Source organism: Myotis nattereri, assembly GCF_964212035.1.
Source record: "Myotis nattereri genome assembly, chromosome: 14".
NCBI classification, from domain to species: domain Eukaryota; kingdom Metazoa; phylum Chordata; class Mammalia; order Chiroptera; family Vespertilionidae; genus Myotis; species Myotis nattereri.
In genome coordinates, this window is record NC_138089.1 from 53,351,158 (window position 1) to 53,495,336 (window position 144,179).

A 144,179-nucleotide genomic window follows, 5' to 3' on the forward strand; every position below is an offset into this window, starting at 1 on the left:
GAGGTTTCAGAGGATGCCGCTGGGTTGTCTCTGGGGGAGTCCCGTCCCCCTTCTAGCCCTGGCCACTAAGACGACAGCGTTCCTCCCCAGGAAGCCCTCTCGTCCTCCAGCTCCATCAGCGTGGCCCTTCATTTTTCTCTCACGGACGTGTTCCCTTCTGCTTCATGATCGAGTGGTTTTGTCATTTTATTTCACGCTTCTCCTTGGGTCTGGAACAAGTTGATTCCTAAAGACAGCCTTGTGCCTTCTCTTATTGGCCTTTGAATTTATGATAATTCCATTTATTCTCCCCCCCCCCCCCGCCGCCTTTACCCAGACTCAGGAAGAGAGTAAAGGTCCCACTGTTATTTTTTTGTTCATTGATAAAATATTCAGCTACAGGCTCTGTCCCCCCCACCCTCCATACACACACATGGTTGAACTCGCAGTGGGTTTCTTTTCATGTGTTTCAATCCCCATGGTCAGGATTCACCTCTGTAGTCAAGTGATTCCAGTGGCTAATGTAAAAGACACATAAATCAGTAATCCAGTTCCTTTGTAGAGCTCTCTCCGGCCCTGTGTGTCATTGTACACATGATAAAGAAGAACAGAATTTGGGGTGGCTATCTGCTGAGTCTGTGCCCCAAGGCCTGTGTGGAACCTGTCACTCCATGCTGTAGTCATTCCTGGCTGCTGTCCTGGCTGACAGTCTGGATGAAAGGGGGGCGTTGGCTATGGTAGTGGAAAGCATTCTCCCTCCAGTGCCCAAGACGTCTGCATATGTTGAATATGCTTGTCTAGATCAGCCCTAACTGAAACCATGAGGCCTTTTCCTGTACCCACCCTTAGAGCCCTGATGTGCCCCCATCTGGTATGTTGGTCCCATGTACTCCTCTGGTATGCATAATGCTGGTGAACAAGCTCCCATTAAGACCCTCTGGTAAAAGCAGATTGCAGAACTCAGCTTAGACCAATGCTGCCACGAGGCTTCTTATTTCCATCACCTAGCACTTGATACTCACATCACTGGGGAGAAGTGGGATTAGAGCCGGCCTGGATGCCACTGGCCAGCGAACTGCAGAGTACAAGTCTGCCTTGCCTGTATCCCGTGCATGCCCAACACAGAGAGGGGCAGGGATCTCCCAAGGAGAGGGCATCCCCAGGGGTGTTACTGTACGGTGACAATTTTCCTGAGCAGAAGGCACAGGAAGTAGTGCTCAGGGTTGCAGGGACAGGAAAAAGAGAGCACAGGTGGTGTAAGAGGATTCCTGCCTCTTAGGTAACCCAGACTGTCAGTACACTGTGGCCCAATGAATGGCACATATTATCTCTGTCATCAATGTGTGAAAAGGCCTGATTGTTTGTAACTGGGTTCTCTTTATCTTTCAATCTCTGCAAATCTGAGAAGGGAAAAGTATTTCATTGTTCCTTTTGCATTTTTTTTATTAGTAAATTTGAATATCCTTTTAAATGTGTGTCGGCCACTCACATTCTTTTGTGACTTGTGATTTCAGTGTTTTTGAAATTTTTTGTTGAATTTGTTAGAACTCTTTGTATATCACGTATTGTGATACTTTTGTCTGCAATGTACTGAAAATCTTACTAAGGTTGTGCCTCTGCAGTATAGGGGTGCATATAGTCTTTCAAATTATATTCTTTTGAATTAGTACATCTAGGATATATTGTTTTTATATTATGTACGAGAGGCCTGGTACACGAATTTGTGCACGGGTGGGGTCCTGCTGGCCCTCCCCCTGTGGGGAGGCCGATGGGGGGTGGGGCTGGCTGAGGGGAGGGGCCGTGGGCGGTTGGCCTGGCCCTGCCCCCTGGTCGAACTCCTGTTCAAGGGGACAATTTTCATAATAGTCTTTTATTATATAGGATATGTATATGTATATACACATCATAGGAGAAAAAACTGTCATGCCTAACTTCTCAATTTATTTGCCAAATGTTGCATTCCAGTTTAATATATATCCTCATAAGTATATCTAGCACTTATGGATCATTTCTCTCTCTCTCTCTCTCTCTCTCTCTCTCTCTCTCTCTCTCCCTCCCTCCCTCCCTCCCTCCCTCCCTCTCTCTCTCTCTCTCTCCTTCTGGGCTGGAGTTTGAACATTAGACACAATTAAATTGCTCTAATGGAAAAAGGATGTGCCTTGAGGAATAAAAGGGAGGTTATATCTCATATGAGAACAAATCAATGAGCAAATATTTACTATGAGTTTGTAAATAGCGCTCATATATACGTTTAAAACTGAAACCTGCCTTTCACGTCTCAGAAAGATTGTTTTATGACCCGGCAATTATGAGGTAGGCCTTTTATTACCTGCCAGTGCATACTTGGTAGAAAACTTTGACCTTTGATGCCATCTACATACGCCCTGCTGAGCAATTTATTGTTCCCTTCGCCTAACCAGTCTTCTCATCATTGCTCTTTGTTCATGCACAGCTATTCTTTCCATGCCTCCAGTTAGGAACCCTGGAGCCATCCATTTATCTTTCCAAGTTGTAGGTTGTCTAGTTCTCTTCCTTCTTTCCCAGAAAGTTTGTTCCCCTCCTCAGGAGGCCCCTCCACCCTGGGTTGTTGCTGAGGTATTTAGCTCAGGTGTCAGGATGATTGGATACACACGTTTCTGCTATTAGACTGGGAGCTCCTCAAAAGCGAGATGGAGACCTTATTTATTTTGTGCTTTCCAGACTATCACAGCTTGATTCACAGTATGCACGTGATTAATGTTGATTGTGTTTGATATTTTCATTTAAAAGATGATGATGCTTATCTCATAGTCTACTGGTAGATTAACATGTTCCCCCAACATTTTTTAAATGAAAGATTCCAAAAGTTCAGGGGAGTTGAAAGAATACCAGGAAGATCACCCATATTCTTCTTCCCTAAGTTTGCCTATTGGGAATCATATCACTCTGACACCTAGCTAGTTCTCTGCTCAGAAACCGACAGTGACTCCTACTGGCCATTGGGCCAGATGTAAATGATAGCATTAAGAATTCTTAAGTGGTTGCAGTCATTTTGTTCTGCACTGTCCTGAGTCTCACTTAATTGATTTATACGCGTTATTCCCCTGTGTGGCACAGCTTCTCCCTTTGCTTCATCCAAAACTTTGACACACGAAGTGTTCTGAGTTCCATAGCTCTAACTGCCAGCTGTATAAATCCTGGCTATATCATTAGCTGCTTGGAGGTGAGTATTAGGTCCTATTTTGATCTGGTTTCCTTCATAGAGCCTAGTGTGCTGACTTTGATTTGGTTGGTATCTTTAATAGTATTCCTGATATATTTGTAGTATAATTTGAAAATAGCATTGATTTATAATACCTGTGTTGCCCCAAACAAAACTTATGCTCTGTTAGAGAAAAAAACAAAGCTTGTAAGTCCAAGCTAGACAACCTGGATCTCTTTGATCAGCTTGCTGCTGAAAGGACAAACCGGAACTGATAGCTATGTCTCTAACTCCTCTCCCAGGAAAGCCACAGAATGTATCAGTTACTCAGCCTGCCCTTATCTCAGCCAATGGGAAAGCGGGGGGGGGGGGGGGGGGGGGAAACTAGCCCAAGGCCAAGAGTATGCTAGCCATCCCCTGTCTTTGTGAAACCAGACCCTAGCTGCACCCTGCCCTTGCCTCACTAGCCCCCGGCCCTCACTCAACCAACCAGAATCGGCCAAATCAGTGGTCAGAGTGTGCCCCCACCCCCGACCCCAAGCCCTATAAATTCTTTGTTCCCTTGGGATTCGGGGCTCTCTCTTGCATCCAGTAATGGAGGCAGGGGGGGACCAAGTCCCGGGCTTGAATAAATGACTCTATGCTTTTGCATCGGACTCGGCTCCCTAGTGGTCTGTCTTGGGGGATCTTGAAATCTGGGCATAACAGCTGCAAGATTTCCTCCAAAGAGAGGGAAGATGTTCGTTGTATGGTGTTGGTCACTCCTTTTGTGATTGTTCTAGAAAACTGATTTATACTTGTCCTTTGGAATCATTAAAACTTACACCACGTTCAGAGTTAGAATAAGTAAGTCTAAAGTCTGAAGATCGCCCCCTGAGAATCACTGGGTCAGAGAGATTCACATGAGAAATATTCTATCTACCGAGAGGCTGATAGGCCTTAGTGACTAATAGCATTTGTGGGTCTCCAGTTGACTCTTATTTTTCAAGCTTGGTAACAGAGGTAAAGGTAACAGAGAAAGCTGATGCTGGGAGATCAACTCTATACCACAACATGAAATTGGACTGTGTCAGTTCCCTTCTCATAACAAATGAGTGACTCCCAGCATATGTTGGACAAAGCCCAGTTCCTTTGTAATCATGGGCCCTTGTTAGTTACCAGCTCATTCCCATCCTCCCTCCACCCTTCACATAGATAATGCACCTTTTCTGAGCTTGTGGCTAGTTTTTATTATTTTATTTTCTGTTAAAAATATTTATTGAATGAATGAACTTTTAAAAAATTATTTTTATTGATTTTTTTAGAGAGGAAGGGAGAGGGGTAGAGAGAAACATCGATCAGCTGCCTCTTGCAGCACCCAGCCCACAACCTGGGCATGTGTCCTGACTGGGAATTGAACCGGTGATCTCTTGGTGCATAGGTTAGTGCTCAACCACTGAGTCACACTGGTGGACTATTTTCCATTATTATTTTGTAGGGTAATACAGCTTTCTCTACTTAGAATGCCTTCCATTGTCTGTATGGCAAACTCCTATTCATTCTTCTAAGTCCTGCTCTGCTGTCACGTCCTTTGTAAATAGTTTCTAACTCCTCTTGTGTGAGAGCACATTTTGTACTGTTACTTTTCTGTTACCGGAATGTCTTCCCTATTGTATTCTGAGTTGCTTACGGAAATGGATGGTGTTACCTCATCTTGGTAGAGGGGCCGGCTCACATGTGTGCTTGAACCATTGGTTAAGCCTGTCATATAACCTGTCAGGATCATGAGACATTTTGCTTTATCTTGTAAGTCAGAATTAGGTGTTACTAAGAGAAAATGCAAATACAATTTATATGTTTCTCTTTCCCATTATATCCCACGTGTGCCTTTTATTTTATTTTAATTTTCAGCAAGTTTGTCAAAGATGAAAGTGACCTTATCAGCTCTGGATACTTTCGAGAGTTCCTTCACGCCTCTGGTAGTCATAGAGCTTGCTCAGGATGTCAAAGATGAAACCCAGGAATGGCTGAAAAACAGAATTACCATGAGGAAGAAAGATGGAGGTGCGTAAAAGAAATATTACTCAGACTTACTCATGCTCAGTGACTAAAAATTTTTTTCAAGTGTGTTTTGTAGTTTTTTATAGATATATTTCTAAAATTAATGTCTGTTTCTTTGGTCTTTATTATCTCAGAGAAGAAGGGAGAGGGGGAGAGAGAGAAACTCAATGATGAGAGAGAATCATTGATCAGCTGCCTCCTGCACGCCCCACACTGGGGACCCGAGCCTGCAACCCGGGCATGCGCCCTGACCAGGAATCAAACTGTGACCTCCTGGTTAATGGGTCGATGCTCAACCACTGAGCCACGTTGACTGGGCTTAACATCTACTCTTAACATTTGGAAACCTACTGAAGAGAACTATCATTAAACTTAATCACATGTAGACATTTATGGGAAAAATCATTGAAAATTATTGACTTACCTATTGGGAATCAGTCACACAATCTGTTATAGTTCAATGTAATTGTGTAACATTTGAGGCATTTTTACTGGGATATTTTATTTCAAATTAATTTTCTTAAATTTTGACCTGTTATTTTTTATATTAGAAACTATATCCTTATCCTTTATAGTTAGTGCAAATTTATGCATAGAACTAATAAATATTGAATTCTTGTCTCATATTTATTTCTAGTTTGAGTAACTGCAAGCCACTTATTATTGCATTTTCCAGCTTTGACTGTTATTTCAAAAAGCTATAAAGAACCTGCCATCTCCAACTTACTTATACTTCCTATTTATTTGGAAAATGGATTTAAATTGTTAATATAATTTATTTTCTTTCTACTAAACTAGAGACATAATATTTATTTAGAAAGTTTTCATCTTTGAAACTTTTATGTCTATCTCTTTCTAAGATAGTGCCTACCTTTTGTTTTCAAAGGTGCCCAGCTGTTGTTCAGACCGTTGTTAAATAAATATGAGAAAGAAACAGTGGAAAACCAGAACTTATATCTTGTTGGCGCCTCCAATATTAGATTGTTACTGGGGGCAGAAGCAGTGGGATTGGTAAAGGAGTGCAACGATAACACCATGAGAGCCTTCACCTACGGAACCCGACACAACTTCAAAGGATTTGATGGTGAGTCCCGGGACGGTTTCTATCAGAATTAATTTATCAAAGAGAAGTTTTTGATGAATAGATCAGGGGTCAGCAAACGGCATATAGAAATATTTGAGACTGTGCGGGTCATACAAATCACAATTATTCAACACTGCCATTGTAAAGCAAAAGCAATATGAGGAGCTTTATATTTTATTAAATGTACCACTTTCCTATTTTGCTTACTCCTTATGTTATTGTTTGTATCATTATTTCCACAACCCAAGGTTATTTGAATACTATTAACTTTATTTTGGCTATTACTGAGAAAATAACTGGAAATTTTTGTTTTATTTTAGATAACAATGATGATTTTCTCACAATGGCAGAGCGCCAATTCATCATCAAACATGAACTTGAAAATCTTAGAGCCAGAGATGAAAAAATGATCCCTGGTTACCCCCAGGCAAAGCTATATCCAGGAAAATCTTTATGTAAGTGATTATCTCAACCAGCTTCATGAATACATGTTCTAATGCAATTACTTTCTCTTCACAGACATAAATAACACATTACAGGAGCTTTATTTCTTTCCCTCTTACTGAGAAACGTACACAACTTTACAGTAACTTATTTTTTCATGAACGTATCTTTTGCCTTTACAGATTCATTATGTTGCATGTATTATTATTTTTATTATATTTTTAATTGAATTTATTGGGGTGACATTGGTTAATATATTATATTGCACATTTTCGATCAATATATTTGTTCTACATGGTTTGCACTTCTTATTATCAAGGTCTCACAGCATTCAGTTAGCGTAAAGCTGAGTGTGAATACCTAGACATATTACTGTTAAAATGAGCAAAGTTTCCTTTATGCCCAAGCACTGTCCTGTAATGAAACGCTGTGGAGGAATGAAAACGGACACCTGGCCTTTTCCTGGAGCTCTCTCTCCACCTCCTCTCATCTCCCTGGTCTGAGCACAAGCACACATAGAAAGGTCAGGAAGAGTCACAGGTGACAAGACCTGAATGAAAGCTGACATGAGGCAATTCCATTTGAATGAGATGCTGGTTCGCAGAATGCAAGTGTTTACTACAATGCGTAATTCCAAGTTTGCCTCAAACCCAGAGAGTGGCAAAGCCCCAGAGCATTTTTTTTTAAATTTATTTTTAATTTTTTAATTTTTTAATTTTTTTATTGCTTACAGTATTACAAAGGGTATTACATATGTGTCCCTTTTTTCCCCCCGCCCTTGACAATCCCCTGGCCTCCCCTACCCCCCAGTGTCTTATGTCCATTGGTTATGCTTATATGCATGCATACAAGTCCTTCGGTTGATCTCTTACCCCCCTCCCTCCTGCCCCCCACCCCTCCCCGGCCTTCCCGCTGCAGTTTGACAATCTGTTTGAGGCTGCTCTGCCTCTGTATCTATTATTGTTCAAAAGTTTTATAATGGTCTCTATTATCCATGAATGAGTGAGATCATGTGGTATTTTTCCTTCATTGACTGGCTTATTTCACTTAGCATAATGCTATTTTTGCTGCCTCAAATACACTTTAAACATGTGAGCTTCTGTGTCCCCTAGTCTGGCTAGAAAGTTTCATATACTTTCTAGACTTTAATGCTGTTTTATTATTACTAAAGTATTATTAAAGCATAAATACATTTAACACTACCTTTCAGTCTTCACCCAGGAGGATAGATGCCCAAGAAGCAGTCCGTATTTAAATTTTCTCAGTTGTCACCAAATATACAGGGTGTCCTCCCAAGATGTATACATACACATTGAATAATTATAAAGGCACTGCCTTTATTCAATGTGTATGTATGCATTTTTGGGGTACCCTATATTTTGGGGGGACACCCTATATTTTAGAGCTGGTTTGTCAAAGCATGATCCAGTCATACATAGATCACTCGTTGTGTTTGGTTGGTATATCTCTTAAGTCTCTCTCTCTCTTTCTCATTATGTGAACTTGAGAAGAATATGTCTTGGTTCTTTATTGCCTGACTTGCATGTGAACTGGATTTTGTCGTCTTCCTGTCTGAGTGATGCTGTTAACACCCGTTATGCTGCTTTTCCTTGCTCTCCTTGTTGACCTGAGTGGCTTTTAGGAGCTGTCAGGAAATTTCAATGTTGGTCCTCATCATTCTTGATTGTCTACATTTCCAGGTGTCTGCATATGTCTTGATATTGATTATTTTGTGGCCGTTTTTGTTAGACTCGTGTTCTTTTAATAGAGAGGTGAGAGATTAGCATGATTTCAGAAAAATTTTCTTCATCTGTGAAGAGTTCTTTGGTTGTATTTGCTCTGTTCTCATCTTTAGGTAAAAACTTTCTTGCAGGAAAGATGAGGCTTTTGTAAACAAGGGTCTTCCCTTCCCCTTCCTCCCTGCCCCCCTCCCTCGCTTCCTCTATTTCTTTTTTTTTTAATATATATATATATTTTTATTGATTTTTTTACAGAGAGGAAGGGAGAGGGATAGAGAGTTAGACACATCGATGAGAGAGAAGCATCAATCAGCTGCCTCCTGCACACCCCCCACCAGGGATGTGCCCGCAACCAAGGTACATGCCCTTGACCGGAATCGAACCTGGGACCCTTCAGTCCTCAGGCCGACGCTCCATCCACTGAGCCAAACGGGTCAGGGCTCTTTTTTTATAGTAAATATAAAAACAATAAAATCATTTAAATCATGGTCATTTGAAAAACTTTTATACCACCTGAGATAAGAATCATATTAAGTTGCCAAGTCTGTATTTTAAAGTTCTGTATTATTCTCTATCTTTATGTCTTTGACAATATAATCTCTAATATGCCATCATGAATTTTGCACCATTTTAACTTTATAATCATAATTTCTGTTGAAGAAGAAATGCATAATTACAAACTGTGAACTATTTTCAGAGTCCAAGTAATAAAATTTAGAGTAATTTAAAGCCCTAGATTTTCAATAAGTTTAATCCAGAGAGATAAGTGGAAAAGCTTATTTTCACCTTTGAGTTTTGAGGGAGCCGCTCCCCTTGGGGTAGCCTCCTCTCTGAAGCTGAGGGGAGGACTTGTACCCTGTTCGGTGTGACCCCCATGATGCTTTGAGAGCTGGCCAAGGCTCCCATGAGAAACATTCTCATTTGCCTTAGGCTTAATTTGATTTTGATTTTTAAATGCAGTGATGATAATTTTGCTTGCCATAATGGTGTGTTGTGATAGAAAGCTTTCATTAAGTAGATGGCACCATGTGTCACTGTAGACATGATTTGGAGGCAGGAGGTAGTGCTGTGAGCTGCACGCTCAGGGCTCTCCCTCATCCATCACACAGCCAGCACTGCGGGACCTGGGAGTGCGCTGTGTGTCTTAATTGTCAGTGTTTGTCTTGGTGGGCATCTCATCTCGTTTGCTGTGTGAGCTAAGATCTCTTCGTATTCTCAGACTCTGCCTCTCCTGTTGATCCATCATCGGTAACAGTCGTGCAAATAACCGAGTGACAGATTTTCTTTAGAAAGTGGAGTTAAAGGAGCCAAAAATGTCTTATGTGTTAATGGTATCTTCAGGGATGTTACTTCGGTTAAAGCTCTGTCTTAAAATGTCTGTCTGATGATTGATGGCATATGGCATGTCTCATATTAGGCCTTTTATTATGTTGTTATTCTTTTAGAGCATTATGGTAATTTCCTCTGAATATCTTCTATATGCAAATGGGTAGATTAGAGTGTCAGGTATAATCTGTCTTTAAAATTATTAATTGTCCTTATAAGAATATTAGAGTAGATTTCAAGTATCACGTAGCAGGCATGTACGTAAGAAGATTAAGCTATTGATATATTTATATATGTACTAGAGGCCCAGCGCACGAAATTGTGTGCGGTAGCCTGCCGCTACTCACTGCCCCGCCTGCTCCCCTCCTTGCTGCCATCAGAGCCTGTGGGCCATGGGGAAGGGACCAAGAGGTGCCGTCGTTTGGTTGTCCTAGCCGTCACGGAAAGGGCTTTTTATATATTTTATGATTTTGCTGGGTATAGCATGTATATCAGTATTTACAGGTTGTCCCCCAAAAATGTATTCACAATTAACAGCTGATAGCTCAATTTATGTTTTTTTTTCTTTTCAGATTTAACCCATTGGAATTAATAATTATTCAAAGTATGTGTTCATTTTTGGGGACACCTGTATATATAAACACACACATACATGTGTATACATGCACTGTGTTTTGCTATATACATATTTGCAGTGAAAATAATACAGGAATATAAGAATGTATTTTGAAAACACAAGTATCCTCAAGAAGCAGTTTTTCCTTACTAAAACAAAAGTGGGCTCTCACACCAGAATGCTAGAGTCAGGTGGGGTCTGGCAGGGGGTGCAGGGGCACAGCAGCAGCTGCAAAAACTGCAGGGGTGCAGAGGGCCCCTTCTTCACATGCAAAGGCTGCTGCGGGCCTTCTCTCCCTGTCGGGACTCTGTGCTCATCACCCCTTTGCTGAGGCTGATTCGAGGCAGCACGACCTGCCCCTCCCTGTTGCCCAGAGACACAGTAAGAAGTGTGAGAGATTTTTGTTTTTATTTTTTAACTAAGCACATCACATTAGCCAAAGGCAAAAGCAGTACTGTTAGTATTGTTATTGCATTCTTTAATTTAGAGCAGTGGTTCTCAACCTTCTGGCCCTTTAAATACAGTTCCTCATGTTGTGACCCAACCATAAAATTATTTTTGTTGCTACTTCATAACTGTAATGTTGCTACTGTTATGAATCGTAATGTAAATATCTGATATGCAGGATGGTCTTAGGCGACCCCTGGGAAAGGGTCGCTCGACCGCCAAAGGGGTCGCGACCCACAGGTTGAGAACTGCTGATTTAGAGGGTTCAGTTGTCAGCCAGGTTACTTATACTCCCTCTTCCATTAGATTTTGGGTTGTTTAGCTAATTGTTAAATGGCTGTAACAGGACTAACCCTAGTGCTTGACAACAGATCCTTCAGCCCTCTTGAAGGAAGGAATCCTGGTTTAAGTTGTTCCTTTCTATAAATAGGCCCGAAGAGCATCATATTTTCCTTTGAAGGTAAGGCTCATGTTAATTACGTTCTTAGCTGACATCAGAAGGTTGAAGGATTTTTTTTAAAAACCCTCTATTTTTAGAAGCTGAAACCTGAACCATGTTTTTGGCGTTGATGGTGAAGAGAAGCCCAATAATTTAGGAGCTGTGGCTTTATATTCTCTTCACAGTCCTATTTTTAGAAGCATCAAGCTGGTATTTATGCCTGGCTGGAAAGTCTTCTACAGTAGAACGGAGTCATTTAAAAAAAACTCACAACTTAGAAATAATAAAATAATAATTTAGATGCTGTAGATCAGTTCAAAGTTAAAAAAAAATTGATGTAATAACTGAAAAAGATAATAACAGGAAGAATGAATATGCTATAGTTGTGCGTCCCCAAGAACAAGAGAAGAATCAGAACAGTTGTGGGTGATCGACTTGCACTAATATTAGCTAAGAAAAAAGTCCACAGAAACACTTTAGAATAAAAATACTTAAAGGTGGGTTGGATAGCACCAAAGGCTCATTGAACTTAAAGCTTATACCTTTTCCAATCACTGAGGAGGACTTCATTACAACTCTACCTTTTAAAAACTGTTCTTCTCTATAGCTTACATGAGAAATAATTGTATGAAGAACCATATACTGTATTAAGACTTTTTTAGACCCAGACTTTTTAGTATCAGATATCTCATTTTAATTTTTTTTTTTTAATATATTTTATTGATTTTTTACAGAGAGGAAGGGAGAGAGATAGAGAGTTAGAAACATCGATGAGAGAGAAACATCGATCAGCTGCCTCCTGCACATCTCCCACTGGGGATGTGCTCGCAACCCAGGTACATGCCCTTGACCGGAATCGAACCTGGGACCTTTCAGTCCGCAGGCCGACGCTCTATCCACTGAGCCAAACCGGTTTCGGCCTCATTTTAATTTTTATCCTTCCTTTTATTTCTAAGAAATCGTGCTTTGTTTTTCATGCCGCAGACATTTATTTGCTGTTCCTTACTGAGAGGCTTGTTGACTGATGTTCTCCTCACCTATCTTTGGGGACTAGGTAGGTAGGAGATAAGTGTTCAGCTCATAAACTTTAAAGAGCTCTAAGCTTATCAATGGATGAAAACAGCAAAGCATTCTTTTTTTTTTTTTAATCTTTATTGTTGAAAGTATTACATATGTCCTCTTTTTCCTCCCATTGACCCCTAATATAGTCTGTTCCCACCCACTGCCCCAGGCCTCCACCACCCTATTATTTTCTGTGTCCCTGGGTTATGCATATATGCATACAAGTTCTTTGGTTGATCTCCTCCCGCCCATCCCTGCTTTCCCTCTGAGATTCTACAGTCTGTTCCATGCTTCTATGTCTCTGGATCTATTTTGTTCAACATTTTATTTTGATCATTAAATGGATTCCACATATGAGTGAGATCATGTGGTACTCGTCTTTCTCTGACTTATTTCGCTTGATGCTGATTCCATCCACTGAGCGGCCATAATCTTTAGCAGGAGGCAATACTTGGAGCTTGTGTGGAAAGTGCTCATCTCCCCAAGTGTGACACAAGGCATTGCATTCGAGTTCTCCATGTGTCCTGCATACACTTCCTCTTAAAGACCAACCAGCCAGTCACTCTAAGTTACTATGGACAGGAGAGTGCCCCGTTTTCATTTATTGTTACTAGGAGATACGGTCTTTGGCTAAATTAGTTTGTCTCTTTTAGGTATGTGCATGAGTATTAAAATCATACTCGCCAAAATGACTGCTGACAGTAGAAAGTATTTGACTTGATTTTGATATTCACTGTTTGTGAATGTAAGCCTTTGTTAACAGATTAGAAAAGATGGAAAGGATTGAAAATACTCAGTATCAAGAATGAAAGGAACTAAACCATTCTCTTACTATCACCATAATGGGAGGATAGATTGGTAACATTTTCTAGGGGCAGTTTTATATGTGTCCAAATCTAAATACATATACCTCTGGACCTAACAATTCTACTTTTAAGTATATCCAATAAGGAAATAGTAGACAGGTGGAAAAAGGTATATGTACAAGAGTTTTAACATTATTTATAACTAGAGGCCGGGTGTATGAAATTCATGCACTTGGCGGAAGGGGATTCCTCAGCCCAGCCTGCGCCCTCTCGCAGTTCGGGAGCCCTTGGGCGATGTCTGACAGCCATGGAGGCAGGAGAGGCTCCCGCTACCTCCCCTGTGCTCGCCAGCCATGAGCCCAGCTTCTGGCTGAGTGGTGCTCCCCTGGGGGGAGTGCACTGATCACCAGGTGGCAGCTCCTGCATTGAGCATCTGCCCCCTGGTGGTAGTTCATGTCATAGAGACTGGTAGTTCCTCCATTCAGTCGATTTGCCTATTAGCCTTTTATTATATAGGATAGCAAAAAAAGGAAACATATTTTTCAGTAGAGAATTAAATTATAGCATTTCATACAAGGGAATATTATGCAACTGTTCAAAAGGACACTTTATGTTCTATTTATGTTGGCACTGGCAGATTCATATATGTACTAGAGGCTGGATACACGAAATTCATGCACTTGGGGGGCAGTCCCTCAGCCTGGCCTGCACCCTCTTGCAGTCCGGGGACCCCTTGCTCCTTACCACCCACCTGCAGTGGAGGTGGGAGAGGCTCCCACCACCGTGGCTGTGCTCTTCAGCCGGCTTCTGGCTGAGTGGCGCTCCCCTGTGGGAGGCACTGACCACCAAGGGGCAGCTCCTGCATTGAGCATCTGCCCCCTGGTGGTCAGTGTGTGTCATAGCGGCCGGTCGTTCTACTGTTCAGTCTATTTGCATATTAGGGTTTTATTATATAGGATTGCTATATGAGAAAAGATTACAGAATAATGTATATAGAATAATCTCATTTATATATATCTATATATAAATGTACATATATGTACATATGTATATATGTGTATATATATACATATATATATTTTGAAATCTGGTTATACATTAAATTGCTGTTTACAGTGGTTATTTTGGGGGTGAGGGAGAGAATAACTGGGCCTCTCAAATTCTGATTTGTACATTTCTGTATGGTTTAAAATTTTACATCGACTTGTATTGCTTTCATAGTCAAAGGAAATAGTAAAGATAGTGCCATTCCGAAGAATGAAAGGAGAATGCACCTTTCGAGGAGGCGGATGCACTTGCTCTCTGTGGAGCACTCCTCACTGACTAGTGCAGTGATGGCGAACCTTTTGAGCTCGGCGTGTCAGCATTTTGAAAAACCCTAACTTAACTCTGGTGCCGTGTCACATATAGAAATTTTTTGATCTTTGCAACCATAGTAAAACAAAGACATATTTTTGATATTTATTTTATATATTTAAATGCCATTTAACAAAGAAAAATCAACCAAAAAAATGAGTTTGCGTGTCACCTCTGACACGCATGTCATAGGTTCGCCATCACTGCTCTAGTGGCTTCGTAACACCACATGGAGAGTATCACGAGTGATCGCAGATTCATTTTATGTTGTTTGGCACATTTCCCTCTGCAGTGAGAAGACTGCTCACGTCTGGCATCGTGATTCAGGTGTTTCCACTGCATGACAATGAAGCCCTGAAGAAGCTGGAGGACTCCTGGTATACTGGGTTCAGTTTAAAGTATCAGCCCATAGGTACGTGTCAGCGCCGTCCCCGTAGAGAGAGGAAGACCTACCAGTGAAAAGTCGGGCTCCAGCAGTGGTGTCATCCCCCCGGGTCTCACCAGGCAGGGCTCACCAGCTGGATGCTGGACAACAGGGGGCAGGGCAATAGGAGGGGTTAATGACCTGTTTATTTCTGATACGATTTTAGATGGACTGAATTACAGGCTTTCTCTCAATTTCACCAACACAGGAAGTTCAGTGTCCTTCATGAGTGCATGTCAGAGTTGGAGTGGAACAGGTTCCATGAGAATTTAGTTTGTGAATATTTGTATTTGAAAATTTCTGGTTCTTTAGAGCAGCGGTTCTCAACCTGTGGGTCGCGACCCCTTTGGGGATCGAACGACCCTTTCACAGGGGTCGCCTAAGACCATCGGAAAACACATATTGAATATATAATTACATATTGTTTTTGTGATTAATCACTATGCTTTAATTATGTTCAATTTGTAACAATGAAAATGCATCCTGCATATCAGATATTTACATGACGATTCATAACAGTAGCAAAATTACAGTTATGAAGTAGCAAGGAAAATAATTTTATGATTGGAGGTCACCACCACATGAGGAACTGTATTAAAGGGTCGAGGCATTAGGAAGGTTGAGAACCACTGCTTTAGCTAATCATTTGGAGTTACAGTGGGGCCTTGACTTACGAGTTTAATTAGTTCCAAGACCGAGCTCGTTAAGGAGCTCGTTAACTCAAATTACTCTGTCAACTCAATGCAAAAAATCCGCCAAGAGTCAGCTGGTATCTCAAAAAACTCGTTAGTCGGAACATTCGTAAGTCAAGGCCCCACTGTAGTCAAGTTGTGCTCATTCTTAGGTGCCGACTTGTGGGCCTACTATCTTTTGAGGTAGGTTTATAAGTATCATGGTGTATATTACGGTTGTCTATCCATTTTCTCTGAATACAGTGATAAAAATAACCATGAATTTATTTGGTGTGTGTTGAACATACTTTGTATAAATAAACTTATATCAATACGGATGTCTGAATTTTGGGGTTTAGATATTTTTTTAAGTATAAGAATTATATTTAAGCTGGTAGGTTTCACCATAAGTATTACTATCAGTTTTTCCTTAAAGGCTATTTCTCTTTTGATTTTATTTAAGGGAATCACTCTAAAATGATTTCCTTTTTGATTTCCATTCTGAAAACAACTATTACAATATTATAACTGAACAAAAATTGTTTTTAAGATTACATTTTGAAATTGTATTCTGAATAAATTTTTTTGTAGCCTTTGAAAGGAATAGTTTTATTTTTGATAGTTCCAAGTGACACAGTAGTCATTTTATGTTACACTATAACATTTTTAAAATTTTGGCATTTAGGTGGCGATAAATTTAAATATTGCTTGTAGGACTTGGTAGTGAAGTATTTATTAGCTACTTTTTAGAAATTACAGGGAGAAAAGGAGTTGACGGTGAAGGCTGAGCTTGGCTGTGGTGGTGGGTCTGAGGCCTCTGGGGGTGCTGGGACTGGTGACTGTAGCTGGGGCACAGGCAGATGTTGAACTTCCCCTTGAGATCAAAAGAGGATGATCATCTGATTTGGAGCCCAGGACCATGAACACCTTTTTTTTTTTTTTTTTTTTACATTGCTTAGATATTCTTCAACCTCATTCAGATTTGAGGCAACCTCACATACCCACTGTTTATAAATTTTGGCATTTAGGTGGCGATCAATGCCACCTGGGTTAGTGAGAAAAAAATAAGGATAGGAGAAAATAGCTAATCACAGTTTATTCTAACCTGCAACCATATACTGATCTGGCACATTACCTTAAGAAAATTACATTTATGCCGAACCGGGTTGGCTCAGTGGATACAGCGTCGGCCTGCAGACTGAAAGGTCCCAGGTTCGATTCCGGTCAAGGGCATATACCTTGGTTGCGGGCACATCTCCAGTGGGGGGCGTGCAGGAGGTAGCTGATTGAACTCTCTCATTGATGTTTCTAACTCACTATCCCTCTCCCTTCTTCTCTATAAAAAATCAATAAAATATTAAAAAAAAGAAAGAAAATTACATTTTATGTGTAATTAAGCAAGAAATAACTTCAACTGCTGGACCTCCCCCACGCTTGGCATCCCACCCTGGTCCCGGGGCAGGGTGCTTGTACAGTCCACACACTCCCCCGTGTGGATGCGGCCGACAAAGGACGCAGTGTTTGTGGCCTCTCTTGGATTAGATAGCTTGTGTCAAGTTCACGGAATATTAGCAGCGATATTGCTTGGACCTTCTTCTTCCTGGTGCTTATATGAAGGTGTAGATAACGTTCTGGAAGTCAGTGTGTAGAATGTCGTTTTGCATTTTTTATTAATTTTTCTTTGATGTATTGAAAGACTTGCCATGACACATTGATGAAAATTTATATCTTCAGGTAGGGGGAACAGGATACAATGGATGGGGAGTCATCTTTGGAAAGAACATCTGTAACTACAATTTTAAAGTAGGAGAGAAGTGGAGCGCATAAATTAAAAGTGGAGTGCGAGTTAAAATGTGTTATTGGCCATGACTGAATTTAAAGGAGGACCTTGGAGATTTGGGACAAACCACTCCGTGATTTTTTTTTCTTTTGGGAAGAAGGCATCCATCAGATGAGGAAATACAGAGGAAATAGACGCAGGGTGCCTGGCAGAGCCTGGGCCCTAAGCTGGGGGAAGTGTCAGGCATACAATACAGATAAATGGGGTCTTTGTACTGCGGGGAGGATGGGTTTAGCATCACCCACTGATTGGGAAATTATGGTATTAAGTGATTCCCACTTAGCTAAAGAAATGAATCAGCTTAGTTGAAATGATAAGAAAAGAAAGTCTTTGGTAGTCTGTAATTAAGGTCTTTTTTTCCCCTCCTTTTATTACAGATGGTATCCGTGGCTACTTTGGGGAAACGATCGCCCTTTACTTTGGATTTTTGGAGTATTTTACTTTTGCCTTAATCCCCATGGCGGTCATTGGGCTGCCTTACTACTTGTTCGTGTGGGAAGACTATGACAAATATGTGATCTTCGCCTCCTTCAACCTGATCTGGTCCACAGTGATCCTGGAAGTGTGGAAGCGTAGCTGTGCCGGCATGACCTACAGGTGGGGGACCCTGGTCATGAAGAGGCAGTTTGAGGAGCCCCGGCCAGGATTTCACGGGGTCCTGGGCATCAACTCCATCACGGGCAGGGAGGAGCCGCTCTACCCCAGCTACAAGCGGCAGCTGCGCATTTACCTGGTCTCTCTGCCGTTCGTGTGCCTCTGTCTCTACTTCTCTCTGTACATCATGATGATTTACTTCGACCTGGAGGCCTGGGCCTTGGATGTCCACGAGAACAGCGGGTCCGAGTGGACCAGTGTCCTGTTGTACGTGCCCAGCATCATCTATGCCATCGTGATTGAGATCCTGAACCGCCTCTATCGATATGCTGCCGAGTTTTTAACTTCGTGGGGTAAGGCTTGATGCTTCGTTTCTATCTCAAGCGTCAGTAAGCAATGTTGCTTCCACCATAGGGTTCAGGTAACTGCTACCTCGCAACGCAGGTGGCTGCTGCTCTGGGCTCCTTGTAGAGTCGTGAGGAGAAGTCCTGGGCTCTGGAGCTCCGGTGGCCTCCAGATCACGGTCATCACAGCTCTCGTTCATTGAGTGCTAGTTCCTCCATTCCAGGTACCTATAAAGCACTTTACACATGCCTCATTCTCACCTCCTCAGGACACGTGAAAGACACGTTTCACCGTTTTATGGATAAAGATACTGAGACTTCACAGGGTTCAGGCAGCAGATGGAAGAGCCAGGCTGATCCCCACCTCTCTGTTCTAAACCTGTGCTCCTAGTACTGTGCTGCTGGGTTTTATGCTAAGGGGAAAGTAGACTGGATTATCTTCCTGGAACTCTGGACGAATGAACTTTGTCTAAGTATCTGAAAACCAGTTGTCTAGTTGTGCCGGGCACTGAGGGCTGCCATTGAACTCAGTGAGGTGTTCATGTGGGTCTGCGGTGAAAGAGGAACCTGCTTACGGTTTAAAAACAGCCTTGATAGGCCATTCAGTCTTTCATTTACTTACTCACTCAAACACACAAACATGTTATTATTCCCTAGGAAGAATCGAGGCCTTAACCACAAAGATATTTTAAATTATTTTTGATAGTCATTTCACAGCAACTGCTACCATTTGGTGAGTGCTCTTTGCCGATCCTGGGCTAAGGTTGTGTCTTCTGTCTAATCCTGACGGTGACCCTGGGAGGAGGGTGGTGTCAGCTCTGTTTTGTAGACGAGGAGGCGGAGTGCCGCAGGTTGCGTGACTTGCCCACGTCAGACAGTGGCTGAGTGGCTGGGCTGGGTTTCCAGTCCAGTCAGCCTAACACTGCCTCTCTGTGCACGGTGGCACTTCTCAGCAGTCCTCCTTTTGTTCCTCTGTCCTGCGGTTCCGGGACCTGCACTGTGTCTCCTCTTCTGCTGAGGATGGAAATCTGCGTTTCCCTTTAAGCTAAGCCTTTCAAACCACACACTGGAAAACACTTTCTTTATTGCCCTTCTCTTTAGGCAGGAGCGAGGAACCTTTTTTCTGCCAAGGGCCATTTGGATATTTATAACATCATTTGAGGGCCATACAAAATTATCAACTTAAGAATTAGCCTGACCCTAGCTGGTTTGGCTCAATGGGTAGAGCGTCAGCCTGCGGACTGAAGGCTCCCAGGTTCGATTCTGGTCAAGGGCACATGCCAGGGTTGTGAGCTCGATCCCCAGTAGCGGGCATGCAGGAGGCAGCTGATCAGTGATTCTCTCTCATCATCAATATTTCCATCTCTCTCTCCCTCTCCCTTCCTCTCTGAAATAAAAAAATAATATATTAAAAAAAAATTAGCCTGCTGTATTTGCTCATACATTTAATTAGCTCACCTCTAATTTCTTGGCAGGGCCAGACCAAATGATTTCGAGGACTGTCTACGGCCCGTGGGCCAGATGTTCCCCACCCCTGTTTAGAGGTTGCTATCAGTTTCACCATCACCACTTACTAGTATTCAGGGTCTTTCTCTGGGTGGCTGTCTATGGGATCATTTGCCAACACATCCCACATTTCTTTGTAGCAGTAAGACTTAAAAAATAATTTCAGACTGCAGTGATACTGCGGTACCCCCCAAAATGTGTCTTAATCTTGGTTTCTTCCTTGTCGGATGCTCCTGGTGGTGAGCAGTAGGCATGATTGACAGCCTAGCGCAGTGATGGCGAACCTATGACACGCGTGTCAGAGGTGACACGTGAACTCATTTTTTTGGTTGGTTTTTCTTTGTTAAATGGCATTTAAATATATAAATAAATATCAAAAACATAAGTCTTTGTTTTACTATAGTTGCAAATATCAAAAAATTTCTATATGTGACACGGCACCAGAGTTAAGTTAGGGTTTTTCAAAATGCTGACACGCCGAGCTCAGAAGGTTCGCCATCACTGGCCTAGCGCATTTACTGACTGAGGCTCTGTAGTTGACATCCTGCCCACAGTGCACATCTCACTCACCTCACTGCAGTGCTCCCTGCTGCTATCTTGTCTGAGAGAAATGACCTCTCCTTTTGATGTTTTAGAGAATCACAGATTGGAGTCTGCCTACCAGAATCATCTAATTTTGAAAGTTTTAGTGGTAAGTAGAGTTTTTATGTACAAATTCATTTTAATTATGAAATTAATGAATACCATTTAATATTTAGGAATATAAATATGAAGACTTGCTTCTAATTTCAAGCTATCAGATAGTTAATATATTTTGAGCAAGTAGACAAGGATTGATTAATAGGTGTGTTTATATCTACATTCAATCCTATGGAATAAAACCCTAATATGCAAATTGACCAAATGGCAGAATGACTGGTCGCTATGATGCACACTGACCACCAGGGAGCAGATGCTCAATGCAGGAGCTGCCCCCTGGTGGTCAGACAGAAGCCGGACTCACGGCTGGTGAGCACAGTGGCAGTGGTGGGAGCCTCTCCTGGCTCTGCAGCAGCGCTAAGGACTCCTCCTGGGGAGCCGGCCTAAGCCAGCAGGTGGACATCCCCCAAGGGGTCCCAGACTGTGAGAGGGAGCAGGCTGGGCTGAGGGACCACCCCCCAATGCACAAATGTCGTGCACCAGGCCGCTAGTAGTCTTATATATGTGCATGTGGTTTAAGACTTCAAATGTAGAAATTTGTTTATAGCTAATTTCTGTTTATGTAAAAAGCTAATTATTTACTTTATAGTCATGTTTCTCTTCTCTTCAGTGACTTCTTTGAATGCTTCACTATTCAACAGTCCCTGCAGTTACACACAGTTCATGTAATGATAGAACCTTAAGTTATTTTTTTATGAATTTTGGTGAAGAATGCTTAGAGTTGAGGAGGTTCCCAGCATGTTCTGATGGGCAGAAGGAGAGAGATGGAGAGAGGCACTGTGTAACTTGCTTGCAGGTTGTGTGAAAGCTCACACATTCTGCCTCTTTCCACCATCATTATAAACAACAAAGATGTGCCGGCTTGAAAGCCCCTCACTTACCAGGAGGCGGCGTCAGCCATCTGTGCCATAACTGAGAATCAAGACAGGTGCACGGAGTCCTCTGAACTTGCAACTGTAACCTATTTAACACAGTTCATGTACTTGACTCCCCGAGGGAGAGATCGAGGCCCCCACTGAGAAAAAGTCTTTGTTTAGCTGTAGAAATCATTTTGAGAAGCCTACTTATCTGGCTTTTCAGCCCTTAAAAGAGCAGAAACTACCATTGGGAAGATGTTTAGGTTTCCGGAAGTAGGTAAATTTATAGAGGCAAGAGCAGGCTTGGAAATAGAAAACCTGTCATAAAAGGTGCTAATAATTCAACAGTTTAGCAATTTGGACATTTGTGCATATCAAAAAGGCTCCGAAGGCCCCATTCTAGCCCCATGAAGTAATTGATATTCAAAATATTGATGCTGAATCAGCAAGGAAGTTACCTTCTCTGTTCTCTGTGTAAGATTCAGGGGAACATGTAATGCATTAAAAAAATCATTCAAATTGATTTTAATATGGAGCCTTTGCCCTTAGAGGTAAAACGCTCCATTTGGCTTGAAGAATTCAGTTATTTGTGGGACTTTATTGTTCTCTGACATTTCAGATACGTTGTCAGGTGACTGCCTTGTGAAAGACTCACATTGTAGGATCTGCTTGTGTTCGCTAGCCTCTCCCTTCCTTTTTAATCTTACGGGGAGAGCATTTCCCACTTTCCCAGGCTTTCGCTTTCCACCTCTGCTCTGACTTAGCCCCCACCCCTCCCTGGCTGCATTGATCTTACTGCTCACTCTCTGCAGTGACTCCCTATTCGCTCACTAATGACGTGCCCACAGCGGTACTCTCAGAGAGGGATGCTGCTAAGCGGGCAGTAGCCAGCATGAGGCTGGAGGCAGAGAGGAAACCCGTCAGTGCAGGGTGTGGTTGCAGATTCTTGAGCAGGGGATCTGCTTGAAGAAATGGCACTTGTTATGGTGGGATCCGCAGCCCAGAACTGTGTCTGAGCAGGGCAGGGGCGTCTCAGGCCTGTGGTGACAAAGATGCCTCCCACACTCGGCTGGTTGTTGCTGGCCCCACTCATCTACCTGGGCGTCGCCCGGTGACGGTGAGGAGTCTCAGGTCCGTGGGCACAGGAGGCTTCCGGGGCTGGGCTACTTGTGGTGGTGGGAGTTGGGGGTCCTTCTTGCTGGTGCTGCCCGGCCATCCTGGCAAATCCCCTTGGGGAAGGCAATGGCGGGCCCTGCAGGAAGGAGGGGAGGAGAGGATGGCCCCTGGCAGCTCATTGTGAGTGGCGTCCTGACCAGTTCCTCTGGGTTCATCGGCTATTTTCAAGCTTCTAAGTGGGTGAGTGGGGAATGAACCCACCTGGGTCACCTGGGTTCCCAGGTTGGAGGTGGGGCATGGTGAGCCTTGGTCTCCCTCTTGTAAGAACAGGGTAGAAACAGGAGCGGCAGCTGCCCTGGTGCTGTTACTGACCCAGTCCTGGGTCCCCAGCCGGTTCATGGCCTTGAGTCTCCTCTGGGTGCCTCCTGCATCACTGCAGGGTTTATAGATGTGCCCACTGAGGAGGAGGAGGGAGAACAGGGCTGGAAGCCTCTTGTTGCGTTTTTAAATGCAGTACTTATGGTTGTAAATGTAAACTACTATGAAGCAACACTAAATATTGTTACCATTTTTTTTTTTTTTGCCAGTTTAACTTTCTGAATTGCTTTGCCTCACTCTTCTACATCGCCTTCGTCCTGAAGGACATGAAGCTCTTACGTCAGGTGAGTGTGTGTAACAGAAAGGTATCCGTTCTTCAGGCTTTAGAGGCGGTTTCTTGTAGTCAAGTAATGCAGTCAGCTTCCCATTACTATTTTTACAAATAAAGCCTTTTCAGTTCTGCCTATTTCTAAGCCCAATTCTAATTAAAAACAAAATCCATCAGCACTTTGTAGTGTACTCAACTGAAAAGAAATGAATGGAAGCTAACCAGCTTGTAAAATTAATGATATAGGGCAGTAAACTAAAACATGCAGTTCCCATATATTTGTATTTGTATAGAATTGTAAGAACAATTCTAACAACAAAACATTTTTTTAACTTTTGTGTGTGTCTCAGGGTGGGGGTGATTGGTGTAGCCTTACGTAGGTCTGATACATTTCATTTTTAAGTTATAAGTTGTACTTTAGAGACCAGCAGATCCTTTTCGGAAGTGTGAAGAAAGCCTGACATATATTTAATGCTTTTTCTGCTTGAGGCAGCTGCCGGGAAGGGCTGCTTCCTCCTGGTGTGAATGTCCTGTGCTTGCTAGTGAGCAGCCTCAGAGCCGAGGCTTCTTAGTATTTATATGAGAACGTGGGATCATCTTTCAGGAAATTAAAAGAAAATTGTATAACAGAGAAAGTTAGTATTTTGTAGTTATGGTCCTAACAGCTTGCATAAAAGTAAATTAAATGTTGTGCTCTTAAGAATTACACTCTACATATTGCTACTTTTTAAAAATTATTTTTGAGCCCTAGCTGGTTTGGCTCAGTGGAGAGAGTGTCAGCCTGCGGACTGGGGGGTCCTGGGTTTGATTCCGGTCAAGGGCACATGCCTAGGTTGCGGGCTTGATTCCCAGTGGGGGGCGGGTGGGGGGGGCGGGCCGCGCATGCAGGAGGCAGCCGATCAATGATTCTCTCTCATCATTGATGTTTCTATCTCTCCCTCCCTCCCTCTCTCTGAAATCAATAAAAATATATATTTAAAAATAAATAAAAGTTATTTTTGAAAATTGAAAACGTAGTTGGATGTACACACCTTCCCCAGTCCCACCTACAGTGTTAGTGGGGTGTGACTTCTCATTTCTTACACTTCAGAGAGTCTCCTTCACATAACAGGGGACAGAGGGATGGGAGAGGATTCTTGAAAAAATAGAATTCTAGTATCAGCAAATTTGTTGTGTGATGGAAACACTGATATCCATCTGGGGAAAGTAGAAATTGACACACCACTTCTGGAAACCACTCCGGCAGCCTTAATTCTTCCCTAATAAATAATCGGAGATGGGGTGAAGATTCCTATACGTGGGCATCCAAAGAGCAGCATTTGTAATAGTTCAGGTTGGGACTAACACCTGCATCCAACAACAGTGCCTGGGCTAATAAAGAAAGAGTTTTTATTGGCACAGGAAAGTGCTCACAATATATAACGAGAGGAAAGAAACAATACAAAGCTGCATATAATATGTAGTGGATCATGCTACTTTAATTTCTACGTATGATTGGAAATATCCAAGATGTTAGCAGTGGTTCTGTCCTGGTTGTGGAATCATGGGTGACTTTTCATTTTTCATTTTCTAAGTTTTTTACAGTGGGTGGGGGGATGTATTAGTTTTATAATGTTTTTAACATTGTGGCCAAGCTATTATTTTTCCAAAATTGGCAACATCATTTAGATACTCATATATTTTTTTTTTTTTTAGATACTCATATTTTGTAGCCAGGATGATAAAACCAAACTCCCCCCCCCAAAATAAAACACCCAAAAAACCACCACAATTTTAAGGAAATTTGTTCTACTGATTCGTAACTGGTTTATTTCTTATTATAATAATACTATTTTTTTCTTTATTGATTTTTAAATAATATTTGTATTATAATCTTCTTGTATTTTAATCTAAGTCTTCCCTGTGGAAAAATAAACATAAATTAGAAACATCATTCCAACACCTAACTCTTCTGATACTAGCTTTTATAACAATAGTATACTATTGGTTGAAAATGGCCATTTTATTTGCATAACTGCACACACGGTGTGGTTTTATGAAGCTGCACTGGCCAATATGTGTGTGCTTCTCCTTAGAGCCTGGCCACGCTCCTGATTATGTCCCAGATCCTGAACCAGGTTGTGGAGTCGCTGCTGCCTTATTGGCTCCAAAGGAAGCACCACGTGCAGGTGAAGAAGAGGGTGCAGGCTCTGAAGGCAGACATCGACGCCACGCTATACGAACAAGTCATCCTGGAAAGAGAAATGGGGACGTATCTGGTAAGCTTGAACCTGGCTGAGTTTAGCATTGACTCAGTGTGCGTAGCCGTCACGTACCGGGTACGTCCACACACGTAAACACTCACAGTCTCAGCTCAGTGCTCTCCAGCCAGCGAAGGGCTACTGCCCTGAACCTGAAGTTACGCCTAAAACACAGAGATGCGCTTGGTGAACCCTGTGAGTGCTCCGCCGAGGTGGTGGGAACAGCAGCTAGAGCCGGTGGGGCAGGGAAGGGGGAGGGTGGGGGGCGGGGTGAGACGGCCATGGAGGCAGCAGCATGGCTCGCTTCAGACATAAAGAAAAGATTGAACGTGGGTTCTGGAAATATCGGAGGGAACTTTGTAAAGTATGTGGTTGTCTAACCACTATGCTGCACACTAGAAACTAATACAAATAATATGTAAACTGTAATTGAAAAAAACTTAAAATTTTTTTTAAAAACCAAAGAAAAGATTGAAGCCCATCATTAAAAATGAATGCCAATCTGAAGATTAATTTATAGTTTAAGTTACTTAGTGCTATTGTAAAAATAAAAGAGTTCCTGAAGTCTGAAATTTTTTAGGAGCTATAAGGAGATCATTGGAGAATCATAAAACCTAACCATGTGTTTAATGAACTTTTATTGAGCTCCGACTACATTCACTACTTCTGTAGTGGGGACTGGTGTTGGGGTCACGTTTGCTTTAGGTCATTGTTTCTTATATCCTGCGCCTACCTTCTTGGTATGGTATAGTCTTCTTAGTGAGATAGAGCCTTTGGGGAGGGTCCATTGTCATTAAACTTCCATAGTCTTGCTTTTCATCAAGAATGAATTCATCCCTGATTATTGAACTAACTTTCTTACTTAGTTTTTTTTCTCATATGCTTAAGAATTTTAGTTTGTATGTTCATCTGGAGTAGGAATTTATTCTCTCTCTCGCTCTCTTTCTCTCTCTCCCTTCCTCCCTCCCTACCTCCCCCCCTCCCCCCTGCTCACTGCATGTTGTATGCTAAAAATGTCAGGCAGAGCTTGACATGACTGCCGGACTGTCCAGCAGCACATCTGAGAGGCATTATCTGCACATCTCTGCAGAGCCAAAACAGCACAATTTTGAAAGCTGAGCATAGGCTATGACGGTTTCTTAAGACCGAATTGTGGTAAAACCAGCTTGATTGCTAAGATTTTTACTCTTTCCCCACTCTTGATTACTTCACTCTTCAGAGAATTTAATCAATGCTATATCACTGGGCATATTTTAAAGCCACATCTGTATGCTGCAACACAACGTAAGGAAATGCTTTCTAGAGCCAAATGCAACCAAAGAGCGGTTTAGAAATTGCTCGCCCCTGAGTCCCCAGCTGCGCACCCACCGGCCAGCTCCTAACATACATGTGCTTGGTGTTGCTCTTTGACGAGCCTTGGAAACTGCCAGAGTGACTCACTTGAAATCCCTGGGCCCATGCTTCATCCAAGCAGCCAGAGCGTCTGAGAGAAGGACTCACTCCATTGCCAGTACTCTATAGTTATGTTAGGAAATTCTCTACTTTAGCAAAATATAAAATATGAAAAGAAACTGACTGGAAGTAGAATCTGATTTATACTAAAGCTCTCAGCTCCTGAGTCTAATATGCATGTCTTGGAGAAGGACTGACTCTGAGATGCAGTAATAATAATGATTCATTTCGCAATATCCATGTTTAATATTGCTTTAAAATATTGTGATGAGTATTTTTCTTAAACTGAAGTTGTCATCGCATGTGCATAGGGTGATCATGGGGAGGTCTGGAGTGTGGCCTAAGTAACTCACCCCACACTGTTAGTATCTCTTTAGTTGTTGAGGGTACACAACAACTATTGCCCGTCTCCTCCTTTGGACTAAACCTTTAAAAACATATCGGAAAGGTGTTTAAACATAGTTTCAGAGGGATTTCTCCATGCTTCCATGGTCTCCTTATTTTCTGCTATAGACTCCTTTCTTTGGCCTCTTTGATGTATATACTACTTTTGTTAGGGTGACTTTGGGGAGTTTCCTTGTTACAATCAGCTGTGTTTTCCTTTACTTTTAATAAAATTGAGATAAATGTCTTATGCCACAAAATTCATTATTTTAAAATGTACAACTTAGGGTTGTTTTTTTTTTTTAACTAAATTCACAAGGTGTGCAGTCATTATCTTTTATTTTTATTATTTTTTAAATTAAGTTTATTGGAGTGACATTGGTTAATAGGGTCATATAGGTTTACAAGATCCATATATTTCACTGTGTGCCCACCACCCAAAGTCAAATCATCTTTCATCACCATATACCCGCCACCCCCCAAGGGAGAAGCCCTTAGCACTGGGAGGGACTCAATGAGGCTGAATAAAGATGAGCCTTCTGAGCGGAGCCCAGAAGGTACCACTGTCCACATCAGGTAGTGACTTCTCTTTGGGAGCGAGGCTTTCTGAGACCTCCAGCCCCTCTGCTCCCCCTGGGCCTGAGCGTGCCTGTTGTTACTTGTTAAGGCTGCTGTGGACCTGGGAGCAGGAGGTGAAATTGGAGTGAATTTAAATGCACAGATTGAGTTGGTTTTCTTTACTAAGTGCTGCCTGAGTTACTACAAGCCGTGGGTTAATTTTCACAGTACTGAAAAAGTTCATTCTGACAAATTTTGCCCCCCCCCCTTTTTTTTTGAGGGGCAAACTTCTGGAGGTCCTTATTCCATCCTTTTTTTAAATGTATTTTTATTGGTTTTAGAGAGGAAGGGAAAGGGAGAGAGAGATAGAAACATCAACAATGAGAGAGAATCATTGATCGGCTGCCTCCTGCACGCCCCCTACGGAGTATTAAGCCCGCAACCCGGCATATGCCCTTGACCGGAATCGAACCCGGGACCCTTCAGTCTGCAGGCCAGTGCTCTATCCACTGACCCAAACTGGCAGGGCTCTTCTTCTTTTTTTTAAGTTAAATTTAGCGGGATGACATTGGTAAGTTATTCTTTTTAGACGATATTAAAACAGTGCCTGTTTTCTCCTTGTGGCGCACATTTCCAGGGCACCTTCGATGACTACCTGGAGCTGTTGCTGCAGTTTGGCTACGTGAGCCTTTTCTCCTGTGTTTACCCGCTGGCTGCGGCCTTCGCTGTGTTAAATAACTTCACCGAAGTTAATTCCGACGCCTTAAAAATGTGCAGAGTCTTCAAACGTCCATTCGCCGAGCCTTCGGCCAGTATTGGTGTATGGCAGGTAATTATTTGAGAAAAAATATTCCTTTAAAAGAAATAACAGAATGAGGCATTGTGACTTAAAACGATGAGCCCAAAGGAGAGGGTTGGGAAAACTGGATTTCATTCTTGCTCGGCCACCAAACAGCTGCGTGACTTCAATAGCCATTTACTTCCTCTGGGCCTCACTTTTCTTATTTTTAAAATTGGGGGTAGGGGTGAGGGAGGTAAAATATAATCTTTGGGACTCCTTTCAGGTGTAAGACTCGGACAGTTTTCTAGGAGAGCAGCCAGCTGGGCCTTCACTCACATAACGAGGCCCTCCCCACTGCAGTGTCAGAAGAGGCACAGGAGTTTTCAGATGCTTAAAGAAAAGTACCGCCGATACAGAATCTTATATTCACAGGAAATATTCTCTAGGAGCGCAGGAGAGAGCAAGACACTCTCAGATGAAGGGAAACTAATAAGAGATTTTTATTGTCAGGGGCCTATCCTAAAAGTATGACTGAAAGTTCTCAAAACTAAGGAAATTATAAAAGTAGGAATCTGGAGACAATTAGGAAGAAATAAAATCGCTAAACAAAAATACAAGTAAATACTTTTCCTTTTCCTTCTCTTCTTGAGTCTTTAAAGTTATGTTTGAGAGTTGAAACAAAAAATACAAAACTATCTAATGATTCTAAATACTATATGTAGAGAAAATATTTAGGCAATTATATTATAAATAGGGAATGGTAAAGGGAGGTAAGATTTCTATATTTTACTAGAGCTGATAAATAACACAAGTAAAAGGAAAAACTGTATATACACATATAAAATATAATGTAACTATATATGTATATATGTCTGTATAAAATATAATTATAATATATACTTAGAGCAACCCCTAGAAAGCTATATAAAAATATATTAAAAAACGCAGATAAATCAAAATGGAATATCAAAAAATGTTTAGGTAACTCATAATAAGACAAGAAAAACAAAGCAGTTTTAATTTCAGGTTCTTTTTTCTTTCAGTTGGCTTTTGAAACAATGAGTGTCATATCCGTGGTCACTAACTGCGCTCTGATTGGAATGTCGCCGCAAGTGGATGCACTCTTTCCGGAGTCAAAAACAGACCTCATTTTGATTGTAGTAGCAGTGGAGGTAAGTGAGACTTTAACTCTCTTTCAAAGAGTTTCTACATCAGATGCCTCTGTTATTCCAAAGCAGTGATGTCTCTGGCTGGCAATTTAGCAACATGCATTTACCGGTATGAAAGCAAAGCCGTTCAGGTAACGGGAAGACAGGAGTCTGAGGCTGTGCATTCCTGGTGATCACCTGGGGCTGAAAAACGGTCACCGTGGTGCAAACAGGAAAGTGACTTTCCCAGCCTGGTCAGAGCTGAGTAGATAAATCTTGTTTGAAACTAGAGGCCCGATGCACGAAAATTCGTGCAAGCGTAGGCCTTCCTTCCCCCGGCTGCTGGCACTGGCTTCCCTCTGGCTGCTGGCAGGCACCTGGGACCCGGGCTTCCGGCCCGGCTTCCTCCGGAAGGACCTCTGGTTAATTAGCATATTCCCCTTTTATTATATAGATCGAATTCTGTAGGTTTAATGTGGGTTTTTTTAGTCTAATCTAGGGGTTTGTCACTTCGACTTTCTCAAACAAATCCTAAGAAAATATTTTTTGAGAAAAATTCATGTTTAAGTCTCATTTCCAACAGGTATGGAGCCCATTGTGAAACATTCTAAAACTCCAAAGCGTGCTGTCATGTGTAGGAGGACTCTTAGTCACACAAAAAGCACAAGCTGGCTGTCTCTGTACTGCTTAGAAACCATTTAATTATGTTTCTGACTATGAATTGCTGTACCATCTTAAAAATCAAGCACTTAGCAATCACAAGAATTTGCAGGCAACTTTTTGTTGCTAGTGATTTTAGTTGTCAGGAATATTGTGACCTTTTAGTTTTAGATATTTAAAACATAGGAGAGTGGTGAAAATTTGTTAAAGCAAACTGTGGCAGGAACATAAAGCGGTGATTCATATACTTAAGGTCTTAGGACTTAGGGCTGACCAGAAAAAAATGAAATCCTGGAATTCATTTGTACATTCAAATGTACATTTGTGCATTTCCAGTAGCGGCTGAAGAAATACAGTCTGCTTTGCTCTATTTTGCTCTTTTAGCATATTGGATCGGAATCTGTGCTTGTGATAGATGCTATATGTGGAATATTCCTGTTGGAGAATGACTTTAGATGGCAGTGAGTAGGAGGGGAAAGAGAATGGCTCTGGCAGATAAAAGTAGGTCTGTTTTGGACTTGTGAGTTGAACAGGATTTTGGGGAGTTATTTGCAAGGTTGATTTATTACGTGTGGAGGTGAGAGATCAAAACAGAGGGGGCCTTTAGCCAGGGGATGGCCAGCTGGCCAGGCTCATAATGTAGCTTCTTGATTTAGAATATGGCCCTTAACTTTGCAGATCTAGGAATTTGTCTTTGCCTGTAGTACATCCAGGGCTAACTAGACTTTTGGGACTGAGTTATGCTTAAACTAATGAGACTCACAAGAGATTGATGAGAATGTCAAGCAGTTCATTTACAGAAGAAAATACCTGTTGAGCTCTTTGCATGGATTGTAAATGTTTTTATTTGTAAATCTTCTTTGGAGAAATGTCTATTCAAATCCTTTGTCCATTTTTAAATTATGTTGTTTATTTTTTAGTTGTTGAGTTGTAGAGTTCTTTATATATTATAAACATTAACCCCTTATCAGATATATGATTCACAATATTTGCTTCTATTCTGCAAGTTGCCTTTTCACTCTGTTGATACTATCTTTTGATGCACAAAAGCCCAGCTTCTCTATTTTTTCCTCTTTTTTTGTCTTTGTTTTTAGTGTTATATCTAGTAAATCATTGACAAATTTAACATCATGCAAATTTTGTCCTATGTGTTCTTCTAGATTTATAGTTTTAGGTCTTAAGTCTAGATCTTTGATTCATTTTGAGTTAATTTTTATATATGATATAAGGTAAATCATTCTTTTGCATGTGGCTATCCAATTTTCCAGCATCATTTGTTGAAAAGACAGTCCTTTCCCGAGTAAAAAAAAAACCATATATGTGAGGGTTTGTTTCTGGGCTCTTTATTTTATTCTGTTGGTCTGTATGTCTGCATTTTCTTTTCAAGCATTTTATTGGGGGTATGATTGACATACATAAAACTGTACATATTAAATGTATATACGCATTGACAAGATAAGTGATATTTATCTTTTTGCCAGTACTATACTGCTTTTATTGCCGTAGCTTTGTAGTACGTTTTTAAATCATGAAGTGTAAGACCCCAACTTTGTTATTCTTTTTCAAGATTGTTTTGGCTGTTTGGTTGTATGTTTGTAGTAACTATAGCTATGTATTTTCTGACTTTTGAAAAACTATTGATCAAAAGTTGAATTATATAGGCACAGATTGGTATTAAACAAAGTCCTCCCCTTCTACCACATTAATGTATTTAAAGATTTATTTGTTTTTACTTTATTGACATTTGAGAGAATCCTCTCTTTGTTTTCTAAATTGAGGATTTTCTGTGTCAGCACAAAATCAAGCTCAGAGAAAGTGTTAGAAGTAACCAAAAAATTAGTAAGTCAGCTAATTTTATTCTAGTGATGCTGAGGCCTGTGCCGAATGCCATCTGGTCTTGTAATGAATCTAAAAAGTAGAAAGTTTACAAATAACTTTGAAAATATAAGTTTTGTTGTGTATTACTATATGTTTGTAAAATCATACTGAAATTCTAATTTAGTGTGTTACAGAAAAGTCATGGGAATCATCAGTGGATCAAATTAACATGTTTCTGTTTATAAGATTTTCTCTTTGATCTGCAGTGTCTTCAAATTGAGGAGTACAATCTTAAAATTATATTTTATTCCCTATTTTTTCCTGTGTTCTAGATAAATTGTTAGTTTATTGAGTTAAAAATGTTTTGCTAGTAGCATCTATATCATAAAAGGCCTGTGGTTGTCATGCTATAATGCCGTCACGACCAAAGGAGAGGTGGCTCTTGCAGCGGGTGGGGTGGGGCATGAGCTACTAGCGGCAGAGAGCTTCGAGCAGTGGAGGACCGGGCAGCAAGCTACTAGTGGTGATGGGCGGGGCAGCCAGCTGAGGCAAGTGGAAGCGAGCTACTCATGCACGATTTCGTGTGCACTGGGCCTCTAGTATTAAATAAATAGCACGCTGTACTTTCCTATATTCATTCATGGCTCCTGAAAGAGTAGAAATTTTACTAATTCAAAAAAGCCATAATAAATAAGTCATAAATAAATAGAAACAAATAAATAAATAAATTGTTAACATCTTGATGTAAAAAGTAACGTAATATATTTTATTTTAAAAGATTTTTCCTCCAAATCGAAAAATACCACATGATCTCACTCATTCATGGATAATAGAGACCATTATAAACTTTTGAACAATAATAGATACAGAGGCAGAGCTGCCTCAAACAGATTGTCAAACTGCAGCGGGAAGGCTGGGGAGGGTTGGGGGGCAGGAGGTAGGGGGGTAAGAGATCAACTAAAGGACTTGTATGCATGCATATAAGCATAACCAGTGGACATAAGACATTGGGGGATAGGGGAGGCTAGGGGACTGTCTAGGGCGGGGGGATAAAATGGACACATATGTAATACCCTTTGTAATACTTTAAGCAATAAATTAAAAAAAAATAAAAAAATAAAAGATTTTTCCTCCAAATTAAATAAAATTTAAAATAAATTCATGTTATCAACATTTTTAAACTAAGAAGACAGAAAATATAACTATGATGTTGATGTTGATTGAGAGCTAGTGTTCTCATATTCAAATTGTGGATGATTGCTCAGTTCAGTAGTTTTTCTGGTTCACATTTCTGAAGCCAGCAAATTTTAATTTTAATTTTTTATTTGTTAGGTTTTTTTTTGTAAAACTTGATTTAATGCAGCATATAGTTGAGTAGAAGGCAAAAATCATCATTACTGTATACGAGTAACTCAATGTCATATTACAACTTTTGTGTATTTACTGCCATCTAGTGTTGCCTTCAAAAATGACTGAAATTTATTGGGATAACATTGGTTAACAACATATACATTTCAGGTGTACAACTTTATCATATAACATCTCTGTGTGTTAATGTATGTCCACCTATAGACTGACTAAGAGAATAGCATACCAATATAAAACACTATGTTGGAACCACATGAAAATGCCGTTTTCTAGATTAAAAATAGTCAAATACTGGCAATGTCATAAAGTCCAGCCCACAGGAGCAAATCAATATTCAAATAATTTCTTTTAAATAATAATCGTTCTCACTCTTGAGGCAAATTTAGTTCACTTCTTTGATGTAATTTCAAGCAAAGGGTCACTCCTTTAAATGCAGAATTACACAGATCTCCAATTCCTAAAAAATAGAAAAACCCTACAATCTTGTAAGTATCAAATGTTTGCTAATATTTTATTTTAGTATTAAATGCATTCATGGTTTTCTTTTAATTCTGAAGTTGGCAAGATGTTCCAGTTAAACATATTGAAGACTAACAGTTCACCTGCTAAGAGCTGTTCCTTTTCTAAGATGCAAATGAATTAACTACTCACCCCAGAAGTTACACTGCACTTCTAATCATTAGGTCCTGGTGAGCAGCAAGGCAGTCTGCACCATGCATGTTTCAATGATAGTTTTAAAAACAATCCTTAATTGCAGTTTCAGTTTTTTTTTTAAGTTAGGTAATTTTTTTTTCTAGAGCTGCATAGAAACGGAGTTGGTTCTCAGTTGTTTGTAGTGACTAAAGGTGTCTTCTGAGAGTGGACTGAGCTCTCTGCTCTTTTATGCCTTGACTCAAAGGGTTTATTTTCCTATTTTTTAAAAAATACATTTTATTGATTTTTTACAGAGAGGAAGAGAGAGGGATAGAAAGTTGGAAACATCGATGAGAGAGAAACATCGATCAGCTGCCTCCTACACACCTCCCACTGGGGATGTGCCCGCAACCAAGGTACATGCCCTTGACCGGAATCGAACCCGGGACCCTTCAGTCCGCAGGCCGACACTCCATCCACTGAGCCAAACTGGTCAGGGCTATTTTCCTATTTTTAAAAAACAGTTTCAGATTTCAAGAAAAGTGTAATACAGATGCAGGCATAATACAGATAATTCCTACTACCCTTCATTAGGAGTAACTTTTTTGAGCATTTTGCCACATACGCACTCTTTCTTTCTCTCTGTCTCTCAACTGATTTATATTTACACCTGTGTTTATATCTACACATGGATAGTCCAAACTATGGAGATTCTGTCCCTGTGCTGCCTCTTAGCGCATCACAGCCCTGGGCCAGTTACCTTGACCTGTAAGCCTATTTGCTTGACTGCAGAATTGAGGCCAGTGCAGCTTCCACTGCAGGGATGCTCTGAGGAGTAGAAATGGCACATGTATAACCCTGATCACAAGGGTCTGGCATTGAGCACATGTGTAATAAATTGCAGGTCTTGCTACCACTCTTACAAGGCAGGGTATAGACACTATTATATTGGTGAAATGCCAAACACAGAACTGGGCACTCGGTCGAGGCACAGGGATGTGAGCTGCGGTTCTAACAGGCTCAGCAATGGCAGAATGAACTTTTATTATCTTTGTTATCATTGCCATCATTATTTGTTAAGTGGGCATTATAGCATGGAAATAGCTTGGGGTGTCGGAGTCGGGAGGTAGCTGGATTAGAATCTGCAGTGGTTTCCTCCGAGGCAGAATGAAGATATTGGCAGTGTGCATATACTAGTAAGTGATGGGCACCAGGTCTGATACAGAGGAGGAAGTGAACAGGTGACCACGGTTGTTAGTGAGTTAGCCCTTTAGCAGTGCGCTCCTGTGTCTCCATCAGCTCGTTGATTCATTTCCATGGGCTTGGTTCTCCATAATACTGAATTGGTTTGGTTTGTGTTACGGTTCCTTGATTACATGTTAACCACCTCCTCTGTGATCTTGTTTGCATCCCATGTCATGACTCCATTTTCTCCTCTTCGTGATCTTGTTTCTACAGCTGAGTCCAGCCCTCCCTCCCACCTATCCTTCTCTCATCCAATCCTGCTGATTCTGACTTTTGGATCTCTCCTTACTCTCTCTTCCCTGTTACTGTTGGCATGGATTGAGTTTAGGTGCTCACCATTTCTCATCTAGACTTAGCTTTTTAAATAGCTTTATTGAGGTTTATTCACATACCACATAGTTTACTCAGTTCAAGTGCACATTCCACAGTTCTTACCTAGACTTTTACAGCAGATCTCCACTAGCCTTCCAGTCTTCATGCTCTCTCTTCTGCCCCCACGCTCTCTGCTGCTGGAGGGGTCATTCCAAAACAAAAAGCTGGTCCCATTTCTCCTCTGCTACAGTCCGCAGAGGAATCTCCATGACTTAGAAAAAAAATGCTTGGGTCGGAGATCAATTCTATACAACCCTCTCTCCCTGCTGCCCATTCCTCCCCCCCGCCCCCTGACATCCCACAGCCCTTCCCTCAAGTAGCTGCGAGCGTTTACTGAAGCTGTAGGACCACGTGTGTTCCTTCCACCAGGCTCAGCTTCCTGAGCGCATGGGTAAGGGCAGCATGCAGTAACCTTCAGTAATTGAGACATTTCCATTAAATTACATTAACTTCCTTTTCAGGTGATTAAGCCATTGTTTGTTAAACGTTTATTAATGGATGAATGAGTCAGTCACATATAGGTGTTTTTCAGTGAACATAGTTAGTGGCGGTTAAGAATTGACTTAACTTTATAACTGAAGACTTTGATGTGCCCTTGGGAAATAAAACTAACAAACCTCTCAAGCAGAACATGGAATTATAGTATTTATAAGAACTGGTGAACTGAATTAGGCAGTATAATACAGTGGTTGAGAATGTGGGCTCTGGGTTCAAATTCTAACTCCACCTTTGGCAAGCCGTGTGTCCTTAAATGAGTTTAGTACCTAGAGTGGTCACAGGGATAAGTGAATGAATGCATGTGGTATGCTTACTGCATTGCTTGGCAGGATTAAGTATTCAGTATGTTAGTCATTGTTGTTACTGTTTCAGAAAAAAAATCATCTCTCTTGTAGAAGTCTCTACTTAATTGAAAGGTCTGATTGAATTGCCTGGGAAGTTTTTAAATTGAATTATACTTACATACATTCACCTGGTCACTACCAACTGTATTCATTGGGCACCGCTTCCCGGCGTTGGAGCATGTGCTGGGTTCCTGGGAAGGCAAGTAAGGGTTTAACTTACAGAGTGGGGCACTTTTGAATAGAATTATTGAACTGGGTTTTTTTCTTCCTTCTTTGGTTTCCTCTACTCCTGTGATAATCTTGGTAATTTTCTGGTTTTTCTCTGGGCTGTCCCCCTCTTGGGTTTTATCCAAATGAAACACTGCTCTGTGTTGTGTTAGTTGTGTGGGAATGATTAAAGATGGCCATTACTAAATAGAGCCCTGGCTTTAGAAGTGCTCACCCACTGGGTCCTCCAAGAGGTGAACCGCCGTGCAGTGGAAGGCTCTCGAAGGCCAGCTCTCTCCACCCTCCCCGGGCAGAGTCCAGACTGGCCTAGGCTCTCCCGGCCCACCCAGCGGTGGGGGCCCGGGGACTGTGTTCACTCACCAAGTTAAGTGCTCCCCAAAAGGCATTTTGTTCCCAAATCTGTTTACGTGTGGCATTCTTGTTACTGTAATTGGCATAATTTAATTAAATGGAACGAAAGCTGATGAAATGTGTGTGCTAAAACAGAAAGAGCCGTCATTTCTGTGAAAACCTTTGGAAAGACTCCATAAAGACATATTACTATCAGAGTGGGTAAAGATGAGGCAGATTATAAGAGATGAGGGAAAAATCATAAAAATATGGACAGCTTCCAGATTCTGTTTTCACATGGCTTCAACACGTCTTTGTTTTCACTCTTTTTCAAAGAAAGCGAACCTGGCAGTCATTGGCCTTGAATTCTGGGTGTTATTTATGAACGAAGACAGTGAGAAAGTGTCCCTGGATTTGCTCAAAGGAGAGGCCATGGCCCTTATGTTATAAGACTTGCAAATAAATGTACTTTCAATGTTTGCTAAATTAAAATGTTAAAGATATGCCTTTTTCAATGATTCCTCATTTTAGCTAACTTTTTTTGATTAACTGAGGAATTACTGATCCCAGGTGTGCCACCTAAATGAGCTGCTTCTGTCTGTGGGGAGTGTGGAATCAGGGGCTCAGCTTTTGCATTTGTCAAAAGTGCGAAATATTTGTGTTGTTGGGCCCAGTGCCCTCCAAATCGATGGTTAGTACATAATCTGTTTAGATATGACTGTTGATATCCAGTTTTTGTAAAGTAGCTTAGGTTGCATTCTTTGAAGGTATTAACATTGGTTAACCTAACCCTGTCTCTTGGCCTAGAACATTTAGGAAAGTCAAGTCTCACACCTCCGAAAGAGATCAGTTTATATTCAGGATGGAGCTGTTTTCAATTTATTTTTAGTATTTACCTTCTATTTATGCCAGTAATACAAATTTTCCATTTCTGATTATAGAAATGGCCACAAATTCTTCCTCTCTCTATAGCCAGGCCTTTGCACTATGACTTTGTCCCACCCCCTGTCCCTCCAATCAGGAAGTGAACTCTATTTCCCCCAGTCTTTTATCTAGGCTTGGCCAGTTAGACATTAGCAAACATGTGCTGGGGGCTTGCTACTCTTTGGGACCCTGGACTGGCCGCCATGGAAGGTCATATGGAGCAGAGCGTAGCCGTCTCATCAGACATGTACGTGGGTCCATCGTGGCTTAGAATGATGACCAAATGTATGGATTAGAATCCATCAAAGACCCTCTATGATGGCCACTGGACAGTTGGACATCTCTGCACTGGGTCCTCCCTCAGTGGCAGGATCACAGGAGTTAATTTGCTCATCCATCTGGGTCAGTCCCTTGAGGACATCTGTTTTGTGAGTTTAGTGTATATATCACCAGTTGAAGAAGAAGTAATACTCTGTCTTTGAGTTTGTAATCTAATTGTAATTTGCTCTGTGGATATGATTACAGAGATTGATGGGAGTTCTAAAGAGAAACAGAGTTCAAGGGGCATTATAAACAAGGCACAGTGGTATTCATTTTTAAGAACATGCATTCTGCAATGTCTTGGGGGGGATCTTGCCTAGGTATGATGTGATTTATGATATGATATATGATAGGACAGAATCCTGGACTTCTCTCTAATTTCTCTCACCCCACAGCATACATCTGGTTTCTAATGTGTTTAAAATTCATGCCCTTATTTTAAGTTTTACCTAATACTGCTTTTCTCTTTTAAATCATAGAAAGACTATAAACCAATTCTGGTTGAAACATGGTCTGCAGACTGCTATTAGTTCACAGAGTGTTTGCTATAGGTCTACAGTGAGATAAGCACAGAAATGGAGGGTAAGCATTTGGAAACTTCTAAGACAGTTTGACATTTAAGCATGCGATCAGTGGGCTTATCTTGTTGAACAAGTATAGACCAATTATACTAGTGTTCACTTTGCATGGTGAGCTGCATGTGGTTACATGCAGTATGTATTAGTCTGCTCTGGCTGCATAACAAAATACCATCAACTAGGTGGCTTAACCCACAGAAGTTTATTTCTGACAGTTCTGGAGGCTGGATGTCCAAGCTTAAGGTGTCAGCAGGGTAGATTTCATTTTGAGGCATCTTCTGCTTGCAGGTGGCCACTATCTTGCTGTGTGCTCATATGGCCTCTTCTTTGTGTGCATGTGAAGAGAGAGAGAGAGAGAGAGAGAGAGAGAGAGAGAGAGAGAGGGAGAGAGAGAAAGAGAGAGAGAGAGACAGAGAGCTCTTTGGTGTCTTTTCTTATGAAGACAGTAGTTCTATTCTGTCAGGGCCCCATTTTATGACCTCTTTTAACCCTAATGTCCTCCTTGTAAGCCCTATCTCCAGAGTCCCATGGGGGGAGGGGGGAAGGGCTTCAACATATGGATTTGGGTGGGACACAGTTCAGTCCAAGCACTGTAGGGCCACATGTAGGTCCATAAGGGACTGGGAATTTACCAGGTTGCTCCTTCACCACAGATAGTTTGAGAAGCTCTGCCATTGACATAAGTGGAGCCCATTAAGTAATCACAAGTAAATATTACTATAGAAGCAGGAAACCTTAGGATTAGGTTAAAAAGTTTAAATATTTATGAAATGGATGTATCCTCACGTTCAATAAAATTGTTTTGTGTGAAATGTTGACTCTGTAGAAGAGATTCAATTAAAAACCAGAGAAGAGGTACTGGATAGTTCATTCCCACCGAGGCCTGGCTTTAAGCTTAATGTCACTGCAGTGTCGCGGCTGCTCTTGCAGCGTAGCTTCCTGCCTGTGCAGCCAGCTTGTGAATTGCGAACGGGTGCCTGCGTCTGCTGGCTCGGGCCTCCCGCCGCCTGAGGACGTCTCCCCGAGGCCATCCTCGGGAATCACCCTCTCAGCCTCTCCATGGAGGACGGCCTCCTCCCTGGGACCGAGTCTTGTGCTTCCTTCTTTCTCTCTGGTTTATAGTTCGCAATTAGGATGATTAGCTTCAAGGTGACTCATTTTGAAACCGTGGAACCTTTTTGGTTTCCCTCTTTTCCTTTGGAGATTTCTTTTGTCTCCCACCTGCTGACTCTGCCTCTGGATGCCTCCTCCACGCATCCACTCCTTCCTAAGCTGCTGCCCCTGCACCCGGCTGCTGTGGTCGCGCCTTGTCGGGCGGGGTGTTTCCGTGAGCATCTAATCGCTCTTGGGCCTCGGGCTCTTCCTCTCCAGTCTCATATTTGTAAAGCGTGGTTCTGTTAGTATAACCTTTTCAAAAACATTTTACTTTTAATCTATGTGTGTCTGTATATGTCAAGTGTGTTTCTTCTAGGTTGTGTTACGATTATGTCTTTTTAAATACAGTCGGATCATATCTGAGTTTTAACTGGGGTGTTCTAGCATTTGTATTTAATCTGGTTATTGGTGTGGTTAGATTTCATTCTGCCACCTTGCTCTGCATTCACCACTTGCCCCGTTTGCTATTTGTTCTCTTTTCTGCCTTCGAATTCATCATGGCTTGTGTGCGTGTCTGGGTGCGTGTGTGTGTTTGCATATTTTTTTCTCCTTTGTTAGAATTATTAGCTGTAACTCTTTATCTTGTTATCTCATTGGTTACTTTAAGGTTTATAGAATACATTTTTATTTTATCATAGTCTACCCTCAAGAGGCGTATACCACTTTATGTACAGTGCAAGAACTAAACAATAATATGCTTCTGTCTTTCTCCTCCTTCCTGGTTATTTCCCAGGGTTGAGTCTAGACCAGTGATGGCGAACCTATGACACGTGTCAGAGGTGACACGCGAACTCATTTTTTTGGTTGATTTTTCTTTGTTAAATGGCATTTAAATATATAAATAAATATCAAAAGTATCTTTGTTTTACTATGGTTGCAAATATCAAAAAATTTCTGTATGTGACACGGCACCAGAGTTAAGTTAGGGTTTTTCAAAATGCTGACATGCCGAGCTCAAAAGGTTCGCCGTCACTGGTCTAGACCCTCTAAGGACTTGCTCTGAGTACCTGTGAGTTAGGGTTTCCAGTCTGGCTGGTGGGAACATATACCATTCTCAGTCCTGCGTGCACCCCAAGTGCTGGTCCCTGCAGTCCATCCACATGTAGCTGCCCTGGACCTCACATGTGTGTGCGGTCAGCACCTGAGGGCACCGTCTGCAGATGCCCCAGGCATCTGTCTGTGCAGTTCTCTGACCTGCAGACAGGTGGTGCCACGTTCCCGCTGCCGCTCGGTAGTCACTTGGCTCAGCCCAGTCTCCTCGCCCAGCCCGCAGCCCAGACACCACCTCCAGGAGTGAGCGGGATGACCCGCCCCCTTGACTCCTGTCGCTCGGGGATCCTGGCCCTTTACTCCCTGATGCCCAGAGCCCTGGAAACTGTTGTTTTGTGAAATTTTGGATGTTGTTTTGGGTGGGAGGGTTAATCCATCCTGGTGGAAGTTGCCCATCAGGATATTTTTACTAAGTAAAAATGTCATGTTTTTAATAAAGCTCAGTGGGTAAGAAGAATGAAAATCTGACTGCTTCTCTCACCTCCACTGCTAGCATTGTGGTCCAGCCACGCTGTGTGACTTAGCACAAATCTCCGATCTGTAAAATAATGATAATAGTACCCACCCTTGAAACATTGTTATGAGGGAGAAAATGGTTGTTTTTAAAGTGCTTTGTGCCTGGTATATATTAAGCATTATAGGGGTATTACTTAAATGAAAAGGGGCCAATATGGGGTTCTCTTGTGTCTGCCTGGCTCCTGAGATGTCCATCTTCCATTGCACCCCTGCTTCCTGCCTGGAGACGAGGTCGGTGCAGGAAAATACTGAGGGTGGGCCCCTTCCCAGGAGACCCTGGCCAGTTAGTGGGGTGACAGCCTTGATGCAGGAAGCAGGAGTGAATCTGGTGGAATCACCTACCCACCTAAGTGGGAGACCGTGGGCTGTAGCCCGGCGGCTCGTCCTGGTCAAGGTGGTGGGCCGGGGGCAGGGGTCCTTCTTTCAGGAGCTCCGACCGCGTCCCACTCCACCCTCAGCTCACAGCCGGGCCGTCCTGTAAGGAAGGCACAGTCAGAGCTCGCAACCCCTTGTGTTTATCCGACAAGACTGGGCTTACAACAGTTTAGCCCTGTGCCGTGTACCCCACGTCGTGTGCCCTGGGGCCCTGAGGATCCAGGGAAGAGCCCCACAGGTTGTGAGGGGTTTCTGCGTCAAGAGGGCAGAGTCCCCCCCAGAGAAGCCCGTGGTCACGTTCTTGCCCCACTGCAGACAGGGACCACTGACCGCTCGGGTATGTCCAGGCTGCACATTCCAAAACTAAGAGCGCGGTGCTAAGGTGGCAGCCCGGAAATGAAGGGTGATGCCACCAACAGACATAGGCCAAAACCGAGCGAGTGTCCTCTGCCTGCCTCCGAGCGTCCGCAGTCATGATTGACATGTGAAGAAGGATGCGTAAGGTCATTGGATAAAAGGTTGTTTTCAGGCCGAGGTAGGGATTGGATGCTAGATGGACATTAACTTAATATGGAAGAGTTTATGGAGGCTCCACTCTCAGGCTAATAGAATTGGAAATGGCAGCCTGAGCTAGGACCTTGTTAAAACATTTTTCTGAGATTTTGCAGATACTGTCAAGTCAATAAATAAATTGATATATGGATTGTATTTTGTGATTTTTTAAAAAAAATCTAATTTATGTTAGTAGAGCAGCAGTAACACAGCTAAACAACCATAATGCATAAATAAATTATGTTGGAAATGTAATAATGCCCATTTTTTATTTTGTGCATGTTACATTCCATTATTTTATTGCCATTGGCTCTTTTTGCATCAATCATATCTGTTTCACTTAAAGCTATAGTCTGAAAATGAAATCATTAAAGTGATAATGAAATTTTGAATGTTGCTTATAAAAATTTACTAATGGGTCACATGAATTAGACTCTACTGTTCTTGCTTGTTAACAACTTTAATTAAACCACAAAGGGGGATATCATTAGGTGGTCAATTTTTGTCACCTTGAGGACAGTATGCTTATTCTGAAGCGAAATATGATTGTGTCCTACTATTTAAAAAGATAATCTGCCGAAACCGGTTTGGCTCAGTGGATAGAGCGTCGGCTTGCGGACTGAAAGGTCCCAGGTTCGATTCCGGTCAAGGGCATGTACCTGGGTTGCGGGCACATCCCCAGTAGGAGATGTGCAGGAGGCAGCTGATCGATGTTTCTCTCTCATCAATGTTTCTAGCTCTTTATCTCTCTCCCTTCCTCTCTGTAAAAAATCAATAAAATATATTTTTAAAAAAAGATAATCTTTCTTTCCATTCTAGCTGGAGATAAGCAGAGCATGCAGAATGTAAACGCTGGCCGACTTAGTGGGACAGTTGGGGAGTTTTTATGTAAAGCTGGTCGGTTTAACTAACCATCAGGGGTATCACATTTTCCACCTCTACAAGCTTGCTCCCTTGCACACAGTGGCATACTTAGTTAGGTCCCAGGGACTCAGAAGAAGGTGCCCATCAGACAACAGCAAGATATTGACTTCATGATTTCTTTGTCACTGAAATCGTTATTAAGATAATTGCAGGCTCACATGCATTTGTCAGAAGTAATACACAGAGTTCCCTGCACCCTCCCCCCAGTCTCTTCCCGGGCTAACATTTTGTAGAACTCTGGAGCCATGTTGCAGATGAGGATGACATCGCTACAATCTGCCGATCTGGTTTAGATCTTGTGTGGATTTAGTTCTACGCACTTGATCACATGTGTAGTTTGCATGTTCACCGTCACAGGTAGATACAGAACAGCTCCGACAGCACAAGGCTCCCTCTCACCCTTTCATAACCACACCCACCGCTCACCCCTCCACTCCTCCTCCATCCCTTACCCTGGCAGCCGCCGACCTGTTCTCCATTTCCCAGTCGGTCAGTACATACCCTTTTGAGACGAGCCTTTTTCACTCAGCACTGTTCCCAGGAGATTCCTCCAAGTTACTATGTGTATCGAGAGCTTGTTCCATGGTATGCGTGTACCACGGTGTATTTAACCACCTACTCTTTGAAGGACATCTGGGCTCATTCCAGATTTAGGGGCAACTGCATATAAAGCTACCCTGACCATTTCATACAGGAGATGTTTTTCTTTGATTTCTTTAATTATTGACATCTTAAACTCTTTACCTTTTTAGCTCTTCTGAGAAACAAGGTACATCTATCTCTGCTACAAATTGAAATATGAAATTGATTTGTTCTGCAAGTATCTTTCACCCGTCTTACGCAGACTCCTAATCTCCGGGCCCTGTGGGGGAGCAAGGAGGTATAACTGCTGGCCCGAGGGACCGTGCTCTTGTGTTAAGCATAAGTAAAAGGTGTGAAAACTGCAGTCGGGGAGATTGAAACAAACCCCACTGGCTAACGTTTGTGTATGTCACCTCCTTCTCTTGAACATCTGTCACAAAACGACAGAGTGCTGGCTCTGTGATCTGAGAGATGACTTGCTGTGAAGGGCACATGAGGAAAGTGTGACACCTCATTCCCGAGGAAGAAAACCAGTTGAGGCTTTGGTGTGGTGTAATTTGGGGTCTCGCAGGGACCTGAGTAAATCCCTGGAGATGATGACATCTCGTGACATACTTACTCCTCAGTCAACTCACTAGTGAAATAACATCAAGGGACCAGCCTGTAGGCAATCCTCATGCTAAGCAGGACACGTGCTCTGGTAATTTAAGCAACTTCAATCTGCAACTGATTTTCCCATAGAAAAAGTGTCGTGAGAGAGTGTTGTATTCTGACCAGGGATCCAAGGTTCACCATTGCATAGTATTTACCAGACACGTTGCATTTGACTGTATTTGTTTTCAGCTGTAAATGGTTGCTATTTAGTATAAGACTAAATAGTTTTACTAAAGTAAAGCAGAGAAACTGTCACAGCACTGAGAGGGTTCAGAAGAACTTCATTCAGAATGATTTTTACCATCATCTTTGAAAGAGACTTTGGGCCAGTTTGGTAGTTTGTTGAGAATTGATTCAAGAATAATGATCTAAAAGGACTTTTTTCTCTAAACGAGGTGAACCAATCTGGTTTTTCAAAAAAACAAACAAGCAGCGCCTCGCTTAGCAATAGCAGAAAATATATTCCGTCCCAGCCACAGCTCTAATTAGGTACCAATTACATTACCCAGCTGTAATTGTCATAATTGTTATTTACATTTCTTAGTGGAGGTATTTCATGCTTTTTCTTGGATCCTTTGCACTTGGCTTTTTGTTGGTATTGATTTTTTTGGACCAGGAGATCGCCAACACTTTAGTGCATCATTATATAACAAGATCCCAAGCCTCAGCACAGACGGCAACAGCCACGGCCAGGTTTGCTGCTCTGTAACAATCCTTCTCTCTTAGCCATAATATTGCCTCACTGGAGCGGGGTTTTTAATAGGATGCATGGCTGTGCAGTGATGCAACCTTTCTCTACATGGCAGCCTTGAAAAATTCAAGCAGATCTTAGCTGGCCGAGCAGCCACAATATCCTACAAACTTGGGCCAGGATTGGCATAAAGCCTGTTAGAAACTAATCCTTTTAAAATTTCTTCCTGGATGCCAGGATCATCCAAGATGATTTTGGAGCCTTTTGAGAGCATTAATTTTTTTTTTATGTTGTGGTTACAGCTCACTTCCCTTTGCCGAATCCCACTCTCTATCCCAGTCCCCCTGCATCACGTGGCTTCGCTATCTGTCCCTTCTCTCTTCGCTTCTTGCTGCTTGAGCTTCTGATTGTTTTGGAAGGAAGCAGATGAAGTTGCTTTGTGACTTTGGGCCTCTGGGCCTGTTCCCCTCTCCTCACTACTGGGATGAACACTGTAGTGAGCTCTTTATAAGACTGGTATTTTTCCAAGAGGAAAAGGACTAGGTGGTACAAAAACTAAAAAGAAATGACCAAAATAAAGTAGAAACTTCCTTTAAATATCTAAAGGTGAGAGGTGTTTTAAACCACTAGAGGGAGCCCATATTGTTCCGATTTCTGAATCCTATCAAGTTTAACAGCTTGCTTTTATTGGCCATAGAAGAGGGCACCTCCAAACAGTGATGTACACATGCGTAATGGTAACGATCGCCTTCAGCTAGCTTTCAAGGTGACAACGGGAGGCCACCAGGTGGAGACCACTGTCTGCACTGTGGTCTCCCACTCCGTGTCGCAGAGGCATGTGAATGAATCATTGGAGCCAGGACTTCTCCAGGGCTTCTGGGTCTCCTGTTCCCCTTGCCTGTAACACGCGTGGTCATTCCACCCCCCGCCCCCCCCCCCCCCCCCCCCGCTTCCTCCCATCATCCCCTGGGCAGATTGCGTTCCATCCTGCAGAATATCAGTCTTGTGTCGACATTATGCTGGGCTCTGGGCAAACTGGAGGGTGACTAATGCAACGGTCTTTCATGGCAGGATAGGAATCGTCTTCCTCTCCAACAATCTTTTTGCACCTCTGCTGGTTCTTGCTTCCATGGCTTGGGACTGCCCCTTCCTCTGTTTAGCGCTCCTGTCTGCCTGCTGAAGTCCGAGGCTTCCTTTGAGGCCCAATCAGAGAACGACTTCCTCTGCCACGCCTTCCTTGGTCAACGCATTTCTTTATCATCAAGGTCCTTGTGTGGAGGTAGATAATTTGAACCACACTTGAATATACGTTGCCATGGAGATGTTTTGTATTTGCTTCATGCCTGGATTCTCACTTGTAATAGATTGTAAACTCTTTGTGACAGGGTTATGTCTTCTGCGTTCCAGTTATTTTACCCATAAGGCCTAGCATTGCTTAGGAACTCCCTTGGTAAATACCGATTTTAGCTGTGCTTTAAATTTTACTAGAAGTTACCAGCACCATTGTCAGGAACATGAAGACATCTTATGAGAAAAAACAGGACAAACCCTTGAGCTGCCCCTCTCCAGCTCTAGAAGGCTGGGGGAGAAGGGTGATTACATCTGTGGTGTGATTTTAGCTTTTTCCTCAGTATGCACCACCACCTGAAGTCATTCAGGGCTGGGAACTTACTCAAACACCCCGAGGACGACAACCTCGAGTCCAGAACTGTTTGATGATGCAAGAACACGTAGATATGCCCAATAGCTTCCCAGGAGGGGAAAACCGCTCCCACTGTGGACCCTTCCCCTGCCCTCAGCCAGCCCGCAGCCGGTCCCTGCTCAGGGCCTCATCCTGCTGCAAGGCCACTTCATGATGCAGAGCAAGTACTTGGTGCTCCTTGATTTAAAAATTGTACAAGCGGAGAATTCCATGCTACTTAAATCCTTTGCAGGTAATTACCAGATTGTTAATGACTTGATTCGCAGCTGAGAATTCATCCTGATAGGGACAAGATATATGTCATTCCACATAAAAAGTGCAGAGATTATGCAACAAAATTAGAAATTAAGCATCAACGTTAAGATCTGTACCATTATTTTCACTTTGGGTTCTTTAATTTCATGTTTAGGTTAGCTTAATTTGTATTGTTTTCCCTCTTTCTTTGAATATATCATAAGAAGCAACGTGAAAATATTATATCTGGGGCGAATTCTCCTGTTCTGCCAATGAACTTGCTGCAGGGAACAGCCTTCTCTTCTATAAACAACGACGGGCATCTGAAGGGTCTGCAGGAGAGCAGAGGGCACCTGGGAGGAGGTGGGGACCACTTCACAGGGAGCCCAGAGAGGTGGGTCTTTCCTGCTGAGGGAGCACAGCCTGAAAGAGAGGCCCCTCCTCTTCAGGGACTGGGTTTTCTGTGACCAGGAAACAGCATCAGGAAGGAATTTTGTTGTGTTTGTCTGGTGTCCTATTTATATTTAGATATTTAATTCATCTGGAAACTATTTTTTGTTTTTAAAGTAGGAGTCCAACTTTGTATATCCCAAAGGAATAGCCATTTATATTTATTTCATTTTTAAATAAACCATCTTTTTTAGTAACCTAAATACTACCTTTATCACATATGTTTTGAGAATCTGTTCTGTTTCACTGATCTATTTGTCTCTTTTTGAGCCAATTCATATTGTTTTGATTGTAGTTATTATAGTAAGTTTTAGTATTTTTTCCTTGATTTTTTTCTCTTACTTTCCCCCCTACAGATTTGTTATTAATTTTTATATATTTATTTTTCCAAATGAACTTTAAAATTACTTAGTTTCATTTCAACAAAATCCTTTGGTTTCTGATTACAATTAAATTTCTATGTGAATCTTGGGAAGATTTAATACTTTGTGATGAGTTTGCCTAAAAACACTGCATTCAGGATCTCCATTTATCAGTGCCTTATTCTATGTTCTTCAGTAAAATTTTGTTTTTCATCATATAAGCTCTGTACCTTTCTTATTTTCCTTTGGTAAATTGTATTGCTCTTATGAATAGTATTTTTCTAATCAATTTCCATTTCTTACCAGTATAAAGAAAAGCTTTTAAAAAGTATTTATATCCAACAACTACTAAGCTCTCACTTGCTGCTGCAAATACAGATGTTTGCTCTGCCAGGACTTACACCATTTGTTTTATATCTTCTCTTAGTGCATTAGTTAGGGTCATGTTGAATAGTAAACATCCCTGTGTTCGTCTTGAATGGTAATGGCCTCAATATTTCACCATTACCTAAGTTGTTTGTTGTAAGATTCTAGTAAATGGCCTTGATCTTATTTAAGTATCTTTTTCTACTTCTATTTTAGGGAGTTGTTTGTTTGTTTTCTTGTTTTAATTAGGAATGACAGTTTAATTTTACCAAATGTTTTTTAGCCTCTATGTTTTATTGATATTGTTTTAATGTTTTCACTGTAAAAAATATAAATGTAATAAATATGTTGATAGCTTTCCTAATGGTGGGCAATCCCTGCATTTGTGAAATAAACAATGCTTGGTCATGTAATATTATTCTGTTAATTCACTACTGGGTTCTATGTGCCAGTACTGTATTTAGAATTTTTGCATCTATATTTATAGTGAAATTGGTCTTTTTTTAAAAAAAAATCAGGTTTTAGTATTAAGTATATTCTAGCTTCTTAGAATTAGTTGGGGTAGCTTTCCATTCTTTTCTATGGCCTAGACCAGTTTGAGTACACAGTATCTGTTCTCTCATGGTGTCTACTGTCCAATGTTCATAAGGGTTTTGAGTACTACCAAGCTTTTAATCTTTATCATTGTGATTTTAAAATACCTTATTGCTTTAAACTTTAAAGGGAGGCCTCTAAAATGCTTGTCTTCCCCTCTCATTCAAACTGCCAAGATTTGGTCTGTTTTATTGTTTTGCTTTTTTTTTTTTGCTTGTGTTTACATGAAAAGTTTTAGAGTTTTAGTAATAAGCTGAAAGCTTTTGCAACAGAAAGGAATCCATGGAGGGGGGTGCTGTACATATAGCGTCCAAGGCTTTTGCTGCTGCATCCATAGTTGGAGACGTGAGAAGGGGAAGGAACCTACATTTAGCAGGAAAAGGAGGACAGGCTGGTTGTTAAAAGCCTGGCTCCAGCTCCAACTCCCTGCAAGCTGGGTGACGTTAATTAAGCAAACCTCTGAGCTACAAGCCGTTTTTCCTCATCCATGAGTCATGTTGATAACTGCCGAATACAACCGCTACGAGGATCAGAAGAAATAATACTCAAAAGCGTCTAAATCCTTAAAGCACTGTGTTGATACAAAGGTTACTTTATAGGGTTATTCTTAGCAAATGATTCATATAATAGGAAATGTCTTTAATGAAAGGTGATTTTTATCTGCAAATGTTTATTTGGGTAGCTGTTGATTTATTATAAGACAGTCCTTTATTTTTTATTTTTTATCAGGATCAGTAAGTAATGACCATGAGATAATTAGAACAGGTTTTAAATTTTGCTAAGTCATCTCAGGTTTAAAGATGTTACACTGTACCCCAATGAGCCGGCCAGGTCACATTTTAACATCCTGGGATCATTAGCAATCTTAAGTGAACAAAACACCAGCTCATTGATTTTGTGGGCATCACTACACTTTGTCTTTTTCCTTGTCCTCGTAGAGAGAGAGAGAAAGACTTTTCCCATGCCCTTTATTTAATCACCTGGAAATAGAGATCCCCCCCCCCCCTTTTTTTGTAGCAAAATGCTCCTCTAGCACAAAATATTTTCTCCAGCGTGTACTTACAGCACTGGCTAATTGAATCACAACACGTGCTAAGCACCTGAAATGAATGTTCGTAAAGAGTCCATCCTGGCAAACGGTGGGTGATCTCCGCGGTGACATAGTGAGAACTTGCTGCATCCTCTTTCGCCCCTCGAGTCTGCAGTGAAAGGTGTGTAATCAGTTCCTTTAGTTCACACCAGGCCCCTGCTCGCCGTGCGATCAGCTGCGGACATGTAAAGTCCAAATACTTAGTTGACTGGTCGTGCCCACTGCGGGAGAGTACAGCCTCCACCTCCATAATCAATCAAGGATAATATTGGCTTAGGAGTCATCTGAGCAGTGTGAGGTGCTGAGTGACTGACGTACTCCTTCGTGTCTCATGGTTAGGAACCAGGGCGAGCGCTGAGGGCTGTCCAGGGTGCAGCAGCGGGAACGACTGTGGGAATCTCGACACTGGGGTGGGGGGAACCCCGCTGCAGAAGGGAGGCCCCTCGGATGCAATGTCATTTTGCAGTGCAAATGAGAGCAATGAAACAGGGCATCTGAAGGAAATATCACAAGATCCCCGACACTATAAAAATATCCGATCGCTGAACTCATTGGGGAAAGGGCCCAGGGCCTGGAAGCAGATCTTTGTCACTGGGATGGAGTCACTTAAGAGATCATTCTTTTCACAACAAAGGAACACACAGCTAGAAGAGGGTGAAGGTGTTTTTGAAGGAACGACCTTGTTGGATTTCTGCTGTGTGACCATTTGGTGCTGATCGCTCAGCAGTGCCCAGACCACAGCAAGCTCAGAGCATAAAATCGTTTGCTCCTGAGAGAAGATACAATTAAATAATTCTGAAACATGACCAAAAATTGAATCTCTGAAGAGACAAATTCAATAGCAGTCTCTTTCTTCAACATCCATGTCCTATTTATTGAATTGCCTGCCCATTACTCATTTCTCCGGGAAACTCGCCTCCGTCCCTGACGGCAGTGGGTGCAGCTGTGGCTCCTGGTGGAAACAGCCGTGGCTTCTGGTGAAAGTGTGCCCCACCCCTGCCCCACCCCTGCCCCATGATGAACAGTGGGCACCCAGCCTAGGCGCCACCAGGCCACTCTTCCTTGGAGGGATTGGAACTGTCCCCAGGGGGCGCTCGTCCTGGTCTGGCTGCTCCTGGAGCCGGGAGCTGTGAACTTGGGAGCTGTTGTTGGTGTCTGCTTTGGTCACACACCCTGGGAGCATTGAGAGCCCCTTTGGAGATGGATGGGAACTCAGAAAAGAGGCCTCAGGGGCCGGTGAGGGTTAGCACGTCCATCTGGTGTGGCGTCCTGCGTTGTAGATGAGGGCCTGGGTGTCCTGGGAGCCGTTCCTGGGCAGAGTGGCCCATGAAGCAGCTGGTTGCACGCTGGGGAGCAGTGGCATGGACTAGATGGCCGTTCAGGGGCTGCCAACCCTGAGGCCCTGGTTCTCTGGAGGCACAGATGACAGGTGTCCGAGTCCTTGCCAAATTTAAAAACTGGATTTTACAAAATTTTCTGCTTACGGTTGACCAAGCCTATTGAGATTCCTTTGGTAATCACATTTAGGTTTATGAAAGTAATACATATTCGTAATCTGAAAGGTCAAATATTTCTTTAAGAGCACAGTAATAACAACATTACAGGTCACTGCTTTCTTCTCATTTCTTCGTGTCAGTGACTCAGTAGTTTAGCCCTTCTAGTTACATCTACATTTCTAAAAAACATGTTCAGTTTTACTGACTCCCCTACTAAATAATATGGAGGTATTTACACTCGCCACATAACTTCTGTTTCTCCATCCTCCCCATGTAGCTTTACATCGCAGTTTTTGGCTAAATTAGTATTGAACGATTACATTACTACATAACTGTTACTTTCAGGTAAGCATATAGTGTGCCGTGATTACATTTCCTTAAACATAGTTGAGCTGATCATTGCCTTATATTTAATCTGCTTGGTTTTCTACATACCTATGATAGATTCTTTCCTAAACTCGGTGCCCTTAAACACATCAGGTAACTTATTTGTGTTCCCTTCTGTTGTCTTCCTGGGAGAGGTTACTCCGGGAATCATGGTGTCCGGTCCCGATCTTGGCAGCTCACTCTCTGAATATGCTGTGAGACTCTCCCCCTCACTCTGACTTCCTGAGAATGGACTTCGCTTTGCTCCAACACCCTTTCCTAATCCCTTCCGTGCTGGCTGGTCCATGGCAGAGAAATTTTAGGATCCTGTGTGTCTGAAAACTTCCCCACAGCCAGCTTCCCTCCAGATTTGGAAGGCTCTGCGCTGTTGCCTGCGGCGATGGTGGGAGGCTGACGCTGGGCTCAGCCTGTCTTCCACCCACGATCTGCTGGTCTCTTAGATGCTTTCAAGTTTATTCACGTTGTTTTGAAATTTCTTAGTGCTATGTCTCGGTGGGTTGGGCTTCTTTTTTCTTTCCCATCAATTGAGCTTGACTCATGCAAACTCCTGTTCTTCGGTTCTGTGACATTTCTTGAATTATTTCTTTGAAAAGTGTCTTTCTCCATCTTTTATCTCCTCTATTCCTGGGCCTCCATTGCATTATCTGGATTTATCATTTGTTGTGTATTCCTCCCCCCCCCCCCCCATTTTCTGTCTCCTTTTTTGTTTTGATTGTTTTAGTCTGTTTTGAGACTAAACTGTATTTTCTAATTCTTCTGTTGAATTTATTTCTGTTGTCATATGGTTAGTGTCCAAGAGCTCTTTGTCCTCCGAATGATCTCACCCCCTTTAAAAATAGTCTTCTGCACTTTGCTTCCTGAAGGCACTATCATTTCTCTCAAGTTTTCTTTGGGTCCTTGCCTTGTCTGTCTCCTCCGAATTCCCCTTTCAGTGTAATGGCATTTTCTTTGCAGGGTGGGTGGGGGCTGGCTCTGCTGGCGAGGAGAGAGGGGCCACAGGAGCCCGTCCGAGGTCGGGTTCACTGGGTCTGGGCACGGAGGGCTTTCATTTTAGTGAGGTCTGGGAGGAGAGGGGAGCAGAAATAAGTTTAATCTGTTTATTCCAGAAGTGCCTCAAATCCCAGTATTACATTTTGATTTTAACCATTTGGTAATTAACTTTTCTCCTGCTCAGTCTATCTAATACTTATTTAGAAATGCCTGCAGCTTTTTAAAACTTCCTCTTCTCTTTAAAGCTCTCTTCAGGGCGATGTACCAATCACATTGCCCTAAGGGTCGTTACTTGTCTAGTTCTGTTTTTATCCCTGAGTTCTGTGCAGTTGTAATTTTTACTACATTGTTTAATTTTAGATCGGCCAAATTCTGAATTGTTACATCCAAGTCTAATGTTTATGTTTTGTTTCTGCCTCCACCTACTTGAAGATGGAAGTAACTACAAATGTAAAACTGTGAACAGAAATTAGGCTAAGAAACTTTTAGACTCTATCTGGACAAGCGGGGACAGTATGTTCTTACCCACCCGCACAAGGTGAGAAATTCAATACCGTTGGGCCTTCAGTCTTGCCTTTCGTTCTCCCTTCATCTGAAGTAAAAGGGGAAAGGTAATACATCTTTTTGTTATGAAACAAAATAAAGCATAAACATTCTTCTTTAGAAACACATTTTTTAAATTAAACTCAAAGTTGACTTTATTATGTAATTCCTTGAATGGGAACCTTGGTTTGCATAACGACCAGTCTCCTCAAGAACAGTTTCCGGAAATGTGCAGAATATGCCGTTCAGATGGTTCAGTGTCATTTCTAAAGGGCCCTGGCGTGTAGAGGCGCTTCTGCGGGGGCTTGGCTTTGCTTTCTGATGCTTTAACCTTAAAATAAGGATAGAATGTGGAAGTCTAATCACCGAGTAAACTTTTTCAACTGCTTGATTTCTCCAGCTTTTGCCAAATGTTGGGTCATGGCCAGTTTACTTTTGAATTATCTACAACCTACGCATGGTGTGAATATTCCATATTGTTTAAAATGAGAGAAAAAAATTATATCAAGCGAGAACACTACACTGGGGTGAAAGTTAAGCATTTATGAAATTAACTACGTACTTGTGCCTGAAAACTTCTCTCCACCTGGGAGGCCACCTCCGCTACCGTAGGCACAAGCCATCAGAGCAGGTAGAGCCACCGGGAGGCGGGCACCGAACCTCGGTTTCCTCACCTGCCAAGTGGGAATGTAGCTTCTTGCTGTGAACAGTGAGTGAGTAAATATACGGGAAGCACGTGGAGGAGGGTCTGACACACGGTAAGCACTGTATTCAAGGGTTAATTTACCACATGATCTCACTCATTCATGGATAATAGAGACCATTATAAACTTTTGAACAATAATAGATACAGAGGCAGAGCTGCCTCAAACAGATTGTCAAGCTGCAGCGGGAAGGCCGGGGAGGGTTGGGGGGCAGGAGGGAGGGGGGTAAGAGATCAACCAAAGGACTTGTATGCATGCGTATAAGCATAACCAATGGACATAAGACACTGGGGGATAGGGGAGTCTAGGGGACTGTCAAGGGCGGGGGGGGGGGGGAAGGACACATATGTAATACTCTTTGTAATACTTTAAGCAATAAAAAATAAAAAAATAAAAAATAAAAAAAAATAAAAAGTAGGAACTGCTTTCCCCGGGGACTGGCGGCCGGGAAATCGCTTCAAGACTTTCCCACCCTCACCCACCATGTGTGCCCGTGCTGGGCTGGTTAGCTGTCACCTGCCGAGTCAACGGGTTCCGTCCCAGTGTCAGTCATCCTTCTCCCTTTTCTGCTCAAAACCAGTAATTCGCACCCTCTGTGTTAAGGTTATACTTGGTCCAAACAGGAAGACATGTCACCCACCTTCCCATGTGCTACTACACATGATCACATGCCAAGCCCTCTGACAGCAAGGGAGACGTAAGGGTATTTAAGACGAGGAGCAATTTACCATCAGGCCATTCCCTCCCATTCTGAGCTCACCACAAGGACAGTGGCCCAGGGTCTCAGGGAGCATTTGAACCTTGGATCTACACTGTGATTGTTCCATTTGATTCACAAGTAGCTTTTATGTGATTGTATATTGACTTGACACTTAAAAAAATAACCATCGTGGCTCGGAGTGGTTGAGCATCAATCTATGAACCAGGAGGTCATGGTTTGATTCCCAGTCAGAGCACATGCCTCAGTTGCAGGCTCAATCCCCTGTAGGGGGCGTACTGGAGGCTGATTGATGATTCTCTCTCATCATTGATGTTTCTCTCTCATCATTGATGTTTCTCTCTCATCATTGATGTTTCTCTCTCTCCCTCTCCCTTCCTCAATAAAAATATATTTTAAAAAAATAACCATCAGTTGTTCTCAGCTACTTTCTTAATAAGGTAAACTGAAGGATAATAGTAGTGGATCTGTCTCTCCCTCCCCCCCCCCCCCCCCCCCCCCGCCCCAGTAGTTCTTTAAAACTTTACTTTAAAAAAACCTTTATACCTAGGGAAATGTGGGAGTATCCATGGGAATGCACCAAATACAGAAACTTTATTAGTACAACTGGTTACAGGGTAGAGTTTTAACACCCCTGGTGTATACCCTAAGAGCCATCCTCTGTCTGCAGTGGAGGGATTCAGTGAGGTTTCAGGTCAAGAGTAGAAAATGTAGACTTGCAAGGACTATTCTGTTTCCTATATTTTGAAAATTTGAGACTTTGTATCCCAAAATGGGACATCTTATGGTAAGTAATTAAAAAAAGAGTTTTATTTATACTCAATTTCTTAATACTTCTTTTGTAATTGGATGCACTTTTACTGTGAGTTAAACCTGGGATTGAATGTTTGATGTTATTTAAATAGGTTTCCAACTGGGGGAGAGTGTTTTCTGGGCCACCACAGCTGTGTTATGTAAGAGAGGAAGTCATTATATCACCTTCCAGAAATACTTTCCTGAAAAAATATTTTGCAATCAGGATATGTCTGTTTAAATATGGACTACTACAGACCTTGTTATCTTGATGTACAATGTACATTTTTAAATTAATACTTTAGAGCATTTTTCGTTTTACAGAAAAATTATATTGAAAGTACAGAGTCACCATATACCCCCAGTTCCCCCAGTTCCCCTATATTAACATCTCTCATTAGTATGGTACACTGGTCATAGCTGATAAACCAATGTTGATCTGTTAGTGACTGAGGCCACGGTTTACATTGGGTTCACTCTGTGCTGACTGTGGGCTCAGCTTCTCTCCTGGGACTACAGCCCCACACCAGGCCCTCTCCCCAGAGATCACATGCTTTCCTTAAGGGACACGCCCCTGGCTTTAGCGTGAGCGAGGGCAGAACCTGCAGTTACTTGTCTTACAAGGCACCATGAGAAGGGGCTCCCTGTGGCCCCAGCTTTCCTGAAGACAGTCCTCTGATGCACTCACTCTGGTGCGGACTCCCTGGCCCACTTTCCTTTGTGGGGTTGAACATGACATTGGCCCCTCTCTGAGGCTCCTTAGGGAGTTCCTTCCTTTGTCTCAGGAGATGAGCTGTACTTTCTGCTCCATCAGAAGTTGTGGCAAATTCTCTTGTTTTCCAGTCTCTCTCTCTCTCTTTTTTTTAAGAGCATATGCTTCTGTCATTTCAGGGGACCCTGGGGAGGTGGAAGAAGTAGCTGTGCATGCTACCATCTTAAAATGAAAATTTCTGAGGTTTTTTATTTTTCCTTGAGAGCCTAATTGCACATATTTTTTTCAATCTTGACTCCATTAACCATTTATGGATTGGCATTTGGCGTGTCATTCGTCTGGTAATCATCAGAGGATGTTTTTCGGATGGAATCTCTTTTATTCAGTGGTGGCTGGCTCTGAATGGAAAGAGGTGCCACTGTAGAAATCAGATTAGCTTTCCAGAATTTCAAGAATTCAACTCTAATTTGCATTTTCTATTTCAGAAGAGAGGGTTGGGGACACACTGCTATAAACACAGCTGCTACTGTCGGTCACGTCGTGAGTTTTCTAGTTTTTGTAAAATAGAGTGGTCCAGCTCACTCTCTGTGCACCTGGCACAAGCTCCCGAGGGCTGACAGCCCTGCAGTGACCGAAGGTGCAGTACGTGCTGCTGGCAGAGTAGGTGGGACCTACCGCTGGCGCTGGAAGGGGTTCCACTGCTGAGTGCTAATCTCCTCTTCTTTCCCCCCCTAACGAAGGCACCCTGTAATCATTACTTGAAGCACATTGTTTGGAGTGCTAACCTCTTTGTATGTATTAGTTTTTTGTTTTTTTTTTTAATATTTTTTATTGATTAAGATATTACATATGTGTACCCTCTACCCCCCCTCTCCCCGCTCACCCCCTCACCCCCCCGTTGTCCGTGTCCATTGGTTAGGCCTATATGCTTGCATATAAGTCCTTTGGTTGATCTTTCCCCCTTGCCCCCACCCTCCCCTACCTTCCCTCCAAGGCCCGACAGTCCAATCAATGCCTCTCCGTCTCTGGATCAGTCCTTGTTCATCAGTTTATGTTGTTCATTATATTCCACAAATAAGTGAGGTCTTGTGGTATTTATCCGCTCTCCAGTTCCATCCATGCTGTGGCAAATGGTAAGAGTTCCTTTTTCTTCTTCCTCTTCTTAAAGAATACCTTTCAGCATTTCATATAATGCTGGTTTGGTGGTGATGAACTCCTTTAGCTTTTTCTTATCCGTGAAGCTCTTTATCTGACCTTCCATTCTGAATGATAGCTTTGCTGGATAAAGTAATCTTGGTTGCAGGTTCTTGCTATTCATCTCTTTGAATATTTCTTGCCACTCTCTTCTGGCCTGCATGGTTTCTGTTGAGAAATCAGCTGACAGTCGGATGGGTACTCCCTTGTAGGTAACTGACTGTCTTTCTCTTGCTGCTTTTAAGATTCTCTCTTTATCTTTTGCTCTTGGCATTTTAATTATGATGTGTCTTGGTGTGGTCCTCTTTGGATTCCTTTTGTTTGGGGTTCTCTGCGCTTCCTGGACTTGTAAGTCCATTTCTTTCACCAGGTGGGGGAAGTTTTCTGTCATTATTTCTTCAAAAAGGTTTTCAATATCTTGCCCTCTCTCTCCTTCTGGTACCCCTATAATTCTGATGTTGGTACGCTTGAAGTTGTCCCAGAGGTTCCTTACACTATCTTCATATTTTTTGAATCTCTTTTCTTTTTTCTTTTTCGGTTGGGTATTTTTTGTTTCTTTGCATTTCAAATCTTTGACTTGATTCTTGGGATCCTCTTGTCTGCTGTTGGATCTCTGTAAAGTATTCTTTATTTCAGTCAGTGTATGCATAATTTCTAATTGGTCCTTTTTCATGACCTCCATGGTCTCACCATATTCCTTGAGGGATTCATTAAATTTATCGGCGGTTTCCATAAAATTCTTGACAAACCTTATAAACGTGGCCTTGAACTCTATATCCAGTCGTCTGGCCTCCTCCGTTTCTGCCAATTGTGACCTGTTTCTTTGTCTCCGCATTTTGGCTGCTTCCCTGTGTTGATAGAGTGGTCTGCGCGCCAGGTGTCCTGTAGGGCCCAGTGGCTCAGCCTCCCCAGTTACCCGGGGTGGACACTCTTGGTGCACTCTTGGTGCCTTGGTTGTTGTAGGATCACTGGGAGGAATTGACCTCCAGGCCAATTGGCTGTGGGAAGCAGCTGTGTCTGAAGTGGGAGAATGGTCCCCCTCTGACCACTGGGTACAGTGGCTCCTGGATCTAAGGAGGTGCTAATTCAGCCCCTGCCTGAGGCCACACAGCAGGAACTACGAAGAGGCTCAGCTGTGAAGCAATGCAAGCCGCTGGGGGGCCTTGGGCCTTCTCTTGGAAGTTCCGGGTCTGGCTGGCCCGGCTGCAGTTAGGTAATTATCAGGTTGCAAAGTTCTGGGGCATTCACATGCAAAAGCCTCTGCCGCAGCCCGGGTGGGGCGGGGTCTCAGGGAGTCAAAGGGTGTAGAAAGAAGCAATGGCTGATTCTCCGCGCCCGGAGTCGCGCGTCTCAGTGTCCCGGCAATGGCTGCAAGCACCTCCGAGGGAAATCTGCCCCCAAGTTCGCCCGCTGCCGCCTGAGAGAGCAGCCTCTCCCCGTATGAGACCTGGGTCCCCAGAGACTTCCCGGAACCGGAGTTCAGAGCAGTCGGGAGCTTGTGATTCAAAAAGACAGCCGCGTCCTCAGGTGCCACCCCCTTTCCGCGCGCGCGAGCCGCCGCGTACCTCTGCACTCAGCCTCCGCAGCTCCTCTGGCTCTCAGCGTGCTTTTCTTTTCTTCTAGTTGTAGAAATTACACTCAGCCAGCCTTCCTGTTGTTTTGGACGATGTTTGCTCCGTCCTTTAGGCTAATTTTCAATTGTTGTGGGAGGCGACTATTTCCCGGTGTTTATCTATGCCGCCATCTTAGTTTTTCCCGTATGTATTAGTTTTTAAATTCTGCCCACTTGCCCTAGCCGGTTTAGCTCAGTGGATAGAGCGTTGGCCCGAGAACCGAAGGGTCCCAGGTTTGATACAGGTCAAGGGCACGTACCTCAGTTGCAGGCTCGATCCCTGGCCCTGGTTGGGGCACATGCGGGAGGCAACCAATCGATTTGTCTCTCTCACATCGATGTTTCTCTCTCTGTGTCTCTCCCACTCCCTTCCACTCTCTCTAAAACTCAATGGAAAAATATCCTCAGGTGAGGATTAACAAAAAAGTAAAAAAAGATAAAATTCTGCCCATCCTCCCCCCTCCCCCCGGCAAATGTTTTTTCTCTCCCTTACTTTGTTTAGGATATAATTATGTGAGTTTTACTTTAAAAGAAGATTGTTGGTGAAGAATCACAGTCGTGGCCCAGAAATTGTCTTCTCTTTTCATAGACAGACTATGAAAAGCCCATCAACTATTCATTTTGAGTATGTTTTTCTGCAAATCTGTGCAGATTCGTATTTCATCTTAGGTTTTCTTTTATTTATGAAAACAAGATGAAATGCTTTTTATCATTTTTCTCTCACTTCAGTTAGCATAGTTTTTTAGCCTTAAAACAGACTTGCTGTATGGAAAATATAAACAAGATTTTAAAAATTAAACTTTTGAAACTTGGTGGGTGTCTTAAATTATCCTTTCCTGACCACGGAGACAGTGTTGGCTCATTTTTGCCTCTTTTCACCCCACACTGCAATGGTGTCCTCCCCACCCCATTCATTCCCAAGCATCCGAGGTTGTCAGGGTGGGGGCAGGGCAGAGAGAAAGAGTTTACTAGCACCAGCTCATACATTAACGAACAGGTGTCTGTGAACGGGGATGCTCCTCAATCCTCCCAGGGGTATGTTCACTTTTTTTTAAAACGGTGTGTTTAAACCAAACAAACCTGTAAGATTGGTGGAACTTCTGGGTGTGCAGCCGAGTCAGGGTGCGGGGGAGGGCATTGTGGTGGCAGAAGATTTGGGAGGTCAGGATGTGGTGGACAAAGGCCACATCTGAGCAACGTGCCCTGTATACCCCCCCCCCCCCCCAGCATTTGCAGAATGAGTGCATGAAAAAGGATTGCCGGACTCTGAGTCCCCAGGTGTCTGGTTTGGGTCTGCACTGGGCACAGGGACAGTTGTGACCAGGTGGGCGGGTTAGGAGCCCGACAGGGCTGGTGTCACTCATTGGTGAAGTGAGGGTTCCCTGTGTTCTTGTTCACAAACGTGTTTTTCCCCATGAAAAGCCACCCATGTCCACTACATGCTGAAGATAAAGAGCTCACCCGTAGCACTACCATCCAAAGAAACCCACTGTGACCAGCTGACACATGTTACAAGCACCTTACGGCCGAGGGAAGCCCACAGCGGGTCTTTCTTCTCACTAATCCCCACCGAGAGACCCAGGAAGAGAAAAGAGGGTCAGATTTGCTCGGAGGGAGGAAGGAGGCCAGTGCCTGAGCCATGATGGGGCTTTGACAACTTGGGACACGCCGTTTCTCAGCAGTACGGAAGGTGCCTTTTGTGTATCGCCACTGCAGTGGTTAAATGCAGGGATATCCCAGAATTCTAGTGGAATGAAATAATGGAGACAGCCACATGTTATTTATCCTTCATCCTCCTTTTGAAAATATGACAGTAAAACATTCATTTAATTTTTCAGCTGTCGTTTTGTTGTTGTTGTTAGTAATTCAGTGCAACATTTCTTAGAGGCTGTCTCATCTCCTTCACTGATATTTCTGAGTGTCTTTTATTTCTTACCTTTAAAATTATTTCACAGCCTTTCATATTTAATGACTCATGCTATCTTCAAAGAGGCAACTTTGTTTCTTGATCGTTCAGATTTCTGTGGGTGTGGATCCTGGGTCACAAAATGAGGCTAGAATTGGAGACCCATCCGGGAGTTGAGGTTGTGCATCTAACAGGCTTACCGTTGGAAGCAGTCCTGGTGGCTTATTTCTGTCCCGGAGAGCGAGAAGCAGAGTTAGAAACCTCCCATCGTTGTCACAGAGAACCTCTTTACGATGTTGAGGTCGAAGGGAAGTCACACAGCCACGCTGTAGGTTTCCCGTGTTATACCGGACAGTGTAAAGGACGCTCTCTGCATGTCTGTGTACCTGCCTGGCAGTATTTGGAGCCAGCAGTGTAATGTAGTGCATCACTATCAGGCACTTCATCAATATTTATTGGTTATTATTTCATGAAAGAAACTACACAGGCTCCGTGGAGGGTGCAGAGGATCCGGGGCACCTGCTGTGTCAGACACGGGCACGTCATGTCGCTCGGCCTGAGGCACAGCACAAGGAGGATGTTGCTGGGTAAAGAACAAGGTGACTGTGAATGTCGGATGCTGGGGTGCATTGGCCGTTAAGACCCAGAGAGAGAAAAGCAGGTGTGGAAGACTGTCCAGAATAATCTTTGTTTTTTCCTATAAAACGGTGAGGGCAGCCGATGGTATCCATGTAAGGGAATAACTGATTTTAGAAGAACAGAGCAAAGCAGTCGGTAATGATGGAATGGGCCCCAGTGGGTGGACTAACTGTAACTCATGGGCGTGGTTGGTCTTTGATGCATTGCAGGCCAGTAATTAGAAACGGCCCAAGATTAATGCGCAGGATTGCAGACTGCTCAGCTCCTCAGCGGTTTCCTTGCCCCTGCGGTCGACTGTGGCACATGAACGTGTACTCTTTCTTGTTTTCAGCACGCTCTCCTGGCTTTGAAGTTTATACTTGCCTTTGCCATCCATGATAAACCACAGCACATCCAGCTGAAACTGGCCAGATTGGAATTTGAGTCTTTGGAGGCACTGAAGCAGCAGGTAAGGGCAGCTGTCCTGAAAAAAACGTGTGTCTCTGGCAAAGGCCAGGAGACGCAGTTCGGAGCGCTGGCTCTCAGCATGTCCTCCGGCCTCGACCTGACCAGTTTAATAAGCACAGAAGTCTCCCGTTCAGGAGGGCATCGCAAAACCCACCTGCTGGTAACGTGAGCCACAAGCAGGTTAACGAACGAAATAAACGAAGCAAAACAAAAATAAGTAATGTTAAATGAAGAATAGGGCTGGCATTCAACAAAGAGCAGAGGTTTCCCAGAAGCACCTGGGGCGCTCGTTTCTGAGTCTGCTTCTACGGGAACATGAAGCAGGACGAAGTGAGTAAATAGAATCCTGAGTATCTTGCGGAGTGAGGGAGAACAAGGAAGTGTGGGCAGAAACAGCAAAAACTGTCAAAAAGTAGAAACCTCTTCCCATGACTTCCACATTCTACTAGAGACCAAAGAAATGAGAGAGAGAGAGAGAGAGAGAGAGAGAGAGAGAGAGAGAGAGAGAGAGAATGAATATATCATGCTGGAACTTACCAGTTCTCCCTCATGGTGAGGGTTTGAATAATTCCTTCACTTCCCTAATGCCATTTTCAGACTCACTCCCATTCACATACTTCCTCCTCTGTCCTTCTTCTTTTTACAAACATGCATATGTTTTTTTTAAGAAAAAAATAAACATCAGATGAAATCTTTAGAGTGAAATTTATTTTCCCATAATATGTATTTTAGACATCAAGCTTGAGGCCATGAATCAAGTGGGGAAACCAAGGTGCCACAGGAGGCAGGTGGGACTTGCTTGTGAATTCCTCAGGAAACCTCCGGAAGGCTGAGGGAGTGAGACCGAGACCAGGACAGGCCCGCAGGCTGCTCACCTGGCGCCCCGTTCAGAACTTAAAGCATCTGTTCAGCTCTCACTGAAGGCGAGGCTGAGACCGCACGGGCGAGGGGCAGAGGAGCAGATGGACGGGAGGGGTGGGCAGAGCCGCCCCGCCACCCAGGGACGCTCCTTCGTCTTTGCGAGGAGCCTGTGGGCACAGACAGCTGCAGGGGCCTCGATGCTCAGACCCTCAGCTTACACCGTCCTCCTTTTGAGACAGCATTGCCCCAGGATGCCCAGGAGCCCTGGCTCCTCCCGCTGTCCGTCCATCTCTGCTTCCACGGTTGTCTTCCGCCCACTTTGCAGAAGGAACCATCCTGACCCTATCGTGTGCCTTGCCCCCAGGGTGAGGATCTCCCAGGGGACAGAGAGCCTTTCAAAACCGAGGTGGCACAGCCCCCCAGCCTCCCGCCCACCAAGCCGAATCATCTCCTTACGAGATGCATTTTTAAACTTCATCCAGAAACGTATGTCCAATAATTGTTTATTAAAATGTATTATTTATATAATTTTAATCATTTATGCATCAGTATAATTGTAATGACCAGTCAGTGCAGAAGAAAATTTTAAATACTTACAGTACAGGACATTTTCATTTATGAGCATATTATAATTTCAAGCAAGCAAATATATTTTGGAAGGATACATTTCTTTGGGAGAAGTGGAAAGAATGTGACTTCAGAGGGAAAAAGGCAAGACATAAAATTTTTACTATTGATTAATAACATTTGTGTATTTTTAAATGTGTGATGGTGGATATCACGTTAGTACAGTACTTATTAGACTTGGGTATCTTTAATAGAGTGATCTACAATTTTATTTATAAGTGTCATTATTTGCAGTACGCTAGAAGTTACATTTTTGCAAATATTTCATTATTGATGAAAATGTTAGATGTCAACTTAAAATTGTGTGAAAAGGCAGGTAGCATCCAAAAGATTTAGGGGGTACGTAAGCAAAACAATTTAAAACTATAAGCATTGTCATTGTTCGTTGACTACATTCCTAGTGAGATGTCACAGACGGGCAGGCAGCTTGCGGCCGGCACACACACACCTTTGCCCAGGTCAAGGCCAGTCTGGCTCTGTGTTAGTAAAGCTCTCCTCTCACCAGGAGTTCACGTGCTCATGTGTTTGTCTGAAAGCAGAGGGTCTCTATTGATGTTGGATATTAATAACATGTCTCATGGTACTAACTACATTTACCTGAAAGTCCTGCTACAGAGCTGTTTTGTTTGCTCTCAGGGGACTCACGGATATTAGAGTTTATTAAGAATCTAATGATCTCTTTAGTACTCTCAGCTCCTAGAGTCCCACCTCTTCAGACACACCCTGCCTGACCATGCAGCAAAGCCCTAATTCAGAGGCACAATTTATTTACACTTATCTAACCAAAATTCTATCTCCTATTATTTTAAAAGAAGAAAAATATCTAAAAGGTTGTAAGTCTCTCTGGGCCTTTTCCCCCCATGGACATAGCTGTGATTCTCTGATTAAGATCACCTTCTGACAACACATGGTTCTGGTGCTGATTTTGCCGTGAGGGCCCTGGAGGGACAGAGCTGTGTGAAAGGCTTTGACTCGGTGCATTTATCAAACGCCTTCAGACAGGACGTTCCCACCTTGCACTAGAGGTGACTTTAAATTAGAGCGTGCGCAGCTCATGTCTCCGCTCCATCAAGTGGGCAGGAGTCAGGGTTTCCAGGACCTTGTCTGCAAACCAGGGAGAGGTGTCCTCCCTCCACTGCTTCCTTGTTAAAGTGACAACCTGAGAAGACAAGGTCCAGGGTGGAAGCTGGGCTGAGATCTGTCCTAGCTGCCCCCTCCCCTCTCTCCGTGCTGGCCCGCATTCACGGTGGGCATGCTCCGCACGCCCGGGGGCTGCGTTCACGCTGCTGTCATCATCTTGCCACGGCCCAGAGGTCCCCAAAAGGCCGGACGGTCCGAGGTGTGAAGGTCACCTGCTTTGTGCTTTTCAGAAACTCAGATTAACGGGCGTGGCTTCAGTGTACTTGCTGAACTATTGACATTTCCAGGATATAGAATTTTTCTTATTTTTCTTTAATCTGACATTTAACAGACTGCTTTGTAAACAGGCAGAGCTTCGACCCACTGGGCTTTCCCCATGTATCCGAGGCCGGGAGAGCGTCCGCCCTGTCCTCCGGTCAGTTGGTGGGCCCCCGATCGAAAACGGAGTTGTTGAAAGCATGCTTAAGAATAAGTCTCATTAATGCCCAGCCTGTCTCCACACTCTCTAGTAAGTGGCCAGAATTTGACAGCAAGCTTGTCAATAGAAATGATTACGTATGATTAGTTATTATACTGTATTTAATTTATATTTGAATGGCTACTTTTCAACTCTCTTTCCATTTTATGGACAAAATGCAATTGAGAAATTTAAGTCATCAGAGTTCTTAAATTGGGCTGTGCAACCTGAATGTAGAACTTTTGAAAAATACGTGTGCCTAGGCCCCACACTCTGAAGTTCCTGATTCCCTAGATCTGAGCGGGGCAGGCACCTACATTTATAAAACTCTTCCCATTGTTCCATGTCCCGACCCCAGCCCCCAGCCCCCAGTCCCCAGCAAAGATAGACCCAGGCGTGGTCAGGTGAGCGCGAGAACAAGTGAGTCCTGGGCCAAGTTCAGCCCTGGGAACCAGGCTGGGAGCCTCTTTGCAGCTCGGTTTTTGTTTTGTTAACTAAAGGCTGGACTCCATGGTCTGTGGGAAGGCTCTGGCTTACCTGTCTACACCCAGCACCCATGTGGTTCTAGGGCAGGACGGGAGCCCCCCTGTAGAAGCACTCTGTGGGTCCCAGTTACCCCTCAGCTCGGGATGGTGGGGTGTGGTGAGTGCAGGGCTGAAGGAGGAGAGGTACTGAAAGCAGTTGTCTTTCATTGTCAGATAGGAAAGTGCGGCATTTCTGAATGTATAGGCAAAGTAGGTATACTTAAGGCGGGAGGCAGACTGGGCGAAATAGAACTGTTTGCTTTGCAAAGGGCATTTTCAAGTGATCGGGTTTCAGCTGGTGAGACCTTTACAAAGAATCCTAGACAGTAAATAGCATCCTGGGGATGCCCTTTTATTTCTTTTCAAATTGATTTATTCAATGCTCAGTAATTTTTTTTAATGTATTTTATTGATTTTTTACAGAGAGGAAGGGAGAGGGATAGAGAGTTAGAAACATCGATGCGAGAGAAACATCGATCAGCTGCCTCCTGCACACTCCCTACTGGGGATGTGCCCGCAACCATGGTACATGCCCTTGACTGGAATCGAACCTGGGACGCTTCAGTCCGCAGGATGACGCTCTATCCACTGAGCCAAACCGGTTAGGGCTGCTCAGTAATTTTTTTAAAAAATTTTTTAATCTTTATTGTTGAGAGATTACAAATGTCCCCCCTTTTTTTCCTCCATTGCCCCCTCCACCTGGTTCCCGCCCCACCCAAGCCTTATATGTGGAATCTAAAGCTCAGTAATTTTAAGATTCAATTAAAAATAGAAAGGAGTCACGGCATGGGATGGCCTGGAGCATCCTGCCTTCAGTCACCACAGAACCGGCCTCTGGGCAGCCAGCCCTCCCCGGAGGGAGCCACACCCACAGAAGCAGAGCTGGGTCCAAAAGGAGCCTTTGAGGAGGACAACAGCCTAGGAAATCAGTTGAAAGAACAAGATAAGGGCTTTCGGAGGACACCACATGCTAATTATAGCCTCAGTGACCACAGGTCAGACGTGGGACCCTGGACAGGGCAGGCCACGGGCCAGCCTGCATGAGGTAATGCTTTTGTGCTCCAGGTTCGGCATATGTAAACCAACTCCAGCAGCTCCCAGAGCCTCTGAACCTTTCTCTCCCTGCATTTGTGCTCTGAGTTATGTAGACAAATAAGCGTTTTTAGTGGAAAGTTTCACACGTAGAATGAGGGTGTGAAGTATTTGACGGTTGAACATGTATCACATGTTGGTCTGTCAGCATGTCCTTAGGATGACCTGCTGCATCCAGGGAAAGACCGGCTTCTGAGAAACCCGGGGGCAGGCAGCATGGAGCCTCAGTCCTGGGGGAGGAGGTGGTCCGTTTCACAGGCCCTCGAGGGAACGGTAAACCAAGTTTGGTGTTTCGGGAGTCAGGTGGCCCTCTGAGCTGGTCTGTCACCTTTTCCTGTGTCAGGTGGTTTGTCTCACCACCCTGTGCAGCCTCAGGGTCAGCGACTTGACCTTTCTGTGTCATCGTTTCCCCAACACTGAAATGGACCAAGGAAAATGATGCCCACATGTAAGGTGGATAAGGCTGAAGGGAAACAGTGTGACTAGGACGCAGTGGGAAGCAGGGGGTGGCGGGGGGGCAGGAGAGGAGATGAGGACGGTGATGGTGATGGTGATGGTGATGGTGACGGAGGGGGAGGACCACCTCATACTTGGGTGCCCTGCATCACTGGGTAAACCAGGAAGGAATTCTGGGATAAAATGGTACCATAAGACCAGATTAGATGAGGAGTCACAATTCCACCTCTGTGAAATTCTTCACTAGTGAATTTCTATATAAATCGCTACTTATCTTATTCCCCTGGTTCTCTACGAAAAATGGAAACTGTGTGTATCTTAATCATTCTCCCCAATGTAAGAAACACGGCCAAATCAGATTTGTTTTTACTTATAGAAGTTACTGCCGAAACCGGTTTGGCTCAGTGGATAGAGCATCAGCCTGTGGACTGAGAGGTCCCGGGTTTGATTCCGGTCAAGGGCATGTACCTGGGTTGCAGGCACATCCCCGGTGGGGGATGTGCAGGAGGCAGCTGATCGATGTTCCTCTCTCATCGATGTTTCTAACTCTCTCTATCTCTCTCCCTTCCTCTCTGTGAAAAATCAATAAAATATATTTAAAAAAAAAAAAAAGAAGTTACTGAAGGGGCCATGAAGCAGGATAAAATTTAGCGTCTCCCGGTCTCCTATGAATGTGGGTCAGGAGCGGTGTTGGCGGAGGGCCGGCAGCCCAGGTCCACTCCCCACAGACGGGCCCAGGCGGGCTGTGCGGGAGAGGAGACACCTGAGCTTCAGCCAGTTCGCAGATGTCATTAAAATGTGTCTGTGTCTGTAAAGAAAACACTCGCTCTAATAAGTCCTAGAGATTTCAGAATGCTTAAAACTGTAGATTGAAAAAGAAAAGATATATTCTGGTAAGATGTTAAAAGTACTAAGAGTCCTGCCCTGACCGGTTTGGCTCAGTGGATAGAGCATCAGCCTGCGGACTGAAGGGTCCCAGGTTCGATTCCGGTCAAGGGCATGCACCTTGGTATGGGGCGCGGCTACAGTGTTTTGGACAGGTTCAAGCCTTGGACTAATGAGAGGGCACAGTCCTCCCGTGGCCACGTGCAAGTCCCAGCTGGAGGGCAGAGCCTTCCCAGCACAAATACAGCCAACAGCTATAGCTGTAAGCTTGAACCTGTGGTCCGAAAACGTGGACCCACGTGCCTGTGTGGTAGAGTTCAGGTGCATGTAGTTGAGTAGGGTTGAGAATGCTGTAAACATCTTGATCACGCCCTTACTTTGCCTCGTAGCATCTGCTATAAATTAAAGACACGGCTTGTGGGTGCTGGCACCATCTCCTCATCAGGGAGCAGTGTCCCACTGAGACCCAGCTTTCATTCCTTGTCTGTCTTTCCTTAATCCTTTCATCACCCCCACTCAGGATCACCCTTGGCTGTGTTGGCGCGGCACACCTTGGTTGTGGACACATCCCCAGTAGGGGGTGTGCAGGAGGCAGCTGATCGATGTTTCTCTCGCATCGATGTTTCTAACTCTCTGTCCCTCTCCCTTCGTCTCTGTAAAAAAAATAAAATATATATTTAAAATAATAATAATAATAATAATAATAATAAAGTTCTAAGAGTCCAGGTCTCAGATTCTGTTCCAGATTAATAATTCCATTGTCTGAGGGCAACAGGTGTGAGAGTAGGTCTTCCTTTTCCAGGCAAATGCCTGCTATTTTTACCAGATGTTCTAGGACAGTGGTTCTCAACCTTCCTAATGCCTTGACCCTTTAATACAGTTGCTCATGTTGTGGTGACCCCAACCATAAAATTATTTTCGTTGCTACTTCGTAACTGTAATTTTGTTACCGTTATGAATCGTAATGTAAATATCTGATATGCAGGATGTATTTTCATTGTTACAAATTGAACATAATTAAAGCATAGTGATTAATCACAAAAACAATATGTAATTATATATGTGTTTTCCGATGGTCTTAGGCGACCCCTGTGAAAGGGTCGTTCGACCCCCAAAGGGGCTGCGACCCACAGGTTGAGAACCGCTGTTCTAGGATATTAAGACTATATTGCTGATTTCATCAGGGTCAAAGATATTTGTCTGTGACTACCAGACTAGAAGCTTCCTAGGGACAGGCTTACCCTTGACACAGAATTTATATTTGTTGAATGAGTGAGTCAGTAATTAAGTGAACATTACTAGGTGAAAGCCTCATTCTTTTGTGCCCTTTTACTAAATTCTAGCCCTTTGACTTTGAAATTATCTTCTGAGTGTTAACTTGGGATTCAGGAACCATGTCAGGAAACCACAGGCTTTATTTTTAACTTTTGTTTTTAATTACTAGTATATTGCTAAAACAGAAAATCTTTTATTTAATGTAATAAACATTATTATTTTCCATTGATTTCTAATGCTACAGAACCTCAGACATGATTGAGTATTATGTCATGCAGTGAATATAAACCTAAGAGATTGGGATGAAAATATACTGATTGATAAGCTAAGAAATTTAGACTTTTAAGTAAAGCCCTAAAAACAGGACATGTAGTGATTTGCCTCTGTCTCATAAGACTAGAATGCAGAAGACAAGAAATGTTTGGATTTAAGTTTTTTAAATACTACCTAATCAAAGGAAAATGATCACTTTGCATTAATAATGGCTCTAAGAACACAAATAGTGAATCATACTGAATGCCTATGTAAGGCAAAATTAAAATACAGGTATTAAAATTCAGCAACAAATATTAATTGAGTACAATCTATGATCAAAGCTAAAAATATAAATTATCAGAAATTCCCTGCATTATCTGTCAAATGTTAGAGTTGAAAAACCTCTTGTGCCAAGCCCTGACTTAACAGATGGAGGAAAAGGTCATTCACGGTGGCTTCTGCTGCAATGATGTCCCCGGTGTCCCTGCCTCCTTGTGGTGTGAGCCCCTAGGGCAGTGATGGTGAACCTTTTGAGCTCGGCGTGTCAGCATTTTGAAAAACCCTAACTTAACCCCTGTGCCGTGTCACATATAGAAATTCTTTGATATTTGCAACCATAGTAAACCAAAGACTTATATTTTTGATATTTATTGTATATATTTAAATGCCATTTAACAAAGAAAAATCAACCAAAAAATGAGTTTGTGACACGCGTGTCATAGGTTCGCCATCACTGCTGTAGATTCTAAAACAGTGAGTTACCTTCTTTTTAAAATCCCTTTGAAATTGAATCACCCTGAAAGGGTTTTAATGGACAGTACGAACCACTTAGTGTGCTGATGGTTAGGCACCTGAAGTGGATATTTGAACAACTTGTCTTGCGACCCCTTGTGTCAGCTGCATGAACTCGCCTCCGGCGGGTGGGTGAGCTGGATTCAGAGAGCGGGTCTGGATTATCCTGCACCTGCGGTTCCCCAGGAGAACCATGAGATGAGTAGGTCTTGGATTTGGACATCTCATCTTCCTGTGATGTCCTTGCTGATGCCTTTTGTCTGTGGGATAAAAGTGATGTGACCAGGTGAAGAAAGCAAGCGGTGGGGGCCAAAGAGCAGAATCCCAGACCTGCTGTAAGGCCATTGGGTCCCGAAATTCAGTTCAAAAATACATCATCTTCTCTTTCCTTTCAAAAGTCTGCTTCATGTCCCATTCTCCTATCCTGAAGTGCCTGGGAGGAAACGAATTTTTCCCTCATGAATTTTTGAGTTTTTATTTTTTCCTGGTGGCTGTCCATTTAAAGTCTATAAGGCGGTTGCTATCTGCCAGGAAACTATGTTATCAGGGCTCTAACTTTAAATTCTTGGTCCCCACCCCCTAAAAAAAAAAAACAATTTGGAAAAAATCCCTTACTTGTTATTTGGAAAAGAAACGCATCTCCAGATTGTCTTCGCTTCTCCGTTCAAGTAGCATCAAGCAGTGTTTGTGGGCAGATCTGCAGGCTGTTTTGTTGGCGTTGTCTTGAGATAAAAAAAAAAGATGGGCGTATTTTTAATTTGCACGTCTGGTTTTAGTCACAGGCCTGGGGAAGATGATCTGCCAAATGTCTGAGCGACGCAGCTCCACCCCCTCTCCTTGCACATGTGCTAGATACTGTTTTGATTGGAGACAGAACAAATCCAGATTGCCTTTTTTGACTCTGTGGACTAATGGGTTCACTTATTTTTCATGTATGTTGTAGAAAACCATTTCCAAAAGCATCAATCTGGGTTATTTACATTTTGCTCAGGATAGCTGTGCACAAATCATTTCTGTGAAAACGTCGTGTGATTAAACCATTACAGTGGGAGAAACCCGTGAAGGAATTGTCATTTTTCTTCACAGTCTGTACCAAAACATTGGCCTTAGATGAAGCATTTTGGTTCTCTGAGGATATGTCATGTGCCCAGAGCAGGAAGGGGGTTTGCAAACCGTGGGGGTTAAGAGAATAGCTTTTGGAATCAGGTATATGTCTCAGGAATCCCAGCTTCACCTGTACTGAGTAACTCTGGGCAAGATACCAAACCCTCTGGGCCTCAGTCTCTTGCCCTGTAAAGTGGGCACAGTGACAGGAACGCCGCTCAGGGTGAGCAAGTGGAGGCAGGCCCGTCTGGCCACCCTGAGTCAGTAGCTTTCCCACCGTTTTCTACAGGAGCAGATGGGTATAAAAAACCAGAATTCTCAGTTGAGTGCAACTAAGAACATCTTGACCAACAGGAGATAAAATTATATTCCATCCTTGGAAGTGGCTGGTTTTCATGCTCTATCCTTAGAGATCGAGCAAAAGAGAAGTAACTGCCTGCTTTGACACTTGACCTGCTTTCTGGCAGTGAGCACTCTCACATCCCTCCTGGCCTGTGAGTCCTTGAAAGTAGTTGCTGCCCATCTGTATTTAACCAAAACCAAGTCACCTTGAAATGCTAATCAACCAAAACTAATCTGGATTTCAAATAAGTTTCTGGAAATGAAGAGCAGCCTTCCTTCAGAAGCTACAATGAGGCTCTTGTGGATGGTTCTCCTTGGGCTCATGCTTGAAAGGATAAGTCTTTGCTCTTTCAGGGACAGATTCACTGAGTAGTGGATTTGAATTAATTAGAGGACTTTTTTCTAATAAGAATAATGCTATGTGTCTGGCCAATGTGGCTCAGTGGTTGAGCATCAACCCATGAACCAGGAGGTAACCGTTCAATTGCTGGTCAGGGCACATGCCCAGGTTGCAGGCTCAATCACCCGTGTGGGGTGTGCAGGAGGCAGCCGATCAATTATTCTCTCTTATCATTGATGTTTCTATGTCTCTCTCCCTCTCCCTTTCTGAAATCAATAAAAATATATTTTTAAAAAGACTAATGCTCTGAGTTCAACATGGTAGAACTGAGCATCTATTCTGCAGAAGCTTTGTGTGTATGGCAGTCCCCCTTTTCCCTTCGTTTGTCCCTCCTCTCTCCACTCCCCACCTTCACCTCTTCTGTTTTTCTGTTTTTCAAAAACGAAAAGGTTAGCACACAGAGTGGCTATTCTTTGAATTTGATGTTATCTGACTGCCCTCCCTTCTTTGTGCCTGTGCTACTATTTGCATCCTCTTTTTCTTTTTTTATTTTTATTTTTTTTATTTATTGCTTAAAGTATTACAAAGGGTATTACACATGTGTCCATTTTATCCCCCCGCCCTAGACAGTCCCCTAGCCTCCCCTATCCCCCAGTGTCTTATGTCCATTGGTTATGCTTATATGCATGCATACAAGTCCTTTAGTTGATCTTTTACCCCCCTACCTCCTGCCCCCCAACCCTCCCCAGCCTTCCCGCTGCAGTTTGACAATCTGTTTGAGGCAGCTCTGCCTCTGTATCTATTATTGTTCAAAAGTTTATAATGGTCTCTATTATCCATGAATGAGTGAGATCATGTGGTATTTTTCCTTCATTGACTGGCTTATTTCACTTAGCATAATGCTCTCCAGTTCCATCCATGACGTTGCAAATGGTAAGAATTCCTTCGTTTTTAGAACAGCATAGTATTCCATCGTGTAGATGTACCACAGTTTTCTAATCCATTCATCTACTGATGGGCACTTAGGCTGTTTCCAGATCTTAGCTATGGTGAATTGTGCTGCTATGAACATAGGGGTGCATATATCCTTTCTGATTGGTGTTTCTGGTTTCTTGGGATATATTCCTAGAAGTGGGATCACAGGGTCAAATGGGAGTTCCATTTTCAGTTTTTTAAGGAAACTCCATACTGTCTTCCATAGTGGCTGCACCAGTCTGTATTCCCACCAGCAGTGCAAGAGGGTTCCTTTTTCTCCACATCCTCTCCAGCACTTGTCGTTTGTTGATTTGTTGATGATAGCCAGTCTGACAGGTGTGAGATGGTACCTCATTGTTGTTTTGATTTGCATCTCTCGGATGATTAGTGACTTTGAGCATGTTTTCATATGTCTCTTGGCTTTCTGAATGTCCTCTTTTGAAAGGTGTCTATTTAGGTCCTTTGCCCATTTTTTGATTGGATTGTTTATCTTCCTTTTGTTAAGTTGTATGAGTTCCCTATAAATTTTGGAGATTAGGCCCTTATCAGATATGACATTGGCAAATATGTTTTCCCACACAGTGGGTTTTCTCGTTGTTTTGTTGATGGTTTCTTTTGCTGTGCAGAAGCTTTTTATTTTGATGTAGTCCCATTTGTTCATTTTTTCTTTAGTTTCAAGTGCCCTAGGAGCTGTATCAGTGAAGAAATTGCTTCGACATATGTCTGAGATTTTGTTGCCTTTGGATTCTTCTAGAATTTTTATGGTTTCCTGTCGTACATTTAAGTCCTTTATCCATTTTGAGTTTATTTTTGTGTATGGTGTAAGTTGGTGGTCTAGTTTCATTTTCTTGCATATATTGTCCAATTTTCCCAACACCATTTATTGAAGAGACTATCTTGGCTCCATTGTATGTTCTTGCCTCCTTTGTCAAATATTAATTGAGCATATTGGTTCGGGCCGATTTCTGGGCTCTCTATTCTATTCCATTGATCTATATGCCTATTGCATCCTCTTTTTCTTTCTTCATTTCCTTTAAGCAAATTATCTTGCTTTTCCCTCTGTTTATCTTTGCAGATGCTCATGCATCTCATTTTTTAATTCTGCTGGATCTGTCTTCCAGTCTTCGAAGCATGTGGTCTCCAGCCCTTTCCCGGAACGGCCGCAGGCCTGGCGGTCAGTGCCCTCGGCCAGCACCCCTGTTCGGGCCGCTCTGTGTTGAGATGACTTCCCTCACAAGGCTGCCCTCTCTAGGGGGTGGCGGGGGGCGGGGGGGTGAGGGCATGCTGTTGGGGGCTTCAGAGCCCTCCCATCCAGCTGCCAGTGGCCCGTTCTGGCCAGGCATGCTTGGAGAAGCCCTCCCAGTACGGCCGGCCGGTCCCTGCAGGGGCCTGGAGACCTGCCGGCCATCTTCCTGGTAACAGCCAGGAGGTGAAACTAGATGTAACTCAGGTGCTGCTGCGAGGGATGCAGCCCTACAGGCAGCTTAAATCTCTTCTCTCAAGAGATGGGTCTGCCTCCGCTGATGGTCACACACGAATTCACTTTCAACTGTTGCCACACTAGGTGGCAAGCAAGGAGTCCACCCTACATTGAACCAGAACCCAACGTACATGCATTCTAGGGAGAGAAAAACTTCTTCTGTGGACTTCGGCAGAGGAGAGGGAAAAGGAACAGGAAGCAGAAAGCTGCGATCTGAGCGCTCTGCCAGCAGCTGCCTCCGCATCCTCTCAGGATTGTTTTCCTCCCAAGCACAGGCTTTCTTATGGCTCTGCCATAGCAAAGATTTAGTTTGAGATCATAGTGCACATAATTTTTATTGTTCCAATAAGGCAGGGAATAAAGACGATTGTTTGCCGTTTGTATGGTTTCCTTCATTTGATAAAAAGAATAATGCTCTAACTATGAGAGGCCAGAAGGCTTGGGCAGCGCTCGCTGTAGAGATGAGCAGTGGACGCGGAAGTGCTGGAGTGCGTTCTCCAGTGGGGCTGGGACAGTCAGCGGGACGCTGTTCCCAGCAGCTGGTCCAGTGCTGGCCGCAGTGGCTGTTCTCGGCATTGCCAGGAGCCGTGCCTGGGACAGAAAACCACCAGAAGTCTTGGCCGTTGTATCCAGCTGCCTCCCTTTCCACATTCTCTTAAAACCAACTGCTTCCTCATCGGCCACTGTTGTCAAGCTCCGAGTTACCCAGCACCCCTGAGGCTCCCCAGATTCCCTTGGTTAGAGTGTTAAGTGGTCAGGGTTAGAATCCTATGGGAGGCGGAGTGGCTCTGAAATTCATTTGTGTTTGGTTGTAGGACCTGGTTGGTTTCCATCCATAGCTTTAGGAACCTGAGTTAAGCCATCAGATGTCCGTTGTGACAGTCCAGACACCCCTGTTATTTGGGCTTATTAGTTAAAAATGCATACGTACATTCTCTCTTTCTACGGACAGACACAGGATGCTCGGGTCGAACAGTTTCCCTGCAGAGAGAAAAAAAACCTAATTTCTTGTGAGTTCATGACATCTTAACACAATGACAGTGGCAGGAAGAAATGGCTGGTTGGCACATAGCTAATCCCCTTGAAAAGAATTTTTCTGAGAAACAGTAACTCCAAAATGCAGTTGTGTCTGAGCCTAAAAATACAGACTTTGGCGTCTTTAAATGGTCCTCCATTAGACTTGAGACCATCTGCTTGTTTGCAGCCAGAGTATAAATTTTCCACTGTTGTGAGCGCCGTGACGATGGCACTGCTCCAGGGAGGGAGGCGGCCCAAGTGGGAGCCTGAGGAAGCTCCGCCAGCCTGCTCTGCGCGGCCCTTCAGTTCCTTTCCACGGATTCGATTAGAGAACAAAGAGCCAAAGAAGAAATGGGGTGTCTTTTCAAACCTGAGCGCCGCTCCTCTCATCCCCTCCTGGGCTTGCCAGGGATGAAGTCTCCCTCCACCTGCCTCTGTGGCTCCGTCGGCTGTAAGACCGCTGTCAGCCTCAGGACCGCCTGCTTTTGAAGGGTTGTAAATAAAACGAAGGCCAGTGTCTCCCACAGGAAAATCACCAGACAAAAAGGTGGTATCATAGATACGGCCCATGGTGGTGCCTCCCTCTGATCCTTAGGGTAGTCAGTTCGGAGTTAACATTGTAGTCAGGCTGTATCTACCCTCCAGTTTTCCTCATCGCTATGTTTAAGCGTAATAGCGAATCAAAGCACTGATTGCCCAAGGGCCCTTAACCAACAGCCCGAGTTCCAGCCTGAACTCTGGCTCGGAGCAGCCATGGCAGCTCAGGCAGGTCTCAGACCCTCTGCTTTATCCTCATCACTGGACTGAGGCCCCGGCCCAGGCGATCCCTCAGGTGCCTGGTTCTCCAGGGCAGCCCTTCTCAGGGAGCCTGGGTGCACCCTGCAGGGTAGGCGGACCTCTGGCTCCTCCCGGAGGGGCTCACAGGGCAGTCACGTGATTCGCTGCCCCCCCTCCGCGCCCCTTACCCCCCCCCCCCCCCCCCGTAACAATGCGTGTTCCCGTGGCCAGGAGTGAGTCAGGGATGTCGTAAATGGGAGTCCATGTCGCATCATTTCTTTGCTGTAGCGTTGTGAATTAATTTGAACTTTTTAACGACCCAGCTCTGTGGGTAACCAGGGGTGTAAGGAAGTGGTTTGCCTTGGGGGAGACTTCCGGCACCCCTGTCTCTAGAGGGCCTTCTGCAGATCTGGGCCGTCTGGAGTTGGCTGTCCCATGATCCGTCACGTCAGCCCCTCCCTGTCACTGATAACCGGTGTTCCTGCCAGTCAGACGTGTGCTAGAGACAGTTCTCCCGGTGCTAATAACTTATCAGCACAACAGTGTGGCTGTGGTTGAAAATTCGTGATGGACAGGTGGTGACGGCTCCTGTTTGGCCTCGAAGCTTTCCCTCGGGGATCAGAGCGTAGCGTTGCAGAGGTGGCCTCTGAAAATGCGGTCCTGGTCCGTTTAACTGAGCATCCCAGGGGTGTACATGAGCTGGGGTGTGCACACATCTGCACATTATGTGCTCATGGTGTTTCCAGGGTGTTTTTGGGAGCGAAGGCCCGGACTCGGCTGGACTGTGCAGCCTGCTCAGGATGCGGCCCATGCAGCTCCCGGGAGCAGCAGCCCTGCGTCACCCTGTGCCCGGCTGCAGGCCCGGGTTGGGGTGCGGAGGTGGCCCTGAGCGGTTGCCATGGCAGGTGGATTCGTCCTGCTCCCCTGAGAGCTGCGTTTCCGCCCCGGGGAGGGGAAGGGGTTTGAGTTTGTCGCAGTGGCGGCCTGGGCGTGGCCTGCTTTCACGCTGATGGCCCCCACTTCACTGTGCTGGTTTCTTTTCCCTCCTTTCCACAGCACACTTTCAAGAATGATTAACATAATTATTTCACCGTAACTACTGTGCCACTTGAAGTAAATTAGAGGGAAATTGTTCTTCCCCTCAGGCCCAAAGAAGTAGTAATCACCTTTGGCAAAGTAGCTGATGAAAATATAGCAACAGCAGAATCCCTCGCCCTGTGTCATATAATGTAACCCGCACGGGAGTGACATCCCATCACTTGACCACAGTCTGGATGAGCAGCAAGTCCCAGCTTCCACTCTGGCTCAGGCAGAGGGACTGTCCGAGCCATGGGTACCAGGGCACGGGGATCGTTTCGGGGCTGGGGGCCTTCAGTCAGTGTTGATTAAGTTGAAAGGTTCTGTGATAAGTCAGTTGTTTGGAGTGTAGCACAGGGTGGTCTGCAGTTAAGTTCATAGGTGAGCTGGCAAGTCCTACATGGAACGGAGTCGGCTCCTCTAAAACATCGCTGAAGGGTTCACCTCGGGTTCAGAAAAGGATGGAGGGGTGTGCAGTACAGGAACATGCTCCTTCAATCTCAGGGCGCGGGGCACCCCGTCCAGCAGCTCCAACCACCCTGCTCCCTCCCCGTGCGGTGATGGCCACCTCTGCTTCTCCCTCTCCCCACAGCTGGAGCAGCCCCCCCCTCCTGCTGCTCAAGCAGCTCGCTGTAGCCCCCAGCCCAGCCCCGTGCGCCCAGATGGCCCTCCTTCTCCCCAGGTCAGGACCAGTAGAGGCTCTTCTCCCGCGGTCCTGACGGAGAGGGAGGAGTCAGGCACAGGTGTGGAGGAAGGCTAACTGTCACGGGCTCTTGCCTGACATCTGACAGCTGCTGAGTGTGCTGTGTTTCTCTGGAACATTGAAATTCTCTTGTGACCCCCGCGACTTCTCTGCAGTGCTGCGGGGTGCCTCTGTGCACACTTTGAGAACCATGGCTCAGGGTCCCCCCTGTGCTGAGCACTCACTGTTGGCAAGGTCCAGTGTGCAGGCTGGGCAGCGAGCGGAGGAAGAGCTTGGCCAACAGCAGACGGCACCACTGAGCAGGATGAACCGGAGGCTCCGCAGCCCCCCTGGGGGTGGACAGGGGAGGCGTGTGGAATCCTGGGTGGGTGTGGAAGGAGGCGGTTTGCCTTGGAGTTGCCTGGAGCAGAACTAAACCCTCAGGAGATGGCGGCCGAGTCTTGGTGATGGTTTGTGGGAGGGCATTGGCTTCCCACTTGAAATGACAGTTATCTCACCACCATCAACGAGGCCAGCAGGGGGTGTTCGAGACGGTGCCCCCAAACCGGCTGGTGCATCTGCTTCCATGGGCACAGGGACCTCCCTCTCAGAGCCCTCCTCCTCCTCAGTAAAACGGGGGTTAGGGTGCCACTTTCTCGGAGCCACTGTGCAGATTAAGATGGCATAGCAGTGCCCAAGCCCTGCACTCGCGGGGTGTAAGCGCACCCAAACCTGCATCTGCCAACGACGGCCCTTGGACGCGTCTGAGCCTGTGAAGGGAAGGGTAAGAATCAGAGGGAGATGTACTCACTTTACTTATCACATCTGTTACATAATCCTGGCCATTTTCCCATGCACGGGAAGGACTCCGTTCTGTACTTAGAACAAAAGAGCCATCGTGTAGCATCATCGAAAGTTCAGTTCACTCATTTTTCCAACCTGAGAACAGTCTGGGATATTTTGTAACCGTCCATTTTGCCTGAAACAAATCGGACCGTGAAACTGCTGGTCTGTGAAATGATTGAACAAATTAAAAATGTGTGTAAACAGCCAGACAGAATTAGCGAGGAGTCGAGCAGAAGCAGAACCCGTTAACAAAAGAGAGTCGTGAATTGTATTTGCGCCGTATTTTTGTGTTTGCCTTTTCCCTCCTTTCAAAAGCTTTAATGTGTCTTCATGCAGAGTGATTTAATGGCAGGACTTTAGCCTCGACGGGAACCTGAAATCTTAAGAGTTTTTCTTTGTTTTTGGAAATGGAACTCCGTCCTCCTTTGGACCATGAATGACCACAGATGCTGGGAAGTGGGCGTTTGCCACTGCTGGTTCCTAGTATTTCGCCCTGGCAGTTCCTCTGTAAATGCTGCAGCATTTACTTGGGGGGAAAATACTATGGAAACTAAAAATAAATAAATAAGCAAATAGAGTAAAAATGTGCGGGACCAAGATTGTAGATGCTTTTAGAACAAAACAGAATCTCTCAATATTGTTTTTAAAAACCTCGTACTGTAAGTACTGGACTAGACATTGACATATATATGGATGTACTTCGGTTCTAAAAAACAGACAGAGGCAGGCTGGAGACCATCCTGAAAGATGATGAAGGGAAAGAAAAGTTCTTTGCAAAATCTGCAGGCCTGCCTTGCAGGTAACAGCATCCCTGCTCCCCACCCAGCCATGCTGGCTCCCTATACAGAACCTGGAGCTGGCGCTGGTCTCCTACAGACATCAGGTTTCACAGACAGGACGGGAGAGACAGAGGCTCGGACTTGCCCAGCCCCCAGCCAGCCCGTTCCCTCGGGCAGCAGCACCAGCTGGCGTGTCCATGTGTCCAGTTCTGCCTGCTGTCTCTGGGCACGGCTCCGTGGGAACGCGAGTCCACACATCCCTAACACTTATTACATCGGCTAGGACTTCCTAGCTCACATACTCCGTTTACTCCTGCCTCTTCCAAATCCCATATTTTTAAACAATGGAAAATATAAGAAAAGCATAAATCCATTTAAAATGTTGGAGAATAAGAAAGTGTATCATCCGCTAACTTAAAAAAGGTGGAGAAATTTCTGTAAAGTGGGAACAGGAAAAAGTTTGACAGAACTCGAGCTGCAGTCAGTTGCTGCACCTGTAAGGGGGGCAAGACCGAGAATGAGAGAGAAGGGCCAGTGCCCCAGGCGCCTTCTCTCACCCCGGCGGCATCGTTCCGTGCGCGGGCATCGCCTCCTGGTGTGTGTCGCCAGCATGGGCAGCGAGTCCACCAAACGTGAAAACACACGCGAGCACAAGGGGTGTTTGTTTTGTCGTTGTTGTCTATAAATTCTAGCTGGTGTTCTTGCTAGCCAAGAAGGCCCAGCCTTGACGTTTTGGAGGGGATTAAACGTTCCTGCGCAGGATGGAAAAAATCCAAGAAGGGAGCCAGGAGAACACACGTCCTGGGAAGGCCTCGGTCAGGAGGCGAGAGGGGAAGAATGCGACGCAAGGGAGAAGGAAAATTCGGAGCTACTGGTGCCGTGTGTATGACCGGAAGGCTTCCCATTGAGGGTAAATCTGGACTCGCCAGGGGGAGCTGGACAAGCAGAAACATTCCCAGGTCACAGGAAGCCTGCTCCTGCCCACAGGGGCCACGGTGTCCTCGCCGCCAGGCAGGGAGGGTGGTGCCGCTTTGGCACCTGTTTCTAAGATGTGAGAGCAAATCTGCCAACACTTCCAGCCCTCCCAGTCCCCCTGAACCTCCTCTGGCTCAGGAAAATGAAGTGTGATAGAAACAACAGTTATAAAACCCTGTGAGTGCCCACACCTTTGCCTCCCCTGGAGTGTTCTTGCTCTGTCCCCAGGCCTGTGTATGGACAGAATAATTCGGGGTTGGTGGGAGTGGAGAGCACAGGCGTGATGGCCTCACACTGGAAAAGGCAGGTGAGAGGGAAAGAGCTGGAAGGGGAGGAGGGAGCAAGGGCTGAGCCGGCCACAGGGGGCTCCGCTCACAGGAGGGAACTCAGGTTGCTTCTCTGCTGAGGTCGGAGCACGGGAGGGAGACCTGGTGTTGTCTGTGTTGGGGGTGGAGGCTCTATAACCAGAAGGAAAGGGAGCCAGTAGCTGCATGGAGTGTCAGGGAGCACGCTGTGGGGTCCAAGGGAGGCTTCGGATGTTGTTGTGTAACAACCAGTACAAAGTACCACGATACACGAGGAGAACGAACTTGTCAGAAGTATCAAGAGACCCTTAAGTTATAATTCACGGGAGAAAACCATAGGCCTGGACAGAACCTTCAGACCGAGCACTGGAAACAGCAGATCTGACACATTTAGTTGAGAAGGTGCCCAGTCACTTACAGGAGAACCCAAGAATGACGAGATTCAGAAACTTTCAGAGCCTGGGATATTTCTGGGTTGCTCCCATATAAAGAATAACAGTTATTAAAGTGGACTTGAAGGGCAGTGTGACAATCAGTCCCTAAACAGGCCTGCCCAGGTTTGGGGAACCGCCCGTGACATCATGAAGGGACTGGGTAGGCCTTTCTGGTTCCCCACCCAGGCATTTCCAGGATGTTGGCTTTTCACGGTGGTCACAGTCTCTATATTAGGGAGAAAATCCTTGCCCAAAGCCCTAGCAGGTTTCCCTCAAGCCCCACTGGCCGGGATTTAGTTATTAGCTCATGCCCAGCTATTGGGGGGCCTGACAAAGTACCTGGCATTTGTGACTTCTCGAGTGAACCGGGGGAGGGGGGTCCTACCCCTCCAGGAAGGAGGAAGCAGAGGAAGGCACTGAGCTGGGTGGTGGGAGGGCACTGAGCGGCAACAGAAGGGAATGCATCTTGTTCTGATAGGTTAGTGTTTGCAGTGAGCTCCGAGGGTCAGAAAAGTGCACCCCCAATGGGGGAGGCATGACATGAAGACGCAAAGAAAAGATGGAAAGGAGGTGGGCTGCGCTGGATGAAGACTTCAGTGATGAAGGTCAAAAGGAGAAGTTAGCCCAGCAGGCTTGGCTTAGTGGTTGAGCATCAACCTATGACCCAGGAGGTCACGGTTTGATAACTGGTCAGGGCACATGCTTGGGTTGGGGCTTGACCCCAGTAGGGGGTGTGCAGAAGGCAGCTGATGGATGTGCCTCTCACATCCACCATGTTTCTATCTGTACCCCTCTCCCTTCCTCTCTCTCTCAAATAATCTATAAAAACATGAAAAATATATTTTTTAATAAAAAATGTAAAAAGGGAGACGTTAACATTGAATCAAAATAAACTGAAGGTTTCACATTTCATTGGTTTTTAAAAATCAGTCACAAAAAAGAAGAGGCAAAAGAAATCTGACCAAATGAAGTCCATGTGAGAAAAGCAGGCCTGTCTCCTTGGCTGCAAGTTCAAACGAGCTGGAAGCGAGGCTGCCAAGAAGCTTATGTAACCAGAGGCCTCTGCAGAGAGCACAGTTCAGAACATAGGGGCGCGACCCCAGGCCTCCAGGGGCTCAGCCGTGGCCACCTCTACCCCAATCCCTTTCCCTGGATTTTTCCGCCACCTGCATTCTTTGGCGTCACACTGTCACTGCTCAGAAAGCCCTTTTCGGTGACGGTGACGGCTCTCAGTCAATGCTTCCCCCCTTCCTCAGCCTTTCCCCTCCCCAGCCCCCTGGCTCCCATCCCCCTGGCTCCCAGCTCCCTAACCCCAGCCCAATGGCCCCCAGCCCCCTGGTCCCAAGTAGAATCACTCACTGCTGCCTTGTTTCCCCACTGAGCTCCTGCCTAGCCCTTACCAGCCCCTCAGCCCTGCGCCTCTGGCTGCTGGACCCGAGCCCTACTTCGAGGGGCTCTGAGGACCGCTGGTGCCTGGCAGGAGTGGGGGATATTCATGGCTGCTCTTGGTATAGAGTATTGATAAGTGAGGGCTCCAGCCGCTTCTGGGCACACGGAGTGGTGTCTCCACCTCCAAGGTGCCTGTCCCTGGGTCTTTTCAGTGCAGATTGGCTTTGAGCAGGTCTGGGGCGGGGCTCCCAGGAGAAGCTGGGATTTCCCCAGAGCTCCCTGCGCAGGCCCTGAGACAGGGGAATCAGTAGAGGTGAGTTCAGGGTCTCATCCAGGGGTGTCAGCCTGGTGGCCAGAGGCCCTTGTCTCCCGCACCCCTCAGGGCCTGCTGCAAGCTCTGCACAGCAGGCAGCATAGTCGGCCAGTTGTCGATCACCCAGGCGGGCTCAGTGGGGACTTCCTTTCCTGAGGGGAAGAACAACCCCTGGAGGGCAGGCATGAGAATTGGCCGAGGTCCCTTCTCCCTGCTGTCATGCTTGGTGGTGGCATTTGCCCCTGATGCGGGCTTTGCTTGGAAATAGCTGTCCTCTGCCTGTGTGGCGGCCTCTCGGCTCTGACTCACCACTTTGCTCGGGTCCCTTTCTGTCAAGTATGTTTTCCCGCCTGTGGACGGCCTCGCTTCCTCCCTCCTGGGACCCTTGGCTGCGGGAGTGACCTGCTTCCCTAACACACTGAGGACGTCTGTGCTGAAGCCAGTTCCTTCCTGAAAACAAGAATGGGACCTTCCCTCCCAGTGGTTCCCGTGCCCTGTTAACTAAGCCGACATAAGTAAGAGTGTTTCTCCACGGGCTTTGCCAGGGAATTCTCTGGAATGCTTGGTTCCAAGGGCACAGTAGGCACATACCCCCATCCGGGCACAACTGCCCGAGTGTTTACTTGGTGCCAGCTTGTTTGTTGGACTTGCCAGCACAACTCATGGAGATGTTGGTTTGCTTCCCCGTCCAGAGCCACTTAAATTAACTGCGTCAACTCTGGGCTTTGCTTGGTGACACAGAATGATGTCACCAAACCCTGGCCACGTGCTCCTAAAACAGCGTACTCTGTCTCCTCATCACAGAACGACTTGCAGGCCATTCAGGGCAGCAGGCAACACCCATCTATTTCATGGCTCTCACCAGGTGACTCCCTGTTAGCACGGAGCTCGCCTCTCCTGCTCTCCGTTCTCCTGGCTGCACACAAGAAAACAGAAGTCACGGTAGAGGAAGAACTAAATATTTGGAGGCATGTTTAACTCAACACCGATGACCAGGTTCAGCTCCTGTTTCTGGTAGTGAAGCAAGAAGGTAGGGTTCGGGCACTCAGCAATCACGCCTGTGGGTTGGAAACCGCACGGCCGCCGCGGGCCTGCGCTGGCCAACAGCTTACCCTCCAGGGCCACGGTGATCTCGTCCCCAAAGGTCGCACTGCAGAGAACACTGGTCGAAGGGGCCAGGCACCATCCTTCTAGAGCTTTCCAGGTGCTGAAAAGTGTGTGATGGGAGCAGAGGAGGAAGCCCTTGCTGCTCTCAGCGCGTAGAGACTTGGGAGCAGGGACTAGAACCAGCGGAGCCGGACGGAGTGAGGAGGGCGCTGGGCAGGCTCCCTTTCCGCTGTGAGGTCCGGAGCCTTATCAAGTGCATTCCGTCGGCTCCTCCTGCTTGGCGCGCGCCGCCGATGTGTTACGTGGCTAGAACGACAGCACTGTAGTTCTACCTTCTATTCTCTTCCTGAATTCACTCTTTTTTAAATAACACAGCTGGATTTAATAATACTGTCCTCACCTAAAGAACCCAAATCTAGCCCTAACCGGTTTGCTCAGTGGATAGAGCGCTGGCCCGCGGACTGAAGGGTCCCAGGTTCGATTCCAGTCAAGGGCATGTACCTTGGTTGCGGGCACATCCCCAGTAGGGGGTGTGCAGGAGGCAGCTGATGGATGTTTCTCTTTCATCGATGTTTCTAACTCTCTATCCCTCTCCCTTCCTCTCTGTAAAAAAACAAAACAAAACAAAAAAAGAACCCAAATCTAAGTTTCCCCGTGCATGTGGGGCCTAAGAAAAAACCCAAAGAGCCCTTGGAATATGGTCAGAAACAGGGATGAGCGCGTTCGTTTGCACACGCCATCTCTGGGCCTCACCCTGACACCGCGTCCCTCCTTGGCATCCTGGGATCACGACTCGTCAAGGCAGAGAGGGTCATGTGCGTCACAGTCTGGGAGGCCACCCCATGATTAATTTCCGTGAAACTGATCACTGCAGTTTGGAAAACCCCGTCTCAGCTCATCTGATACTGACACCTACCCACCGGCCAGGTCTCCCCTAAGCGCAGACCCCTCAGGAGAAACCTGCTGGGGTTTGGCTGGACTGCACTCGTGTGTCAGCCACGAATGCTCGGATTTCTTCTTCCAGCTCTGTGTTCTGATCACACCAGGGTCTTGGATTTCTTTGCCCTCCAAGACCTGCAGTTCACATGTCTGAAGAGAGACATGTCTTCCTCCCGGGCGAGGCTGTGCCCTTTTCCTCCGAGGAGAGTTAACATCCAGTTTTGGATTGCAAGGAAAAGGGGCAGACGTGTCCCCTGGGTGTGTGTGAACTCTCTTTGGGGTTGCGAGCCCAGCGCTGGCGGACCACAGACTCAGGGGACCCCTGCGGGGGCAGGCTTTGCTCGCTCGGGAGCTCTGGTGCCTGCCACCAAACACGCAGATTAGAGATGAAGGCTGACCAGATGGCCATCTCGGCCTTGGCTGGTCACCACCCTCTCTGGGCTCATCTCCCACGGGACCCTGCTGGCCCTGACCTCAGCCCATGGGCTGTGAGAGCAGAGTGCTGCCCCCTCCCCTTCCTGAGCTTACAGACAGGAAGGGCGTGATGGCCTCAGGGCCCGGCACACCCTTCCTCCTGGGCCTTTGCCAACATGCAGATCAAGAGTGGCCACTCCTGAGCGAGAGATGCTGAGAAAGTCCTGTCCAGGGGGTGCCCCCTGCAGCCCAGAGGCGGCTGGTCATCTGGGTGATCTGGGCGCCTGGGTCAGTGTCCTGGTAACATCACTGGATGTGCCCATTCACGGGCCGGTGGTGACCAATCAGGCTGCCCCCCTCCCTCTCTTCTGATAAACAGCCCAGCACCACATCGTAGGGAGCCTGGACAGAGGAGTTTCTCCTGCATCCACTGCGAGGTGACCCCTCCCCTGCAGAGCTGGTCACTCCAGTGAGAGGCACCTTGAAGAGTGAAAGAAACTGGTCATTTTCTCTCTGATTTGGGACCAGCTGATCATGTGCTATTTTCACATGATTATTTGCATGTATATGTGAAATGCTTCCCCCTTTCTCAGCCAGAATTGGTGTCACCTTCGTCAGTCTTTTCGTCCTGCCCTCGGGGGGACATCCCCTCTGTGTGTTCCTCCCCCTGGCCTATGTCACCCTCTTAGTTATGTGGCCATGATGAGCATGGCCGATATCCCTACCAAAAGTGTCTGTCACCGTATTTACATTATTTTACTTCCTTGCAATTAGTCATAGCTTGCTTTTGATCTTGGGGACACTGATTCTTTTTCTTTCCCATTGCAATTCCGTTTTGCAGACTCTGTCTGCGTTCTGACCTGATCCTCCACGGTGGGGGCCACACGGACCCGGGCCCCTGAGTGCGACCACCTTTCTCCCAGGCCTGGCCTCGGGTCCCTGGGCACCCGGAGCCCACCGTTCCTGTTCTCCGCATTCACACCTGTGTGCTTCCAAAATGCGTCCACTCAGTTCAGCTGCGTTAAGTAACATCTGTTACCAGTTTTCTCGTGTCTAATGAAGGAGACATCCTTCTGGAACGTTTCTCGTTCCTGGTTAATGTATTAGCATTTGCTCCCCTTTACGTGTTTAGTCCATTGCACGCGGTTGTCAGCGTCAGGGTTCCTGCTCTTCACGTTTTTCTCGCTGGAGATGTCTCCACACCAGTCCCCCATCGCTACCTCTTCTCCGGGTTTCAGCAGTTCTCCCATCTGTGATTTTTCCAACTAACTTTCCACTGTATTTTCCACATTTTCTTGTTTTTGTGCCCGTTAGAAGCCTTTTTTTAAGGGGGAAAATGATTTCTTTTTTAAAAAAATATATTTTTATTGATTTCTGAGAGGAAGGGAGAGGGAGAGAGAAACATCAATGATGAGAGAGGATCAGTGATTGGCTGTCTTCTGTATGCCCCCTACTGGGGATTGAACCCGCAACCCAGGCATGTGCCCGTGACTGGAATCGAACCCAGGATCTTTCAGTCCGCAGGCCCATGCTCTATCCACTGAGCCAAACCAGCTAGGGCAAACATGATTTCTAAAATTAACTCCTAAACTTTCTGGAGTTTTAAATTCTTGCTGAAATTTGTGCTTTCATGTCAGGTTAAGGGGTTAGTGTAGTGTGTTCTAGCCCCAGACTCGCTTGACTTAGAGATATAGGAGAAACACAAAAACCTGAGCTGGGTGGGACAAGACAAAAATTGAAGCCTCACCAAGAATCCAGAGAGTCCCGGCAAACCCTACGGGGTGGCAGTGTGGCCCCGCTGAGTGTGAATTGGAGTCTCGCAGCACAGGTGGCCTGGGGATAGCTGGGTGCGGTGATGACAGTACAAACCCAGAACAGCACCTGGATGCACCTCAGGCAAGGTTGGCCGCTCAGGCGCTGGAGACTGGCAGCCTGGACTCAAACCTTGTGTGAGCTGTGTGACCTCGGGCAGGTCCTCAGCCTCTCTGTGCCTCACATCTCGAATCTTTAAAGTGATAATGGCATGTCTCTCCCAGGGCGAATATGAGCAGAGGATCTGCTGTATGTGTCATTTAGAACAGTGCCTGGCATGTAATGTGATCTAGCTATTGGCCACTGTGAATGTAAGTAACAGGAAGATAATGAGATATAATCGACATTAAAAGTTACGCCAACAAAGCAGGAGGAAAACGTTGCGATGTACAAGGACAATTAGAAATGCAGGACATGGCAAGCTGGGAGGAACGTAGCAAGATTCCCACGAAGAGGGCACAGAGGAACCCGTGTGGCACCCGGGGCTGGCGCTCTGGACACACCTACAGAGTCTCACAGCCTGTGGGCACCATCGATGGCCTGCGTCCTTCCCCTGCTGAAACCTGGGGCTGCCCGGGAAGGGCTGCCACATCGGCTGCTTTAGTGTGTTTTGGATCTCACATGTATTTTGGGTAGAGGGAAAGGACCGCATGTAGGGTGCCATGGCTTCGAGAAAATGCCAGCGCCCACGGATGGGTGTAAAAGGACAGGTGAGGAGCAGCTCTGGTGGAGGCTGTTGGCACCTCGCCACGTTCCCAGGCCCAGCGAGGCGGCTCCCTCTCTCGTCAGCTTTGCGTTGTCTTTTTCCGTTCGCATTCGGGGTTCAGCGTGTCCAGCCCCCTGTGGAACCTCATGGCCTGTAGCTTTGGCCGGTAGTCATGATTAACAGCTCAGATTGAACAGCCGCTGTAGCCAATCAGTCGCCCCGGCTCCCTGCCCCAGAGGCACTAGAAGTGGTTGGAAAGCAAGCCCTGGGCTTCCACGGGCCCCTCTCTCCTTAGAGAGCAGTTTGCATTCCCAAAGGCACCTGGGAAGGCTCACTTCTGCTTTTGAAAAGTTTGCTCTGAAACCCAGACATGCAGAGCACGCAGGGCTCCAACGCTTCCTTAAAAAGTCGACATGAAATGTTTTCTTAGAAGCTGAGCTGACGCTGTCCTCCCCAGGGCCAGTTGGTGCAGATCATGACCTCGTGCAGGTGCTGGGCTCGTGAGCACGGGCATCGCACCGGCTGCACGAGCCCCCACCCCCGTCTTGCAGCTGGGTCTCCATCCTCTTGGAGGAGCCATCGTTTCCAGCTGGGACCAAGCTGATACTTTGACCACCTTCCTGATGGCCCCTGAGTTTCCTCCTTTCTCCTCCTCCCTCCAGCTGTAACTGCAGACACCCTCACCCTCGCCAGAGCCACCCATGAGGCCCTGAGGCCCCACTGAGTGAGTCTTTGGGGCTGGGGCCAGGCCTGCGTTGTTGCCAGGGCAGGTAATTGTCGGGAGCTCTGAAACCCTGGAACTAATGACATAAAGTGCATGCTCCGGGTGTCTCTATGACCCCATACGTGTGGCAGACAAATCTGCGGTCTAGAGAGCGACACTGACTCGGAGAACATGGCTGTGTCCCACTTACTTACCCACTGAAAGGAGCCGGACCTGCCCATCCTACCATGATCAGGTCACCGCCCAGCCATAACCTCTCCGGTGCTGCGATAGGCCCGACGCTTGGTGGTCCCGCCTCTGCAAGTATTTATAGAGCACCCCCACCCCACCCCCTTGTCAGAGCTGCCAGTAGGCCCCTGCTCTCGGAGGGAGGTGCCACACTAGGTGGGACAGAGCATTTAAAGCAGGAACTAATAAAACATAGTGCCCTGGCTGCTTTAGCTCAGTGGATAGAGCGTCGGCCCGTGGACTGACGGGCACTTACCTCAGCGGCAGGCTTGATACCCTGCATGTGCGGGAGGCAATCAATCGACCTCTCTCTCCCTCTCTCTCCCTCTCTCTCTCTCTCTCTCTCTCTCTCTCTCTCTCTCATCGATTTTTTTTTTTCTCTCTCTGTCTCTCCCTTTCCATTCTCTCTAAAAAAAAAGGGGGGGGTGGAGGGCGGGATATCCTTGGGTGAGGATTAACAACAAAAAATCCTAGACAGTATGGGTGGCGTGCAGGGATTAAAATAGAGGGGGTGACAGGTGACGCCACTACAGAGAAAATTAGGGAACTGCTCCAGCCCAGAGCCTGTGGAAGCCTGTGCTGCAGCACCTTCTGGGCCTGAATTAAAACGTGGTTTAAGCTGCTGTTGGACAAGCGTGGGGGAGTCTGGGAGGCGGTTCAGTTAACGGAGGCGACAGCTCTAGGGTGGGGGTGGGGGGTGAGGGGCCTGGGGTGTGCCTGGCAGCTGTTGTCCACGGGACCCAGGGGCAGTCTGGGCACAGAGCACCCACGGTGACCTGAGGTTTTGGTCTGAGTAGCCAGGTGGGAGTGGCCCCTGAGGTGGGGACGCAGGGGTGGGGAGGTGGGCCTCAGAGCACCAGCACGTTTGGTTGTCAGCAAGTCCTTACATTTTGTCAAACATTAAAATGAACCAGACCACCCCTGCAGCGGGAGAGGCGGCAGCTGTCCCTCCCAGGACAGCCCGAGGGACTGCTCTGCCTGCCTGCCCTCCACTGCTGCTCCTCGGGCATCGCCGGCCCGGGCAGAGCTGGCGTTTGTAGCCTTCTGTTAGGATATGTCAGAATACTGCCGTTTGAGGCAAACCTGCCCCTAGATCTAAACAACAAAAGGTCTTTGTCAGAACGTGGTACTTCTGGGGGCCTGTTCTTTACTTCCCCTTTTCACCTGCGTTGCTGGACCCTCGCCTAATTCTGCCCCAACTCTGCTGCATGACCTCAGACACGGTGCTGAGCCTGGTCAGGGACACAGCCAGGAGGCCTTGCTCGTGCCTGTCCGGTGCATGGGCATGGTCGTGCGGGAGGGGGGCCCCCATCAGCTCCCATCTGCCCGGCAACTACTCCTCTGGGCAGAGCTGGAGAAGAGGCCGCTTTCAGGCTGGGCTCACCCACCTACGGGATAGAGTCGCCGGGAGGAGCTGGCAGAAAGGCTGGTGTCCAGGCCACACCCCAGGCCCCTTAAATCCCAGTGGAGGGGGCTGGGGATTCACACTCTGTCACTCTGTCACAGGCAGGCCTGTGCACCTGAGACTAGCAGGAGTGGCGGGGCAGGCCCGAGGCCCCAGGCATTGATGCTGAAACTGAACTGGCCAAAGAAGCCAGTTCCTTTTCGAGCTGCTGCCCCAGGACAGCCAGGCTCCTCCCCAGCCACTGAGAGAGCCAGCTGCAGTGAGGCCCCCAGGGAGCAGGGAGAGGAAGGCACAGGTGGAGACCCTCTGTAGGTCGCTGTTGCTCTGGGGGAGGGGTAACGGAGTAGTTGCCAACAGATTTCAAATTGGGTAACGATGTCAACGATTGGTCGTGATCTCCTGAGTGCTGTGCATGGGTGGTTCCAGTGCTGGCTGTGGCCTGGGAGGGCAGGGCTGCCCAGGCCAGGGGAAGCATCCCAGGTCTCAGACCATCTCTCTCCTCCTCCTCCACGGGAACAGGTGTGTATAGTTACGCACGCGCTCAGGTTCAGCTGCGCTTTGGCCAACACTTAGTGACTAGGTTCCTATTGTAATCATTACTAATAATGATGCAAAAATCAGTCTGTGCTGTTTAAAGAGTGATTTGGAACATGAGTGTTTAATGAGTCATGAGTTGGGGAGGATTTATTCTCCATCTGATGCTTTTTGTAGGAAAGAAGTGAGCACCGTTATCCTGCTTATGTTTAAGGAGGTTTTAATTTAAGAATCCTAAATTGTTTTAAAAGAGACGCAGAGGTACAAGCCCCAAGCCCTCCCACAGCCTGGCGAAGGCCCCCGGGCGACATTCCCTTTGGGGCCCAGCCATGGAGAGAGGGGCTGGGGAGCTTTGGCCTAACACACACCTGATCACTGGTTGGCTTCCAAGCAGCCCTGCTCTAGGGCGGGAGGAGGGGCCGGAGTGCAGGCAGGTGCTCTGTGCAGATGGAGCCTGGCACCTGGCACCTGGCCCGAGGCCTGGGAGAGCTGCGGCCAGCGTCCTGCCTTTGCTGAGAGCAGCGCAGTTCAGTGTAGATGACCTGTGAGCTCCTGACATGCCCGTCCTCTTAGGAGCTGCCCTGCGCAGGCAGGCACTGCAGGTGAGGAGGAGCCCAGCGAAGAGGGTGTTGATTGAGTGCCTCCTCCGGGCCTGGGTAGCCCCCTGCCAGCCAACCTTGGGTCTGAGAGAAGGGGCAACTCCACAAAGTTCCACTGAAGACCCTTTGGGCCGGTGGTGCCGGGGAGAGAACCCATCAAACGGGCCCATCCCCCAGGCGCTGCGAGCCGAGGCCCCTCCGGGAGTGCTGCCTGGTGCCCAGGGGCTCCCAGCGCAGCCACCCAAGAGCGGGGGGGCGGGGAGCAGCTGCACCTCACAAAGAGCCTCCAAGGCGCCTTTAAATCGGAACACATTTGATCCAACCCATATTGATCTTCCTCCCCGTGTGGAACGCTGGGGAAGGGCGGCTGGAAGATTCTGGGACAAGCTGGGGAATGTTGTCTTCGATGGTTCTAGTTTAGTCAATTTAAACAACGCCTTATGGTTACCTGTCAAACCTGGAAATAGATTTATATTCTCTCTCATGAAAAAATGACTTTTTAAGGTCTCGAAGATCGGCCGAATGTTCGTTTTCTGGGGATCTCTCACCTCAGTAGTTGACAGGCCGAATGGGCTGGGTGCGGACAGGGAGTGAGTGACAGGAGGCGCAGACGCACAGTCGCTCCTGGGAGACTGGGGCACGCAGCTCTGTTTCTCCGTCCGGCTTGTGAGCCATTTCCACGGTCTGCATCGTCCTGTCGGGCTGAAGCCGCGTCCACAGTGCGGCTGCGGTCCCTGGGGAGGGGCAGGCACGTCCTGAGGCCAGTGTCGCTCTCATGCCACCCTCTGCTCTCGGCCTGCGGAAACGCCGCCCTGCCTGCAGACTGGTCCCCGTGACCCCGCCCGGTCCCCTTCCCAGCACAGGCCATCCACTGGACCCGGCTTCCATGTGGCCGTCCCCTCAACCCTGCTGGAGGGGGTCAGCCTCCAGGAGCCCATCTCTGCACCGCCCTGTGGAGACAGAGCCGGCTGGGAAGTGGGGCCTCCTGAGAGGGGGGCCGGGGTGAAGAGGAGGCCGAGGCTTTGCTTCACAGTCTGTGGAAGGGCTTCCTCCCCCGAGATCGAGGGAGCGGGTGCCACGGCCAGCTCCACGTGGCACATGGGCTCCAAAAGGGGCAGCGGGGTTCCCAGAGCACCAGCAGTTGGTCTCCGAGTTCTGCTTTTCCCATGAACAGTTGTTATCAAAAATCTCTGCCCGTGTTTTAAGCCAAATCCCAGAGTAGTTGGTAGTCCTGTTGGCAGCACCCCCGGGACAGAGGAGGCTGGGACCTGCGGGGCCCCCGGTGGAGCGCAGGACTTCCTCCCCAGGTAGCTGGACCCCCGGGTGCAGGCCCCTCCCTCTGAGCCTGGCTGCCCTGGGGGGGACTGCATAGGTTGTTCCCGTGGCATTGGATGGGGTGCTGGGTGCTGTGGCTGTAGGGACGAAGGGCTAGTCAAATCGCTGTTTGGGGGCCTCTGCTCTGGACCAGGGACCCCCACAGCCACCTGCAGACTCTGCCCCAGGGCAGACGTGCACCCGCTCACAGAGGTCAAAGGCCACGTTCGCTCGGCTCAAGAGGCAGAGGGGGGATTTGGCCTGTCCGCGCTCAGTCCCCGCGCTGCCTCCTCGGATCCCGGGTCCCGGAAGCAGGTCAGGCCGGCTGCTGCTCCTTTCAGTACCTTCAAAATCCCGCCGGGCTGACTCCCCATTCCCACCCACCCGCCTGGGCCCCATCTCGTCCGGTCAGAAACGGGCCAGGCACTTCCAGGAGGCCTCGGCGCTCGGGGGCCACAGCGTCTCGGGTGCCTCGATGCACGGAGGAACACGCTGCCCAGGGCCTCCTGCAGAAGGTGGGGGCCCTGCCAGCACCGAGGTGCCACCCTCCGGCCAGCGTGGCTCACCCTGTGTTCTCTCAACAGCAGATGAAGCTGGTGGCCGAGAACCTGAAGGAAGAAGGCGGGAAGGAGAAAGAAGGCGGCCTGAACTAGCAGAGGGGCACCCGAGTGGCTGAGCGGCTCCAAACCCAGATCCAAGGCTCGGCCAGAGGAAGCAGCTCCCCGTGGCAGCACCCACTCCTCCCAGCACAGTGTCCCAGCTCAGGGCCGCGAAGAGGGCGGCTGGGACCCAGCTCCTGGCAGCTCCCCCCACCCCACCCCTGCACCCCCCCACCTCAGGTTTCTGCCCCAGCCCCACACTCCATTCCACACACTGCACTCCGCCCGCTGCCCTGAGCCTCTCGTGTGGACCAACCACCAGCTCTCCATGGTGCCCGTCACGGAGACGGTCACCCTCACCCCCACCGCCCAGGGATCCGTGGGGCAGGGAGGCGGCCCGGGTGCGAGCCACGCTGAAGGGGGCTCTGCCCAGCCTCAGTTCAGAGCGAGGGGTGGACAAGAGGCAGGGTTTCCAATTCCCGACAACTCTACCTCTTTCCTGGTTCTATTTTGCAATATGTTAAGACACTTGATCTGCAGAAGCAATAGTATCAGCTATTAAAAGCACCTCTCTGGCTCCTACTTCCCACGCGTGGACTGCATGGCCCCCGGGGTTCTGGGAGGAGCTTGGGGCAGGTTCGTCAAGGTGAAGCCTGAATGGGGAGGCTGAGTGTGGAGCTGGGCACCTGGTGCCCTTCCAAAGCTCGGGTGGTTCTCGGGAGGCCCTGCTGCCCCCGGAGCCTGGCAAGGGCTGCGGGGCTGCTTCCATGTACAGGGCACCAGGCGGAGAGCCAGCGGCCACACCTGGCTCCTGGTGTGGCTGACGCCTGCAGAGGAGGGACCTTACCCAGGGGTGCTGCACCCCCCCAGCTGTGCCATGGGGCTGGACCGCTCTCAGGCACAGTGTGGGTCACCGTGGTCCGGCCCTCCAGACACAAGGCAGCGACTGGAGTCCGCTGCTCCCCGCCTGTGGTCCAGGCACGAGGACCACCTGCAAGGGAGGGCCTGGCTTCCTTTCTCTGCCAGCTGTGCACATTCTGCCTGTGAAACAGCCCCCGCTTTATCCACCTCCCCCTCCTCCCGCCCCCCTCCCCGCCCCGGGCGCATGTCCCTCACAGCCGGGACACTGGGCCATGGGCATTTCCACGCAGGTGCCTCGGCCACTGGGGAAGGCGGATGAGCAGGGGGAAATGAGGGCTCACCCGTCCCCTCCCTCAGGGCCGGCCCCCCGAGTCCCTCCACATCAGGATGGGGGTGGCCTCAAGCATCATGTTTTTGGGAGCCAGCCCCCGTCTGCCACTCTTGGGTGCCCAGCTGGTCCTGCCAGGCCGCTGCGCTTGCCAGCATGTCTGCCTCTGCTTGGTCTGAGGCATCAAGGCCCATGTCCGCGGTCAGTGGTTGGCTGAGGCTTAAGGAGTGCTTTCTAGAACATTATCGTGATTTAAACCAGCACGTGGTCCCCGCCACTACGGTCCTGAGCCAGGAGCTTCCTCGCATCCCAGCCTGGGCGCCTCAGACCCAGCTCACCGTCCCCCCCCAGTCACATGAGCACAGTGGGTATGGGGCAGCCGGTTCCAGATGTGAACCCCATCGGCTGATCTTCCTGCCCATTCACATGGGTGTTTCTGTCTGTCGCCCTCCCTCCCACTCTCTCTAAAAATCAGGCCTGTGCCTATTGGAGACTGGGGGTTGGGGGTGGGGTTGCCCCCCTCCAGCGTCAGCAGACCTGGACCCACCCAGGTCTGCCCCTCCTGCCTGGGCCCCAGCACTCCCAGGTGTAACTGGCGACGGCAATGGGTAGGGCGGGGCCTGACACTTAGCTTTATCCCCTTCCCCTGAGGAAGCTCACAGCACTCTGGGAGGGAGGCCGTGATTTCTGTGACCTTGTTGGTGACATGGGTGCCACAGGCTCAAGGGAAACTGCCATTAAACCTCCTCCACATCTTGTAGTCGATCACGAGGCCACACACCAATGGCCAAACTGCGGGGAGCACTTTTTTCCCAGCATGAGGCCAGGGTTGGGGTGGAGAGGGACAGCATCATCCTGGAGGTCTCCATAGTCCAGTCAATAGGACCAGGGGGCGTGGAGCAGTGAGGGGCGCCTTGGCTCCTCCCACCCCCGCTCCTGAGCACCTGCCACAGCGAGATGCCACCCCCTCAAGGGGCGGGGCACAGAAGAAACGGAATGGGACGCCGTTCTATTGCTGAACACCAATATGCCACTTTATTGTTTGGATTTTCTCCCACTTGTCACAGACCTGTCCATGTTCACACGACGAGGAAAATCAACCCGCAGTGGACGCAAATGACCAATCAGTTGATCATTCTGTATACGCTTCACACATCAGCGCTTACGTGGTAGAAATACCTTTAATTTGATTCAGTCTCACGGCTACTCTTAAAGTCGGTGTCAAGATTGTCACATCTTTAAATACAGATAGAATTGTCAGAAGTACATATTTTATATATATATATATATATATATATATACACACATATGTATATATATACACACACATACAGAAAAATACAAGACTAATTGTCCACAATATTTAATTTACACACTACTGTAACTCTATGCAACTTCTGAAGACAGGTTAAGGGGTACAGGAAACTGTTTAGAGCAAGTAAGTAGTTTGGTCCAATATTATCTTAATGTAATGGTTATTCGCTCCCTCTCTTTTATGGGACAACATACTATGACATACAACACATGCACAGTCATTCACTTAGGAACAAAGGAGTAAGACACCACTCAGACTAACATCTGTCTACCCAGAGGGCCAACCAACCACACACAACTAATAAGGCTATAATACAGCTATGCAGCATAAATGGTCAACACTGCTGATCCTAGAGTGAGCACCATATATACATCTGAATATAAAAAAACACAACGAAAACCGAACACATACGGGTTCAAATGTGCCATTCCAAGGCTATACATAATCACAGGAAAAAGTATTTACATTGCTTGGAAAACAGCTGCAACAAAGAGTTTATTGCCAATGCCCTTTATAAACTTCTCTCCTATGTTTAATACAGATGTTACGCTCACTGTCTATGTGAACCACACATCTTATTTCTGGCCCTTTATAAGATCCCTGCTCAAGAATTTCAAGCAAATGTGTTCTATGGCTTCACCCACACACCTGTTCTCATAGCTTTCGATTATAAATATCACACTGAACTAGAGCTATAGCTTAAAACACATCTAGCCTAGGTCTAGAAAGTAAAAGTATTTGAAGTATCATCTTTACTTAGTCTAGTAAGTATACAATAAAATTCAGAGCTCTGAGTAAAACAGATGGGTACTAACGTAGCAAGGTCAGTGTACACTTGGAGGCATTGCCCAATGGCATGCCGTCCCCTGGGGCTCCGCCACTGTGTGGACCAGACACCTCACTGGAGGCTGATGAGCGTGGGAAGGCCCAGGCCCAGCCGCATCCTATCACCAATGCGGCTAAGCATCTAAGAGCCCTCGGGGCACAGCATAGAAAAGTAGCATCTGGCCCCTTCCGCAATCAGCAATGTGCAATACACTGTGCCTACAGATAAAATTTGTCTTGAAAGATGATTATCTGGTCAAAAGGAGTCTCTGTACAGGAATAGTTTAAAGCAAGAGTTCTTGATTATTGTTTTGGCAGGAAGGCAAAGTGAAAAGTATTTCCAGCAAAAAAACAAAACTGAAGCAGGTTTTGTTTGCTGACTGTGTGGATTCTACCCTTCCATGTGTTTTTTCTGATTAGCCAATTGTCATGGCTAATTGAGCTAAAGGATATAAAATGGAAGTAACAAAAGAGACAACCTAATTACCAAACTCGTAAAAATCAATCCATGTATATACATATATGTGTTTATATATGTTTTTTTCAATGACCGGGTTTTGACTCTGCCCACCGCTGAGTGCACTTTGCCTCCACGTTAAGCCCTACAGTTCCTTCTATCTACATGGTTCTGAAGGAAACCCTGGGCTGTGCCCTGCGGGAAGGAGTTTACACGAGCGTCATTTTGTTCTGTTACACAGACACACTCTATAAGTAGAGTTAAGACATCATCAGTTCACACATTATAAAATAAGATTGTCTGCTTGTCATTTACCACTACAGGGGAAGCTGCCTTATAAATCTAAGTACTTTATCTCACCTATTACAAAACAAGAAAATCTTTTTCAGTTAATTTTTAAGAGCCCAAACTTTGTTCACACTATAGCTTAAGACAAACAGGTGTGGGTATGTTGAAATCTCGGTTTAAGGTTCTAGTGCAGACGTTGGCTGTACTCTGTCCCGCGCAGCCTCGGAAAGCTGGCGGGCACGTCCGCGGGCTCCAGGCCTGTCGGCATCTCACCGTTATTGCTTTGGTTCTGTATCGGACACCAGAGTGTGCCCCAGAGCACGGAGTCTCCGTGTAACAAGGTCAGGACAGGAATTTAGATTTTTCAACAAGGAAATACAAGCATGTTTTCTCTGTCTAGGTTAAGTGCGGAACATCACATTTCTAAGTGCTCCATTTATATTAGGTTCCAAATATACATTTTAATTTAATCCTGATCATCCACACTAAAATTCTGAATGTAAAAGTGACACACGAGATTGACTTTTCGGCTGGAACAGAAAAGCAGTGTCTAGCAGCAGCATGCACAAGGACCATGCATTGTCACAGCGCCAGGCGAACGAAGGGAAGCGTAATAAATAACTGCCCGCTGGGAGGGTAAAACCGAGAGCAAACAGTGAAGGGAGCCGGTCTTCACTGCTCTGAGCAGGAAGCGTGCGAGTGGCCGGGCGGCCACTGTCAGATGACGTGGCAGCAGGTGGCCTGGCTGGAGGCGCACAGCAGCCCCTCCTTGGGGTTCCGCTGGATGTTCACAGAGATGGTCTTTTCGCACAGAGGTAGCTGGAGCACGTTGTTTTTCAGGTTCCTGCTCTGTATCCGTTCTAGCTCAGTGGTGCTGTCCGCCACGTGGTCGGAGAAGAACTTGAGGCTGCCCACCACGGGGGCCTGGCCCAGGCTGCCCGCGGAGCTGATGCACATCTTCCACGTGGACTTCTCCTGCACCTTGACACTGGAGAAGGACAGGCCGTGCTGCGGGTCAAGAATGTACTTGGTGCCCCCGCGGAGCTGCGAGCCCAGGCAGAGGCCCATGAGTTTGAGGCTCTGCACCAGCTCCCCGGCGCTGCGCGAGGCCAGCTGCGTGGAGTTGGCGGGGCCGGCGCAGCGGCGGGTGCTGCCCGAGGTGCCCCCTGGGGTGCCCCCTGAGCCGCCCGAGGGGCTGCCCCCGCCCGCGTTGTTCTCGCTGGGGCTGGCCTTGTCCGCCCCGCCGCTGCTGTTGCTGGGCTTGCTCTGGCCCCCGCCGTCGCCCTCGCTGCCCGGCGGCCCCTCGCTGCTGTCCCGGCGGTGCCAGGAGTAGGTGAAGCCGCTGTCTTTATCGAGCCGCCGGCGGCTCTCCGAGTCGTCGTCGCTGGTCTCCGAGCTGCTGCAGCTGGAGCCGCGGCCCTGGCTTTTCCTCCGGTGGTAGCGTTTGTGCACCGTCCCCGGGGAGGCGATGTTCATCTTTAACCTGCTCAGCTTGGGAGGCAGGTTCTCATCCATGTCGAACTCGTCGTCGGACTCCCCTTCCTCGAAGATCTGGTTCAGCACCGGGGCGCTCTTCCTCGAGGTCAGCCGGTTGGTCACCGAGGGCTTCCGGCGCAGGACCACTTGCGTGGAGAGGGACATGGGTTTCTTGTCCTCCTCATCCTCCTCCTCGTCTTCCTCCACCCGGAACAGACACTTCCGCCCACTGGCCGCGGGCTTCAAGCTCGCCGGCGGCACCGCGGACAATGCCGGCCCAGCCAACTCGGGGAGGTCGTCCTTCTTGGCCGTGTCACACAGGCCTTTGCTCCGGTGGCCATTGAGGACATTGTCGGCGGCCCGCGCAGGAGCCGGAGGGACGGTCGCGTGGGACAGGGGAGTGGCGGTGAGGTCGTCCTCCAGGTCCTGGGGCACGTCGATTTTGGTGGGCCACGACTGCCTGCGGAACAGATGGAAAGGACACGCCATGTCATCATATGCAGACTCTGCTGAAGGACATTAGACACAACTTACCGGGACAAAACCTGCACACTTACAAGAAAAGAAACAGCAGCCATGCAAGCTCATGCCACCCACTGACGGTCAGAAAGGACACCTGAAGGGCACGTTGTCCAGCTCCCCGGCTTTCCAGGGCGCCTCTCCTCTACAACAGTGTATGCCCCAAGAAAAGCATTTTTTAAAGCACACGGGAGTCACCACCACAGCAGAATCTGAACACCACACACTCTGTCCCTCTGGGTCTGAGATCACAGCCTGTGACGGTGTGTTGCTAAGAAGATTCACCTGAAATTCCCAGTCCTCCTTTTTGTAAAAGTCTGGTATTTACAAAAATAAATGGAAATAGCTGAATGGATTTAACATGAGAATGTTGGAGAGAAGAGTTGGTGAATGCTGGCATATATCATCTCCTCACCAATTAAAAAAATGCAACCAGCAAAATAGAAATACTTGCATTTTCAATGATCAGGAAGAGTACTGGATAGCAAAGTCCACTATGACGTAAACTCTGATTTTATCCCCCATCTGGGGTCACTCAACGAGAACCCGATTGGTAGCTAAAGAGAAAGACTTTGGAAAATGAGGTCTCTGGCTTGTTTTGAATGAACATCTTGGAATTCTCAGCTGTCCTCCCTGCCCAGGGACCAGCAGATGCCAGACACGTTTACAACAGCCACTTCCATACGACGACATCTTCATTTCACACCAGTTATGTTATCCTACAAATAACACCTAATTAAATCTATAGCTGGTAAAACTCCTGGCATTTACAGCCGACACCCCGCCCCCAACTCAGAGCCGGATCACGTTCCCTCGAGGGTGGAGGGCCATTTGCTATCGTCACTGCGTGGTAGTTTATGGAAGCCGAGTGTCCATGTGTTTGAGGCCAAGCAGTGTCTCTGGAAAAATCGTCTGTCCTCCACCAACACCACCATGCCCACTCCCGGTGAGCCTCGAGGTCCCAGAGCAGAGCCGCACACACTGTGCTTTCAGGCCGAGCAGCTACCAGAAGATCACCCCGAGACCATGGGGGAGCCCATGGCCGGGTACTGACTCGCCAGAGCAGCAGCCAGTCCATTCGAGAAGGATGGGGAGGGGCACAGCCTGATAAAAGCTCTTCTCTCCTCCCCTCCCCACCGCCGGAAAAAAGATGGGTGAAGGCTACAGCTGTAGTGGTCAGGCTGACCATAAGGCATCCTCAGCCACAGAGCCAAGTCAGGCCCAGGGTTTGGACATTGAAGTCACAGTGATGTAAAGAGAAGGCAAGGAAGCAGACACAGGAGGAAGACAGGCCTGCAGGGCGTCTCCACTCCAGAATCCCCAGGAGGGTAAAGGAAAGCTGTGGGAGGCTCTGATACTTCTTTATAGCTGCTATTGGCTTTGCCATTTCCAGAAGTAAAACCAATTTAAGTCAGTTACTGTTTGATCACTTTTAGATTGAGCTCTGTTCTGTCTCACTGAACAGACAACAGCTCACTCTCCGTGTCACTCTCCTGCTCTGTCTCCTGCCCGCAGTCCCCTGGCTCCCGGGCCCAGGCCTCTTCCAGGCCGACACCTGACAGCGTGCCTAGTTTCCATTACAGAAGAATGTGTGCAGGACACGGAGTTCCTACACTCAGCTTCCAGCTCAGACTTCTCACTCTTTTCTTCTTCGGCCACCAGGACTGCTTTCTTCTCTCTCTCCTGTCACTCCAACCCAAGCAACAGCCTAGCATGGCAAGTGACTGCAGGGAATTTAACCCCAATGGTTTTCCTCCTCTTTTTAAGTAAGTATATATTCACACACATATAATCATTCATTGTTGGATGTACGAGTAGAGAATTATTCAGAACTGGGAGTGTCCTTTGTTTTTTGAATCACTACAGATCAGGCGTTACTTTATCTGGATATGAATTCTAATAAATTTCCTAATGATGGTGTCAAAGGTAACCCTTCCTATGCTCTGGTTTTAAGCGGAAAGCTAGCATGGCAGGAGAACAGGAAACTGGGGGGGAGGATGGAGAGTTCAGGAAGGAGGGAGGAAAAGAGAGACAGGGTGGTGATAGTCCTACCAGAGGCAGCAACAGGGAGCCGGGCCGGACGCACCCCACAGGCCCTAGCTCATCAGGCCCTCACCGCACCCCAGGAGGCAGGCAGTGTGCTTCCTCCCCCTTCACAGGCCGACTCAGCAGCTGAGTCATAGGTTAAGTGACCTCCCCAGGTCATCAGCCAATAAATCAACTGGCTAATCTGACTGTCAAATCCCTGAAATCCTGAGACAACATCCCGGCCCAGAAATGCCCTGTTATTTTTAAAAGTTATTTCAAATAACTGAGGGAAAACTGGCCTTGTTCCTGGAATAAAAGAATAAAGAAATGAACTTATTAATACATGTCAGACCTCGAAGAGCTTAATGAAAATAAACTACCGACACGCTGGCTTGAGACCGTCTCCAAACCTGTTCCCGGCCAGGCCAGCAGCCCCAGCCCCGAGCCCAGGAGCCCATGGCATCCTTGGTGACGCAGGGTCCCCGCCCCCACGCGTGTGGAGAGCCCCCATCGCTGTTCACAATCTTGCCCCAGAGTTAGGAAGCATTAAGCAAGCAAACAAACAACGTTCACTATTTCAAAACGTTAACTTACTAAAATCAGTGAAGATTTTTTCTCACCTAAACTGGGCCTTGATGTTGCTGGGGCTGGCGGACCTGGTTTGGATTTCTTTCTCCTGCTTCTCCCGCAGGATCCGTTCGGCGAGCAGGAAGTACGTGGCCGTGATGTGGTTGTACCTGTTGGTCTCCAGGGCTCTGGAGAAACAGGGAGAGTGCAGAGACCTCAGTAGCAGATTTTTACAAGCAGAACTGATGCTTTTAAAGTGCAGTCCAAGCAAATGGATCCAATGCTCAGAGTCTTTAAAATTAAGAAAGATCACAAATAAGAAAAAAAACCTAGTATTTAGATTACTTCTGAAACTCTAAAAAAACTGCATAAAAATATTCAGTTAGTAAGAAAAATCCAAAATGCTGATGGCATGTGGGCTAGATGTCAGGTTTAGGTGCATAAAAGGAAATGAGGCTTCAAGAATGTACACATTATCCAAACTTTACTCTGTCGAAGTGTTTGTTTTCGTTGCGCTGGCTTACTTACTGCCATCAGAAGTGTGAAGTGGGTTCTGTGAATGTGTATGAAACACTACTACCAATCACAAAAATCAGGGAGTTTTTACTCTTACACTCTCCTGGCATTTATTGGAATTTTACATATTAATGCATTATCATTGATGTAACCGAGAGCCTGTCATTAGCATCTTCTTTGTCAATGATTTCACTCATCCATTTCAAAACTGATGCTCTGAGAACCGAGTGCAGCCACCAGGGCTGGGGGCTGCTGGGGGTGTTTGGCCCTCTGAGGCGGCCCTGCCTGCTCCCCTGCAGCTGGCCTTCCAGGCAACAGCAGGAGCAGGTGACAGGGGCCCACCAGGCCCAGAACTATGCAGCCAGGCTTTTCGGGAACTTCCTGTCGTTAGTGAAAATACATAATGAACACTAGGAAAGAAAAAACATGGGGATCACTTTTCACCACGTGTACCTGGGCCACAGCTTAACAGGGGCGGGCGGGCTGGCTGAGGACAGACTCCAAAGTAAGAGCCCACGAGAGCCAACACATTCGAGTCGCTGATGCAGGGTCACCCACAGAGGAGGGCTCACGCTGCTCACGCTGTGGGCGCAGGAAGACCGAGACCGCCTGGAAGGGCGGCTCAGGCATCCAGATCCCTGCTTCCCTCCGGCACATGCTCACTGGTGGACGGGCATATGGAACCTCCTGAACCATTTGATGAGCGCTCCTTCTGGGTTTGTAACTGAATTTACGTGCGTTAAATAGCTCTGTGACACCACGGCAGCTATTTATTTATTTAAGCTAAGAACATTAAGACAATTCAGGAGATAAAAATAGCCTTCTATCTACTCAAAAACGAACAGTCATTTTCTATGCACTACTAAAGTGCGTGTCCTTGGCAAGACAACTCTTTCCATTGTACCAGCTGTTCCAATGGGTTAAATAACGTTTGACTTTTCCTTTGTGGAAGTGTTTCACATTCTAAAGCTAGGACCTCCTATAGAAATGCACCAACGCTAAAGCAAAGCACATCTTTATATTATCCTCGATTCTAAACTGCTCAGGTTATTTGTAAAAGTTAGGTGATTTCTAAGCCCCTGAGGTTCTGAAGTCTCTCTGTGCTGTTCAAGACTTGGTTAATAACTGTGGGCTCCAGGCGGCGGCAGCAGGGGCTCTTCAGGGCCAGAGAGCAAGTATTTCAGATGTTGAGGGTCATGTAGTCTCTCAGATACGCTGCTGTAGCACATGCACCGTGGACAAAACATAAATGAACGGGCACGGCCGTGGTTCACTAACACTCTACTTACATAAATGCATGACTGGCCCCCACATGCCAACCCCTGACTTAGGGGACTTGAGATGCTGCCCCATTCTCCCTGCTCACTGTGGGAACCAGTGAGGGACATGGGAATGAAGAGAATACTGCTATGAGCAAGGCATATACTGGGATACAAAGCAGGCTGTACCCCAGGAGGAAGGGAGAAAGGCCACAGCGCTCAATGACACACCCCTTGGTCACTAGTACAAAAATAAGCAAAATACAACAAAACCTAAGAGCCAGGACCAGGGCAGGGAACTCCAGGGATAAATGGCATGACCCTGTCGGCTGGGTCTCTAGCCATCACACAGTGCCACAGGCCCTGGCAATACAGAGAGAGCCCGTTCCAAGCATCCGAACCCATGGCCCCTACAGGTGTGTGGTAACATACTCGACAATGGCATCTCGATCCGCTATGTCCCCGAGCACCATGCGCTGAATGATGCTGTTGTGCTCCTCCTCCGAGAGGTTCTTGTAGGACACCAGGGGGATGTTATACTTGGTGGCTGGCGAAGGGTCCACACCCTGAAGCCAAGGATGGTTTTCAATCTCTTCTAAAGAGGCCCTCCTCTTGGGATCTCTCTGTAGCATCCGGGTGATCAGGCTGGAAAGGGAAGTAAGGCCATTGTTCAAACAAAGGTAGTTCTTCGAAAAAGACTAATAAGATAATAAACCGCAGGCAAGATTGCACAAGACAAAAAATAAGAGAAGGCAACAGGTGGCAATATTAGAATGAAAAAGGGCAACACCCCCACTAATCTATAGACTTTAAAAATGTAATCAGAGGATATTATGAATATTTGAGACTAATAAATCTGAAAATGTAGATAAAATGAACCAGTTCCTGGCACTATCACTTCAGGGAGCACACCCTTGCCATTCCCTTCTCTCTCTCCTACCCCCAAGGCTCATATTCCCTAACCTCTAAGGGCCCCATAATATTTTTGCTATGGTCAATAAATTCTTGCTTGCTTTTCCATTAAAAAAAAAAAATGAATGAGTTTCCTGAAAAACACAACTTAGCAAAACTGACACAGGAGGAAGTAGAAAACTGAGTGGTCCTATGATTATTAAAGATAATTCCTCTTGGAGGGAGACACAGAGGCTTCTAAGTTATTAGAACCTTTCCATTTCTTAAGCTGGATAACAGGTACAGAGGTGTTCATTTTATTACAGACACATTTTAAACATTCTTGTTAACATATTTCAATATAAAAATAAGTTTTTGAGTAGAGGCTGTGGAGATACTTCTTGAATTACAAACATTTAACATGCACACAACATATATCCTGCTTCCTGGGGCAGAGAAGAATCATAGTAAAGGCATAAACATCGCCATCATCAACATTCATATCAGGTGCTTCCTATGTGCTGAGGGCTGAGCCAAGAACTTTTATAGACATTAATTTATTTCATTTTCACAATAACCCAAAAGGTGGGTTCTATTATTCTCACATCATTAGTAAAGGGAGAAGTTAGTATTTGAATCCAGAGAGTTTGAACACCTAAGTTCTTAATGATCCACCACATGGCCTAAGATGGGGCTCCGCCGGAGAAAGGATTCTTCAAACTCAGATTTCCTTCTATTTCCACCGCCCCCCCCCCCCCCCCGAGTTACAGTTGACATTCAATATTAGTTTCAGGGGTACAGCATAGTGACATTAGTTTCAGGGGTACAGCATAGTGACATTAGTTTCAGGGGTACAGCATAGTGATTAGACATTTCTATATCACAAAGAGAACCCCCAGAGGTCTACTTCCCATCTGGCAACACACATAGTTACCAGCTGAATCTATGTTACGATAGCAAAATCCTCTAAGTGGTAGCTATACTCTCAGCCAAGCTCATTTCAAAGCATCACCCACAACATCAATGAAATCCTGAACTTCCAACAGTTCCTTTATTCCACTATATTTCTTACTACACATATCCGAGTGCTGTATGGAACTTTAAATCCAAAACAATCAACTTGAGTGTATTTTTGGTTGGCTGCCCATAGTCACATGAACCAAAACAGAGCTCTTTAGTTAACTGGGGGGAGGGGTATGGGAATAAAATGATGAGACACACCATGTAAATCCTAGAATGGTGTGTTGATTGTCTATTTCAGAAATGCCCTAACTCTTCCCTGGAACTTAAAATAATCCCAGGTGGTCGTCCTCATTGCTGATGCAAACAGAGAAGAGTAATTCTCATGGGAATGTCTCATTTCAAGTAAAGTAACCCCCTCTTCTGGAGACTGAAATAGCACGTAATGAGCTTCTTGAAAACTGGCATATTTAAGCAATACAGTAATACACTCTGTATCTAATTAAATTTCAAATCATATTCTGGGGTTAACTCCCCAAAACACACTTATCAAGAGCAGAAATATTAAGTTCAAAAAAATAAAATAAACACACACTTTTTTGTACTTACTCTTTACACTCTTTAGACACATGGGATGGGACCGTGTATTTACAATCCATGATCATTGTCAATGTTTCACTGTCATTGGCCTCTTGAAAGGGTGGCTGCCCGCACACCAACATGAAAAGGATCACTCCCAGACTCCATATATCTACAAATCAAAGACATACTGCTAAATATTGTACTAGTCAGAAAACTAAAGACACTTCGTTAAAGGAGACTAACAATATTATTTTATTTTGAACAGTCAAAAGCACTTATATCTCAAAGTAAAAAGACTAGGGAAGAAAGGTTAAGCCCCAGTAAGATAGAGATGGCATCTGTTTTGTTCACTGTTTAATTCACTTAAGGCCCAAGCAAGTGCCAGGCACACGGTGAATGGTCAATAAATGTTGACTGAAGAGATGAATTAATTCATTTGTTAATGACAAGAACATCAACTGGAAAGTGTCTATCAAGGACCACCCACTGGTGGACAGGCACGGCTGTTTCCCCATCACAGTAACAGCAGAGGTAAAGCTCAGAGGGTAATACTGAGACACGGACAGGATTTTGCCTAAGGTCACAATTATCTCAGTTGTTCTTCACCTCGATCCTGGTGAGATAACCAGATCTTGCAACTCATGATCATTTTATAGATGAGAAAATTACAGCTTGGAGAGGAGAGAAATGTTCCTGGCTGTCAATGAGAGGACGAAGCTAGGACTAAAGGTGTAAGTCACCAGAAGCACACTTTTTGGCTTAAAAACGGCAGGAAGGACCTACTTAATACAGCCGTTAAAGCACTGGGAAACGTACAACTTCCTGTCACTGCAAATGTTCCCACAGAGGCCGGGCAACCACCTGTCCAATATCTGCATGCGGCACCCTGCAGATGCAAGGCTGGACAGTCACATCTGAGCGCCCTCTCACTCTAGCAATAGACTAACGCCGATAATCAAAAATAATCCCTTACTTCTTGTATGAAATAAAAAACAAAGCTGTCAATCAGATGGAAAAAGGTCTTCTTCAGATGAAAAAAAAAATCCATTTAGGAAGGGTATCATATAAATTCATTCATTCCAAAAACTAAAGTATGGACAGATTATATCAACATTCACGTAAGAGAGAAATTCAAGCAGCTTTCCGGACCACAAAGGCTTGGAGGAGGACGGAGGAGCAGGCCACCGGGTCTTTGTGACCACACCTGTTCACACGCGACTGCTCTCATTACAGCTTAAATGCCCCAAATAATGGAGGTTCCACGTTATTTTCCAAGAGAATTAAACCTTGTTAATAAAATATATTTTCCTTGGTCCAAACTAAACAAAGAGGGTAATAAAGGCACAAACACAAAAGTCACACACACACACACACACACACACTGTGGTTTTTAATATGTACATGAAATTTTCCTAAGGATGCTCCAATGAAAATTAGCGAAGTAGGTAGAAAACTCCACGAAAATGAAAACATTTATGCACATGAGAATGAAAGGGACCTAAGGATCTTTCAGTCCAAACCCGTGGCTCTGCAGTGTCCCTGAGCGGCCCACCTGGCACTGCCTGTTGGATCCATGAGTTATGGGTCCCCCTGCCCCAGGACAGTTCACTGGCTCAGCAACCATTCTACTCACTAAACGCGCATTTCTTTACCTTGACCTTGGACTCCAGAGGGCCATCCCCCTTCAAAGTAAGCATCCCGAGTACTGTGGCTAGTAGCACCTGCTCTTTAACCATCCAGTGAGGAGAACTGATCACCCCATTAGTACCTTATGAAGATTTTTAATGGAAATTTATATAGGTTGATGTTTAACTTAACCTTCTTTGTAGAATTGAACCTGCTGTTTTTGGTCACCTTGCCCCAACTCTCAAGCCACCACTGTGAGCAAGGCAATTACAATTATTGTCCCTTTAATGCATATGCCTTTCATTTAATAAGATATCAACTACCACCTAAACCCACCTTTTCCCCAATGCTCATTGCATGGGGGGATTTTTCAGCAAGTTTTTGTTTATAATATACACTTGACTATCTCTTCCCCAAAGAAGGAGGATTTTTAAATGGCTTACAAAAAAATGTGCATAAACATAAAAATTAGGATTAAAACAAAAATTTTCTTCTGTTGTTAATATTGATAATGTCTAATGCTACTTACTACTATACCCAAACCTAGCCGTGAATTTGTATTCTATTTGAGTTACAATATATCCGTATCATTCCAAAGACATCAAACACAATTCTATAAAAAACACAATTTCTATAAAATGAATTTGGTTCATTGTTTCTTCTACCACCTCCTACTTTCACTGTGGATCAAGTGGTTTGGATTTTACTTTGTCTCTGTGCTAAACTGGAGATGCTATCTGACAGTGCAATGACACAAAACCGATGTTTTCAAACCAAATATCGACTAATGATGCCCAAAGCCTTATTTGGTTAAACACAACTTTCTTTTCTGCTAAATATTAACCTCAGCAGCAACAGGCACGTCCAATTGTTTGGCAATGTTCTCTTCAAGACCATCTGCCCAAGCAAACGAGCACTGCTGATTAGGAAGTGACGCATGACCAGGAGTCACAAAATAAAACCAACATAAATATACACACTGTCTCCAGTGAGGGCTCAAACAATTTCTGAACATGGAAATGCTTCCGTTTGGGAAACTTAGAAATACAGTGCATGCACAGTGCAGCCCATGGTCCGGGGCAGCGCCTCTGGGGAACACGGCGTCACCAAGAGGGCAGTTTTGGAAGGCAAACGGCCCAGCCCTAGCTGGTTGGCTCAGTGGACAGAGCGCCGGCCTGCGGCCTGAAGGGTCCCGGGTTCCATTCTGGTCAAGGGCACATGCCCGGGTTTCGGGCCCGATCCCCAGTAGGAGATCTCTCATCACAGATCTCTCTCTCTCTCTCTCTCTCTCTCTCTTCCACCCTCCCTCCCTCCCTCCCTCTCTCTCTGCCTCTGAAATCAATAAAAAAATATTTTTTTAAAAATAAAAGAAGGCAAACGACCCTCTCACTGACAACACGAGTATTCAGGGGCCATTTATTCCATGTACTTATCCTCCAGACTTTTTCTCTTTGAATCATTTTATTTTTTCATCCTAAGGGCCAAAGGTACGGGAAAAGGTGTCACTAAACAAATGCAAAGTGGTATGGCTTTAACCAAGTCCCGGTCTTTAACATGGGAACAGTAACAGTGATCTACTTCCTCTTAGAGCTGCTGTGGGCCTGAAAAGGACTGAAATGGACTCCATGCGAAGTCCTCAGGGCAGAGCCCAGTGCACAGGAGGTAGGGAGGGCCCGGAGGCAGAGTGGGTTGCTGCTGCCCCGCTCCCATTCGAACGGGGCAGGCCCTGGTCCAGCACAGCGGACATGGAGGTACCCTAGCCCTGGCAGGGCTCCAATTCACTGTGAGAAACAGACAGTAGGGAACAGGAACAGAAAGCAGGTAAGCTCAAGAAGGCACAAAGCCAGCAGAGAGAAGAAAAACTCCTGGAGATAGGCGAGAGGAACAGGGGAGGTCTAGGAACACAGGTTAAAAAAAAGGGATGGCCAGGAGCTTGGGTCCCCAGGACCAGACATCAAGAAGGGCATCGGGACAGATTCTCTATCACACTCCCCCACAAATGGGGAGGGAGGCAGTGCTTTTCTTAATAAAAATTCATTTTAGTGGGTATTTTAAATGATCTTTTTTCATTTAAAAAAGTTTGCTAATGAAACTATAAACTCCCAAGGTACAGATCATAGCCTCAGCCTGAGATCCTAGGAGCACAGGGATCCACGGAGTCTGTCATTGGGGGGTTGGGGTGAGGGGAGAGAAAGCATGGAACAGGGACTTCACATTATTTTCATTTTTAAAAACGTTCAAAGAATTCTCTACTCAGAGTAAAGGTGCACAGGTTAACTAACACCAGTCAACCACCTGAAAAATCAAACTTTATGTTGATACTATTTGAAGCACATGTTTTGATTTCATACCTAGCTATAGACTCTTGGTTAATAAAAATGGAAAGAAGAAAATATCAATAAATAGAGTTCCTTGTGTGTGTGTGTGTGTGTGTGTGTGTGTGTATGTATATGTATATATATATATATATATATATATGTTTTTTTGTTTTTTTTTTATTTCAGAGGGGAAGGGAGAGGGAGGGAGAGATAGAAACATCAATGGTGAGAATCACTGATTGGCTGCCTCTTGCACATTCCCCACTGGGGATCGAGCCTGCAACCTGGTCACGTGCCCCAACAGGGAATCAAACAGTGACCTCCTGGTTCATAGGTCGACGCTTAACCACTAAGCCACACTGATCAGGCCCTTTGGTGTTGTGTTTTTTTAAAAAATCTTCCAAAAATAAAATATCTTCCAACTCATGGAACTGTAGAAAGGGGTGCAAGATAGCAAAGTCTGTGTTAGTATAAAGGGTGGAGTTGCTGGTCCCCCAACTGGCTTTCAAGCTGGAACTCAGAGCACAACCATGAGCACGGAGGTTGCCTCTGCCCAATCTCAGTAGGTCCCGTTACCGTCTGAATTCTGCTGTTTCTGGCGTTAGAGGTGGGGTTTCTATCACAGGGCTCGCTGCAAGCAGGCCGAGGAGATCAAAATGAAAACAAAATAAAGGAACAAGCTAATGATTAATTTAAGGACAAGCAATTGCCACGGGGGATTGGGTGGGGGGAATGTCATGACTACGGAGATTTTCTAAACATCATTTCTGAAGTGAATTTTCTAGACAGCAAAAATAAAAAATGGGCATTAGAGAGTAATAAAAACGGAAGGCCAGAAGTAAGTTCTAGGTGGAAACCTCTATTTCTGTCTCTTTTATCAGTGTAGCCATGAGTCATGGCAGAAGCAGTGGGAATAGAATGTTCTCAAACCACGACAGGGAAGCAGGGACCGGCACCTTTCACCACTTACAACCGGCAGGATTTAAGCAACCACTTCTCAGTTCCAACTGTGCTCACCAGCAACGGACACATGACCCGACGCTAACATAAAAGGCAATGCTTTCTTAGAACAGCAAGGACGGCTGCAGATGTTTGAGGATGAAACCTAGGAACCCCGGTTCTGGAATAATATTCACAAACCTAAGGCCTATGGCAGGGGTCCTCAAACTACGGCCAGCGGGCCACATGCAAATACAAATATTGTATTTGTTCCCGTTTTGATTTTTTTACTTCAATATAAGATATGTGCAGTGTGCATAGGAATTTGTTCATAGTTTTTTTTTAAACTATAGTCCGGCCCTGCAACAGTCTGAAGGACAGTGAACTGGCCCCCTGTTTAAAAAGTTTGAGGACCCCTGGCCTATGGTCTGCTGATGTGAATTCCTGACTACACAGTAAAAACTACTCATTTGCATTCACCATCACCTAGAGCTTTAGTGCCTAAGCATCCTTTCTGGACAAGATCACTGGCTGGTTCTAAGGGACATGACTAGAGACCATTCTGAAAGTAGATCATCTGAATGAACAGAGTAGGAACACAAGCAGAAGAGGAATGAAGAATTTGGAAAAGTCCATGTTTTAGGATGTCTCCGTTATTCCTGGTTTTATCAACATTCTAGTGAGAAGCAAGGTTTTATTACTTAACAAGGGGATTATTTCTTCTCTTAAAAAATAAAAATAAGGATGCGTCCCATTGTCCCATATTGACTTCAAAAAATGTCTTTCCCACATCAAACATCAATGCTGCCCAAACTAGCTTATCATCTCACCCAACCTGTTTGTCTCCTGTTGCTCCAGCCTGGTCAGTGCAACTCCACCCAATCAAACTCCTGGAGACATCCCGGACTCTCCATTCTGTGGGTTCTCTGACTTCCCCGTCAGGGAGGTCCCGCCAGGGCCTGTGCTTAGAACCCTCAGAGGCCCCGAGTGACCTGACGAGCTGGGCCACCTGGTGACTCAGCAGCACTACGAGCAGCTGTAGTTACAGGTGTTCTGTTCCCCTCCATCACTCAGAGCACCTCAAATGCCCAGTGTGTCCCCTGCAGGAGGTAGTCCTGCCCTACAGGGCACAGCCCCCAAAAGGCAGCTGAACTGGAGGCGGATGGTTCCTGTCCTTCAAATAGCAGCTGAGAGAAAGGAGAATATAAGTGTGGAGTGTGTGCACGTGGGGTGGGGGCGATCGGTGAAGACACTGCATTTCGTTTTAGCTGTTCAAGGCCTTGTGCAAACTTGTTTGACAAGTAAAAGAAAACAGGAAAAAGTTCAAGGAGTCAAAAGGTTATCAATCACGCACTGGGGGACTGCACAGGTTCACAAACCCAAACCAGAGAAGCAGAGACAACTGCCACTCAGCCCTTTCACAAGGAACGTCATGGCTCTGACCTTGGCCCCACTCGGGAAGTGACCTTGGTGGATGAAGAGGGAAAGATAAACCAGGCTGAGACAGATTGCGGTCTGATTTCTTTCAGCAGAGACGTGGGTTCGAATTCTACTTGGGCCATTTCGTTAGCTATGTATCCCCAGCCTGGTTTTTATGCATCTTACTTCTCTCCTCTGGAAAGTGCCACACCACCACTCCTCTGGTAACGTCAGAGGGGGGTCTGGCAAACAGTGGGACACGGATCGCTGAACAGCCTGCAAGGACTGATAAAAACAGTGACCTCTCAGTGCAGGAGACGGCCGGAGAAGCAAAAAGGAGTTTATACTTTTCATTCAAAATAGCCCTGTATTATTTGAATTATCTTATAAAAGCATTCGTTTACTCCTTGTAAAAAATTTTAAAAATTGACTGCGCTTGAGAGAATATTATGATGTGCACACACTTTAACTGAATAAGCACAAAGCTCTTTACAGGAACATGAAAGGCAGCAGGCCCGGACACGGCCCTCCTCACGAGATGGTGTGCTCAGCCTGTGCTCTGGGGCCACTGCCTCGGCTCCCTGCACGGATGCACAGACCACTCTCTCCACAGCATGAGTGGCTACAGCAGGAATTCTTTTGTCATTTTTAGCACAAATTACTAAAAACTCAAACATTAAACTCACTGATGTTTCATAAGAAACCCTGAATAGTTTTATAAAATGTGATGAAAGGAAAAGGGGGATGGTGGAGCCACAGAATCCCAGACACAGCTCAGTTTCCCGTGGGAGCATCAGCATCACAGTGTCTAGGCAGGGGTCTCGTCTCGGAAAGCCAGTGCCGCGGGCCTTCCCCCTCAAGTTCTAGTTCCCGCTTCGGCACAAACCTGAGGGTTCTCGACGGGAAGGGGACACTGAGCCAGAGCTCCGGACCCACTCGGGTCCATTCCCAGACAGTCAGTCTGGACGCTCTGGCTGTCTCGGAATTCCCACCTAGCCAGAACAACCCCGCGAGCTATTTCTAAATACTGGGGTGAAGCAACAGTGACAACGTTGCACCTTCCAAAATCTGGCCTTTTAAAAACACCTGGTGAGGCCCAGGGGCGTGGCTCAGGGGCTGAGCATCGACCTATGAACCAGGAGGTCACGGTTCGATTCCCGGTCAGGGCACATGCCCGGGTTGCAAGCTTGATCCCCAGTAGGGGGCATGCAGGAGACAGGCAATTGTTTACTCTGATTGTTGATGTTTCTAGCTCTCTCCCCATCTCTGAAATCAATAAAAACATATTAAAGAAAGAAAAACAACCACCTGGTGAGAAAGGGCATCATGTGGTCCATAGCATACCTGTGAAACCACGCCTGAGTCTCTCTAAAGAGGGAATCACAGCTTTCGTCAGACTCAGTGAGTCTAGAACTCCCTAAATGCACACACAGAAGGCAAGGAAAGGCATTAGGATGTGAGCAGAGACCAAGAGGAGCATGGCGGGGACCATCCTTAGACTCTAAAGAAGTTTAGAAGAACGTACATCTTCACTTCTTTTTGTTGGTCTGTTTTCTAAATATGGAACACTTCACCAATTTACGTGTCACCCTTGTGCAGGGGCCATGCTAATCTTCTCTGTATAGTTCCAATTTTTAGTATATGTGCTGCCGAAGCGAGCACCATTTTCATTTCTTTAGTTTGTAATATTGATTCAGTTACACAAACACTGAGAGTTTGTCCTGTTTGCCAGGTGATGAGGACGGGGCACAGATAAGATATAAACACACAGTTCCCTCTCAAGGACCCTACTATTGAGCAAGAGGGACAGGGAGCCATCTGGAGTGTGCAAGACTTGGCATCCCCCCATCCAATTCCAAAGGGAAGAGGCAATCGGGGCCTGTGCCCTCTGCATTTCATCACCCTCTTTTTTTAGCCACCCGCAACCCCTCTATTCTTTTTATCCAACCAGTGTGCCCACCCTGTGCCTGGGGCGTCCCATGCACCAGGGTTCCGCGCTTCCATAGAGTCTCGCTCCACACTCTTGTTTTCCTTCTTAGCAGACACCACCATACATCCTGATGTCCTCCTGAGGCTCCAAGTTTATATAACTCTTAAATTTAAATAAAAAAATGTAAACTATTAAATTAGACACTGTTTTGGACTGTACATCACATCACTATAAGGCTAAGAAATCAAGGTAAATTAGGTAAGACAAAGTGAGTGACATAGAAAATGGGTTCCATAGAACGATGGCAATCAGAGAAGTAAAAACAGTGATGGACACGCCTGGGAGTCCCAGCTGTAATGAGCACTGGTGCATCTCTGCTGCTGAGCGGGCTCAGCTCTGTGGCACCTGTTCTACTTCTGCTCTCCACCTCACCTTCTCCACCGAAGTCATCCTCAACCTGTGAGGATCTGATTGACAGGAGCCCCCGCCCTTGAAAGAACTAAACCCAAGAAGCGACTCTTCATGATAATGTTATTGTTTCTCAAGAAGCCACTTCCTGACATGAGCAGACAGGGTTTCCCTAGGAACTGTCACTACCTGGTCCCATCAGGGCCTCCCGGAGCGAGCACAGAGTGAGGAAGCACAGCACCCATGTAAGTACACACGTGTTCTGCAGCAATTCTTAAAAACATGACAGTAACTCCACCTGGCCACTTGGAGTTGAGTCTGCGCAGCGATGTGTATTCTTTTTTTTTTTTTTGTATTTTTTTTTTTATTTTATTGATTTTTTACAGAGAAGAAGGGAGAGAGATAGAGAGCTAGAAACATCGACGAGAGAGAATCATCAATCAGCTGCCTCCTGCACACTCCCCACTGGGGATATGCCCGCAACCCAGGTACATGCCCTTGACCGGAACCGAACCCGGGACCTCCCAGTCCACAGGCCCACGCTCTATCCAATGAGCCAAACCGGTTTCGGCGATGTGTATTCTTTTTGTTGTGGTTAATCCTCACCCAAGGATATTTTCCCATTGGTTTTTAGAGAGAGTGGAAGGGAGGGAGGAGGGGAAGAGAGAGATCATCAACGTGGGAAAGACACATCAATTGGTTGTCTCCCACGCGATCCCCAACCAGGACCAGGGATCAAGTCTGCAACCGAAGTCTGTGCACATGATGGGAATCGAACCCTCGACCCTTCAGTCCACAGGCCAACGCTCTACCCACTGAGCCAACCCGGCTAGGGTGCGATGTGTATTCTAACAGGATTCCAAATGTATTGCGTTAAAGTTTGTTCTAACTACTGATTTTCCGTTCTATAAACTAGACTTTCTTCAACAGGTTTATGTTTCTTCTCCCCCACCCCCCACACCCTCAGAAACAAAAAAGAAAAACTTTAAAAAATACCCAAGCCGATTTGATGTTTTCACCTGGCTAAGGGTTCCTTCTCCTGTGCTACATTCTGAGGTGAAAGCATGTGGCTTCAGTTTCTACGTGGATTCCTGTATTAAAACAGTGGCTATTTGGGCGATTTGAAAAGCTCTTCTGAAGTTCCAAGAAACTAACCAGTTATCAAATAAATACCAAGACTTTTGTTTTATTTTATCTAACATTTAACACACACTCAGAAACGTGCCTACGTTAGAAGCTAACCTACTCCCTAAATACAAACAACCTGACATTCGGAAAGTTAAATACAACTACAACCGTGGGGCAGAAAAACACAGGAGCAAAGGTCTCGGGCCTGCCCTGCCTCCCAGTTTCCCACGGCAGCCAACATTTCAGAAATTCTCCCGAGGACAGATTCCCAAGGAGGAGAAAGCACCTCGGAAGGAAGGGAGAAGGCCGCGATCCTTGCAGGCTCTGGGACTGCAGCCACAGCACCAAGGAAACGTGTCATTCTGCGATCCCTCCAAGGGGAGGTGCTGAGCAGCACCGCTCATCACTGAGGCTGCGCTTGCCTCTGCCATTAGCTAGTACTTTACAGGCACTAGCATTCATCTAACCCCATAACAACCCTAAGACGGGCACTACTGTTACCCCGATTTCACCAGGGGAAGCAAGACCAGAGGAATGAGTCAGGTGAGGCAGGAGAAAGGCAGTGGTGGGGCCCTCCACCTACAGAGCAGATGGTGAGGCCGCCAGGAAGTGGTATGGGGGCCAGGGGAGGGGAGGTGGAGGACCTGAGGCAGGCTTGAGTGTGGATTGTGGCTAACAGCAAGGAGGCTGAGCGGCTGGAGCTGAGCAGGCAGCTGGGAGACAGTGGGAGGGATTAGTCAGGGAAGAGCCGGGAAGCCAACTCTGAGGGCCATGCTGGGCACCGAGCAGGGGGTGGGGGTGGGGGGCGCCTCTCGTTTTGGTTGCGAATGAAATGGGAGGTCTTGAAAGTGTTCTGAACAGAGGGGTGACGTGAACAGACTGAATGAAAGGGCAGATGAAAAGGAACTGATGAGCACAGCTTTCTTTCGGCATGAAAAACAACTACACATGCTTGTGCACTTTTTGAAGCTAGATGTTAAATTTCCGTCCTTAACACTTATTCTTTAAAGAACAGTAGAATTAGAATATTGGACTATTTTTCCACTAGTAACTAAAACTACGGGAATCTAGGGTTCAAGTCAACGGTAGGTAGGCTGGATCACGCTGGAAGCCAGGGAAGCCCCTGGGTGTGGCCATACCAGATGATCCGAATCAGAATCTTCAGGGGTGGGGCCCAGGCAAGGGGGGGTGTTTTGTTTTCATCTCCCCTAGTGAAATCGATGGGTGGTGAGCTGAGAACTTACCACACCGCTAGTACAGTGGAGTAAATTATCCTTTTCAAAGGGGCATCCACCTCTATTTCATTTGACCTGGGCTTGTAACAGGGAGAGCAATAAGCAGCAGAACTAAACATGCAGTAGGGAAAACATCAAAACTCATAAATCACCCTGACTGGTTTGGCTCAGTGGATAGAGCGTCGGCCTGCAGACTGAAAGGTTCCAGGTTCGATTCTGGTCAAGGGCATGTACCTCGGTTGCGGGCACATCCCCAATGGGAGCTGTGCAGGAGGCAGCGGATCGATGTTTCTCTCTCATTGATGTTTCTAACTCTCTATCCTTCTCCCTTCCTCTCTGTAAAAAATCAATAAAATATATTTAAAAAACAAAAACAAACCTCGTAAACCATTTCTACCACCTTTTCCAGGCCAATCACTGAAGAATCAATGATTGAGTTAGCCTGAAATAACCATCCTTATGGTACCTGTAGATTACTCCACCCGTAACATTTCATGCTCAAGAATCTTTATTACTCACACTAAATTCAACAGCAGCTTAATTATAAAACCCAGGGCACAGAAGCTTGCCTACCTGCTTCCCAAATACAATCATACAACATTCACATTACAAGCCCGCACATTGTGAATGCAGAACTAACACTGAATAAATAAAGTGCTTTTATTTACAGAGAGTTCGTGCCAGATCAATGAACTCTGATTTCAGAAATGAATGTCACTTCTCACAGACATGTGCAACTTCAGAAAGCTTAGGAGAGGATTTTTGTTTATGCTCGTGGCTTTATATGACTCACGACGATGTTATACTTGGTAAAAGGCATCTTTCAGAGTAAGTGACACTGCACTTGGTGGCTGGGTTTGGAGTGTGTGTGGCACATTTTTAAGGACATGCTTTTCATAACCGATGCTAGCATAGCGACTTTCATTCCCAGTTCTTGACAACTGAATGCCATGTGTGTGACTGTGCGGGACCCAGGTGGCCATGCAGCTTCCGCTGGGCAGGGACAATGCAAGCTTTACGTTTACTTTAAAATGAAACAAACAAGGGACTATGTTAAATTTAACAGACCAACTTCCTTCCCTATGCGGAGGAGAGGCACAAATCTTCCCTCAAAACATATGATCCCAATCTTCACGCTCGGAACTGAAACTGTGCCACCGCCTAAGGTCTCCCAAACGGAACCCATCAGGCCCATGTGTCCAGGGCAGCAGTGGAAGAGTAACTAATATAAACTTTAACCAGGTCAGGAAACACTGGGCCATTGCTAGGACATCTGCCTCTAGTGGGCGGCTACTGAGGTGGGAAATGAAACTCCACACAGACTTGGTGCAGCTTGGGAAGCACTGGGAAAGCAAGGGGATGCAGGCTTTCCTGGAATAAATCTGAAATAGAAGCAAGGAGTTACCAATCCATGACAACAGTTATTTCCGCAGACTTACATAAACCAAAGAGGAAATTTCCAATCCTTCAGGCCTATGTCAAAGTTCTATCCCAAAAGTATCGTGGCTCAGGTTGTTCTATCTGTATGGGAAGGAGTAATCCTTTACAAAATTCTCAGGGAAAACATTTAAATATCTGAACAGATTTTACATGTAATGCTGCAATCAGGTCTTCTGGGGCCACCCATTTTCTAGATCCTCTAGAACAGCAGTTGCCAACCTTTCGGACCCCATGGACCACCGGCTGGTTGTCGACCGCTGCTCTAGAAGACTCTTAAGGGGTGGGTGTGTGAGGTATTTTATCCGAGGACTAGAGCAGAGTGAGGAATAACTGCTTCAGTGTATTAAACGTGGCTTCTAGTCTAACACCACTCTCGGCTTGAATATGTCAAGGTTTCCCAAAACTCAAACCATAAGCTGCTTAGAAATCAATAGTCCAGAATGCCTCAGCTTACGTCTTACTACTCTACTTCTTCGGTTGGACCAGATAGTCATTTTTAAATGCACACAGGATTCTGAGATGTCCTTCACGAGTAGTAAGTTAGGTCCAGAGAAGGAATAATTAAAGATGCTTCAGCACACAATTTTAAGATGTGTCCACCAAAACGTAAGGTATCAATGAGCCAGAGAAAGTGAAGAACCGCAGCTCTAAAACAAATACAAGTACATGCTTTGAACATGGTGAAGGCTAACTGCTCTCACCTCAGCAGATAAGGATCATTTTTGGCTAATCATCTGATTTTGAAATTGCTTTCATTCTTAAAATTACAGTGTTAAGACTGCCATTTGTTAGCATGCATGTGGACACTGAAAAAGTGCAGTCTGTTTCTAGCATAGCGACTTTCATTCCCAGACCATAATTACTAAAAATGAAATAAAAACAACCCCTACATGCCTCAGGAACATCTGCAGTGGGCTATCTGCCTTCCAGAAATCATTCCTTAGCCCTTTCTTGTCCAGAGCACATAGTCTAACTTGAAAAACAGTGTCTTGTTGTACATGATACTACGATGCCTGTAGCTGATCTCTGTTTTATAGATGAAGAAATGAAGCCAAGAGATCAAGTACAATGTCTAGGGTCACACTAATAAATGGTTCCAATGCCCAAATTCTTCGCACTGCACTGTAATATTCGTAGTACCTTTACAATAGGGTCTCGGTGACTGTTAAAGGGATTCCCAGAAAGGAAATGACTAGAAGAACCTAAGAAGATTGGAAAAGCACCCAGACCTTTAAAAAAATTGTAATAACCAGATAAGAGATTACCTTAAATGATAACTTACTTATTTTCCTTTGTTCTGACAAAAATACCTTATAAACATTTGCCACTTAAAAGGAAAACTAATGGCCAACTTTAGGGCTATACGGCATTCATAAAACGCAATCTGTTCATTAAGATGCATTTAATAGAAATTCTCTTAGAAATTATTTTTAGATTTAAAAAACAACAACAAACAAACACAAAACAACTGACCTGACCCACTGCACTCTAGCCACTAGAATTCAAGTGAGCAGGTATTGGCAGTGACCTACCTACTGCAGGTGCATCATACTCATCCCCAAGCAGAATTTCTGGCGCAGAATATGCGAGAGACCCACAGCTGGTAGTGAGCTTCTTTCCTGGCTGAAATTTGTTGCTGAAACCAAAGTCTGTCAGCTTCACAAGACCTTGTTTTTCAAAGAAGACCACATTCTCAGGTTTCAAGTCCCTGTGAACCACGTGGAGTTTATGGCAATAAGATATAGCATGAACTATCTGAGCAAAGTACTTCTTGGCCAACTCTTCATTAAGTCCCTCCTCGTGTTTCATTATGTAATCGAACATATCTCCTCCATCCCCAAGTTCCAGAATGAGGTACAGTTTGGTCTGGGTGTCAATCACTTCATAGAGACGCACGATGTTGGGATGCTGCACCAGTTTCATGCACCTCACTTCTTGGAAAAGGTGACCAGTGGCTAGTGTGTCCAACTTTGTCTTGTCAATAACTTTTACTGCCACCTTTTCACCTGTAAAGACATGCCTGGCAAGCTTAACCACTGCGAAGTGACCTCGGCCCAAGGTTTTATCCAGATCATACAATCCAGCAATCTTCCCATCGTATCCTCGCTTGAATCCTGCCATGCTGGTCCAACAGAAGAAAAACTATTCAAACTGTTTAAAACGTGTCTTCTCATAGAAGAATATCTGGTGAAAATAAGGAATTCATTTTCAATGTTGCCATGGGCATCTACAAAATAAGAGAAGAAACAAAATTAAGTTTCTATAACATTTCCTTTTATAATTTCATTAAAGAAAATTTTTAAGAGAAGTCTGAAGTAAGTAAATGGAAACTGAATTTTCATTTCAAAGCCCACACCCTTTATAAACATTTGACTACTCTAAACAATGTTACATTTAAGACACCATCTTAAGAGTTAAAATGTCAACTCTAAGAGGCATAAAGTCAATCTCCCATGCAAATGAAAACGATATGAATCACTACCCACCCCATACATATTTAGATAAACAAAATAAGTCAAAACATGCCAAATGTTTTTTGTCATCCTCATTTAATCCTTACAATTGCTCTCAGAGATAAGGACTCGTGGCCCCGTTCTGAGGACAGAGTAGTAAGTAATTTGGCCTAAGCTACAGGCCAGCGGCCACAAGCGGTGAGGCGTCTGACACTAAAACCTGTGCTCTGAACCATTATGCTACACTGTTTCCGCAAATTAATTTCAGAAACTAAATTACTAATTGTTCCTACTAAGATTGTTTAAATAAGAAACCAGTAGTATGTATAAGTGTTGGGGGGGAAGCAAATATTTTCTATACTGTGTGTTATCCTTGGTATCTGAGCTAATAATTTTAATAAGATTAACAGGAAATCTAAATGGTAAGATCTTACTTTATTTGGACAGTAGTTCCCCCCCAAAAAGTTTAATTTAAGCATATTTAATTTTTAAAAATAGAACTCTAAGCTAACTCCAGGGGACAGAAAAGTATCTTTAAATCTTTAACTTCAATTAATTATAAGAGCTGTAATTATTCTTAAAATTCTACCCAAGTCAATGTGACTATTGCAAATACAACTTCAGTTTTCAAAACAAACTTCTTCAGGATGCCCCCAAGTTATATAATACATATTTTTTTTCATCTATCACTTTAGTTTAGATGCACTTCCTGGAAAGTGGCTATATAAACCACATTTTATAAATAAATCTGTTTAAATTAAATTTTAATTTAATTAATTGAAAATTTTTATTACAAAAGTAGTAAATAGAGAGATAAGGAAAAAAGTCTTTTCTGGGGTACCCAGAGGTAATCACAATTAACACTCTATGACATTTCTCAGAACTGTGCCAGCAAAAGGGCACTATGAAATAATTTTTAATCTACTAGCAAGTTCATGGGAACGAATCTTATAGGATCTCTTGTAAAGAAAGACTACCCTGTAGTGAAATGACTCCTCACTCTCACTATCAAAGAATTTACTTCCTTTGTACACATGCCCCCTTTTCAGTGTCTATAAAACTACAACTGTATTCCTAAAAACAGGACATCATAATTCACTGAAGGTTGGGAGGAAAAATATCCTTGTTAGTGAGCATCTCTTAAAGTATTAGGCCACTGTCTAATCTCACTATCAAGTGTATTGTGAGTTAGTGTAGGAAACAACTAAATCTTTTTTGATCTCTGAGGATCTCGCACTGTGAACACCAATGCCAACTGGGAAGACGTGGGTTACATAAAGCAAAGGTGACTTTGTACTGGCTCCGAGACATACCCTGCAAACTGCATATTGAATAATCCTTCTTATTTCTGTGTTTTGTTAGTTGCTTTTTTCTCCTAAAAGAAAACACAGAAAAATATTTTAGTTTAGTTCCATTTGTTTTAAATTTGCATAAAGTCAAATTATATACCCTACGGCTGGGTCCAAACATAAAATGGCATATTTGTCTTTAGTGACCCGTCCCCCATTATCTTTCTCCCCTCTGTGAACTGCAACCGGTTCCAGGAATCTTTGTAGTCAACAGGAATCTCACAGTGAACATATACCTAGAGATTGTTCCAGGTAGACAGCTCAGAGAGATGATTCCACTGGAAAGAGGAAGAAATGATAATACTGAACAACACTAAACTGGCCATTTTCTAAATGCCTCCTGACAGCAGGCACCAAATCCGTACGTCACAGACTCCTTGCCCAAAACCTTGCAGGGTAGGCACAGTGAGGCTCAAGGTGCCCACTAAGCAGCAAGCAGTCCAGGGCTCCAACCCACTCAGCCTGGCTCCCAAGCCCAACCTGCCTGCAGAAGCCACTCCAGGCTCAGGAAACACTCCAGTAGCTCAGGAGGCAACCTTCCCCGCCCCCCCCCCCCCCCCCCCCGTCCCCCGTCCTCCAGGAGGCCAGCAGAAATCCATGGCAATGCCACCACCAGGGAACACACCAAACACCTTTGCACTAGAGGCTTTCTACTTGATAGCAGAGAAGAAACTATCACTATGGACACAGAGAATGTGAGCAGCTCACTGACATCGACGTCCATGGCACAGTGAGGGGACTGACTAGAGGAAGCCTTGCAGGCCTTTCCAGGACACTAAATATCACACAAATAACTGAGAGGCCTAGGCAGTCATAATACTAGGCCAAAGGCAATTTATGCAATACACTACGGTGAGTGTCCATAACCATGAATTCAAGCTCACATGAGCTTGGGGCAAAGCAGGCAGGAAAGGTGAAAGAAGAAGGAAAGGTGGGTGTGAAAACAAGTGTGTTGCTGGGAATGAGGGCATGGAGAGAGGAGACAGTTCTATAGCACAAAACGGGGCCAGCAAAGTCAAGGGCACAGGCCTGCATCTAATGCCAGGTGATCCCTGGGATGCACCGGGTCCTTCAGCTCCAACTGGGGAACAGTAGCTTCTCCCTTCACCTGTGCCTGCTTCTCTCTTTCATCCACAGTCTCTATGGCAAGGTAGTGTGGGTGGCACTGGTTCTGAAGGCCAACGGCTGGACTGGAATCCCAGCTCACCAATCACTAGCCACGGGACCTCAGCAAACCCTGATCTCTATGAGTGATGAGTTTCCTCATTAGAAACTAGTGTGAAAACAGAACCTCATGGGTTGTGGTGAGGTTAACTGAATTAATGTGGGGAAAGTGTTTAGTATAAAGGCTAGCGTAGAGCAAGCATGCATGAAGCACTAGCTACCTCCACCACCACTGCTGCTCTGATGAGTGCATTCCCTCTCACCCAATTAGACACTCTTTCAGTCTTCCCTTCTGTAGGGAGCGGCTATAGGATTAAGCCTCGGACTGACCTGTTGGCAAAGCCACAAACAAGTCCCAGTGTTGGGGTCCAACCCCAGCAGGTCCAGGGGTTCCCAAAGGTGTGGACGGAGTCAGCAAAGAAGAAATGACACGGAGACAGCGTTCAGTTGATCAGCAGCCTAGCCAGGTTCTCTAGTCAGGGTCTCCAGCTAGGTTCTGTTTTTATTCTCCTGTTACATCTGTATCTATACCAGCCGTGGGCAAACTACGGCCCGCGGGCCGGATCCAGCCCGTTTGAAATGAATAAAACTGACTGTACCCTTTTATGTAATGATGTTTACTTTGAATTTATATTCGTTTACACAAACACTCCATCCATGCTTTTGTTCCGGCCCTCCGGTCCAGTTTAAGAACCCATTGTGGCCCTCGAGTCAAAAAGTTTGCCCACCCCTGATCTATACCATTTGATTTTAATCCTATCCATTCTATTCTAAAGGTTAGGGCATTTGTTATCTCCATCCCAAGGTCACTACTCTACTGTTCTGTTAAACTACAAGGAAGTAACTGAAGGAGATTATCCTAAGTAAAGATTATGTAGCTTAAGCGTGATTGTTCGTAGTTACAGTGATTAACTACCCACCTGGCACTTAGTTAAGGGGTTTTACTGATTTATTCCCTTCCTTAGTCCTGTTAATCCCTAACTCCAGGGAAAAATTCCCACCTGGGGAAACAACTTTTCTCAGAGAGGTGACCCTGGTTAAAACACATAGCGCTAAGAAGGGGAGCAAACATATCAAGAACAGTATGCCATATACGCCAGGTCCCTTGAAACATATGCTGTGCAGATGTTTCTTCCCTGCAGCGACTGTGTCAAGCAGCAAGGATGGACCGGCTTCCGACATCCCAGCTTAGAGGGCACAGCCCTCTTGGAATAATTAGACTTGACCTTATGACCTCCCTAGATCTTATCTGGGTAGCTAATGGGCTGAGGGAGATGCAGCAAGTGCTACCAAAACAAGTGAAACTCACAAGAACACTGTAACTATGGCGACCACTACCTTGTTCACCTCTGACTATAAAATAAAGGCTCAGCTTGCTGTCTGGGTCTTCTCTGTGGCCTTTGCCAGGCACAGGAGATCCAACTAGACCCAGCTTATTCTCTTTGTCTGTCTTTTCTACATCCTTCGCCGCCCCCCCTTCAGGCTCACCGAACCCTTGGCTGAGCTGGCCGGGCGCACCCCTCTACTTCAAGAGAATGAATTTACTGAGCTATTATCTCTGTGGCTTTCATAAAAACCCTGCTGTTCATTTTCCTAACATGTATGAAATTGAAAATGGGTGCTGTAAGATTGATAAAGGAAATAATGTCTCTAGTTGAGCATCAAAGTCTGATGATTTTTCAATAAAACATCACACAGATTCTAAGTACTTGCTTTTAAATTGATACTAAGATGACTTTCTATCAAATCTATCCTTCAAAAAAGGACTATTTCTTTACATTTTTTCCCATCAAAGTAAAACTTTCTTACAGAAAAGTCTCAAAAAATATAGACTAGAAATCAGGAAATAAAGAGGTACCCACAGTCCTACCACTGAAGACCAGCACTATTAATATCTTGGAGGTCTTTCTGCAAAGATTCATATGCAACTTTTTTTGTTTTACAAAGGTGTGACCATACTGTTCTTAAATTTATAAGCTGTTTCCTGCTTTTTCTCCTGCCCTATCATTTTCCTTTTAGTAATTTTGTTTCATGTATGGAAGAAATATCTCAGCATATAATCTGTTAATGTTTTGGTAAACAGACTTCCAAATTATTTTCTATGTCTAATATACGTTCAGACAAAATCTACACTAATAAAAGAGAAACATACAAATTGGTGTCACTCCGCTATGTCCACCAGCCAATCAGGATGAGTATGCAAATTAACCCAACAAAGATGGCAGTTAATTTGCATATGCAGGCATGGAGTGAAGACTGAGGACGACTGAAGACTGAAGAGGCTTGGCTTCTCTGCTTGAGAAGCCAAGCCTCGCTGCGGCCGGAGCGGAGAAGCCAAGCCTCGCTGCGGCCGGAGCGGAGAAGCCAAGCCTCGCTGCGGCCGGAGCGGAGAAGCCAAGCCTCGCTGCTGAGGCCGGACCAAAGGCCTGGGTCCCAGTGCTGGCAGCCAGGGGAAGGAAGGCCTATTGCGTGAATCTTCATGCAACGGGCCTCTAGTTTTTTAAATAAAATGGAATACCCTCGAGCGTGAGCACAGGGACCCAGAGGGGGAGCTGTATCCATTTTTAAGTATTTCTCCTCACAAAATAATACAAGTTCACTTTATACAATTTGGAAAATGCAGAAAAGCACAATAGCGGTAGAAACTCCACCCATAACCTCACTTAGAATGACCTCCCTTTGGATTTGAGTACATATCCTTTAAACCTATGCCTCTTTACAACACTAAGATGCCATATACAAAGAGTTGGATTTCCTTCTATATGATGAACATGTTCCCATGCACCAAGTTATTCTAAATCAATATTTATAATGTTACCTAGCTAAGATGGCATCTTTTAAAGTAGGAAAACCACTAAGTCTAATCTGGCAAATGCTCACACATGCATGAAACCAGGCTGGACCTAAATGAGACAGGCCAAGTACTCGAGAGTGTTCACAGTATCTGTGGAAGTACTAGTGTGTGTTGCAAGAATATGCTGATGTTCGCCCACCGAGGAGAGAAGCAAGCTGTGTGCGGGCGGGCGTGGCTGGAGAAGAGGAAGGAAGTGTGGGTGGCCCCATACACATTTTGCAAGCTGCTGAAAACAGTTGTAAAACCAGCCTCTGTTAAACCTCCTGTCATTTTGGAAGTCACCCTGTTATTCTTGTCAAAATTCTCTTTCAGCTTGTCACTGACATCACCACCACTGCAGCGTGGTCTGTATATCAAACAATGTCAGCTACTCACTCCTCCCCCGGGAGAGGTGAGGGCAGAATGGCCCAGTGAACCGAGGTGGCTCTGCCTGGGTAACTCGGAACCAAGCCATGGCACGAGACAGGAGAGGAGTTGAACAAAAAGGCCATGTGCAAAAACTAGGCCACTTTATAACCTCTCTCTGTTTTGTTTGGGATAGTATAAATTTCCCCACAAAATCAGACTGCCAATATTCAAACGTACAAAAACCTCCCAAACAAATGACATGCTTTTTAAAAAAAATATGTGCCCTCAACCTAGCCGATTTGGCTTAGTGGTTAGAGTGTGAGCCTGCAGACTGAAGGTCACAAGTTTGATTCTGGTCAAGGGCATGTACCTTGGTTGCAGGCTTGATACCCAGCCCAGGTCAGGGCGCATACAGGAAGCAACCAATCAATGTCTCTCTCTCACATCAATGTTTCTCTGTCTCTGACCCTCCCTTCTACTCTCTCTAAACATCAATGAAAAAATATCCTCCACTGAGGATTAACAACTACAAAAAATGTGCTCTCTAATACAAACAACTACAAGAGTTTTTGAAAAGCCACACTAAAATTGGACTTAAGCTTCTTACACATGGAAATTATCTGATATCTTCCTCAAATATAAAAACTGAAAACTGTAATTCTTACTCAGGGGAAATATCAGACAAAACTGTATGTTTATAGAAGAGCCAACTTGAGGGAACTAGCATTCCCTCAGTGAGTATTAGCCCCCTGACCTTGCCGCCGAACTTTCAAAGATGGCTCGAAGAGAAATGGCACAGGCCGAAAGGAAGACACTAGACGAAATCCTAGGAAACATCAACAACGTCCAGGTCAAGCAAAAGAAACACAACCCTGATGATCTCGTCATCCCAAGTAAACAATAGCCCACATTCCCTAGCTGGTTTTGCTCAGTGGATAGTGTTGGCCTGCGGACTGAAAGGTCCCAGGTTCGATTCCGGCCAAGGGCATGTACCTTGGTTGCGGGCACATCCCCAGTAGGAGATGTGCAGGAGGTAGCTGATCAATGTTTCTCTCTCATTGATGTTTCTAACTCTCTATCCCTCTCCCTTCCTCTCTGTGAAAAAATAATATATATATATATATATATATGTTTTTTTTGTTTATTTTTAAACCAAAAACACAATAGCCCACATTTCTGGAATAGCACTCCTCCCCCTGGCAGTTGTCAGTATAAGCTAGAAATCAAAGATGAAGCAGCAGCTCCAAGGTTATGGAAGAATCCAGAGGTTTCCACTGGATTGGACAATCATTACTATATGGTGATCAGGTAGTGTCAGTCTGCAGCCACTGGATAGCATTAAGATGGGAACTACAAATTAAATGTTAAAGTCAATTATTTACTATGAAAAATGTCCTACCAGGCAAAACTAGTACCTCCAAATGTCAATTTTAATGGACTCAGGGGTCACTGAGGTGACCAGGAACGCCAGGCTGAAAAGCCTGCCCCCAGTACTGCAAGTCAGTGATGGGGTTGCCAATGTGGATCGATCCCTTGAAGTACTGAGTTAAGTCATCTTTGTTTCCTCTAAGTAAAACAAGCTATAGTCCAAGATAGCTTCAGGTCAAGGAATCAATGTATTCAGGAACCAGACATCTATTAACTGATGGAGAGTAGTACTGGGTGTTTGTAGAGATAAAGGGATTAACAACCACACCATAAAACCTGGGCCAGTAGCACAGGTAACAAGTTCAAATTCCTAAAAGGTAGTGCCTCTCGTTAATTGATGAAAAATGCTAAGCATGTCACTATGTCTACACCAAAGGGTAAGTGAGACTTTACAAATTATGGTGACAGCCCAGGTAGAAAGCGCTCACATAATAAATAATGACTTAAGCAAAAGCTGGTGTGTAGAAATTACTCCAAAATAAATAAAGTCAACCCACAGTTACTTCTCTGCCAGGAAAATAAGTTGGAAGTTATGGAGACTTTAAAAACGTAATCAAACCTCTCTTCCAAAGCTTTTATTAACACTGTCAGAACCCATTTAACTGCCTACCCATTCCCCCCGATCCAAGACCCCTCACCCCCACCCCACTGATACTGTGACAAAGATGGTTATTAAGATACTAGAGGCCCAATGCACAAAATTCGTGCAAGGGGCTCAGCCCTCGCAGCCCGGCTTTGTCCAGAAGGTCGTCAGAAGGTCATCTGGACTGTCGTTCCGCTGTTCGGTCGATTTGCATATTACCCTTTTATTATTATAGATGGTCAGTCATGGCTGGTGTGGCTCAGTTGGCTGGAAGTTGTCCCATGAACAAAGAGGTTGCCTGTTTGATTCCCAGTCAAGGGCACATGCCTGGGTTGTGGGCTCTATCCCCAGTAGGGGGCATACAGGAAGCAGCCAATTGATGGTGCATTCTCACATTGATGTCCCCCCCCCCCCTTTCCCTTTCTCTATCTCTAAAAATCAATAAACTATCTTAAAAAACACACACATATGGTCAAAAAAGATGGTTGAAACAGAAAAAAATAAACCAATCCATAAATACCGAACATTTCACTGACTGACTGAAAGACAGAATCATCTGGGGACTCCCTCACACTGTGGGACTGCAAATTACCTTTCTGAAAAGCAATTTGGCAATACATGTATGAGAACCTTAAAATGATGCATACACTTAATTTTAAAATCTTACTTTGAGATTTATGTCTTAATGAAATGAAGACAAGGACAAATATTTACATTCAACAATGTTCAGTTATATTTACAAAATAATCACAAATAACCTAAAGGTCTACAATAAGAAAATGTTAAATTACAGTACACCTAACATTAACACTATGCTGCCGTTTTTTGAGGCTATTTAATCTCGTGGAGAAATCCTCACAATAAAATAGTAAGGAAAAAAACTCACATGCCAAATTTCATGGCAACGGATCCCAATTTTTTTTGAAAAAGCATACAATTTGTACATGCTTTTATGTTAACAATACCAAATTACTAAATTGATAAGATTATATAATTTTTTTCTCTTTACTAGTATGCATTTTAAGTTTTTGGCAGTGAATGTGTACTGCTTTTATAACCTAGTAAAGGTGGAGGTTATTAAATTTTTTACTTTCTGTACACAATTTACTTTTCCATTGAGATCTGTGAGATAAACCAATTTCCCTGAAAATACATTGTCTAAACCCTATTTATGTCATGTTAATAAACAAGACATTCAATGAAATAGCTTGCTTCCCTCGAGGAAGGAATAAGGTATGCAATTCCTGCAGGCTGAGGAAGCAACAGGTACACTGAGTCTATTTTCATCAGAAAAAAATATTTGAGCCCTAATTCTGTAAGACACAACACAGTCCTTTAGACTCTTACAAAGAAGTTATCTATGTATAAAAATAAATAAATACTTATACAAGTTAGCCGAGGGGAGCTATGTCACAGGAAGTGCAGAGGATACAAAAGGCAGGACCTCGTGGACAGGGGCAGCCCACAGACCACGGCTTGCCCTCCCACGGAAGTCATAGACACCTTTCCTAAAAGTGGGGGAAACAGGCGGATAGCAGACCACTCGCTGACTCTGCAAAGAACACCAGTTGGGGAGAGGTTATGACTTGAGGTACAAGGGAGGTAAGTTCATCAGGGCTAAGAAGGATGATCCTGAAAAATACCTAATGGTTCACCATTTAGGCAACCATCATGAAATCTCACCTGCTCAAAATGAATGGGAAACTTGGGGAGGTTCTGTTTTCTACTTAAAAACTTCATCCTTTCCAAAACTGCCACTTTAATGGACTTTGCAAATTACATTTCCTCCATTTGTTTCTAAAAAAGGATTTTCCTTTGCAACATTAGCAAATACTCACAAAATAGGAGGGCAAAGGATAGAATCAAGCCCTAAAACAGCAGCCTGAATATCCTCACTCCACACTTCTCCAGCCGTACTTACTCATAAGGCTTTATGCCAATAAGGAGAGAACTGTCTGACCTGTAGAAAATGAGGTAAAACAGAAAGTCAAACTTTAAAGTTCAACCACTCTGCTTTGGTCCAAGTAAAAAACAAATGAATAAAAATGGCTACACAATGTTTAAACTATTTCAAAAAGAGAGCCACGAAAACATTACGCTCTGCTACATAATTGTTCTAACTCTAAAGTGAACTTTACCTCACAGGGATGTAAAGTCCAGCACGGGGAATATAGCCAATGATATTGTAATAACTGTGTATGGTGTCGGGTAGATACCAGACTTACTGGGGTGATCACTTTGTAATAACGTATGATCACTATTTTGGAGAGCTGAAACTAATATAATATTGTATGTCCACTGTAATTGAAAAAAATAATAAATAAAATGAACTTTACCTAGATAAATTATACAGTAAAACTTACGTTATGTAAAATATAATCTCTAATATGGAAGGACCAACGTGGCTGAATATTAATTAAGCGCATTTTTAAAGGTACACTTTAAAAATGATCAAAATTCATTTATTCAGCAAAGATAAGGGGCAACATCACAGCGCAGTGGGACCAGTACCACAGGATCTGCAGCCCAACACATGACCCAACACCTCAAACAGGTGTGTCTTTATAAAACAGAGATACTGGCCGCTCTGGGCAGTGACTAAAAGCTACGTGCAATAATACATATGAGCAAGGTGTGAGTGTGATCAAAATCACACATCTTTGCACACCTTTCCAGAACCGGCCTTCCTCCCAGGAGGGCCCAGTACGGAGGGGCTGCACACTCAGCTCCCCATCTTGTTTTGATATCAGTATCCTCACTCTTAACAGGCCCAACCAACTGCCCCCACACACCTCCGCTGGACAGCGAGGAGGTTCCCAAGGTGTTTCCAATCTGGAGTTCACAGGAAGGAGCTCAGAGAAATTGCTTTTTCTGAGTTTGAACTAAGAGCTGAACATGGTTTTGGTGGGAAAGAGGCCTTCCAGCAGAGACCTGAGAGAGCTGGGTGTGTCTGGGACAAACACACATGCGGGGCACAGGAGACGAGGTCGGACAGGGAGGCACGGGGCAGATACCCACCGGCCTGGCAAGTCAGTTGATATTCCTCAGGGCTGGCTAGCTCTGCCTGTGCTTAAAGGTCACCTTCCTGACCACCACTCTCTCCCACACCCCGGCGCTCTCGCAGCACCACGTCCTTTTTCATCACAGCCCTTATCACAGCCGTGGTTATGTAACTGTGTGATTATGCGATAAATAATCTGTGTTCCCCACTAGAATAAATGGTAGGCTCAGTCCCGGTAAGGACCATGCCTGTTTTATTCAGTTCTGTATCCCAGAGCCTGCTGAGTAGATCATCGACCCAAAATCCACGGATCACATTTTCTGAAGTGAACAAATGAAAGCTGGCACTGAGAAGCCAAAGAGGAGTCCTGAGCGGGGCACAGCAGTCAGAGAGGACAGCTCAACAAACCACTCTGGCAGCAAAGTGGAGATCAGCGTAGAGCCGGGAGACAGGGAAAGAGACACTGAAAATGTCTCCAGGTAAACGAAGACTTAACGCTGAGGGCTGCCAGCATCCGGGCAGCGAGGAGGAGGAGGAGGTGACGGAGGAGACACATTTTGGAAGCAGAGTCTAAGAACTCAACGCTCAGGGACAGATCAGAGGGAATCGAGGAGGAGTCGGGTGGAGAGTGGTAGCAGGGGGACCATTCACTCGACCGGGAACACGGGAAGGAAGGTACCATTTCCTGAGCGTCTACTACGTGTTAGTACCGAGTAGAAGACGGGCTTCTGGACCTCAAGTTCTATGACTGTGAAACAATTTAGATCCAACCCGGCTGCAGTAAAACGGGACGGTTTCTATGACCCGGCTGACAAAAACCCACAAACAGAAGTTTAGATTTTTTTCAAGCTTCTTCGTGGGCTTTCTTCCCGGGGACACTGGCTATGCCCAAGGCATGACTCTGGTCTGGGCACGTAGGAATCAAAGGTGTCTGCCTTCAAGGAACTGACCCTCTTTTGGTTGTGAGGAAGATAATTCTGTGAACGGAGGGGCACTGAGGCTAGGACTGGACCAGCGCACGTCCTGTAGCCTGCACTCTGGAGCAGGGATTTCATAACCTGCGTCACCTTTCCGGCCAAGGGGTGGCTGTAGGAGTCCGCCTTTAGAGAGACAAACACACCCAATCTTGCCTGAGGCTGGAGACACTCCAGAACTTAAGCCATCACAGCACATGGGCAGACAATGGCCTCTGACTTTGAAATAGCTACCGAGGAGCCTCAGAGCGGCAGTCTGGGGGCCAGGACACAGGAAGGAGAAGGGATGAGGCCTGACTTGTTGTGGAAGAGCCTACCTGAGCAGAGGCCAAATGCTGGAGGTGCCAAAGCAGAATCTCAGGAGGCTCTGGAAGTGACAGCAGAGAAATACATGTTGAGGAACAATAAGGCAGACATCCTCTTTCGGTGCACTCCTCCCATACCACCAGCAGAAAATGGTTTCCCATGGCATAGAAGGCCTCTACCCCAAACACATGTACAGAAAACTGATGAGGAGGGAGCCCAGAGGGTGGATAATGTGGCTTCAGGTCACTGGTGCAGACAGTACACCTCCAGCGTTCACCCGGTGTTCACCGCGTCCCAGGCATTTCACACAGCTCCTCCCAAACTATAGCAAAACAGCCGGGCACGTCCCCCTGCATCCCCAAAGCTACTGCCCTACTCCTCCCCCTTCCTTTCCATATTCTTAAAAAAAAAAGAACAGCTGCACTGTTTCTACCTCAACTCCCTTTCACCCACTTGGATCCAAGTCCTCCCTCCACCACTTGGCCTTGACTTCTCAGCCTCCCTGAGCTCTGAGGGCCCTTTCCCCTTTTCTCCACCTGAGAACCCTACCTGTCCTCTAAGAGCACTTCAGCCATCACCCCCTCTGTGAAGCCTCCCCAAGTCAGATTCCTTGTCCCCCATCTCTGTGCTTCTGAGGGATTTGCCTAAGCCTCACCCAGGCATTCACCAGACCCTACTGTTCACCTTGGTGTCCCCGACAGCCTGTAAGCTATTGCTACCCTCTAACCCGGTGCCCCAGAAATAGACACACACAAAGGCTCCATGAATAAATGATCATTGGTTAAGTTTACATTCAAAACTGCTAGAATCCAGTCAACATTTCCACCTAAATGGCTCTAAGACTTGACCTGCACATATGTGCAGGCTGGGAAGTACCTAAATTCTCAATAATAGTTGCCCTAGAAAAGCATGTTGGCTAAAACTCTGACTTTCGGTTGTTAAGCCAAACAGAGCTGGCGTACAGTTAAATCAAGTCTTTAGGAGTTCCTTACCTATGTTTTTAATTCCTATAATTCTGACCGTGTGGAAAGTTCACCTGTACCCTTTTCTTCCTAAGCAGTGCAATGAGCTCCTAGGCTCAGACAAGCTGCTACAGCGAAGAAATCATGCCTTATTTATACCAAAGCGTAGACCCATGGCTGCTGGGTATCGACAGAAATAAACACCTCTTATTTTCTATTCAGTTTCACTTTCATATGAAACACCCGCAGTAAACTTCAGACAAATAGTATTTCCTGCGCCGAGGAACAATGTGAACGTCCTTCCATTTTAATAAGGACATTTAAAAGCCTCCGTTTTAGGATTATGGGATTATATTCGAACCATAAAAGGCCCATCCATATTGCAGTTCTGGAAAAATGAAAATCAGTATAACTTCTGAGTCCTCATATGCTATATATGAATGGATCTCACTGCAAGAAATCGTATTCAGAACAGTAAAAAAAAAAAAAAAATTAATAGGGTGGGAGTAATTTTTTTGTGCATAAAACTTAAAAAAGAAACAACTATAGGTTTGCAAAAGGGAAAGGTGGCACTCCAAGTTTCTGCCCGGAAAGCCGGGAAGATGGAGCATTAGGAAAAGTTAACCCCGTGCACTGGATTTTCAGCTACTACACCGCTTCCACACATGACCTTGGGAATGTCATGTACCTTCTCTCATTCCTAGTTCTGTGAAATGGGAATGTCGTCTGTTTTTCTAGGGGAAATTAAACAGTGGGATAAAAGAGTCAATGCTTTTTTTTTTTTTTTAAAGGAACTTGTCTAATTAGTATGCTTTAAACACCAGTTGTACAGTACATTCCTCTTCAGGAACCCAATTCCAAGAGAAATATTTAAGCAGACGTTGAAGACAGATTTCCTGAAGGGAATGATTTTATAAATCTGGAAAGCAATGTAACAAGATTATAAATTAACAGAGTGGTTACATAAGCCTTGACAACCCCAGGCTTGCCTTTAAAGTGCACTGATACACATGCTGATAAATTAGACTGACTTGGGAATAGTATCCCAACTCTGTATAACGAACCCAAACGGAGGAATCTGATGCTCGATTGGAATTTGGTGGAAATCCAATAGGATGGCCAGCATTTGGGGTGCCATCACTTGCAAGCCATGCTTCACCTTTCACCATAAAACGAGAAAGGCATTAAGTCAGCTTTAACATGGGTTCTTAAGACTCTGAGAATGCACTCAATTAAATGGGGGGGGGGGGGGACCTTGACAGTTTGACAGGTCCCATATCCAGACATCCACAGATTTAAGAACCCTACTGGTAAAGTCCCCCAAATACTGGACTTGAAACCAAGTCCCCTAGGAAGCTATTAGATTGTATCTGGTCCAATTGTCAGGACTAGCACAGCTTCAGAAACACCCCCCTCCCCCCCAGGGGAGAAAAAGCTGTCACTTTCCTGGATCCCAAGTCCAAGTAAAAGGCAGTAGGTTTCTGTCAAATGGTCCAGAAAGAAATCAACAGGCGAGGACTACGGAAAAGAACGGAGGTTTCCCAACGTGAAAAATTCTAGCTCTCCCTCGGGAGCGGCACCGCTCCTCCTTCCGTACCCCGCTGCCCTTTCTCCACCGACAACAATATCCCCGTTCTATTGTAAGGCTGCGGTGGTACCGAGGAACCCCCTGGCTGCAGCCACATTTCCAGATGCGTTTGCAAGAGGAAAACACATTCGGAGGATACACCCTGCATGGGAAAACCCGGGCGCGGGGAGCCCGGCTGCGGCGCGGGGCCCTGCGGGCGCCGCACTCGGCCCGCTCCGGGGCGGGGAGGGGATGCGGGCGCCTCCCGAGGTGCCGCAATCCCGCCGCGGCCGCAAGGGCAGGGCCTCCGGGCGCCCGCCGCCGGTCGCCGCAGTGACGGCTCCCGCCAGGGCCCCGCCGCCGCCTCGCTCCAGGCCGCGTCGCCGTCGCCCCGGGTCGGGGCCGCCGCAGCCCGGGCCCCGCATCTGCCTGGGCCCGCGCTGCAGCCGGCGCGGGGAGCGCGGAGCGCGCAACTTACTTTCCGCCAGCGGCGGGCGCCCCTGCACGGGCGGCCAGCCCCGCAACGGCGGCGGGAGCAGGCGGCGGAGGCCCGCCCCGCACCCCGGCCCAGGGCCGCCGCACTCGGCCGCGATCTGCGCTCCCCCTACCTCAGCCCGCAGGCGGGCGTCCGTCTGCAGCGGCCGCGGCTCCGAAGACTCCCTCCCGGCCGCCGATTCCCCGCACCCAGAGCTAATCATAATACCGAGCAGGCGGGCGGCCGGCAGCGGGGAGGGGCGGAGCCGAGCTGCGCCTGCGCGGGCCCCGCGTCACTGTGACGCGAGCGCAGGGGCGGGGACTCGGGAGGGGCGGGGCGGGGCGCACCTGCGGGCCCTGGGGCTCGGGGCAGGAGGGCATCCTGGCAGCGTAGCGGCCGCTGTGAGTCTGGGGGTGCGGCTGGCGGTGCGGCTGCTGGTGGTGAGGAGGCCGGCGAGGAGCCCGCGGAGGATCGGGGACGGCGAAGGAGGAAGCACCAGGGACTCGGGATAATGGCCGAGAAAAGCAGCGCGAGCTGTCGGGGGACATCGGAGGGAGGGGACTAGTCTGTGTCCCGGGGCTGAAGGTGGCTCGCACTTTATCACCCCAGCTTCCTCCAGGTTTAATCAAGGACAGAAAAAGATTAAATATACACCCATCTATAGGTACACAGTTTTTGTCCTCTAGACTTCGTTCTCCCTGGGAACCCAAAAGGAAGGAATTTTAATGTTGTTGCTATTTAGACAAAAGGAGAGAAAGCTCAGCATCTGAATGCAGCTCTGGCTTCAAAGGCCAGCGGGAGGCCCGGCTCGGCCAGGCTGCCTCCTCCTGAAACGGCGTGGAAAGGCAGAAGGGCGTGGAAAGTATGAACGCTTAGGAAGTCACAGGCCGGCCTTCACCGTGGCCCTGGACGGTTCGGCTCGGGCATGGGCTCCTGTCTCCCGCCTTGGACATGGCAGCGTGGTGCTCCGGAGTCCTGCAATCCCGCATTCCTGGAAGAAGGGACTTGCCTGGTGCCAGGGTTCACCAACCTGCTTTTCCCTTCCTGTGTCTCCCTTCTTTCCAAACCCTCCCCTCAGAAAGGACCCCTAGCAAAGGACACAAGCCAAAACAGAAAAAGCTGCTTGCATTTTCCAAGTTTGCTTAAATTGGATGGAGAAGAAAAATCTAGATAGTTTCAGCAAATGTCTCTGTTGGCCAATGATGTCAGAAGCCTTTGCCTCTAGACCAGCGGTTCTCAACCTGTGGGCCGCGACCCCTTTGGGGGTCCAACGACCCTTTCACAGGGGTCGCCTAAGACCATCGGAAAGCGCATATATAATTACATATTGTTTTTGTGATTAATCACTATGCTTTAATTATTTATGTTCAATTTGTAACAAGGAAAATACGTCCTGCATCTCAGATATTTACATGACGATTCATCACAGTAGCAAAATTACAGTTATGAAGTAGCAACGAAAATAATTTTATGGTTGGGGGTCACCACAACATGAGGAAGGCTGAGAACCACTGCTCTAGACTCTGTCCTCAGCATCAACTTTGCACGCCTGAAGAGGACTGGGAAGCAAAAATGAAGGGTCAGGGGGTGCAAACCTTCAGGGTAATAACAAGGTTTTTTGCTAAAGGGGGGACTGCCAGTTACCCCAATGCCCTAGCATGGGGTGATGGATCATTGGCTGGGGAACGCCCCAGGGTGTGGGCCTCGGGTGGGGCCTCTGTCCCTCCAAGGCTGAGTCAAGGCTCCAACTCTGGGATCAGGGTCACTCTGACTTAGAAAGACCATAAAAAATCATCTCACGTTGACGTTGCCGCTCTCGCTCTAGCAGCACTTTAAGCCAGAGCTCTCAACTTGGTTTGTGGGGATTCGTTCCTTTGTTGCTGGACACCTGGAAGGCCATGTATTTTTCCGTTCAGGGAGGTATCGCCATTCAGGGGGGAAATGCCGCTCTCATGGTCTCCCAAGGGAGTGCCCGTGGTTGAAGGCCTCCACCTCCACTGCCAGGTCAGTAGCCCCTGAGCTATAACGGTAACCACAAAACAATGGCTATAATAGCAAAGCCCTCGGAAGACAGTATTTATTTATATTGTGGCTATGTAACTCCGGTTTTGAATACATTCTGTGAGGGAAACAAGGGCGTAAGAATAGCAGAACAATAAATGAAAAGGAACAGAATAAGAAGTTGATGTAAATAAAGACAGTTCCAACTCTCTTCCGGAGAGAGGGGTGCAGTACTGGGCATGCGGTAAATCATTTATGCATCCCCAGTGTTTCTTGAGAAGCCAGAGTGCTGCTGACAAGAACATGACCCATTTTTCGTTCCACACCATAAAGGTGGCGACGTGATCTGATTATGCTTCGGCAATATTTAAAAATGCTCCAGTACAAAGTAATGTAGTATTACTTAATTTTGAATGTAAGCAAATATGTTTATTGGTCATGAAGAAACCCCTTCTCCAGTCTGCCCTGGAGCTGTCTCCAACACAAACTGCTTTTTTAAAATGTTAGGTCTTTTTATGGACTGGTGGGAAGCTTTAATTAGATACACAGCACTCTGCAAAACAAGATGGAGCATGCACGCTTGCGGCACAGTCTCTGCGATTCAGATCTCAAAAATAACATAATGCCACCAATTTAAGGAAGAAGTTGTTTATTGGAGGGAAACCAGGGAGATGCTACAAATTAGCTCAAGATGTGAAAAGCAAGAAGATTCATGAAAGAATTGCTGTTTTTATCTTAGGGCCCTCCAAAAGCAGCACGTGTGGCAAGGTTGTCTGCTCTAGATAGTGTCAATTTTCATAATTTATTAAAAATTTTAAATATATTTAAAACAGCAGGTCCTGGCCATTCACATACACTTCTGTTTGAGTTGTGACATTTCATGCAATGATTTCCTTGTACATATTTAGTCATTTTGTACATTGATACTTGTGCATTTCTGAATCCTCGGTTCGTCACAATAGGACCAAAGTACTGCCTCATTGGAATGGACTAAAGAATTCCTCAAAGACTCTGTGGTTTCTCTGTTGTAAGACTTCCACGTGATTAATATGCAGGTTAGCAGTTGAGATCGACGATGGGATTAAATGAGTCTTTCCATATTATTAGAACAGTGCCTGACACATAATGAGCAACATATTAATGAATATTTTTAAAATGAGTACCATAGGATATTGCCAAGATATTCAAAGTTTAATTTGGGCCAAAAGAAGCATACCTGTGTCCCTCCAACAAATAAACCCTGCTTAACCCTTTGTCCAGAGACTCTCACGCAGGCTGCCAAGCCCTCTATGCTCTGGCTCCTTCCTTTCTTTCCCCTGTATCTATTCTCCATGAGCACCATGTCTCCAGCCTTCCCAGTTCTCAGAAAGGGAATTGCTTTTTCACACCTCTGAGCCTTTGCCCATTCTGTTCCCTCTGCCTGGAACTGTCACCCTCCCCTTTTCTCCACTTCCTACACTTGCAACCTCCTGAATTTCTACTTACCCTTCGAAGCCCAGCTCTAGTATCACCTCCTCTGCTCTGTCCCCATCCCAGTCCATCAGAGCCAGGCGTTCTCTGGACCCAAACACCTTAGTACATATCACAATGTTTATCATGAGGCGTTTTTTATTCAACGGGAGTGTAATTGACATAAAATATCATAGGGTTTGTAACTGTTTACTGTTCCATTTTCTCCCTTTGCAATTTAAACTCCTAGAGGACAAGGATTTTATTTTATTCAAATTTCTATTGATGCCACTCATCATTGAGGCTGCAAGCAGGCAGCCCAAGGGCTTGCACCACAGACTTGGGTGTTTTTTTTTACACAGGCCCTTTAAGAATATGAATTGGCTGAGAACATTTGAAAATTGAGAGATTTGAGTTTTTAACAATTTTATTGAGGGATAAATTGCATACCATAAAGTTCACCCATAATACATGGTAATTCAGTGATGCTGAGTACATTTATAAAGTCAGGCAACCATCACCCCAACCCACTTTTAGAATATTTCCATCCCTTCCCAAAAGTTTTCTCAGATGCATTTGCATTCAGCCACATTCTAATTTCCAGTCCTCGGCAACCAATGATTTGCCCTTTCTAGAAATGTCATATAAATGGAATCAGACAATGTGTAGTCTTTGTCTGGCTTCTTACACTCAGCATGTTTACCCATGCTGAATGGTATTCTAGTATATAGGTACACTAGATTTTCTTTATACATTTACCAAGTGACAAACACTTCATTTTCCAAATTTTTGTTATTGTAGATAATGCTGCTGTGAATAAATATTTACATATGGCACTGGGTGGAGTTGTTGAGTCTTGTCGTAACTGTAAGTTGAACATTTTAAGGAACTGACCATTTGTTTTCTGAAGTGACGCTACCATTTTGCATTCTCAACACCCAGATCATAAAAAGAACACCACCAATCCCCCAGAAGCCTTCTTGTGCCCCAAGGGTAGCCATTCCTGACGCCTTATAACAGCGGTTCTCAACCTGTGGGTCGCGACCCCTTTGGCGGTCGAACGACCCTTTCACAGGGGTCGCCTAAGACCATCCTGCATATCAGATATTTACATGATGATTCATAGCAGGAGCAACATGACAGTTATGAAGTAGCAACGAAAATAATTTTATGGTTGGGTCGCAACATGAGGAACTGTATTTAAAGGGCCAGAAAGTTGAGAAGCACTGCCTTATAACATACTTCCTCTTCTTCAACTTCATGGGAATGGAATCATACAGAGTGTGTGCTTTTACGCCTGCCTTCTTTCACTTGCAGCATGAACAGTAAAGAAAAAGAAACTATTTGAGCAGCTCAAATTTTCTAACAAGTGACTCAATTAACTATGAGGAAAGCACGACTGTCAGTGATGAGATAACCCACCTGTCATTAACTACCCACTTGCCCTTCAGCCGTGGACAATCAAAAAACATGACCAGCAGGATTAGTAACAAGTGCACTTTCTCATAAGAGATATTCCAGTATTTTAAAATCAAAGCCACGTGACCATCAGATGTACGGACACGAATGCATGCCCCTTGTGTTGTCTGGAGTAGGATCTCAAGGCCCCTGCTGGGCCAGGTCTTAGCCTTCAGTTGCTGGACTATCAGGAGGTCTTGGGCCGGGTGGTGGGTTCCTCGGAGAGGAGCTGGGATGAGCAGGACTCCGAGGCTCCAGGCCGTGGCAGTGTACCTGTCATTGCAGAATAAGCTCAGTGTTTTAACATCTGCACAGCATGCTGGCTGGGTGTTAGCGCTGCTCTTTGCCATGACGGTGAAGGTCGGGTGGCCTCTGGTGAAATTGGCCCCGAGGTATTCTGGCATTGAGTGGATGACTACAGCTCAAATGGGTATCTGTCCTGACGAAGGTGAGACTGGTCTGTCCCCTTACAGTCAGGAGGAGACGGGCCGCTCGGCAGCACAGACCCCACAGCTGGAGGTGACATCTGATAACTGGACAGTGCTGAGCTGAGCCATGAGGGCATGGATGTCAAAGCAGCTAACGTTTATTTCCTTAGGACAGTCTTGCAAATAAAGCTTTACTCAGTTCCAGCTCCCAATTCTTCTCCCAGCTCAGTTCCAGCTTCCCAACTGTCTAACCCTGCTTCAAAATGAAGGACAGTTAGTAATTATATAAAAGTAAAAAAATTAAAAATTAATAGAAGCAGAATAGGGAAAGTTGATTCAAGACTCAAGACCACTCTCCCAGAAATAGTAGCCCTGTATTCACTCCAACTTCCACTTCCTTGCCTGCCTTAGGCTAGAGAGATCAGCAAAGCTAACTGTTCACTTTCCCAGCCTCCTTTGCAGGTAGGGATGACCATATGACCCAGTCTGGCCAGTAAGATTTGGGTGGAATTCAGCTGGAGTGGTGGTAGGAGGGTATGTGTGCGGGGGGAGGGGGGGGGAGGGAGTTGGGGAAAACTTTCGCTTTTCTGGTACAAAGGGACAGCTGCAGCTGTTTCTGGCCTCCCCTTTCTTCCTGCCCTGATTGGGCATCATGCCTGGAATAGGAACTGCCATCTTGCAACCATGAAGGAGAGACCCAGGGAATGACAGGAGTGCTGGCTCTAGACCTCATGAGCTGCTGAACAAATGATAACAGCTGCCTGCTCCAGACTTCTTGTTTGGTGAAAAAAACCGGAAAACTCTGTTCCTTATGCTTACTTATAGCTGAAAGCATTCTTAACTAATATAACTAGTATAAACCATTACTTGTCGTGGATAGGCAACAAGGGCGAAGCGGAGGGGCTGTGAGGATTTTCCAAGTCTGGTTAATACATTAGAAAGAAGCTGTGGGCAGTCATTCTCAAAAGCACGGGAGGCAGCCCTAGCCGGTTTGGCTCAGTGGATAGAGCATCGGCCTGTGGACTGAAGGGCCCCAGGTTCTATTCCAGTCAAGGGTACATACCTTGGTTGCAGGCTCCTCCCCAGCCCAGACCCTGGTTGGGGCTTGTGCAGGGAGGCAACCAATCAATGCGTTTCTCTCACATTAATATTTCTCTCTGTCCTTCCCTCTCTCTTCCACACTCCCTAAAAAATCAATGCAAAATAGCCCCAGGCGAGGACTAAACAAACAAAAGCAAGGGAGGCAGCAAGTCCTACTCGGGCCAAGTCAAAACAACACAGAAGCCAACTTGAAGGGACTGCAAGGAGGGGACAATTTGAGCATCAAAAAAACAATTACTCCAATGGATTAAATTGCGATTAAAAATTAATAAAGGAAAATAACCAAGTACTTACCCTGCCTTTCTGATATGAACTATATTTTAGAACAGCCAAAGAGGTTTAACTTAAAAAAATAATGTTGAAAAGGGAAGAACCACCTAGACTTCAGAAAGTGATGGAAAGATTGGATAGGACCGTGGTCGGCAAACTGCGGCTCGCGAGCCACTTACGGCTCTTTGGCCCCTTGAGTGTGGGTCTTCCTAAGCCTTAGGAGTACCCTAATTAAGTTAAATAACAATGTACCTACCTATATAGTATAACTTTAAAAAATTTGGCTCTCAAAAGAAATTTTAGTCGTTGTACTATTGATATTTGGCTCTGTTGACTAATGAGTTTGCCGACCACTGGGATAGGAGATATGGTAGGAGTTATGCAGGCACCTGCCACCATCTTTCCATCTTCTCTTCCTCCTCTTCCTCCTCCTCCTCTTCCTCCTCCTCCTCTTCCTCTTCCTCTTCCTCCTCTTCCTCCTCCTTCCTCCCTCTCTTCCTCCTCCTACTCCTCCTCCTCCTCCTCCTCCTCCTCTTCCTCTCTCTCGCCCCCACCTCTGGAATGGCCAGCCTGAGGTT

The 144,179-nt window shown here is 45.8% G+C and overlaps 2 protein-coding genes across 2 annotated transcripts; one reads left to right on the top strand and one right to left on the bottom strand.

The window, feature by feature from the left end:
• Positions 1–5,052: 5,052 nt before the first annotated feature.
• ANO10 (anoctamin 10) lies at positions 5,053–94,696 on the top strand. Its single transcript, XM_081106087.1, has 12 exons — positions 5,053–5,203; positions 6,087–6,284; positions 6,605–6,739; positions 14,812–14,931; positions 17,832–18,401; positions 20,534–20,589; positions 23,158–23,232; positions 25,292–25,474; positions 28,488–28,679; positions 29,675–29,803; positions 62,420–62,536; positions 94,101–94,696. Exons 1-12 carry the CDS (start codon positions 5,065–5,067, stop codon positions 94,167–94,169), a joined length of 1,983 nt encoding a protein of 660 aa, XP_080962213.1. The 5' UTR covers positions 5,053–5,064; the 3' UTR covers positions 94,170–94,696.
• Positions 94,697–98,638: 3,942 nt separating this feature from the next.
• SNRK (SNF related kinase) lies at positions 98,639–137,117 on the bottom strand (the record flags this gene model as incomplete). The annotated part of the gene is made up of 9 exons (XM_081106524.1): positions 98,639–100,125; positions 102,833–102,967; positions 104,987–105,199; positions 107,015–107,156; positions 120,963–121,436; positions 121,508–121,657; positions 123,197–123,258; positions 133,902–133,951; positions 137,028–137,117. The coding sequence occupies 9 exons, from the start codon at positions 137,115–137,117 to the stop codon at positions 98,907–98,909; spliced, it is 2,535 nt and encodes an 844-aa protein (XP_080962650.1). The 3' UTR covers positions 98,639–98,906.
• Between the last annotated feature and the right edge of the window lie 7,062 nt (positions 137,118–144,179).

Bases quoted from the DNA above. Each gene is read 5' to 3' on its own strand.
- ANO10 (XM_081106087.1), top strand. From the start codon at position 5,065: ATGAAAGTGACCTTATCAGCTCTGGATACTTTCGAGAGTTCCTTCACG. The intron at 29,804-62,419 runs GTAAGTGAGACT...TCTTGTTTTCAG, and splicing joins TGATTGTAGTAGCAGTGGAG to CACGCTCTCCTGGCTTTGAA. The intron at 62,537-94,100 runs GTAAGGGCAGCT...TTCTCTCAACAG, and splicing joins TGGAGGCACTGAAGCAGCAG to CAGATGAAGCTGGTGGCCGA.